This window comes from Zingiber officinale, chromosome 1B (assembly GCF_018446385.1).
Source record: "Zingiber officinale cultivar Zhangliang chromosome 1B, Zo_v1.1, whole genome shotgun sequence".
NCBI lineage: Eukaryota > Viridiplantae > Streptophyta > Magnoliopsida > Zingiberales > Zingiberaceae > Zingiber > Zingiber officinale.
Genome location: NC_055986.1, coordinates 12180696 through 12322184, shown reverse-complemented (window position 1 = coordinate 12322184; position 141489 = coordinate 12180696). Strand labels below are relative to the sequence as shown.

Genomic DNA, 141489 nt, shown 5'->3' with positions numbered 1-141489 from the left:
TTTAGAACATGGAACATAGGAGAGCTCATTAGTAAAACAATTGATGTAGTCGATACGATGATTAGGAGAAGAATTAATATTTTATTTATACAAGAGAAAAAATGGGTAGGAGAGAAGACAAAGATGATAGAGAATTCAAGTTTCAAGTTATGGTACAGAAGGAGCAAACAAGAAATGGAGTATGTATTATTGTCGATAGTTTGGTAAAGGACGAAATAGTACGAGTAGTTAGAAAGGGGGATAGGATTATAGCTCTCAAGATAATAGCAGTGAAAGAAATGATTAATGTAATTAACATATATGCACCTCAAATAGGATTAGATGAACACATCAAATCTAGATTTTGGGACGAAATAGATAAGGTATTATAAAATATTCCACCAACGGAAATGATTTTAATAGGAGGAGATCTAAATCGATATGTAGGAGTAAAAAATGAGGAATATGATAGGGTACACGAGGGTTATGGGTTTGGAACAAAAAATAAAGAAGGAAAAATTATATTGGATTTTGCGTCAGTATATGACTTTATACTAGCTAATACATTTTTTAAGAAAAGAAAACATTTGGTCACGTTCAAAAGTGAGAAAAATAAATCACAAATTGACTTCTTATGGTTAGGAAAAATGATAGAAAGATTTGTAAAAATTGCAAGGTCATTCTTGGAGAAAATTTTACTACCCAACATAGGTTAGTAGTGTTGGATATACGCTTCAAGTATAGTATCAATAAAAGGAAAACATGCATGACTCATAGAATTAAATGGTGGAAGTAAAAGCATGGGAAGTAAGATATATTTAAGAACATGGTAGGATTACAAGTATTAGGAGAAATATATGACGACTCGAATACGACATGGGATAACATTGTATCAAAATTGAAAATAGTAGCCAATAGTATACTCGGTGAGTCAAAGGATGTGCATTATCAAATAAAGAATCTTGGTGGTGGAATGAGAAAGTAAAGGAAAAACGAACAACCTATAAGGAATTATATACTTTTAGGAATGAGAAAAACTTTAAAAAAAATATACAGAGGTCAAGAAAGTGAATGAAGCTAAAAATGAAACTTTTGAATGTTTATATTGAAAATTGGATACAAAAGAAGGGGAAAGAGACATTTACAAAATAGCTAAAGCCAGATGAGGAAGACGAGATATTATCCAAATAAGATATGTTAAAGATAAATGCAATAAGGTACTAGTAAATGATGAGAAAATAAAAGAGCAATGGAATAAGTATTTTCATCAAAGCCTTAAAAAAAAGTTTTACAAAACGGCGGTTAGACATGCTATGCTATATGACACTGAATGTTAGGCTATGACACGAGCAGATAGTTGTAGAGATGAGGATGTTAAGATGGATGTACGGACATACAAGTATGGACAAGATAAGAAATGAAAATATTAGAAAGAAAGTCGGGTTTTGCCTATTGAGGGAAAACTTCGAGAGACATATTTAAGATGGTACATACATATACTTAGACAACTAATAAATGCTCCCGTTAGTCGATGTGAAATTATGACAAATGTCCATATCAAATGAGGAAGAGGAAGAACAAAAAAGAGTTGGTTAGCAACAATAAAATAAGATAAAATTTATTTAAATATAATTAATGATATAGTGAGGAATATAGTCCAGCGTAGAAAAATCCATATAGCCGACCCCACCTAGTGGGATAAGGCTTGGTTGTTCTTGTTGTTATTGTAATTTTATCTTTTTCTTAAGGGTACAAATATTTTCCTTTGCTTGCCCCACATTTTTACTGGTATTGCTTTGAGATTTTGATTCATTTTTCCATGTAAATTATTTCCTTACATGAATGGCAGGATTATACTGAATCCATCAAGCTGTCTTTGTCTTGACCATTTGGGATCGTCGACATGATGACATTACTATATATATATACTTTTTAGAGTTACTGAATAATGTATTCAATAATATCCTATTCTTAATGAATAACATATTCAAGATTCCTAAAATTCTTGCTCATAAGGATTTCTTGTCTTTCCATCTTAACTATCTCAATTTGATGTCTTTCCATCTTAACTATACTACAACAACAACAACCAAGCCTTTATCCCATCTTAACTGTCTCATAAAAAAAAATTCTTGGTACTAACATTTCATATATTAAGATTTTGCTCAATTTATCTTAAAGCCTTTAATTTTTAAAGATTTTCTCCAAAATTAAGCTTTAATTTAATCTAATTACATTTTCATTTTCTGCGAATAGTGTACTCCAAAGAAGTTTGCATTAAACATGATTTTGCAAATCATCTAAAACTAATATGGAAAGGTAAAAACTTAGAATTGATTCTTTGATGTAAACTTACAACAATAGGAAAATCATTTGTCACACTTGAGGGCAGCTCTAACAATAATAACAACATTTTAATAATTTTTTTTATCATATCAATATAATTACAAGATATTTCTTTCTTTTTCAAAACCCACCAGATAGTTGTCTAAGGACTCTATCATGAAGTTTTTCTAAATCAATATAAATTATGTGCAAATTCATGCTCTTTACTCTATTATTTTCCATTGGTTGTCTTATCAAATAAATTACATCTGTAGTTGATCTTCCAAATGTGAAACCTAATTGATTTTTAGAAATGATTGTCTCATCCCTTATTCTCCTCTCAGTAGTTCTTTCCTAAGGATTCATAGTATGACTCATCTTCTTGATACCTCTCTAACTAGAATAACATTGCACATTACTTTTAATCTTAGGGATAAGTACCTTTTCCCCCTTCATTCTTCAGTAATTTTCTTAATTGTCAAATTTTTATTTGATAACTTTGTTTACCAAATTAAAGTTTGATTTCCTAAACTCTTCCAAACTTCAATAGGAATATCATATAAACCTACATTTTTACGTGCTCCGTTTTCTTTATAGCTTCTTTAATCTCACCACACCAACAATTTACTTTCTTCTTGATTTTATGTTTTGCAGGAACGGATTCCAGAAATTGGATAATATTAAAGATTCTAACAGACAGTCTAAACAGTTGGAGGAGCTTACAGGGAAGATGAGGGAATGCAAGCGGTAAGTGACTTGAACTTTCTTCTACTTTAAGATCTCATAGACTTGATACATATATATATATATATATATATATAGAGAGAGAGAGAGAGAGAGATGATATGCTGCCCACCTTATGCTGCATATCCTGTGCACACCTAATGTATTTTGTTTTTCACTTCCTAAACCCTAAATACTATATCCTAAACCTTAAACTCTAAGGCCTAAACCTTAAACCCTAAGCTTTAAAAAAAAATTACACTAGGTGTGCACGGGTGTGCAAGATAAGGTGGGCAGCATGTTAAAGTCTTATATATATATATATATATGGTTTAAATGTTAGTGTCCTATAACTTGTTATGTTCATGACTTATGCTTATTGACCTAGATTCTTGCCTACATATTCTGTTTTTATCACCAGTAGGAACTTTCCAGAATTTAAAATATTAATTTTTACAGGTTAATTAAAGAATATGATCAAGAACTTAAGAATCAAGAGAATCAAAATCCTCCAGAGGTTAATAAAAAACTCAATGAGAAGAAGCAGACCATGGTGGGTAATCTATTTCTTGTTTTTTATTTTCCCTTTTATGTTCTTTTTGCTAATTATAACTAATCGAACTTGGTTATTCCAGATCAAGGAACTCAACTCATATGTGGCCTTGAGGAAAACGTATGCTTGCAATGCTGTCCTCGTTAATGTTACTTTCCTCCTAAATTTCATAATTTCCGGTCTTCAATGTTCTCTCAACATTGTAGCCTTGAGGAAAAAAACATATGTTTTAAAATTACATAATTTCTAGTTTTTTCTAGTCTTATATATAGTTTTCACTGTACTGTTCATTACTTTTTTCCTTCTCAATATAGTAAGAGTCACCATTCTTTTCTTGATTTTTTTCTTCAATCCCCAGCAAGGGAGGGGTCTGTAATTGATACAGAGGGTACAATCATCCTTCTCCCATTGTCTTGTGGTGGTTGGATTCTTTTCCTTGAGATTCACTTGATTTGAGTAGAGATCCAAAATAGTGCAGAATTTGCCTGAGGTACTCATAGGGCAAAGATCTAAAAAGCACCTGCCACCTGGTCTGTGTAAGTTCTGAAAACCAAGATAAAACCATGAACACCTTTTATGTCTTTGTAGGCAATATAGGGTGTATTGGTAAGCTCCTCCTCTCAAAAGATCATATTACCAAAATGAAAGGCAGGCAACGAGGCGGTGAGTTAATGAGACAAATGTTGTTCATTGTTGATGGAACACAAATTACTGCTGAAAGTTGAGGGAACAGGAAAGTTTGAAGGCAGAGCTGAAAGCTTGCAAATTGTAGAATTCAATCTTGGTCATACCTGAAACAATTGAAAGGTTGTGGCTCATGCGAGGGTTGCTGGTTATGCCGAAGTTCTCATATCTCCATTTGCGGCATGAGGGATGAGAGAACCCACATCCCGCAAGTGAAAAGAAAGAAGAAAGGGTCGTGACTCTGCTTGTAGACAAAGGAAGCAAGAGGAAACTAGGTTACACAGAACAAAAAATGTGAAGCAGAAGAAAGAGATTGTGATGGAGGGGTGGGACGATGGGTTTTGTTGACATGGACAGTCAGCAATATCCTAACATGTCAGGATGAGGAGGATGAGTCAATGAGGTCTGCTTCTTGCCTGGTGCTCGATGTAGACGTTGAAGATGGTGGCTGCCTCTGGTTACGAGAGAAGGTCATCCCTATTCATCAGGGATTGGGGGAAATGTTCATGAGGAGAGGGATCATGATGCTCCATAAGTATATTATTTTGCTAATCGATAATGAACAGAGATCATTGATATATTTAGGTTATTATGAATATTTAATCCCAATTTATTTAAACTGGCATTTAAGTACATTATTAAGAATCTTTATGTAGATAAGGAATCATTTGTGTAGATTTCTTAACTGTAAATTCAAGGTACAGTGTCTTTTAACTGTTAATTGGTTTTTATTGTGTGTTGAAATTGAGATGAACTCCAACAATAAGATACTAGTATCAAATTTTCATTTTTTTTGCATGGAACAATATTAGATTTTATTAGTAGAACGTTAAGAGCTTTTGATCCGATTCTACAATCTTAATGCATGATCCTCATCTGATCCTATGTAGGAACAGGCTTGATTATTTCGATCATTACATAGATAGTCTCTCATTCCTTATAATACTTTGTTACTTTGTGAGACACTTATATACGTATGGTTTAGCTACTGACTTCTCTAACCCATTTGATTTCTCTTTTCTACTCATCTAAAATCCTCAGATAAAATAAAACTCAGCCATTTCTGTCAAAGCTTTTTTGTGAAACACGTCTTTTACTTTTTTGCATATCCAATTTCAGAAATGCCCTGCCCAAAATATTATTACATAGTAATCAGTAAAACATCTCTTGAATGAAAAATGGTTCCCATTGTTTCTTCATCTAAATCTATTGCTAATGAATATTAGGTACCAAAGTAGCCTCGGTAATAAAAGAGTTGAACTCTTTGATATGGGTGCTGGAACCAGTGACCCTGTAGCTGAGGACAACATTAAGATGGCATCAGGTAATCAGTTTCTTCCTCTCAAGCATCAGGGGCACATCAACATAGTATTTCTAGAGTTTTGTTTTTAGTATCTTCAAATTATTTCTGATCCAGTATTGTCTTCAAATTATTACCCCACCCCATGTGGCTGTCCTATTTGTCGCTGAATTGTTGGCAAAAATAAATTGAAGGGGTTCTAATGTGATGCTACTTCCCTGGCTACAGAACCAAGTCCATTGCTGAACTCGATGGGATGGATGCAGGAATCATTTATTTATTACTGAAAGAACCTCTCGCGCTCGATCAGACTAGACCAGCACTGAAGAGAGGATTATGGAGAATCATTTGCCCATTCACTAACTTGATACAAATCATGTATCTTTTCTTATTTATAGAAACAAAGGTGACTCTTAGGTTTTGTGTATTTAGACCAAAAAAGGTTGCATGGATGAGTGGAAAGATAGATTTTTAAAATTCTCCATCCATCTTACTGTTTAGTTGGATGGATACCTTCTGCTTCTGGCCACCAAGCTTGGATGTTGAGCTTTGATCAACCCTTTTCTGAACAGATCATGGCCTACTGTTATCCTGTGGTGAGCCTCCAGTGGTGTCTTGGGTTGGGCAAGTGTTTCAACTGCATTTCACATCTTGGCACTTGCATGGTTCAGGCGAGAAAGAACTATATTTGTATCTATGTTGTTGGTTTTTAAATGGACTACAAAATTGGGGTTGATACACTATATTACTTGAATGGTTTTCTCAAATATTATGGTTTCCTATTTCAGTCTTTGATACTTTTTCCTATTACTATGTGATATATTGGTTCTTGCAGAGATGTCTAATCAAGAGCTCATATATGCCGGAAGGCAGCAGATGGATGAGACTGATCAAGCTATTGAACGATCAAAGATGGTGAAACCCTAAACTTCACATAACTTTTCTTATCTTTTGGAATCATTTTTGATATATGGGATGTTCTCACAGGTTGTAGAGCAAACCATCGAAGTAGGTACTCAAACTGCTGCTAATCTTAAGGGCCAGGTAATTTACCTAAGATTAACATTCCTACAGAAGTCCCCTACTCATTTATCTCTGTATGAATTTAGCATGTATAAATTGTTGGCTCTAGTCCTTGCTTTTTTAAAGAAAATATTTTGTTGAAGGTATCATTTGGATGATAGGGATTTCTTTTTGGTTTAGTTTAAGAATATATTTTGTGCCTCTCATCTATAGCTCTTTTTCTTTAGTGGTTTGTTATGCACTCGATCATGACTGACATGAACCAGTTTCTCACCCCTTGTTGCAATCCGTGCTTCTCATTGAAATTTGCAATACCCAACACCCAGACTGCACCTTCACGCCAGCAACAATGACTCTCTGACTCCTAGATCGTCCCTCATGGTTCCTTATTGTGTGGGTTGGCTTTCACCGAACCATTTGTGTAGTCCCTTGGCGACTCTCAGTTGTGAAGGCAGCAATTAGTCTGTCAAGCCTAATGCTCATCAATACCCTCTCACATGGGGGGGGTTGCTCGGTACTTGATTTACTCCTTCTCAATGTGCACCCCATTCATGTACTTGATAGTCATTGCCACCTTTTCCATCCAGCTTTGGTGCACCCCATTGGCACCTTTTCATCATCTCTTTTTTTTTTTTTCTAAAAAAAAGGTCATTTGTTTTTAAGAAGAAAGGACAAAGAGCAGATGTGCTGAAGCAGTGTTTTAAAAATCGGCCTAGGCACTAGGCACCAGCCAACCGCATCGAAAACATGCTAGGCGGCCAGCCTAGGCGGCCTTGACGCCTAAGCAGGATTAGGTGGCCTTAGGCGCTGACTAATCGGTCTAATCATTTAGACGTCGCAAAAATAGTGCAAGTTTTCATTTTTTTTAGTTTAGGCTTTTAAATTTAAAGCTCAATTAAAAAAAATTGAAAAATGTAACCTTTTTTTGTTTTGGGCTTAAGTTTTATAAGCCCTAAAAGAAAAGAAATAGGTTGAATGTCAACCGGTTGAACAATCTAGTATTTATCCAATTTAATGCTAGATTATTGAACAAACAAAAAAAGTGAGAAAGAAAGAATATCAATGTCCTTGCAAAAGATGCTTCAAATGCACAAGGTTGAATTGTGGATGCATAGTGGGGAAAATGATGAAGTTGAACTAGGTCAATGGTTGATGAAGCAATTGGAGCAGATGAAAATCTACACCCTCGAAGAAGCTCTAGAGTGAGAACTTCACGAAGATGATTTTGCATCCGAAGAAGAAGAGGAGGATCACAATGATGATATTGAGTTTGTCCAATGAAGAACAAGCTGTCGAAAATTATAGAGCAGAAGTAGAATAAATTTGTGATAATTTATTAGTTGTGTAATTTCAAATTCATTTAAAATTTGATGTTATCGTATTGGAGTTATAGAATGTGATTTATTATGTAATTTATGTTGATATCGTGAAATCCGTCTAATGACACCTAGTCCTTGCCTAGGCGCTAGGCGTTAGGCGTTGGTCTGGCGCTCGACTAGCGTCTAGCGAATTTTAGAATCTTGGCTAAAAGAATTAAAAAGGACAAAAAAGGAGTGCTAAACCAAAAAAAAAGGGTTGGATTGAAAAACGAGGTGAGAATGGTAATTAAAAAAAATACATATTTGAAGAGAAATAAGTGATGAATCTATTTTCACAACCTTTAAAATTTTTTCTTCTTTTCAGATCTCAAGTTGAGATTCTATTAGCTTCTGTCTCACCTTCCTTCATTAATTTTGTGTGCTTGATGTGAAATGAGATTTGTTATTTTATTTGTTTCTAACATCTCTCTACTCCGTTATTCTTTCTTGACTCCTTTTTCTGGACCAAATTGATTAAAATTTAGTTTTGAATCAAATTTGCAGTATAGCATTGAAGATATCTAGAAAATAGTTTCTTTGAAGCTGCTTTTGAATGCAAGATAGCATGGGCCTTCTATACGACCATAAGTTTTAAAAGGCTAGTAATTATGCCTTAGTTAATGAACTTGTCTCCACCTATAAATACATGTTCTACAAATGATTAATTTAGCTTAGGGTTTTACATATGGGAATCATGAAGGTGATTACATGATGTGACTTTAAGCACAAGCGAGAGTGGGGTCTTTAACTCTTAGGACTTGGGAGCACAGGATTTAAAAGTTGGAGCATGTAGAAATCTCTCTTTTTAAGTTGTACGCTGTGCATTTAATCCTGTGATTTTGTAGACAGAGCAAATGGGTCGAATTGCTAATGAGCTGGACACTATCCAATTCTCAATCAAGAAGGCTTCTCAGTTGGTAAAAGAGATTGGTAGGCAGGTTTGTTTTTAAGTTTCTGTTTTTTTTCTAGATTTCCCCTTCTCTAGACTTTCATTTGTTTTCTGCTTGCTAATTCTAAATTTTCTTAACAATATTTCAACGTAATTCATCTTGTCTATCTTGATTGTAGATTCTTTTATTTTCAGGTTGCTACAGATAAGTGCATCATGCTCTTCCTATTTCTTATAGTTTGTGGTGTAATTGCAGTGATCATCGTGAAGGTACTTCTCACTTTTTCTTATAGCATTCTCAAGCATCTTCTGGACCATATTTTCATTTATTTTGGGACGGGATCATTTCTCTTTTAAGTATATTAATGTAGTTATGAAATTTAATAGAAAATTGTGATTAACAATTGAATTAGATCAGTGCATTTTTTTTCAATTGAAGGGGAGCTTTGACGCAACGATAAAGTTGTTGCCGTATGATAGATCACGGGTTCAAATCGCGAAAATAACCTCTTGCAATGCAAGTTTGTGTATATATAGATCCTTTCCTAGGATCCTGTATGGATGGGAGCTTCGTACATCGGGCTGCCCTTTAGTGCATTTTTTTAATTAAACAGAAGCATTGTACATCTGCTAACTAGTTCAAGTTAACACTCACCATATTAACTTTGTCATCATCAAGCCATGTCAGTCTCAAATATTTTATGGTTGGCTACATAAATTTTATCCTTCTATTGAATACTATGCAAGCTTATTACTAATAATATCTATGTGATGCGTGATTTTTGGCTGATCTTCTAGTGTGCATGCATATTGTGGCACTTGGGTAGTGGATATACCTCACCTCTCAAATCACTTGTGGTGATGATCCAACCTTACAACATATTCAGTTAAGATAGACACTTTGACTATGGCTGTCAAGTCCTACATAATTCTCTACATTTCCATCCAGGCATGGGAGGAGTTCATATATGCTCTACTGAAACATATGTCAATTGTGCAGTTCAAAGTTTTAATAGCACCAAAATCAGACATAAATTATTCTAAAAAAAACTCCGAACATTTTAATATTGTTGTTTGCATTGTAGTTGGATAAGAACAAATATGACCGCTACATCTCTAGAACTTGGGTGTGTGCTAAATATGCAAGAGTTCGTGTTACAGGGTTTGACTGTAACGTCTCAGGACTGCTACATCTCCATAAGAACTTGGGTGTAGTGTTAAATAGGCAAGAGTTCTCACACCATAGGTTGAATAAGAATAAATATGATAGGAAAACTAATAATCTAAGATTTGGAACATGGAACATAGGAACTCTTACTGGTAAATCAATGGAGGTAGTAGATATGATGATTAGGAGAAGAATTAGTATTTTGTGTGTACAAGAGACAAAATGGACTGGCGAGAAGACAAAGATGATAGAGAACTCGGGTTTTAAGTTATGGTATACTGGAAAGAGTAAAGCAAAAAAGGAGTAGGTATTATTGTCGATAGTTTGTTAAAAGATGAAGTTGTAGGAGTAGTTAGAAAAGGAGATAGAATTATAACCCTTAAGATAATAGTGGCGAAAGAAACTATGAACATAATTAGCGTATATGCACCACAAGTATGATTAGATGAAGCTACCAAATCAAGGTTTTGGGAGGACTTAGATGAAATATTACAAAATATTCCACCAAATGAAATGATTTTAATAGGAGGTGATCTAAATGGGTAGTGAAAATGAGGAATATGAGAGAGTATATAGGAGTTATGGGTTTGGAACGAGGAATGAGGAAGGGAAAACTATATTAGATTTTACAATAGCATATGACCTTATATTAGCTAATACGCTTTTTTAAGAAAAGAGAATAATACTTAGTCACATTCAAAAGTGGGAATAATAAATCGTAAATCGACTTTCTTATGATTAGGAAGAAGGATAGAAAGATTTGTAAAGATTGCAGAGCCATCCCCGGAGAAAGTTTAACTACCCAATATACGTCTTAAACATAGTATCAATAGAAAGAAAATATATACAATTCCTAGAATTAAGTGGTGAAAGTTAAATGATGGGAAGCAAAATATATTTAAGGAGAAGGTAGAAGTACAAACATTAGGTGAAATATACGATGACTCTAATACAACATGGGATAAGTTAAAAATAGTAGATAAGAGTGTACTCGGTGAGTCAAAGGGACATTCACTACTAAATAAGGAATCTTGGTGGTGGAATGAGAAAGTACAAGAGAAAATGAAGGAAAAGCGAATCGCATATACGGAATTATATATTTATAAGAACGAGAATTTTTTTTTTTAAAATACAATAGCAAAAAAAAAGGCTAAGAAAGTAGTGATGATGAAGCAAACAATGAAATTTTTGAACGATTATATCAAAAATTGAATACAAAAGAAGTAGAAAGAGACATTTATAGAATAACTAAAGTGAGAGAAAGGAAAACAAGAGATCTTATCCAAATAAAATGTATTAAAGATGAATGTAATAGGGTACTAGTAAATGATGGAGAAATAAAAGGATGGTGGAAGATGTATTTTTATCAACTTTTTAATGAAAGTTTAGGTGACCAACTTAACTTAAATAATTTAAGTAGGTCAAATGAGTATATAAATTTAAATTTAAATTTTTTATCATAGAATTCAAACTTTCGAAGTTAAACAAACTTTAAATGTGATGCACAATGGAAAAACCGTTGAATTAGATGATATTCTGATACAGGTATGAAAGTATATAGGGAAATAAGTTATTTAACGACTTACAAAGATTATTTAACATGATATTGAAAATGAAAAAAATGCTTGATCAATGGAGGATAAGTACTCTAGTTCCCTTATATAAGAAGAAGGGAGACGTACAAAATTATGCAAACTATAGGGGTATTAAACTAATGAGTTATACTATGAAATTTTGGGAAAAAGTAATAGAAAAAAGATTAAGAAAGAAAACCGTGACAGAAAATCAATTTGGGTTCATGCCTGGAAGGTTGACAATAGAAGCTATACATCTTCTTAGACAATTAATTGAAAAATATCGGGAGCAAAAACAAGATCTACACATGGTATTCATTGACTTAAAAAAAGCTTATGATAAAGTCACAAGAGAAATTATATGAAGAATTTTAGAAAAGAGAGGTGTTAGCGTAACATATATTGAACTAATTAAGGATATGTATGGATGTAACGACCAGAGTAAAGACTTCAGGTGGAGTAACTGAAGCATTTCCAATAAAGATAGAGTTACATCTAGGATCAACTCTAAGTCTCTATCTTTTACACTAATTATGGACGAACTCACTGCGCATATTCAAGACACAGTACCGTGGTGCATGTTATTTGCAGATGATATTATTTTGATAGATGAGACATGTGAAGGAGTAAATGCTAAACTAGAATCTTGGAGGGAAACATTAGAAGGGAAAAGTTTTAAGCTTAGTAGATTAAAGACAGAATATATGGAATTTAAGTTTAGCAATATTAGAAGTAATAAAACAATTGTTAAGATAGGAGAGGACGATGGAGGGATTGAGAGAGATGTCTTACATAGAATACAAGCAGGATAGGTGAAATGGAGGGGAGCATCGAGTGTTTTATGTGACCGTAAAGTACCTCTTAAACTTAAAGGTAAATTCTATAAAACCGCAGTTAGACATTCTATGTTATATGGAGCTGAATGTTGGACTATGACTTGAGCACATGAGCAGAAGATGAGAGTTGCAGAGATAAGGATGTTAAGGTTGATGTGTGGACATACGAGGATGGACAAAATAAGAAATGAGAGCATTAGAGAGAAAATCGGAGTTGCATTTATTGAGGAAAAATTCCGAGAAACACATTTAAGATGGTACGGACATGTACTTAGACGACCAATAAATGCTCCAGTTAGACGATGTGAAACTATGATAAACATACATATCAAACGAGGAAGAGGAAGACAAAAAAAACTTAGGTTAGCAACAATAAAACAAGATAAAATTTATTTAAATATAGATGATGATATAATAGAAGATAGAGCTCAATGGCGTAAAAGGATTCATATAGCCGACCCCACCTAGTGGGAAAAGGCTTGGTTGTTGTTGTTGTTGTTGTTTGCATTGTGGTGTCTAGGAGTTTCAGTATGATTAATGGAAGGGGCTTGGCATGGACAAAGTTTCTATGGTTACCTAGATTTACTTATCGGATAGCAGTGGCCTTAACAATCTTTTACCTTTTTTTTTGGTTACTGATAGATTGTGCGTCCGAACAACAAGAGCATTCCTGATATACCTGGATTAGCTCCTCCAGCTCCAACAGGAAGGAAATTACTGTCTGCTTAATTTCCGTCAGTATCTTTTGTGATCAGGAGATGTTTGGGTTACCATGTCTAAAGAATGACGAAGACGGAGAAACTTAAGTGTCATGAATGCCGTGTGATAATTCTTTTATATCTTGTATATGATGTTCACGTTATGCTCTTGTTGTCATAAATATGGTTCCTAGATTGTTTATTTTTATAGAGGTAATCTGCCATTTGCTTGGCAGATTTCCTGACACGGTTCTCTCTTGTAATGTTGTTGTATTGTGATTGATTAGGGCAGAATATTGGATCATTCTTGCTGTGAGTGTGAATGTTTTCCCATCAATTCTTTCGGGATGCAATATCTTCAACCATTTTGTACATGCTTAGGCGAGAAGCCAATTGAGCTTGATTTGTTTGTGTATTCCATTTCATGTTTACTGTCTGAGTTTGAGTTTGTAACCTGTTTCCTTCTTTGGGTTCGTGCATTTTCAAGAGCCGTGTGAAAATCTGGTGCAATGCTTTCTTGAAATATCACATTTTTTTTAACTTTCTTGTATTGCTGTATAAAACTGTAATTGCAAAATTTTCAATTCAAGGCAACTAGAACGGAAAACCATTGACAATCTTTAGGTCCTTCAAATCTAATTTGCTTATTAGTAAACTAAATAATTGCTGACAATGGAGATTTAACTTAATGACAAAATTCACGCAAAGAAATATGAAGAAATTTATGAAGTTTTGTTGGCCCTCTCCATTTTTTGTACTAGGAAATGTAAAATTAATTATCTACCACAAGTATAATCTCCCTAACATGAAACTTCGAAAAAGACTAAATAGGCAAATTTAGACTGCATGCCATTACACTCCCACGACTCGGTTGAGCATTGTTCCGTGACTTCTTTGAAACTGGTCTGATCGAGCCGGTTTAAATTTTTTGCACATTAAAAATTCATGATCTTTCAAATTGTTCCAGTCTATCTCGAACAGACGTCTCTAGCAAATTAGAGGCCCTAGGCTAATTTTTAGGTGAAAGTCATATATAATTTTTTTATTAAATATAAAAACATTACATACGAGTTGATAATTAAATGCACATGCTTATCACCAATATTTCATATGTTATGTAAATTCATTAAATTATAAAAAAATGATATATATAAACTAAATATAATAACAAAATATTTATATTCTTCGTGCTTTTTGTTGTATAAAATTGTCAACTACATCATCATAATCAAACTTAGCTACCATCTTTTTTTCAATAGACAATATGGAATCATTTAATTTATCCTGTGATACAATTGATTGAAGATAATTCTTTATCAACTTCAATTTTGAAAAACTTGTTTCAGCAAAAGTTACTATAACCGGTATAGTTAATAATATTCTATAAGCTATCAAATCATTAGGAAATCATAATGTAAATTTTTAACATGCTCCAAGATTTTAAATGATTTAGTAATCCAATGCAGTAATGGCTTTATGAGTAATTGCATTTAAGAAAATAGTTCAAGCACATAAATATTAGAATCATCTTCATATCTCAAAAAATCTCCAAGCGTAGCACATAAATTATTCAAATGTAGATCTGTTACATTAATGACTCTCTTAGTGTCGGTCCACGGATATGGAGGGAGCATGCAAGTATACAGGCGTCAGGCGTATGGTGGGGTAAACCCCAGGTTATCAGTTCTTGAGAATCTCTTGAATTATTCAAACTCTCATCATCTGTGTCTTTCAACTTGATCAAATTAAATAAAAAATTCAAAAATCTCTTCATATTTATGAAACTGCTCAAATCTTATCTTGAGTGAAGAAAGAGAATTATCAACTATATGTAAAAAATAATTTACTCAAAAATATTCTTCAACTCCTTGTATTGGTTCATCTCGAGAATTTTCATCAAATAATCTTTTTCTATGACGAATACGAGTTTCACGAAATATGGGTTCAACCTCCATTCCTAAAGCAGTCTTTTCAGCTTCACTCTTCACGACTTCAAAACCATTATTTCTGTATCCTTCCAAAAAGATAATTAACCTTTTAAGAGACTAATACCCCCCATCAATAGCCATATCTTTTCTTTTAAGAATCTTGCTGACTTTATTTACTTTCTGCAATACTTTAAACCATATTTCCATGCCCACAAAAAATTTAAAACTTTGAAATTCATAATTTTCCAACGAACCTGCATCACTCACTATTGTTACATCACCACTATGTTCTACTAGATGTAATAGTACATCTCTTATTTGAGAAACTTGAAATCTGACAACTTTTATACCATCAAGACGACTTTCCCAATGTGTATTCGACCGTGATTTTAATCTAAGTCATTTTCTATTGCGACCTTTTACAAAAGATTTAAGGACCTTCTACCGTTTTGTTGAATTGGAGAACAATTTATAAATTTTTAGTATTGCTCCAAAAAATGATTTAGCTCAACACAACTCATAGCCATATTCACAAAGAGCAAAGTTAAGAGAATGACAACCACATGGAGTGTAACATGCCCTAAGATACTCTTTAAGTACTTTGTTACTTACTCCTTTATATTGCTCTTTTATATTTGAACCATTATCATAACTCTGTCCTCTCATGTCATTAAAATCAAGTTCTAATATTCCCAAAATAGATTTAAGCTCATTGTAAAGTGCATCTCTTGATGTTTCAGTAACTTTCAAAAATTGAATAAAAAACTTCTCCACTATTATGAGAGTCTTGGAAATATCAACACATCTCAATATAAGAGACATTTGTTCTTTATGACTAATATCCAGAGTACAATCAAGAATTACAAAAAAATATTTTGCTCCGTTAATAATTTCAAAGATCTTATTCTTAATCTCGTCTAACAACAAAAGTATTAATTCATGTTGAATATTATGGTCAAGATAATGGACACAACGACTCTCTTTTCTTTGGATGCACTGAAGGTGCTCTTCCATGATCAGATGAACACTAGTAATCATCTGAATCATACTTAGAAAATTTCCACTATTATGATCATCAAATTTTTCATTACTTACACGAAATGATAAATTACTGTTAGCAAGAGTTTTTACAACACTAATAATTCTCTTCAAAATCTTTTTTCTTTCTCAATGACTTTTTATTAGAAGAATCAATTGTTAGTTTTTTTCTCAACCTTATTTCTACCCCATCCGGTTCATTAAGCTATTTATATGATTAGTACTTTTTTCATGCCCACTAAGTCTTGCATGAATATTTTTCCAATCACCATGACCTATAGTTGTTGTCAAAGGACTTGATATAACTTTATATCTTTTGAATAACACAACAAAAGCAAAACACTTTATCCTTCTTCCTAGAGTACACTAGCCATGATCTATCAAGTTTTCTCCATTCGACAAAGATTGACGGTAATGCCTATCATTGAAGTTTCGACCGTGGTCATTAACCAGATACACGATATTCATAACTCTTGTTGGACTTCTCTCGGATTAACAAATCAATCTTTCTTTGAGGCATATTATTCTCCCAATTTCCAGAATCAAACAAATCATCTAATTCTTCATAACTCATATTTATATTTTTCATTCAAATTTTCAATGTTATTTGTATCCTCCATTCCAATATTAGTATTTTCTTCAATTTCAATCCCTTCATGATTATTATTTACATGAATCCCATTATTCAAAACTATATTCTCAGTCAAAATTTGATCATCAACTATATTTTTAGGATTCAAATTTTGATCCAAATTTGTAATAATAGTCAAATCTTCAAAAACTTATAGGTTTTATGTACCTTGCCATAGACCCAGTGAGAGATCTTGTAAGAATCTCGTCTTTCTTTCTTTTTCTTCATCGAACTTCCAGATTCAAATTTGCTTTTCCCCATCATAATTCACAATGCAAATCTAACAAAACAAAAACAAAAACAAAATATAATTTAAATACTAACAAATATATATCCAGGATTTTCAAATTAATCAATGATAGGATTAATTGCATTAAGCAATTTTGATGCATTAAACATTCTGAATTATAACTTTAATAATTGCGATAAATAGATTGCTTTTACAACACTAATTATTGATACATCAATCCATCCATTGAGAACACTCAAATATAATTAACTATAATTAAGCATACTCAAATAATGATTAACCACAATTATATACATATACACATAACTAAATTAATTCAAATTACCAATCCACACGTTTTTGGTGTCAACTATTTAAATATTATTTTTATTTGCTATGAGACCATAAAAGATGGTAGCCTCCTATGTTGATTGTGCATTCTTCTTGTCTCATCTCCAGCCTAAAGTGCTACTGTCACACACTTAATCCTCTTCTTTCTACCATTTTCTAACAATTTCTGAATATTTCGAAGGTCATCTCTTCAATAAATTCCAAAACTAAGTCGAAAAAAAAGTGATTTTAACATAAACAGAGAAGAGTGAGGCAAGTGGCGCAAGTATGCAACTTTCTTGAAACATACACAAAAAATAAACTTAAAAACATTGGCGCACGGGAGGAGGGGGGATGAGAATATTCAAAATAGAAAAAAGGCTTTACCTCTAGATTTTCCTCCTTTTTTCGATTTAAAGCTTAGGGGTAGGATAGTGAAGAAAGCGATTGAATGGGAACATTGAAGATAAAAGAAACTTCAGAATATTTAAGTGATGTAGGTTTTTTTATTGTCAATTGATTTAAGTGTAAGATTATGTTAGTGTGTGTACTTATGTGTCAAGATATTCCTTATGTATTTTGTGGATAATTATTTAATAAAGGTAAAAATTTATCATTAATTATTTACTTTTCTGTACGTATATGATTAATGATAAAGTCCCACAGATTAATATGTATATTAATCTGAAAACAGTCCTTGATCGGATAGATATCTAGAGGGGACATGGATATCTAGATCAACGCTGAGTATGACTAGGTCGAGATAGACCGGAGGGATGGATATCCAAGTTGTACTTGGGGGTGCCTTGAGTTTAGAGGTACACTGGACACGACCCGCTCAAGAGGAGACCACATATTAAGCATCATTGGTTATTCCTCTTATGAATGAGTGTAACTAATCTTTTGACTTGAGACCTTCATTTATTCTATGCGTGGAGTTATGTGCTTTGACACCGTTAAAAGCAGTCTTTAATCGGATTGTGATTAATACGGTAGTTGAGTGTATGACAAAACGTAGAGAGAATAGTGTTGAGTCAATAGATGATTCATCGCTCTCTTGGATTAAGAGTTAACATCCTGGCCGCTTGATAGAGATATTAGTGACTCAAAATCCATGGCCATGGGAGGAATGATTTATCATTCAAGAGGAGTCTATTATATCTTGGAAATCAAGTAAAACAATTAATTTGTTAATGATGCATAATGTATCGAATTAATTGGGATGTAGGCTTTAGATGAAGAGATTGAATTACATAGTAATCGGTTCATAGTGGTTTACAGTTTATGACTGATATTAATTTTATCACGTTGGGTGGCTAAAAACTGTTGCTAGATGGTTACCTTAGTCTGTGTATGGATTTACACTGCCTTCGTATATAAAACCTAGAGGGTCGCACGCATAGCACGTAGACATGAACAATGGTATCAGAAGCTAGTCGAAATCAAGATCAAATATGGATTTATTTGATACAAAGAAGAGATAATTCGAATAGCCATAATCATGATGATTAATGGAGAATTCGAAGAGTCATCATAATGATAATTAATGAAGAATTTGAAGAGTTATCATAATGAAGGTTATAAATGAAGAATTTATGGAGCCTATAACTCTTCATTTTCCTTATTAATGAAAATCATAAATGATGAATTAATTGAAAGCTTAACTTTTCGTATTCCTTGGAAGCTATAAATAGCCATCCTCGGAAAGAATCAAGGTAAGGATTTCATTCTCTCCGTTTCTCCTTCGTCAACTTCGTCTTCCACCGGAAGAGATCGGTAGTGCTTCCAAGACTTTGTCGATCCAAGTGGCTAGCACTTAACGGATCGTATCAAGTTCGTGATCTAGTGCACGTGGATACCGCTAGAGGAGTCACACGTGGGGCTCTTATCTGTCTTATTTGTCCGTGATATTATTCACATCTATCGAGGTCTCGAAGTATGTTTTATATAATTTTGTGCAAAACTATATGTACCACGAAAGATCCATGATTCATTATATGTCTTCCGCTGCGCTCCGAACTCAACAGTGGTATCAGAGCAAGTTCGTGGTTGGATCATATAGTACGAAGCCGATTCTTCAAAATTTATTTGAAGAATCAGTGTTTCAAGAGATTTCAAAGAAATCTTAATTTCTTTATTGCAAATTATATGCCGTAACATTTCATGATAGAAATGAATTTTGTCTAAAACCTGTAAAGTAATACGTGTTGCAATTTAGATATAAATTCCTTATAGCATAAGTAGATTAACATGTTAACATCTCCGAGACCTATTTGTCTTAAAAGACTAAGAGGATTAATGGAGATAAATCTCATGATGAGATTGTGCAAATGCACAAGAAGTTAATTATGGTGAGACATTTTTAATAATTATAAAATCTCTTAAATATATTAAAGTCAAGATTTGTTAAATGCCCTCCGCTAATAACTATGATGATAGTTAGAGTTTTTTACATAAGTCGGTACAGCTCAGCTGTGGGCTTGTGTCAAAACATCTATAATTTATCATGATTATTAGTGGGTTGACTTAACTCAAATTCGTTGACTTTTTTAGCTCAGCTAAGGTTAACTGATTTGAGGGGCAAGTGTTGAGAATATAAGGCTCAACAAGAATATACCGAAAGTCACATAGATTTGTGATTGACAAGTTAAGGCCTACTTGATGAATGTAGCATGTAGGTACAGCTCAGCTGTGTGCATTTTATATGATTCAGGGTTTCGGTCCTATTAGGAATTGTTACCAACTAATTCCCGATTCTGATAGTGAGGGTTGTTGGACTTGAATAAAATAATAGGAGTTATAAAAGACCTTTATTAAATAATTCCACAAATACTAAAACTCTGCTTTAAATTTTAGATGGCAAACACAAGTACCTTATCACTGCGAAGTATTCTCGAGAAAGAGAATATCCTCCTCGGTTCCAACTACCTAGATTGGTATAGGAAATTGAAAATCGTCTTAAGACATGAGAGAAAAATTTATGTGCTAGAAGACGAACCACTGAAAGAGCCTACACCCGATGCTTCAGAGGAAGATTAGTCATATTATTCACAATATATGGAAGATGCACTGGATGTGCAATGCATCATGCTGTCTTCTATGTCTCCCGAGTTGCAGAGATAGCATGAGAACATGAGTGCTAGGGAGATTGATCAGCACTTGCGTGAGCTCTTTCAAGAGAGTGCGAGAGTAGAGAGGTATGAAACCTCTCGAGCACTATTTCGTACCATGCTGGAGGAAGGAAACCAAGTTGGGTCTCATGTACTCAAGATGATCGGGTACATAGAGAGACTCGAGAGCTTAGGTTCCAAGTTGGACCAAGACTTGGTTGTTGACCTAATCTTGTCGTCACTACCTCCATCATTTTCTCAGTTTGTGTTGAATTTCAACATGAACAGCATGGACAAGAGTTTGACTGATCTGATGGTAATGTTGAAAACCGCTGAGAAGGATATGAAGGTAGGTAAATCCTTCACTGCATGCAATGATGGTCAGAAAGACCAACAAGCGCTCTGGCACCGGGAAGTTTAATCCTAAGGCTAATGCAGTGAAGAATCCTAAATATCAAGCTCAAAAGAAGCTTAAGAAAGGGATGCAGGTACCCCAATCCGATGAGAAGGAGGCCATGTGCTTCCATTGTGGCAAGAAAGATCACTGGAAGAAAAACTGCTATATTTTCATGAAGAAGAATGCCAGTGGAGCGGATGCTTCAGGTATCTTTATGATAGAGTACAATCTTTCTGTTTCTTCATCATGGGTCATAGATTCTGGAAGTAGTTCTTATATTTGTGCGAACATGCAGGGTCTAAGTGACTGCAGACGGTTATCCAAGGGCGAAATGGACCTACGAGTAGCTAATGGAGCGAGAGTTGATGCGTTAGCTGTAGGAACATATTCAATAAATTTGCTTAGCGGACTTGTTTTGAACTTAAAAAATTGTTATTTTGTTCCTAGTTTCTCAAAGAATATCATTTCGGTGTCAAGTTTAGACACCAAGGGATTTATATTTCAATTCAAGGACAAGTTATGTTCCTTTTATTTGAATAATATATTCTATGGGAATGGTTCATTGAATAATGGTCTTTATGTTCTTAACTTAGATGAACCGATCTATTGTATTGAAAGTAAGAAATAGAAATTACATGACTCAAACTTAACATACCTCTGGCACTGTAGACTTAGTCATATAACCCAGAAACGCATCGCTAGACTACTCAATAATGGGTATTTGGACTCTTTTGAATTAGAGCCCATAGATACATGCGAAGCGTGTTTACAAGGAAAAATGACCAAGAAGTCATTCACCAAGATAGGTGAACGGGCAAAGGAACCACTAGAACTCATACATAGTGATGTTTGTGGACCATTGTAAGTTCAGGCTAGAGAAGCGTATACCTACTTCGTGACTTTTACTGACGATTTAAGTAGAGATGGATATGTCTACTTAATGAGACATAAGTCTGAACTCTAGACAAGTTTAAGGAGTTCAAGAATGAGGTAGAAAATCAACTTTCTAAGAAGATTAAGGCCCTTCGGAGTGATCGAGGTAGCGAATATCTAAGCCAAGAGTTCATTGATTACCTAAAAGAGTGTGGGATAATTTCCCAACTTACACCTCCTAGGACGCCAGAGTGGAATGGTGTTTCGGAAAGGAGAAATCGCACACTCATGGATATGGTTAGATCAATGATGAGTCATGCAAGTCTTCCAATGTCATTTTGGGCCTATGCCTTAGAAACAGCAGCATACACACTTAACCGAGTTCCTACCAAGACAGTAGATAAGACTCCTTATGAGTTATGGTTTGGAAAGAAACCAAATTTGTCTTATCTAAAGATATGGGGTTGTGATGCTTATGTGAAGAATGAAAATTCTAATAAGCTTGCAGCAAAATCCATAAAATGTATGTTTGTAGGTTATCCCAAAGCTACAATGGGATATTATTTTTATCTCCCAAGTGAGCACAAAGTTATTGTTGCTCGGTATGCTACTTTCTTGGAAAAAGAATTTATTTTTAAAGAAAATAGTGGGAGTAAAGTAAGTCTTGAAGAAATTATAGACTCTACAAACAGGTAGGAAGATGAACAGTTGGACAATGAGACAGTGCCACAAGCATAAGTGTCTCCTTCATCCGGGACTGCTCAAGAAACGCGAGATCAACGTAAGTCTACAAGAATACACCAAGAGCCAAACAGATATGGTTGGCTGGTAACCCAAGATGAGGAAGTGCTACTCATCGAAGATGATGAACCGTCGACTTACGAGGAAGCAGTTGCTTCAAATTATTTTGAGAAATGACTGGAAGCCATGAAATATGAAATGGACTCCATGTACACCAACCAAGTTTGGGAGTTGGTTGATGTGCCAGTTGGGGTAAAATCCATAGGGTGCAAATGGATCTTCAAGAAAAAGATTGGCATGGATGGGAACATAAGTACCTATAAAGCTAGGCTTGTGGCAAAGGGTTTCAATCAACGTCATGGAATTGACTATGATGAAACATTTTCGCCCGTTGCAATACTTAAGTTCATTAGAATTTTGCTAGCTATAGCAGCTTACAAGGACTACAAGATTTGGCAAATGGATGTTAAAACTGCTTTCCTAAATAGAAGGTTACAGGAGGAAGTATATATGGTACAACCTCCTGGTTTTATAAAATTCGAGAACGCCAATAAAGTATGTAAGCTCAAGAAGTCCATTTATGGACTAAAGCAAGTATCTCGGAGTTGGAATCTGCGATTTGACGAAGCCATTAAAGATTTTTCTTTTGTCAAGAATTCAGAAGAACCTTGCATTTACAAGAAGGTTAGTGGGAGCAAGATTACGTTCCTAGTGTTGTATGTTGATGACATACTTCTTATAGGCAATGACATCCCTAGCCTAGAATCTACCAAGACTTGGTTGGGAGAGTGTTTCTCAATGAAAGATCTTGGAGATGCAACCTATGTCTTAGGTATTAGAATATACCGAGATAGACAAAGCAGGTTACTAGGGTTGAGTCAAGGTGTATACATTGATAAAATGTTGAATAGATTTGGTATGCAGGACTCCAAAAGAGGATATTTACCAATGTCACATGGTGTGCATCTTTCCAAAGCTATGTGTCCAGGAACACATGAGGAAAGAAGTAGAATGGACAAGATACCTTATGCTTCAACTATAGGGTCCATAATGTATGCTATGATATGCACTCGACCAGATGTCTTGTATGCATTAAGCATGACGAGTAGATATCAGTCAGATCCTGGAGAGGGTCATTGGACTGCGGTAAAGACTATCCTCAAGTATCTTAGAAGAACAAAGAACATGTTCTTAATTTTTAGAGGAGACGAGGAATTAGTCGTCAAAGGATATACTGACGCAAGTTTTCAAATAGATCGGGATGATCTGAAGTCGCAACAAGGATATGTGTTTTGTCTGAATGGTGCAGCTGCATGCTGGAGGAGTTCCAAGCAAGAGACAGTTGCAGATTCAACAGCTGAGTTCGAGTATATAACAGCTTCAGAGGCAACAAAGGAAGTTGTGTGGATCAAGAACTTCATAGCGGAGCTTGAAGTGGTTCCTAGCATTGTTGATCCAGTTGTGCTATACTGTGACAATAATGCGGCCATAGCACAGGCAAATGAGCCAAGGTCTCACCAACGATCCAAGCATGTACTAAGGAAGTATCACCCCCTTAGGGAGATTGTTCATAGGGGTGATGTGTTGATTAGTAGAGTAGATACCAGCGAGAATATCGCAGACCCACTCACGAAGGCCTTACCTCTACAGAAACATGAGACCCATGTGAGGAGCCTAGGACTGAGAGTCCGTAGTGTTTGGCAATAGTGCAAGTGAGAGATTGTTAGTGTGTGCACTTATGTGCCAAGATACTCCTTATGTATTTTGTGGATAATTATTTAATAAAGGCAAGAATTTATCATTAATTATTTACTTTTCTGTACGTATATGATTAATGATAAAGTCCCACAGATTAATGTGTATATTAATCTGAAAACAGTCCTTGATCGGATAGATATCTAGAGGGGACATGGATATCTAGATCAACGCTGAGTATGACTAGGTCGAGATAGACCGGAGGGATGGATATCCAAGTTGTACTTGGAGGTGCCTTGAGTTTAGAGGTACATTGGACACGACCCGCTCAAGAAGAGACCACATATTAAGCATCATTGGTTATTCCTCTTATGAACGAGTGTAACTAATCTTTTGACTTGAGACCTTCATTTATTCCATGCGTGGAGTTATGTGCTTTGACGCCGTTAAAAACAGTCTTTAATCGGATTGTGATTAATACGGTAGTTGGGTGTATGACAAAACGTAGAGAGAATAGTGTTGAGTCAATAGAGGATTCATCGCTCTCTTGGATTAAGAGTTAACATCCTGGCCGCTTGATAGAGATATTAGTGACTCAAAATCCATGGCCATGGGAGGAATGATTTATCATTCAAGAGGAGTCTATTATATCTTGGAAATCAAGTAAAACAATTAATTTGGTAATGATGCATAATGTATCGAATTAATTGGGATGTAGGCTTTAGATGAAGAGCTTGAATTACACAGTAATCGGTTCATAGTGGTTTACAGTTTATGACTGATATTAATTTTATCGCGTTGGGTGGCTAAAAACTGTTGCTAGACGGTTACCTTAGTCTGTGTATGGATTTACACTGCCTTCGTATATAAAACCTAGAGGGTCGCACACATAGCACGTAGACATGAACAATGATATCGAAAGCTAGTCGAAATCAAGATCAAATATGGATTTATTTGATACAAAGAAGAGATAATTCGAATAGCCATAATCATGATGATTAATGGAGAATTCGAAGAGTCGTCATAATGATAATTAATGAAGAATTTGAAGAGTTATCATAATGAAGGTTATAAATTAATGAAGAATTTATGGAGCCTATAACTCTTCATCTTCCTTATTAATGAAGATCATAAATGATGAATTAATTGAAAGCTTAACTCTTCGTATTCCTTGGAAGCTATAAATAGCCATCCTCGGAAAGAATCAAGGTAATGATTTCATTCTCTCCGTTTCTCCTTCGTCAACTTCGTCTTCCACCGGAAGAGATCGGTAGTGCTTCCAAGACTTTGTCGATCCAAGTGGCTAGCACCTAACGGATCGTGTCAAGTTCGTGATCTAGTGCGCGTGGATACCGCTAGAGGAGTCACACGTGGAGCTCTTATCTGTCTTATTTGTCCGTGATATTATTCACATCTATCGAGGTCTCGAGGTATGTTTTATATAATTTTGTGCAAAACTATATGTACCACGAAAGATCCATGATTCATTATATGTCTTCCTCTGCTCTCCGAACCCAACAGATTGGTCATTATATGCTAAAAAAAAAAAAAAGATTAGCCCATTATCAAATTTAATAGAAATCCCAAATAGAAAGCCTTAATAATACAGAGGCCCCTAAAATAGGAAAGCCCTAGGCAGCTGCCTAGGTTGCCTCCCCCTAAAGCTGACCCTGATCTTGAAGCCCTTCTAGTTCTATTTTCCAACCACATAAATATTAGGAAGACTCAGCTACATCTACTTGACGTCTCTCCTCCCTAACAATCACGTCTTCCACTAACTTTGATAAATGGAAAATCAAGTATATAAATGTGAGTACGAGATTACCTTCTAACGAGCAATAAGTTGCACGCTAGTCAAAGCCGATCATTTTACCTTGTTGAATTTGGATTTACAATTATGTCCTTAGAGCATCTACAATAGTAAGAGAGCTGTTGAAGAGGTTTTTTTTGTCATCTCTACACTGTCACGTTAATGTTGGTCCTGCTTGATTAGCCACCGATGAGGTTGCGTCAAGGATGACCAAGTTGTTAATCTGCCAAGACAACAGTGATTGTGGAGAGATTCGCCAGAGTTTGGAAAGAAGAAATAATTAAGGAAGAAGAGAGTTGGAATGACGGTCAAGATGTCCTTGCTTAACCACTCCTATGTTTAAGTAAGTCTACGATGAGGGAGAATAGAAAAGAAGAATAGTAGATGTTCCTTATGCAGATGGTTACTTCCCAAAGCCTGCAAGAGCATGCAATCTTTTATAAGGTTGTAACTGTGCTTCCATGTTTTCTACATGTTTAAAAATCCATGCTCGCAAGAATCTCAAGGAAATATTCAAGGATAGACACATAAAATGATGGGGCTCATAAAAAGTGAAATGGTAGGTCATGAATTTATTTATCTATTCTTGAGCATTTCTTTGAGATTTTTCTTTGTGCATATCATTACTCTTTCTAAAGAAAAATAATATGCTCAAGAAAATACTCAAGGATAAATACATAAAATGATGGGGCACACAAAAAGTAAAATGGTGGGCCATGAATTTATGTGTATATCCTTGAACATTTCCTTGAGATTTTTTCTTGTGCATATCATTGCTCTTTCTAAAATAAATGGGTACATTGTCCACGTAGAAAGAGCTACGTTGTCTAGGCTAAACGGTTGTGTTTCCCATATTTTTGGAAGAAAATGGCTACGTTGCCCATATTTTCCCTAAGCAATGGCTCAATGCCCTACCTATTAGAAGTCGGGTATACCGATCCAGATCTAGAAAACCCCGAATTGGGGTTGGACTGGAGCCAGAGACAACACAAAGTCGGGGGTGGTATGAAATCTGAGATCACATGGAATTGGGGGTGATCTAGAGTCGAAGACTATACAGAGTCAAGAGCAATTTGGAGTCGAAGACCACCTGAAGTCGGGGGCGGTCTGGAGTCCGAGATCACATGGACACTAAAAAAATGGTCATCAGGACGAAAAAATTAGTAGCGACCGATAAAGCAGTTGTAAAAGTAGAATTAATAGAATCGGTCAAAGTTAACTGCTTCTAAAATCGCTTCAATTGATCCTTTTTTTAAGCAGTTGTGTAAATGTTGCATTTGGACACATATAGAAGTGGTTTTTTAAACCGATTCTATAAGTTACTTTTAGAAGCAACATAAGGCCTCTTCTAAAAGTCGCATTCGTGATTAACAAAAAGGGATGTTTGCATCTCATATTATTTTCACAATTCCAGTGGTCCTCTTTGTTCTAACGAGCAACTCTGTTCCAGCGATCCATCAGATTAATTGCACCCTAGCGTCATCCTTTCACATCCGCATCATAAATCTCCTTTGATTTGTTCCTGGAGGTAATTTCTTGTTTTAGTTTTCGTAGGATGATAATTTTTTTAAGTATTAATAGTGATAGAATTGTTATCAATTAGGGTTTATGTTGGGGCGGTAGATTTATAAATTTTTTTAAACGAATCCCTTGATTTGTCTTTTTTTCAAGTTATTCATATTATTTTTAAAGTTTATTATTGTATTTTGTGTATTACAGCTTGTCTATGGTGAGTTTGATTTTCACTTTTTTCCCCCTCTAATTCAATAATACGCAGGATTTTTTATAAGGTCATTAGCATATATGATTTTTTTTCTCTTTTGAAATTCTTTTGTTTATATATTTAAAATTTTATATTTAGGAATTATATTTTATATTTGTTGAAGTTTTTGAAATTTGTATGTGTCTATCTACGAAGTTTATTTAATTTTGATAAATCTTGCTTTAATATCTAAACTTTTAGAGTGACTGAACAGGATCAAATTTTACTTCTAGAGTTCTTTGGCATGATTTTTGAATTAGGTTCTTGAATTCATAAAATTTCAAAGATGAATTCAATCATAGAAGCTTCCTAGCTGTTGTTGGAAGTATACTATATTTCTGAGGAACAAGGGCAGCTAGCAGCTAATAGTAAGAATGCCCATTTTTTGATACAATTTTTTTATTGCTATTGTTATTATTATTATTGTTTCTATTGTGTTTAATTTTATAAAAATGATAATTATAACTTTTATTTTCATGATAATTATAGTTATTATGATTATTATTGTTATTATTTTTTCTTGACAATTCTTATTTTTATCAATTTATTTATTATTAGATATTATTAATTTTATTATTACATTTTAATTAATAAAAATAAAAAAATAATGTAACATAATGATCCTTAATTAATATTAACATTTATATTATATAATATTAATATTTTTCATTTTTATAATAATTAAAATTGATTAAATATAATATTAATATTAATAAAAAAATACCCTCATATTTATACTCCCGCTCCAAAATTTCACATTCCCATGATTCATCTTCCTCCACGTTACCTTACACTCTTGCCCCCATTTTGTCTCCTCGACGATTCTTACGAGCAAGAAAATTCTCCCACCGCACACAAAGTAAACCCTAAATTCCTTAAACTCAATCGTTTGTTCTTAAGTGATTCTTCTGACAATTTTCCTAATTATTCTTCTCTCCATTGCCTCGCGAAGCAGCGAGAGGTTGCTCGTGAGGCCACCTCTGTCTCGTGAGGCAGCGAACAACCGCGTGCGAGGCCACCGTTGCCTTGCGAGGTAGTGGACGGTCGCACACAAGACGGCAGTTGCCTCACGTGTGACCATTTTGCATCTTGAGAGGCAGTTGTTGCCTCGTGAGTGGCCGTTGTGAGTGGTCATCACTTCCTAGCGAGTGCCCTTCGCTACCTCGCAGTGATCGTCTAGCAGCCTCATGAGTGGCTGTCGGGAGTCCTCCCTATTGCCTTGCAGTTCAGTACTCCAAGGGTTGATCAGTAAATTTCCATTCTGTCCCTATTTATGTTCTTTTTTTGTTCTTATTCTTGTTAGAAATAATGAAGATGATTGAGATTCTCCATAGTGTTTAAGGAATACCATTCAATCTAAGTTTTATTTATTGTGAAATTGTGTATAAAGACTTGTAAAATGTGATTCTAGGAGGTAATCATCCAAAAACTTGGTGATATGTTCAAAATGTCAAACTTCGTAATCGATAGTGGGATCACTTGTGTAAATTATAATTTTTTATATTGTGATTAACATCATACAATTATATATTGTTATGTTTATAACTTTCAAAAGTTGATAAACAAAAGAATGCGAAAGCTAATCTAAAATACCTAAAGATGATATAGGAGAGAAGAATAAAGTAATTAAGGAGTTGATGATGAAAATGAATCATGAGACACAACATTCCATTCACCATTGGAGATACAAAATGAAGATTTTAATGTTCAAGGTGAACAATGTAAGTGCCATGTGGTAGTTTTGATATGGCCAACCAAATTATGTTAGATCCTGTTTGTGTTTGATATCTTGTGTCTAAGTGTATAGAAACTCAGGATCACAAGAAGTCCGCGAAAGATATACCAGACGAGAAGAATAGCATGGGAAAGGAGCCGACGGACTCGGTGAATTCGACGGACAAGGAGCTGTGGAAGAGTATGTAGGATCGAAAAGAATTTCGATATCTCTACAATGATATGACATTGTCCACTTTGGGCCTAAGCCCTCATAGTTACTCTTGAGCTCTACCCAAAAGGCCTCATGTCAATGGAGATATCTTTTTCTTATAAACCCATGATCTTTTTCATGTATTTTCAATGTGGGACTATGTTTGTAACCTTGCAACCCCAACAATCCCCCCTTTAAACAAAGGATCACAAGGTCCCCCTCAAGCATCGGATCACACTTGACCTGTTTAGGATCTCCCCTCGAGCATCGGGTCACTCTTGACTTGCTCAGGGCCTCCCCGACTTTTGGCTCGTGCTTCTTCCGACGGTTAGTTCGGTGAAGAGAGACCTCTCTCTGATACCAATTGTAGGATTGAAAAGAATTTAGATATCTTCATAATGGTACGATATTATCCATTTTTTGGTCTAAGCCCTTATGATTTTGCTCTTATGCTCTACTCAAAAGGTCTCATGCCAATGGAGATATCTTTTTCTTATAAACTCATGATATTTCCCATGTATTTTCAATGTGGGACTATGTTTACAATCTTTCAACCCCAATAGAGTACACAAGTGGATGAGAAGGATGTGCACAACGTTCGAGAGATGAGAAGCTGGGGAGGAAGTCTGCTTGAGGGGAAGGTCGGAGTTAAGTTTAGGTGAGCTCAACTCCGGTTAACTAGAGCATTACCTAAGCAAACAAAGATCAGATAAAAGACTGATCTGTCTCATGGAAGATGCGTTCAATGGCTTGGAAGATGTTTCACATGAATAGTGTTAAAGGCGCCTTCTAGCCTGTTGAAGGGCCTTCCAACTTGTTGAAGGCACCTTCAATAGTTGTTAGTCGAAGATAAAGTTTTATCTTCGACAATAAAACTTATCTCGTTGAAGGTGTCTTGGACCATCTTGGAGGCACCTTTAAACTACGGATAAGATTTTCCAGGAGCTATAAAAAATCCTCTAAAGTTAGGAATTAAACAACAACTTCAGTATTCAATTCCTAGTTTATTTTTGAGCTATCAAAGAGTGTAAGAGACTTCTCCGCCTTCAACGAAAGAGAATTTTTAGTGAGCTTTCATCTGCCTTGAATTAACAACCACCTATGTTATAACCAAGTAAAACATTATAGCCTTCTTACTTATATTCTTTTATGTTGTTGTTCATTAATATTATAATTACTTAATTAATATTGTATCTTTGCTCTGTTCAAATAGCAAGAGATTCTTCTAACTCTGATTTCAGGCTATTCACCTTCCTCTAGCCGACCCCACCAAGACTAACAAGTGGTATTAGAGCTCAACCACTTCAGAAGGATTAACCACCTACCGAAGTAAACAAGATAATGACTGGACCGAGTATCTACCCATTGAAATTCAATGGGGAGTTCGCCTTATGGAAAAAGTGAATGAAGGTATTTTTTAAAACCGACTTTGAAGTTTTATTAATAATCAAATCTAGTTTTAAAGCTCCAAAAGATGAACAAAAGAATAGTATCTTTAGATAATGAAAGAGCAAGCGGACTTTATGACGAATGTACAAGCTAAATTCTACATGCTAAGCATGCTACCATCTCAAGAAATTAGTAGGATCAACGCCTACAAATCAGGAAAGGAACTTTAGAAAAGTTCCTGGAGCCACATAAAGGAACGTCAGAAGCAAAGCTCGCAACACGGGACCTTCTTCGGAACGAACTGACGAATCTCTGACTAAAAGGAGAGTTAGTAGCTCAACTGCACGCCAAATTGAAGAAGCTAATCACTAGACTCACGAATCTCGGAGAAAATGTAACAAGTTAAGATTCTCTAAGATACGCATTAATTGCTTTTCCAAGGACACCCGAATGACCCTCAATAGTCGACTCCTATTATATTTCTAAAGATTTAGAGGTAAGTACATTAGAAAGTTTATTTTCCACTTTAGAACTTCACGAATCTAGATGTACAAAATTAAAGAAAGAGCCAAGTCATAACCTAGCACCGAAGACTAACCAGAAGGGCGAACAAGATTCAGACACATCACTCGACGAAGATGAAGTTGCTTTTAAGATAAGAAAATTCAGTAAATTTTTTAAATCTAACAAGTTCAACAAGTTGCAGGCCAAGAAAGCTTCGTAAAGTAAATGAAATGTACAATGCTATAACTATCAAGAAGAAGAGCACCTCAAGGACAACTGCCTAAAACTAAAGGACAAGGACAAAATACCGAGCTAGAAAAAGCACAAGAACCTAAAGGCAACATGGGATGAAACATCGTCATCAGAGTCAGAGATTGAAGCCTACATTGGACTTGCTCTGATGGCAAGTCACCAAGAAGACGACGAAGCTAGCTATTGGTGCAGTTAGTATTAATGATTTTGTTGGTTAGTCCTAGGAAGATCGTACCGGTTTCACTGTACAAAAAATTTATACAAGTGTCGAACCTTTCCTAAACAACCTATTGTGTTCTTTAGAAATTAAATTAGGAATCGCAAACGAAACTTAACATTATTAATTCTAAATTTAACTTATCTGTTCTTAATGGTTTAGATTTGGATCGCAAGCGAAACTTAACACTATTGATCCAAATCTACCTATGTTATAAAGTTGATTAAATATTTATTTCTAAAATCGACTCTCAGGTCAAACATGACGAGACACTAGGCCTTCTTGGGTATGAGATCATCCATCACTGCCTCGACAAAGCCTTTAATAGAAATTCAATATTTAATTTCCTAAAATAACATTAGGTTTAACCGAAAAGAACAATCGAATCACAAATCTGAAAAACAAAACAAAAGAAACACAATTTCGAAACAAATCCGAAACTCTAGAATCACATGCCTCTTGTGTTTGGAATTCATACAAAGAAAAACTAGTATGATGCGGAAAGTAATTACTAGTTATACCTTTCTTTGTAAGCAAATAACCTCTTGATCTTCTATCGTATTCCTCTTATAATCTCGGACGTTGTGTGGGCAATGATCTTCCGAGATGAGAACCACCAAGCTCCTTCTTCTCCAAGCTAGATTCGGCCACCACCAATTCTCCAGGAGATGTAGAGGTCCGACCACCACCACCAAGCTCCAAGGGATGTTAGAAACTAAGCCTCCTTTCTCTCCTTCTTCTCCTAGCTAGAACCGGCCACCAAGGACTCCTCTTGTGTTGATGCCGCCGGCCACAAAGGAGGAAGAGAAAAAGAGAAGAGCTAGAAGCAATAGGGCCGACCACCACCAAGGAAGAGAGGGAGGGAAATAGAATAGAGTTGTTAGCCATGAAGACACCCCTACTCTCTCTTTTATAATCCTTGGTCTTGGCAAATAAGGAAATTTAAATAAAAACTTCCTTAATTCCATTTGCCATGAAAAGGAAAATTTAATTGATTAAAAAATAATTTCCTTTTCTTTTTCTACATGGCCGGCCACCTACAAGCTCCAAACAAGGAAAGTTTTAATACAATAAGAATTAAAACTTCCTAATTTGTTTCCAGAAATTTTTAATAAAAATTTCTCTAATAATTTATCCCTTCATGGTTGGTTATAAAAGGAAATTTCTTTAAATTAAAATCTCTTTTTTAAAACATGTGGATGATTTCCAAAAAGAAAAGTTATCTTTAAAATTAAAATCTCCTTACAATCTACAAATAAGGAAAGATATTAAATCTTTTCTTAATATTTTGTAGAAACTTATAAAAGGAAACATTTAATTTTAAACTCTCTTTTTAAATCATGAACATGGTTACAAAAAAAAAAGTTTTATCAAAATTAAAATCTACAAATAAGAAAAGATATCAAATATTTTCTTAATCTTTTGTAGAAAGCTATAAAAGGAAATATTTAAATTTTAAACTCTTTTTTAAAACCATGGAATCCACATAAGAAAAAATTTTAAAAAATAAAATCCTTTTAATTTTATTGTGGCCGACCACCTAAGCTTGGACTCAAGCTAGGGCCGACCACCACTTGGTTCATCCAAGGATTAACTTGGCCGACCACTTGCTTGGGCTCCAAGAAAGGCTTGACCGGCCACCTTAGGATGGGTATAAAGGTGGGTATATGTGGATATAATACTTTATAAATAAGAGGCTAGGATAGGGACCGAGAGGAGGAATTGGTTTTGATCTTCCGATGAAATTAAGCTTCCCGTTTTCGCCCCGAACACCCAACTTAATTTCATCAATAATAATTCATTCCACTAAAGAATTATTACTGAATTACCACACCAATCCCAAATTACATTTTGGGCTCCTTCTTATTATGAGTGTGTTAGTCTCCCTGTGTTTAAGATGTCGGATGTCCACTAATTAATTGAGTTACTGACAACTCATTTTAATTAATGTCTTAATTCAAGAGTAGTACCACTCAACCTTATCGTCATATCGGACTAAGTCCACCTGCAGGGTTTAACATGACAATCCTTATGAGCTCCTCTTGGTGATATAATCAACCTAGATTACTAGGACACAGTTTCCTTCTATAATCAACAACACACACTATAAGTAATATCATTTCCCAACTTATCGGGCCTTTTGATTTATCGAGCTAAATCTCACCATTTGACAAGTCAAAGAAATAAATACTAAATATATGTGCTTGTTATTATATTAGGATTAAGAGCACACACTTCCATAATAACTAAGGTCTTGTTCTTTTATTAAGTCAGTATAAAAAGAACTTATCTTAAATGGTCCTACTCAATACACTTAGAGTGTACTAGTGTAATTTATTAGTTAAGATAAACTAATACCTAATTACACTACGACTATTCCAACGGTTTGTTCCTTTCCATCTTAGTCGTGAGCAACTATTTATAATTTATAAAGAACTGATAACATGATTTTCTGTGAATGACATCACTCACCAATGTTATCTACAATATAAATTAATTGAACAACTACACTTAGCAAATAAATGTAGACATATGACCAATGTGATTCTTTTATTTCAAAATAGATGTTTACAAAAAGCTAGGCTTTTAGTATACACTCTAACAGATCTAACTCAAGTTTTAATGAATGACAAGTGGATTAAAGTTAGATATTTGTGATATAATTTGCCACCAAGTGTGCAGGGTAAGAACTTGATGGATCTAGAGGATCAAAATACCAGGCTGAAGTCCAGCTAGGTTGATAGCTGGCAGGAAGTCCAGGTTGATTGAAATCTGGCAGGAGGTGTAGGACCATTGGGCCGGCTATAAGGGTTGGTAAATAACCTATCAATTAAAAACAGACAACCCTTCCTCGAACGATTAAGCTAACACTTGTAAAATGAATTAAGCAGATAAATATAAGCATAAAAGAAAAGACGAGGCACCAGATGTTTACTTGGTTACAACCGATGTGGTTGTTAATCCAAGGAAGATTAAGCTCAAAAACTCCTTCAGGCGGAGAAGCCTCTTACAGCATTTAGACACAGAAAACAGAAGCTTAACTACAACTAAAGTATACAAGTGTTTGAAAATAGAATGATCGTGATTGTTGAAAAGCTTCTGGACCAAGGCTATATTTATAGCCTTGGTCGGGGCGCCTGGATGGGTTCCGGGGGGGATAAAATTTATCCCCAGCGGTTGGATCGAGTCAAAGCTCGATCCTGCGTCCCCCGAGCCAAAAGTCAACCCAGTTGACTTTTGGTCCGTGCTCTCTTTTCTCCTTCGTTCCGGCTCCGTTTGCTTGGGTGATCTCGACATGAATAGGGCTCACCCGAACCCATCTTCCGGTCTTCTCGGCGTGCTTCCAGCTTCGTCCCTCGGAATTAGCGTGTCCTTCTCGTCGCCCACCACGTCATCCATGACTTAGTCCCTCGGTTGCACCCCGTGCCGACCTTCGCTGCGTCTCTTGCTCCCGAGCAATCTTCCGCTCTTTCGTGCCTCGGAACCACCGCGCACTTCCTTCTCGTGGCCGGTGTACTCTTCCGGTCGTCCTTCTCGCTAGCTGCGTCTTCCGCTCGAGTACCTGTGCTACTAAGCTCCTGCACACTTAGACACAAGGTTAGAAATAACGCATGACCTAACTTAACTTGTTGATCACACCAAAACAACCTTGGGGTTCCAACAATCTCCCCCTTTTTGGTGTGATCAACCCAAGTTAAGCTAGGGTCAACAATAGATATGAAATTAAACAGTTTATTGCAATAACATGCAACATGATAGAAAAAAATTAAATTTCAACTTTCTCTACCTCCCCTTAGACTTATACTTTCTCTTCTCCCCCTTTGATCACAATAAAAATGGGGTTTCAAAAAACAATCCAAGGGTTAAAGACTTAGAAAAAAAATACCTCTAAACAAAAGAATTTCTAAGTCATTAAGATCCTTTTAGAGCAATTTCGAGAACTTTGAAAATTTTGCAATAATTTTCACCAAAAAAATCATTCTAAGAAAATTTAGCAAAATTAATAACGAAAAAAAAATTTCTTTGCATTTATTTAATTGTTGTTCTAATGCTCTTTATCAACAGGATTTAAATTTCCATTTTAATTTATCAAAACTTCTTAAATCACACTGTTTCAAATTTAAAGCCACAAATATTAAACATGCAACGATTTGTATCATGTTAATCTCTATTATTTTTTGAATTTCAACTTCACAAAAATATTCAAATAGCATAAATTCTAACTTGATAAAATTCCTCAATAATATAAAAAAATCTTTCGGCAATGTGCAAAATTCGTTTGAAAGAATATTTTGTAATTTGTCAGAATTTTTTAACAATAAGAATTTGCAGGAATTTATTAATAATAGATTTCTTAATCCGAAACACTTTTTTGATGACTCATTTTCTGAATTGCAAAACTCTTTCGAGAAAGTAATTTGTAATTCGAAAAAATATTCGAAGAAAGTTTTTGACATCATTTCTAATTTGCATAATTCTTTCGAAAAAATATTTTGCAATTTACAAAAGTTTTTCGACAAAATATCTAACTTGCAAAATTCTTTTAATAATAATTTGCAAGGCAAGTTTGACAATTGATTTTCTAATTCAAAAAATTCTTTCGATGATTCAATTTCTGATTCGAAAGACTCTTCAGGCAATTTTTCGATTGAATCATTTACTTGATCAGAGGTTCGAGTCCATACCTGACTTACCTTTCCGGTAGTTGATTCTCCCCCTGTTGAGTTGCTTTTATCCGAAGATTCTCCCCCTTCATCACTCTCGGGATGTACTTCTGCTATCGGCAGCTCGGTGTCTATCAAAGAGTCGGATTCGGCTTCAGTTGGTTCTTCGTAGAGTTTTAAGAACTTTTCCCAAAGTTCTTTTACGCTGTTGTATTCGCCAACTCTATCGAAATCTTCATTTGGTATTGCGGTTAGAATGTGAAACTCTGCCTGACCGTTTGCCATTAACTCGTCACGCTGCTTCTTGTTCCAGAGGCATAGATCGAGTCTTTCTCCATTCTTGTTCTTCGGTGTTTCATAACCTATTTTCATTATTAGGGAAATAACAATATCAGAGTTAAGAAATACCGTCATTTGTTGCTTCCATGAAGAAAGCTCCCCCTTGAATGCTGGTGGGTAGTCGCTAGCTCCGGCCATTGTTGCTTCAGACGACGGTTAGTCCTTCTGAGGCGTACTCGGCTCTGATACCACTTGTAGGACCGTTGGACCGGCTATAAGGGTTGGTAAATAATCTATCAATTAAAAACAGACAACTCTTCCTCGAACGATTAAGCTAACACTTGTAAAATGAATTAAGCAGATAAATATAAGCATAAAAGAAAAGACGAGGCACCAGATGTTTACTTGGTTACAACCGATGTGGTTGTTAATCCAAGGAAGATTAAGCTCAAAAACTCCTTCAGGCGGAGAAGCCTAGAAACAGAAGCTTAACTACAACTAAAGCATACAAGTGTTTGGAAATAGAATGATCGTGATTGTTGAAAGCTCGGACCAAGGCTATATTTATAGCCTTGGTGGGGATGGGTTCCGGACGTTGGGAGATAAAATTTATCCCCATGGTTGGATCGAGTCAAAGCTCGATCCTGTGAAAGTCCTTCCGGCGCCGGATGGTTCGGGCGCCGGACTCGGCGCCGAGCCAAAAGTCAGTTGACTTTTGGTCCTCTTCTCGGTTTGTTCACCGTCCGGGTCTTTACGCTCGGCTCTTGCTTGGGTGATCTCGACATCCGGAATAGGGCTCACCCGGACCCATCTTCCGGTCTTCTCGAGCGTGCTTCCCTCCGGCTTCTCGTCCCTCGGAATTACCGCGTGTCCCTTCTCGTCCGCCGGTGTACTCTTCCGCAGCACCTCGTCCTTCGGACGCACAGCGTGCCGTCCTTCTCGCTAGCTGCGTCTTCCGCTCGAGTACCTGTGCTCCTAATCTCCTGCACACTTAGACACAAGGTTAGAAACAACGCATGACCTAACTTAACTTGTTGATTACACCAAAACAACCTTGGGGTTCCAACAGGAGGAATTCCAGTTGGGTTGATAACCAAATTGGTTGAGATCTAGTAGGAAGTCATGGTGGGTTAAGGGACCAAACATCAAGGAGGAAGACTGCAATTGGTAAGTGTAGGTAAGCAACTGGAGGAGAGATCCAGTGAGAACGCGTTCCTGATTGAGAGAATAGTAGGCATCGGTCCAATAAAGAGTTTCAACAAAACTCAAAGTCAGGACCAGACGGTTCGAAGGCTGCCAAATATCATTCTTGCTTCACATATTATTGTTTGAACTAAGTTTATTTTGCAGAAAGAAGTTTGCTGAAGAAGTTGGTCAGAGTGCTCGAACTAGTTTTCGCAAAGCCAGTGCCCGGGCGGGTGCCTAGCCAGGCACTCGGGCAGTCCGGGCGCTCGGAGTTGCTCCAGGCGCCTGGACAAGAGAAATATTATCTAGAAGTTGAGTTAGAGCACGACAACTAGCCGAATCCACGTCAACAATCCAGGTCCCCAGAGGGGGTTCAGGCGCTCGGAGGTGGATAAACTTCGAGGATGAAGTTTCGACGAGAGTTCACCATGTCAGCACAGTCCAGACATTCGGGAGGGAATCCAGGTACCCCAGATGGGGCTATAAAAGTATCTTAAACCGGCAGGTTTAATACAACATTTACTACACCTTTTGTTCTTGTGCGCTGCTCCGAGAAAGCTCCGACGATCCTGAAAAGCTACATCGACAACCTACGCTTAAGGAATTCTCTTCATACTTTCCTTTTGTTGGTAATCTTTTATTTTACGGTTCATGTACTCAAACTTTGTAACTCATTTTTGAACTTATAGTGATTTCCCAACGAAAGCACATAATGAGTGCAGGCCTTGGAGTAGGAGTCATAGAATGCTTCGAACCAAGTAAAAAATTATCTATATTAGCGCTTATTTTTTTCTCGCTTCTATCTTTAGTTTTATTTCCGCTGCGAACTCAATATTTTAAAATAAAAGAATGATTTCAAAATCACGTGATTCACCCCCTCCCCCCCTTTCACGTGCTCACGATCCAACAAGTAGTATCAGAGCAGGGTTTCACTCTGAATTGGTGCAACCACCAATCAAGCAAAGAGGTTCTCTTGTTTTTTTTTTTTAATTTTCTCATTCAATTTTTAGATTTTTCGACCTAAGTTCAAATTGGTTCAATCACCTCTTTTGGACAATTTTTCTCGTTGCAAAATACTCTGAATTGGTGCAACACCAATCAAGGCGTAATATTTTTTTATCTCTCACACTACTAATCAAAGACCTAGTCTTGGAATTTCTTTGTTAGTGGATTTTTTATGTGCAAGGTTCTATCATCAAATGGTCAAGGCGAAGGTTTCAGCATTGCTCGCCCTCTACTTTTCAGTGGGAATGACTTCCTCTACTAGAAGAGAAGAATGGAGGTCTAACTGAAGACGCATATCGATAAATGACTCACTATCCGATGAGAATACAAAGCGCTGGTAGATGAAGCAACAAAAGTACCTCTTGAGTCATGACTTAGAAAGATGAAATCTAGAAGACCAAAAGAAGGCCCAGATTGACTCAAATGTATTGAATACACTTTAGTGTGGTTTGACAAAAAAAGAACTGAACCGCGTCGACCCGCATGAGAATGCGAAGGAACGGACAAGTTGTTCGAATTACATGAGGGCATGATCGATTCAAAGGTAACTAAGAGAGACTTGCTTTTAAACAGTTTATTTAACATTAAAATGCAGGATGGTGAAATTGTAAATCAGCTCCACGCCAGAATAAAGAACATCCTGAATGGTCTTCATCTGATTGGACATCAACTTGAGAACTGCGATTGATAAGGTACATTCTCAACTCTTTTCCTTGAAATGCACGGGGCATCTATAGTAGATGCCTATAAAGTTTTGAAGAATCTCTCTAAGTTAAAGTTAGATGAATTGTTCTGTGAACTATACATGAAGAAACTAACGCCAAACAGGTTGAGAAGGGTATAACTTTCCTTGCAGGTCCATCGAAAGAAAAGAAGACCGGGATGAACCAACTAGTGAACATGACTCAGAAGCCTTGCAGGTCCATTAAAGTTAGGTATAACTTTCCTTGCAGGTTCATCAGTCCTGATGGACCAAATGACTTCAGATTGACATAAAACTAGTTTCATGTGTTCGTCGACCTCTCTTGATTATATTCATGCCTTCAAATATTAATTTGACTCAATATATTGAGAGCAATGATTTATTGAACACGAATATTTTTAAAAAATTTAATTCATGTTAAAAAAATCATTGCTCTCAATATATTAGGTAAAATTCATGTTTGAGGGCATGAATATAATTAAGAGAATTAGCCGAACACATAGAATTTAATTTCATATCAATCCGAGATTGTTTGGTCCATTAACTGGATTTTTTGAATATGAATTAAATTTTTCAAATATTTTAATGTTCAAAAAAATCATTGCTTTCGATATATTAGGTTAAATTGACATTTGAGAGTATGAATGTAATAAGAAGAGTTAGACAAATATATGAAAATTAGTTTTATGTCAATCTAAGATCATTTAGTCTATCAATTTTTTTTTCTAAAATTAATTTTAATAAAATAAAAATAAAATAAATCAATCGACTAATTAATTTAAAATTTTGAAAATGGGAAATAGGCAAGTGGTTTAATAATTTTGAAAGTACCATTAGATAATTTCAGAAACTGTAAAAAGCCGAAGTGAGTTTGAGCGGTCAAAGAAGAGGCTGCCTTTGTCTTTGACAGCCATCGGGAGAAGAGTTGAGGAGATTAAATAAACAAAGCCCTCCATTCCTCCATTCATGATCTCGTCTGGCATGTGGGAGGAAATAGCGCCAGGAGGAGGAGGAAGAGATCGTCTGGAGTGAATCTGGAGTTTGGTTTTGATTTGCTTCTTCGCTTTTAGAAATTTTGGCTGTGGCCTTGTTCTCCGATTGGTTCGGTATGTGATAGTTGTGTTCTTTTCATATTGAAAATCATCGATTTGTTTTTTCTCCATATCTGAAATTGCTTCCGTCATGATTTGTATAGTGGATACGCCTCCCGAATTCTTCATTTTCTGCTTGGCTCTTTGTTGGAGCCGTTCTTACTGTTCCATATTCTATTGCAAATTCGCAACATGGGACTTAACTGGCATCATGCATGGTCAAACTCACTGGAGCAGCTGCGCAATTTCAAGGACTAAATCATTCATACAGCTTACTCAACAATCATATATATTATGTAGTTCTTTTGATGCATCTTGCAAATAATCTTTTCCATTCGACATCTTTCTCAAAATTCCTTTATTCAAACATGTTGACGAGTGGCTCATATTTGGATGAAGGGATGTCATGGAAGAAAAATCTGTTAAGATTTTTCGTAATAAAATTCTGTTAAGATTTTATATAACAGAATTTTGTTATGTTTTTCATAACAAATTCTGTTATGTTTTTACCGGGTCTGGGGGTTTAACAGTATTTATAGGGATCATTGTAAACCCATTGTAGATCAGAAAACACAAGAATCATTAGATGTGATTCTCTTGTGTAGAAGAGAATTCTAATAAAGCTTCGGCCGTTTTGTGGAGTAGGCAAGTCGCCGAACCACGGTAACTCTCTTCTTTCTCTTCTTCTTCTCCTTCCTGGTGTTTGCTCTCTTTTGTGCGTCTTTGTCTTGTTGTTCCGCGCGATCTCTTTTCTCTCTTCCTCTTCTTCCGCGGTTCAGAAAGGTTGAGAGGTATTGCCCCCTCTTTGCACAACAATTGGTATCAGAGCTCCAGGTTTTTGGCAGATTTCTTCAACATGTCGGGGACGACTTCTGCGAAGTTTGATATGGTGAAGTTTGACGGAACCGGAAACTTTGGATTATGGCAGAGAAGGGTCAAGGACTTGTTGGTGCAACAAGGCATGGCGAAGGCGCTAGGAGAAAGAAAACCGGAAAGCATGGAGAAATCAGATTGGGAAGAACTTCAGGCGAAGGCAGTAGCAACAATCAGGTTTTGTCTAGTCACCGATGGCAGTTTGGCAAAAACTTGAAAGTCGGTACATGTCAAAATCATTGACAAACAAATGTATCTCAAGCAGAAATTATTCGGGCTGAAGATGACGAAGGGAACCGATCTGAGCCGGCCATCAACGTATTCAACCAGATTGTAAGTGATCGCGGATTGATGTGAAGATCGAAGACGAAGACAAGCGTTGATGTTGTTGAATTCTCTACCTTCATCTCCTACGTACGAGAATTTGGCTATTACTTTGATATAGAGTAAGAAACCTCTCAAATTGGAGATCGCAGATGCGTTGCTAGGTTTTCATCAAAGGAAGAAAACAAGCGATGAAGTTTCTCAGGGAGGACTTATGGTAAATAGCAACCAAGGCTGTGGTAGGAGCAAATCTCGACATGGATATGATAACAACAACAAGACTCGTTCTAAGTTGATTAGAAAGAAGGTGATCACGTGCTACACGTGTAGAGGCAAATGTCATATGAAGAGAGATTGTCCAGAGATAAAGAAACATATTACAGAGAATAAAAGTAGTTCAACAAAATCTGCAAACATAGTTGAAGAGGAAAATTTAGCGAGCGGTGATGGAGATATGCTATCGGTTATGTCAAGTTCGGAGCAGTTGACGGATGCATGGATTTTAGACTCGCATGTTCATATCACATGACTCCAAACAAGGATTGGTTTGACACCTATAGGCGATGGATTCCGGTTCGGTGTTGATGGGAAACGATGCGTCATGCAAAGTTATCGGCATAGGGAATGTCAGAATCAAGATGTTTGATGGTGTGATCAGAACTTTATGTGATGTCAGATATATACGAGCTAAGGAAGAACTTGATCTCACTAGGCACACTGGATGGTATTGGTTGTAATTACAAATCGGTGAGCGGGGTGATGAAAGTCAGCAAGGGAGCTCGACGGTAATGAAAGGACAAAAGGTAGCAGGAACATCTACAAGTTGATAGGGACTACAGTTGTAGGTGGAGTCGCCTCGGTGGAGTCTAAATCGGATAGTCTATCTTGTGGCATATGCGGCTAGGGCATATGGGTGAGCGTGGGATGCTAGAACTTCACAAGAGAGATTTGTTGAAGGGTGTCAAAACGTGCAAGCTTGAATTCTGCAAATTCTATGTTCTTGGGAAACAGAGCAAAGTGCAATTTAAGACGACAACAAACTGTTAGGACCTTGACGTCCGCTAGAGGGGGTGAATAGCATCTCACTTATAATGTGACTTTCTACAATGGTTAGTGCACACAGTGGAATAAAAAAATAAATACTAACAAGAGAAAACAAAGATAACAAATAGCCTTTAACGTGGATCGGAGATAAAGTACACAGATTCAAAATTTCATGAATTTTGTGAGCAACATGGGATAATGAGAAATTTCTCAGTTCGCAGGACATCTCAGTAAAATGGGGTAGCGGAAAGATTGAACATGACAATCATTGAGAATGCAAGATGTCTCAGGCTGAATGTAGGGCTTGCAAAGAATTTCTAGGCAGAAGCGGTTAACATGGCATGTTATCTCATTAATGGATCACCAAGGGCAGCACTAGAAGGAAAAGTATCAGAGGAAGTATGGATAGGGAATCAAGTAGATTACTCTCATCTTCGAGTTTCTGGATGTCCAGCCTATATGCACATATCTAGTGAGGAAAGATCAAAGCTGGATGCAAAGTCAAAGCAATGCATTTTTCTGGGCTATCAGAAAGGAGTGAAAGGCTTCGAGCTTTGGGATCCTAAGGCAAACAAGGTGGTGATCAGCAGAGATGTGGTGTTTGACGAGAAAACTATGTTACAACGTACTCAGGAAGAAGGAAAGGAAACACCACAAAGCAACAAAGAGAAAGATATTGTGCAAGTGGAGCTAGAGACTCATGACTTCGATGATTCTAGCTCAGAGCACATGGAGCATCGCACTATAGCTAGTGGTAGAACGAGACGAGTCGTAAAACCACCCACTAGATACGGATTCGAAGACTTGGTATCTTATGCACTTACCACTAGTAGCGGAGACCCTACATCTTTTCAAGAGGCAATACATAGCTCTGAGAAGGACAGGTGGACGGGTGCTATGGCAGAGGAGATGGAGTCGTTGCATAAAAACCAAACGTGGGATCTAGTGGAACTTCCTGAAGGAGAAAAAGCTATAGGGTGCAAGTGGATATTGCAGAGGGAGAAGAAGTGAAGTTTAAGGCTCGGTTGGTAGCAAAGGGGTATTCACAAAGAAAGGGGATTGACTATGAAGAAATTTTCTCTCCAGTGGTAAGACATACGTCAATTAGAGCGGTATTAGCTTTGGTGTCACATCACGATTTGTATTTGGAGCAAATGGATGTGAAGACGGCATTTCTTCATGGAAATTTGGAGGAGCAGATTTTTATGTCACAACCTGAGGGATTTAGTCAGTCCGGACAAGAGCAGTTGGTTTGTAAGTTGAAGAAATCACTCTATGGACTGAAACAATCTCCTAGGCAATGGTACAAACGTTTTGATTCATACATGATTCAAAACGGATATAGGAGATGCGAGTATGACTGCTGCATATATGTGAAGGGCCTTGAAGATGAATCATGATTTTCTTACTACTATACGTAGATGACATGCTCATTGTTGCGAAGAAGATGAGGAGGTTGACAAATTGAAGAGGCTACTGAGCAAGGAATTTGACATGAAAGATTTGGGAGAGGCCAAGAAGATTCTTGGGATGGAGATTCACAGGATAGAGTTGCAGGGAGATTATGGTTGTCTCAACGTAGCTATGTGGAGAAGGTGTTGGATAGGTTCAACATGAAGAATGCAAAGTCGGTGAGCACACCCTGGCGCATCACTTCAAGTTATCCAGTACATAGTGTCCAAAGACGGATGACGAGATCCAAGAGATGTCAAAGGTTCCTTATGCCAGTGCAGTTGGTTGTCGATGTATGCCATGGTTTGCACGAGACCGATTTGGCGCAAGCAGTTAGTATGGTAAGCAAGTTTCTCTCAAATCTCGGTCGACCACATTGGGATGCGGTGAAATGGATTTTCAGATACTTGAGAAATACAACTAATTATGGCATCATGTTCACAGACTATGCAGGAGATTTAGATAACAGGAGGTCTACTACAGGATACGTATTCACTGTGGCAGGAGGACCTATTTGTTGGAAATCTATGATACAATCTATTGTTGCATTGTCTACTACGGAATCCGAGTACATGGCAGCAGCTGAAGCAGTGAAGGAAGCTTTATGGCTTACGTGGTTGGTCAGAGAACTGGGTGTTCAACAAGGTGGAGTCAAGTTGTTATGCGATAGTCAGAGTGCTATCTATTTGGCGAAGAATCAGGTGTATCATGCGAGAACCAAACACATTGATGTGAGGTTTCACAAGATCAGAGAGTTGATTGCTTCCGGGGAAATTCAACTTGAGAAGGTTCACACTGCAGACAATGCTGCAGATATGCTGACAAAGCCAGTGACCACAGAGAAGTTTAAGCATTGCTTGAACTTGATCCATATCTCTAGATGCTAGAGGAAGGAAGCCCAGACCCAGAGATCCAGATGGAGTTTTGTCCAGATATTCGTATTCTTCGAAGGGGTGAATATTCGCCAAGGTGGAGATTGTTGACGAGTGGCTCATATTTGGATGAAGGGATGTCATGGAAGAAAAATCTGTTAAGATTTTTCGTAATAAAATTCTGTTAAGATTTTATATAACAGAATTTTGTTATGTTTTTCATAACAAATTCTGTTACGTTTTTACCGGGTCTGGGGGTTTAGCAGTATTTATAGGGATCATTGTAAACCCATTGTAGATCAGAAAACACAAGAATCATTAGATGTGATTCTCTTGTGTAGAAGAGAATTCTAATAAAGCTTCGGCCGTTTTGTGGAGTAGGCAAGTCGCCGAATCACGGTAACTCTCTTCTTTCTCTTCTTCTTCTCCTTCCTGGTGTTTGCTCTCTTTTGTGCGTCTTTGTCTTGTTGTTCCGCGCGATCTCTTTTCTCTCTTCCTCTTCTTCCGCGGTTCAGAAAGGTTGAGAGGTATTGCCCCCTCTTTGCACAACAAAACAACTGCTAATATTCTTTTAGAGCAACTAGACAAATGTTGTTGAAATAATTGAGGTCTATTAATTGGTTATTCCTGCCCATTTTACTTTCTGAGATTCTTCATATGTTTTTCAACAGGAAAGCTCCTAGTGGGGAAACAAATTTTGAATTTCTTTAATTTTCAAAGTCCGAAATCTATATTTCATCTTATAAAGTATGGAGTAGCTTGAGTATGCAAGAAAAGTCATTTGAAGTTTGGAAATCTCTTTATTCATATTTGTTTTTTTTTTTGCTAATTTCTGAGATCTTTCTCTTTGGATTCTTTGCATACTTATCTAAATGTGAAAAATGTGATTTTGGTTACAGAAAATAAGCTACATGGCTGAGCGTGTTATAGGTCATGGGTCCTTTGGAGTTGTTTTCCAGGTTAGTTCAGTCTTGCAAATTATTATGGAAACTCACTTTTTGCTTGTAAATAGTTGTCAAATGCGTAATAAATCTAGTTTACACATATTCCTCCAGTATTTTTGTCATTCTAAGATTTATGAACTTTTCTAATCTTTGTTTTTGTCCCCCATTTCAATAGGCTATAAATGCTTGGAGACAGATGCAACTGTAGCTATAAAAAAAGTTCTCCAAGATAAGAGGTACAAAAACCGTGAGCTACAGACTATGTGCCTTCTGGATCATCCAAATGTTATTTCTTTGAAGCATTGCTTTTTTTCAACAAATGAGAAGGACGAACTGTATCTCAATTTGGTACTAGAATATGTACCGGAGGAGATCAAATCCTCTGTCCCCAAATTTCTCTGTCTCCGTGTCCCCTTGCCGATCGGACGGACCAGATTACATCTCAAGGATGCCTTGCACATCACGAGGATACTGCACACATCTTAAAGATGCCATGATGCCTTAAGATGTAATCTGGTCCGTCCGATCGGTAGGAGACACGGAGACAAAAAAATTCAGGGACAGAAGATTTGATCTGGTACCGGAGACACGTCATAGGGTTATTAAACAGGACAACAAGATGAATCAACGGATGCCACTGATATATGTGAAGCTCTATATGTACCAGGTGAGCTTGAACTGATAGGACATGTTTCAGCCATTTGAGTAATAATTAGTACAGTAGAAATCAAATGATTGCAGAAAGTAATTCCAGAATATCTTGTTTAAGTACTTGAACTTCTAGCTATATAATTTCATGTTTTCCCTCTGTTTACAGATGTGTGCAGCACTGGCATACATTCATAGTCTTGGGGTGTGCCACAGAGACATTAAGCCCCAAAATCTTCTGGTGGGTACTAATCCTGTCATCCTCATTTTAATCTCTGCCTTTTTGTTGTGATTCAAATATACTTTAACAACTTAATTATGTGAAAACATACAAGGCTATTATTTTCTTTTTATTGCAATTTTTAAAATGATCATTTATGAAAAAAAAATTCTTTGGGTTTCTTTTTACTGAATGTCTGCTATCAGTATAATACGTTTGAACTGCTGTTAATCAGAAGTGATGCTCTATTAATCTATGCTATTCATCCTGAATCAGGTGAATCCACATGCTCATCAGCTGAAACTATGTGACTTCGGTAGCGCAAAAGTCTTGGTAACTGATTCATGCCTATAATCATTTTGCAGATTCTCCATACTTTAGTAACTTGAGTACTGATTTTATCATGCACTCTTGGTAGGTGAAAGGGGAACCAAATATATCATACATCGTTCTCAGTATTACAGAGCTCCAGAGCTTATTTTTGGGGCAACTGAGTATACTACAGCAATTGACATTTGGTCTGCTGGCTGTGTTCTTGCTGAACTATTGCTAGGGCAGGTATTTAAGACGATTCATTTGAATAATCCCTACCTTAGCATTCTTGTTTTCACTTTATTTGTACAATTTGTTAAATGGATTGATTTGTCATATAAACAGCCTATATTCCCTGGTGAAAACGAAGTTGACCAACTTGTTGAAATAATTAAGGTGCGTCAATAGTTTGTGGCCTTGCTTTTTGTAATATACTACTATCTATCCTTCTGTTCAATAATTATTTTTAATTGGTCTGCAGGTTTTAGGTACCCCTACAAGAGAAGAAATTAAATGCATGAATCCTACTTGCACAGAATTTAGATTCCCGCAGATAAAGGCACATCCTTGGCACAAGGTGACAAAATCTCTCTGTATAACTCTCACATTGGACTTCATTTATTCAACATTTCCCTCTTATTTTCCTATTATAAACACATTAGCTTCTTTAATCAGATCTTCCACAAACGAATGCCTCCTGAAGCTGTTGATCTTGTATACAGGCTTTTCCAGTACCCTTCAAACTTGAGATGCACTGTTATGAGTAGATGCTGTTTTTTGTTTGCATTAGATACCACGGATTGTGCCCCTGCTGAATTCTTAACTTTGGTATAGTTGGAAGCATTAGCTCGTCCATTCTTTGATGAGCTTCGGGATCCAAATGCTCACTTACCAAATGGCCATTTCCTGCCACCTCTCTTTAAATTCAAGCCTCATGGTGAGATTTTGCAAATTTTTTGGCAACAATTTAGTTACAACAGATATTAATATGCTTATCTTTTGTTAATTAGAGTTAAAGGAGGTGCCACTAGAGCCAGCTGCGAAGTTGATACCATAGCATGCTTAGTGTGATGGTAAGTTGTTTGACAGACCAGTTTAAAGCCAGATCCACTTGTTTAGATCTAAGATGCACTCCAATGAGATGCCTTAAATTTGCACCGCTTGAGCACCCAGGCGTGAGAGAATCTCTCCCCATGCATTTATTCACATTCTCAATGCATGTGAATCAATATAAACCAACCATCATGCCATGAAACTTCTAATGTGGGACTAAAATTCTATTCACAATGAATCTCTTTGCTCTTCCACCTCTTCTCCATTCACTTTTATTCAACACTAACGATTCAGCAAGAGCGTCATATGAGACTCAGATACAGCCATTGAAGACCTACCTATTTGTATGGAATACAAACTGTGGCCTGATGGATTTGCAACTTCTTACTGATGAAGTTCATTTGAGCAACATGGATGCATGCAGCTGGACATTGTACTCTATTTTTTTTTAATTTACTGTGTTAGATTTTGTAGTTCCAAAATTGTATTTGTGCCGTGTATAATTGTAATTGAGGTGAGTTGTTTCAGTCCCAATTCCACAATTGTTTGTTGTTAGAAATTGATCAACATTGATTTGGTCACGTAGTCATCATATAAAGTTTATCAACTGCTGATATGTAGAATTAAAAAAGTGGTGGTATAAAGGTCAGGTGCTTTTGGTTAAATTAAGATTGCACCTTATTTAGCCACGTTTGCATCAATTCTACTAACCAAACAAACTGTTATAATTGTTTGCATTAAGATTGCACCAGGTATTAGCCGACCCGATCTCACAGAAATTTTCTGCCGGCCAATCTTCCATAATATACCGTGACTGAGTTTCAAATTTTAAACGTAATCTATCACCAGAGGACCTAACTATGGTACCCTATCCGGTGGCTCCATCTTCACATTCTAATTCTGCGAAGTGTTATACCTCCTACGTCTATTTGAATGTTTCCATAGTTGCTTAATAACATTCTGACTGGAGTCTACTTTGCCTAACTTCAAACAAATAAGAATCTCATTGCAAGCCCACATTACATTTCCTTCTATTAGTTTGAAAGAGACTAAAAATGTAAGCACTGGGGATCAAATCGAAAGATTTTTCAACTGCTTGAACAAACTCTTTAAGATTTATTGCAGGGAATGTATGGGGCATGTCTTAACAGCAAGATCATACCATATGAACATACAACCATAACCTTATATACCTATCAAGCGCTTATGGATTTCATCTTTGAATTTTTGGTGTGCACAGACAAACAACCCCAGCAAATCAAATCCCTTAACCTCACTTTCAAATCAGTTTGGCATGTCAAAAAGTTCAAATAGTGGTGACACTAGTTCAGGGAGGCAAGCACTTTCAAGAGGGAAGCAACAAACTCCATCTGGGTTTCCTCATCTATTGACAAGAAGAGAGGAACATGGACAAACAGTGACTTCATTCTATTTTGTTCTGCAAACCTGAGAGAATGATAGTACACAAAATTGCACACGAATCGGCCAGCATCATAAGAAGGCATAACATCGTATCCCATGTTTGACAATGCCTTAACAATTTCATTGACAGGAAGAGAAGTCTGTGAACAAACAAAAGGGAAGACATTAAAAGTTAATTTTATTCCCTAGTAAAAATTAATCATGATTAAAAAGAAAAAGACGAGAACAAGTGAAGGAAATGGAAATTTTAAGTTAATCATGAATGTCCATCACTATCATGATGTTGGTTAACAGATAAAGTTTGCTCCATTCTTTGGTTAAGGAAAATCAAAGTATGAGTTGGTATTTGTTTTTAAAGTAGGATTAGAAAAAAAAGCAGTTACGAAGGATCAGATAATGCTTTATAGTCAAACATACTGATTAAAAAATGTCTTGAAAAATTACTCCAGAAACACATTACATTTTCACATTAAAAAAAGTTGAGTTCGAAATTTGATATTCAGATAAAGTATGCAGGTCGCACTTACCTAAGTAAGTCATTTATTGAATAAACATGCTAATTTCTATATAAGCCTGAGTAAAATAAAAGTAGAGCTTTTTTGCAGTTCTTATCTTTTGTGTATATACTGGAGGGATAGCCATCATGGTGGAGGCAGGAAGGCAGCCCAAGACCATATAGATAGTTTACATAGGCCCTCCAGTAAGCTAGCTGACACCTCTGTTTTCTTGAGAAGTCCGACTATGAGAACTATAAACTGTACATAATGGACTATAACCAAATATAAGGAATAAGTTGGGTGCGCTATATTGTGCAGGCAAGGGAAGAGGATAATAGAAAGTTGAGTGCTAGAACTACTTGTTGATTACATGAGTTTTTCTTGCCATTCAACCAAGTCTAGTGCTCATAGCTGAAATTATACTGTGGCCATTTAAATTTCAATCCCCTTAATATTATATTGTCCTTTAGCCATATTCAATCTTAAATGATTCAACTCTTCCAACTAAAGCATCTGTAGCTCTTCTTTGAAGTTGCCTTTACCTCTTTAGCTTATTTAGAGGGTGTTTGGTTGGTGGATTTGAGAATGAGGGAATGGAATGATAATAAAAGATAGTGTTTAGATTGTTGGTTTGTGAATGACAATTTGGGAATGATTTCTAGATTTATGGGAATCAACCAAACCTATATAACTAGGTGGGTTTCATTTCCATTTCCATTCCCATTCCACCTTATTATCAAACCCATACCCATAGTCATTCTAGTCATTTAACCAAACACCTCCTTAATCTTCTATCTTCTACTAACTCTACAGTAAACTATTGCTTGTATGATTACTATTTTATCTTCTTAGAAGCTCCATTCTTCCATGTTTAACCTTTAGTTTAATATTTTCATTTCTCAAGTTTTCTAACATCTCAATTTTAAGTTGTAAGCATTATTTCCCTCTCCTTGCTTTTCTGTATAACCCAACCTTATCATTGAGTTTTATGCTCCACCAGACCTACTCTTACAAAAAAGTATGACAATATCCTACCCACTATTAGAAAAATTTGCACGTACCTGATACAACTTGAAAAATTAACACGATAACATGTGGCACAGATTGAAAATTAGGTCATATGATCTCTATGGCGAAGGACGTTGAGTAATCATATTGCAAATGTATCAGAGTTGGTATAATTGCATGACCTGGATAAAGAGATATACATAGAACAACCTGGAACAAATGTCGTTCTCATTGCTTATAGGGATGATATCATTGTTATCAGTGATAATTCTGGAGGATCACAAGGGTGAAAGAATACATTCACTGACACTTTGAACCAAGGATTTAGGCAATCTGAAATTTTTTTAGTATAGCATCAAGAATATGTACTTGATGCTTTGAAGAAAGTTGGCATGATATGAGCTAAGTCACTTAACACACACATGAATAAAATTTCCAACTAATGCAAGGGTAATATGAATTAGTAAAGAACTGAAGATTAGTTGAAAAGTCAAGCTACCTTATTGTCATGGTCATTGGGAGGAGGCTCTAAGGATTCTATCATAAGTCAAGAATGCTCTAGGAAAGGATCTATTACAGTGATTGTAGTCATCTTTAATATGTAAACTGAGCAAATATAGAATAGACATTTTCTTATAAAATGGTGATATACATCTGGATTTTGCATTCCACCAAGAGGCAGTTTGATATCATAGAAGAGCTAAAAACAAATTCTAATGTTCAGTGGCAAGGTCAAGTACAGAGGCAGAAACACTAGATACATGGGAGCTTATACAGATCAAACACAGATAACAGAAATGTGCAATCTTCCTACTAAGTCAACAGAGATATATTGTGACAATAAAGATGTCATGCAGATCATTGCCAATTTGATATTTTACAGAAGCATGAAAACATATAAACATGGACTAGGGGGAGGTGCAATCCCAAGATGTCAACACATTCGTTAGTTCAAAAAAAATAGTTTGCAGCATTTGCTGACCAAGTCCTTAGTAAATCAGAGAATCCAATACATTTGTAATAATCTAGCGTTTTAAAATATTGTTAAACTAGTTGGAGGAGCAGTGTCATAAACTTCTTTGTAAAGAGGCAAAAAGAAAAGATAGTATATCTAAAAGTTACAATAAGCTAATATACATAGGTATAGGGGACTACTTGAGGGAATAATGCAAATAAATTTTCCCACTTCAATTCATTCAGAAGTGCATTATCCATCCAATCAATCATGAAATTGTTGAAACACTAATTCAATATCAACTTGGTTTATCCCCAACTAGTTGAAACATGTGCCTATGAAGATCAAATATATTGATGTAGGTACATTCACACAGAGAAACTATTACATTGATGATGGTTTTAAACAATCAAATGACTGATGGTTTAATTTGACTTATCACTCATGCACAGTTGTATAAAGCCATTTCGTCTGGTATCAACTGAAAAATATTTCAAATTGAATGCGTTAGTACCCTAGCAGCACTCATGATTTCTGACTATTGGATAAAATAATACAAATAAATGAATATTTATGTCAGGGCTTGAAATTTTCATAAATATTAATCTAAAACAAAGTGACTTAATAATGCTTCTTTAGGGAAAAGGAAATATAAATTACGAATATTCACTACTTAAATAGCTACTCAAAAGTAATCGTTCTAAGAGCGAAAGTCATTGTATACCTCTCGAACAGTTGAAATGCTACCATCAGAAGATACAACTGGGACTCTCTGCAAAATTAATGATAAAGGACATACTTTCTATTTATGGAAGAGTCCTCAAAACATAATAGAAAGCATACAAAGAAGAATGGCACATTAACCTGAGGCTTCCATCCCTTCTCATCTTGGCAGCAAAAAGTAGCTTCATTTACTGCTTGATTCTCAATAGCAAACCCCATAGCACCGCTATTAACTCCAAGATGAAGCTGATACAAATGATAATGCATTTTAGAATGCATACAAAAATAGATACCACAACAACAACCAAAGTCTTATCCTACTAGGTGGGGTCGGCATATAGAAATAGATACCAAATCATAAAAATGAATAGATTACATATTGAGACAGTGAGAGACAGTCCGAACAAGACAAATGAATTCCAATTTCATCCAGCTTAACCATGTAATTTAGAAGCAAAATTCTATGTTTGAGTTGTTATGCGTCACAATACACAATTACATACCATATGCATATTAACTTGTAGAAAGAGAGTAATCTGAAAAAGAAAAGAGGAGCCTCCTTTTGCATCCAGGTTCAACTTTGTCATGCAGTAGCCAACATCTAAGTTCCATAACTTGGCTGATTTGCTTCATAATAAAGAAAATTACATACATAGTGAACAACCACTGGTTTCTTTATATATCAAGCAGATTAGGTGTTGGGTTATAAATAAGGTAATAAAGCACATCAATTATCAAATAAATAGATATAGATGAACAGAGAAATCATAAAGGGGTAAAATTTAGATCTCGACTATCCTCTAAATCTTGATTTTCTTGTCCAGATAATGTCTTTGATTTTAAAATATATGCTGATTTACAATGTGCAATTGTACGATCCAAGGACAGAGAACTAGCAATTTGTAAGTAGCTATCCCACTAACCAAAATTGTTTTTCAAACTAAAAAAATGTAAAATTGATCTAATGCCAAAAATGGCCATGCTTCATAACTGACCTAGTGCTAAAGGTGACCATGTGTCATATTTTTGGACAATTCCAACACAAATGGACAGAGTCGATTTTTTTGATAATTTTGGTAGTAACAATAGGTAATAGGTAACAAACATAACAGAGATGAATAACTTTGTCACTGCTATTTGGTAAAAATTTTGAATCTAAAAAAACATATCACATGTATATTATGTTCCTTAATCAGACATAAAGCTATTAAAAAAAATCAAAATCTCATTTTGGAATAAAAATAATGCAAGAACTTCAGTTTAAGAAGTAGCAGAGAAATGTGAAATTTATTCTGCCTTAGATTTCTGAAAAAACAAAGGTGATTCCAATTACCAAGATGGTTTGCTTCCCGTTCAAACTTTCATTAACTTTCTCAGAGACAGCATGCTGAAAAAATTCCAGAAGTTGAGGAAGTGCGCCCTCTCCTGCTGTTTCAAGAACATTACAGCTACCAAGAATAAGACCTTCAGGCAATTCTTTCTTTTGCATGAACCCTTTCAGGTTTCTGACAATTGTTTCGGTGGGGTTCTCAGACACACCATGAAATTTCTTAAATCCAGTGACGTGAACAACTACTACTGAAGGCCCTTCAGAACCCATTTCCAGTAATCTCTTGGCTGAGGTTGATTGATGAAGTCTTTATTCTTCTGCCAGTATATGCAAATATTTGTTTGAAGTGATCGAGGCTACCTACAAGATCAGACTATAGATAATGTGAACCAAGCAACATTTCACTTTGATTCAACACATTCCTTCTACAAATTTCATATCTAGAAACAATATCCCGACACTCTTCTACGAAGAAATTTACTAGCTAATACAAACTAATAACAACGCAGAGAGAAAGCAAATGAAATCAAGAGAAATTTGAAGTTAACTTGAGAAGTATATTTAAACAAGTTGTGAAAAGATAAATTGAATATGCCCTAAAGAACCAATCACATAATTTTATGAACAATAAACAGATAGAAAAACAACCTAGTCATCTCTTGACAATAACGGAGCACTACTTTATACAAGGAAATGCAGAAACAGAGCCAAAATTTGCAACCATAGGAGTTATGACAAGTGATAACTAAGAAGAAGAAAAAAATCCGAAGTACCCAAAACAAGAAAAACTCTATCAACAGAGGTAGATTTGCTAGCAAAAGCCCTCAGTTAAATCCCTAGTTTTGAAAGATGTATGTTTTCTTCACCGGTATATACTATGAGGAAAACAGGTATGGAAAGAAAGAGAGAACAAAAAAATCAACCGCTCATGCTTTCATATATTATTGCTAGTATAATATAAGAAATCGAGGTTATCAACTATTTACTTACCAATAAAACCAACCAACTAAGAAAAGAAGAGGTTGGTTGCACTTGCACAAAAAAAATCTAATAGAAAAAACTGACAAAAGAAGTTTGCAAAACAGCCTTTCCATTCGAAGAAAAAAAGTTATGATAATTTATAAATTCAGAATACAGAAGGACAACATATGAAAGCAATCATCAAAGGCCACGAAGAATTAGGGTATCACAGAACACGAGTTTAGAGCATAACATAGAATCAACTTCCCCAATTTTGAGCACAGACAATCAACCACTGAACCACTGAATTAAAGTTCTCACCTTTGACCGCAAGAACACAAAAGGAATGAACTTGATTGTCTGTACAAATTGAGCTTCCCCGGACGGAGAGATGGAGACGACGTGGAAAGCGGCTTCCTCTGGAAGAGAGAGAGAGAGAGAGAGAGATGCACCGAGGGATTGGCGAAGAGATCAAAGGAACGATTAGATGAGATGAGGACGTCGGATCGCGCGGTCGTCAACATGTGACGTGGAGGCTACTTTGTTTGGGTTGCTTTCCAGCTATTGTGCCTGCAATTATTGCTGTGTACCAGATGAAGTCGGCTTGGTTGGCATAGGAAGATTTTAATGAGATATGCATAAAAAAATAGACGGTCATCTATAAATATTCGTCCATATTAAATTTAAAATTTAAAATTATTATATAAATATTCAAAAGTTAAAAATATATATATATTATTATAAAAATTATTTGAACAGTCTACCAGGTCTATCTACCTCGGCCGGCCCGTTGAAACGGCCCATTAGTTTCGACCTTTTTTCGCCTTCGATGTGAATCAGCCGCTTTCTGACCACCGATTTCCCCCGGCGTCGCCGATGCAGAGCGACGGCGAACTTGACTCTTTCATATCGAGTTTTGGGGATCAGGATTGATAGCTTGAAGATGCTTCAGTGTATATTCTTCCTTTCGGACGCCGGGTAATCTTCCCCTTATCTATGCTATTCACCTCTGATCAGGACGGCCTAACCATGTTTCCACATGGTGGCTGCTTGTCTATTGTTCCGATTTCATCTTGGCGTTGAATTGCAAACTAATTTCGCGCTGTTGGATTGCTGCAGGGAGGTCATGCTCGAGAAGCAGATGACCGGGCACCACGTGGATCGCTCCATTTGCTCTTGGTTCTGGGATTACGTCCTCTCCCAAGGCGGTGATCCCTCCATGGTAAAGAAAAATCTGAATCAGTATAAACATCAGTTAAAAATTGGTTAACGCCGCATAAATTTAATTATGATTGGATTAAGCACTTTGCTTACCGCAATCCAGACGGTTGTTTTTTATTATGATTTCCTTATTGCTTAATCCACATGTTTGTCCCGTGATGAATTAGATTTTGCCTGTGATTGCATCTCCAACGCATTACCTCTTTCAAGTCTTTCGAGATGGGATCGTCTTTTTGGCGTGTACTCAGGTCGAAATGCCTCCACTAATGGGTATCGAGGTGCGTGTTTAATCACCTCTTCTGACTATATGGATCTATGAGCAGGAATTCAAATTCTCACGAATTTCATAGGTTGTTTCCCCGCTTTGAACTATGAGCAGGAATTAATATTTGGAGAGGCTAAGTATTTCCTCAAAGGAAAGTTGTTGTTCATTCTGTTATACTGTCAGTTGTCAATCTTCCTTCAGTTGTGTCGATTAAGTTAGGTTGGACTGGTGGCTAAAATGATTTAAGGCATTGCTCTTACCTTAAGAGAGATATTTCTGAAAAGAGATTGTCCTCCTTCTAATCGCGCATTTGTAATACACCATGTACTTGGTAACATTAAAGTTTATCCGCTTTGACCAACATTCATTACTATAAGCCTCGTGGTTTTGTCCTACAGTGGAGTAGGACTTCAAGGTAAGGAATTCCCGTGGAGGTCATCCAATCTCAGAATTGCTCCACTCCTAGCACACTTAACTATGTTTTCCTCGTGGAAGACAATTCTATCAAAAGACATCTCCTTAGTAGATACGTTTGTTGGGAGCCATATCTTGTTGTGCTATCTACCCTTCAATCACTCCCTCCCTCATCATATTCGATAATTAGGGCCCACTAGCTTTTGTTGGTTCTTCCTAGAATTACACACCTACTATAGCAGTCCTACTCAATACCAATATGTAACATTTTATGCTATTGGCCTCATAATTTTGTCTCATAGTCGAATATATATTTTAAGATAATGAGCTTCTCAAGATGCCACCCATCCCAGAATTGCTCCACACCAAGGACACTTTGGAGTTTTTGTGGAGAACTCAACAACTTACACCAAAAACCACCTTGTTATCAAGAGTACCTACACAATACAATTAAGCAAGTTGCACCCATAGCCCAATCACACTTTCCCCACTTCAGTGTGTGTGCTTTCATTCATCTTTGCCCCTTATGTGCTAGAAACCTACTAGGAACTACACCTTATTCAAGCTTCTTGCCTAAGTGATCACTCCCTGCCTTCATTAGATCAGGTCTACAAAATGGAAGACTCTTTATGGTGTTACCCAAATTTAAAATCTGCATACAATTTCAAGACTGCAGGTGGCTTATGAAGGTTGTGTATGAAATTTTGATGCTCAAACTTCCTCTTTGACAACATGACCTTGTTTCATCGCGGGGTGTTAATCTCAAAAGCATGGGATGGATCTTGGCAACATTGAGAGTTCACTTTGGTGTTTTTCTATTGAGTATGAGATGATTAAATCTGTGAGATGTGCATTGTAGCCCAGCTGCATGTTAATTTTAGGTGCCCAAATTGTTCCTTGAGATTTTATCAAGTAAAATAAGCTTCCATCTGCAAATCTGATAGTTGTAGAACATCTGTAGGAAAAAAGAATTAGGAATTGTATTTCAATCACAAGCACCAAAATCTTCTATATAAACTTTTTTATTCTGAAAAGTTATTTGTTATAACCACTCCTAGATCACTGAGTCTGATTCATGTAGTAAATTCATCATTAAATATTTCTGTCTAATTTTGTTCACTGTGCTTCATATTGTGTACTAAGTAATGTTTTATATTTGAGAACAGTTGTTTGGTAACCTTTCTTTATTTCACTTTTGCAGTTCCTTTGTAGAGTGGCAGATGTTTTGACTGATTATCTAGGAGGATTAAATGAGGATGTGATCAAGGATAATTTTGTAATTGTATATGAGGTATGTTGCCTAGTTCCTTTTATAAATAACTATGGCTTTCGATCCCATATTTTCATTGTAGTTCATGCAAAAAAAAACTCTTTTGTTGTAACATAAACATGGAATACTTTGTGCTAATGGCAGTTGACTGATTGATGATTTAGCATCAAGTACTTGGTTGAGCAAGTTAAAGTTTGACCATTTGTTTTCAAGTGTTGGTGGGCATAATTCAGAATGCTCAAAATGTATCATTATAGACATTGACCTATTTAGGTAGGATAAATGTCATTTTGACACCCATGCCAACATAGTTTTGGTGACACCGACTAAGAGTGGGTTTGTCTTGGATTGCGACAGAAGCATCTTCTTTCCTTTAACTTATGCTTCAATTTCGCTTGTAGGTAACGGGGGAGGAGATGAGATACTCTAAAAAAGGAGGGAAGAGGTATGCACCTATTAAAGCACTAGCAATAGAAAAGAAGAATGACATCAAAGTTAAAGGAATCAAGATGATTCATATATTTCACCTGTCTTTTCTAATTTTAGTCGTGTTGTTAAACCCTGATATATATTTTTAGCTATATAAAAGAACTAGTTCTAATTCTAGATATCCAAAAGAAGTATTTAATTTGAGTCTTGGAAAATTATATTGATGATCTCACTAGGATACTACTAGAACCAAAGCTCTTATCCAATACACGACAGTTATTTTGGCCATAATCATTAGTCAAGATGCATGTTACTATTCTAACTTGGTCCTTTCAAATTTTTTATTCAATAACTTTCTACTTCTACATTTATTTTTGGACGTAAACAAAGTTGAATAGAGAATATTATAGGATTATAGCTCACGAGTTGATCTTGGCACACATTGAAGTGTACCAAAGTATGCCAAGTATAGACACAACATGATAGTATGATACTAAAATTATACTATTCCGGCTATTGACTGAAACAACAACTCGAACATTATTTTGAATTTTTGTTGAAACTAACCACTCAACCAATGTTTTTGTGTTCCAATGGATATATACTTTTGTAGACTCTGAAAATCATGGACCCTGAATTAAGGTATATTTTTGAATGTTCTTTGAGGTATTTCTGTAGCTTATAGTTGAATTTTTTATCCTGAATATTTCTCTGAATTCTCAAATTATTTGCTAGCTTAAGAAATGATATATCATCAAGAGAACTTGTTTGGTTCATTAAGCTTACTTTCCAAAGTTTTTTTTTTTTTGAGGTAACATTTGTGTTACAAAGTCAATTGTGCCAATTGATACTTTAAGCTTGTTTGTCCTTGACTTTAATCCCTCACTTGATTATCATTAGAAGGCTGAAATTCGGCTATACTCAGACTAGGGAAGGCTTACATGCTTGCAACTAAAACTGATCTATTTATCTAGGAATTCAAGCGCTCCAAGCATTAAAGAAAATTGGATGCATATATACTTGTACTCTCCTGAATGGTTCTTTTTTCTTTGAGCATGGGTGATAAGCTCATTAGGTTCATGTATTCATTGGTAGAAAACTTGTGGGAGTTAACAGTCTAGTTTCTGGCGTGATTCAGTTGATGGATGGGTATGGAATCACTTGTCATATTGATTGTGGCATGATCTAGGTGGGGAACTTTTGGGAGGTAACTCTAGAATGAACAAGAACTTGGGAGACTTCGAGTGTCAACACAGTGACACACTAACAAATTCTAGAAAATATATCTTTAAATAGATTCAGATGTCATGTGTTCTCAAGTTAAGTAGGTGTGGATGTACTGAATTTGAGATTAACTTACATAAGTGAAAAAGAGTATTTTCAATCTTCCGATTGTTAAATTTAATACCAATTAAGAGACTACTAGATATCTAGATTTGTTTCATCTCAATACAATTTCCAGGCTAAGCTAGAATTTCTTAACAACTTTTTCCAAAAGTAAATCAGCTTTCAAGTTGGTTCCCCTAATTTCTTAGGGTGGTTTATTTTGTTTCTACATATCACAAAGCTAGCAATTGTATATTTGTAAGGTTTTTGAAGATCTGAAATTTAATCAAGTGCATCAATCTCAAATAATGCAACAGAAATTTTGCAGTTTGATATTGATTGGTTCCTGTGACCAATAGCTATTTCAGACTTATTGAACAAATTTTCTTCTCTAGTTGGGTTCTTCTTGGTAAATAACAAATATTTTTTAAATAAAATAATGAGGTATTTGCTATTATTTCAGCTTCTGGATGAAATGATGGATAATGGTGTTCCTCTTACAACAGAACCAAATATCTTGAGGGAAATGCTAGCCCCACCAAATATTGTTAGCAAAATGTTAAGCGTTGTGACTGGTAAAAATTCCAATGTCAGCACTAAACTTCCTGATGCCACAGCATCTTCTATCCCATGGAGAAAAATTAACACAAAGCATTCTAGCAATGAAGTTTATGTGAACCTTGTTGAGGAGATGGATGCAATCTTTAACAGGTTCTGATGCAGAATCCCTCTCTGTAGTATTCTTCTTCATATCAATGTTTTGGACTTGTTATTTTGTCAATACGTTGCTAGCAATTGCTAATTTCTCACATCCAGACTTTTCTTTATTCATAAACCTTTGTTATGCAGAATCCATGTAAATTAAGTCTTTACTTGCCTTTTTTCGTTCTTAAGTTACTTACATCTCTTTTCCTTTTCTTTATAATCGGTTGGTAACGTGAATCTTACTACTATAGTTCTGTGCAACTCATAGGTCAATGAGTGTTTTGTTCATGTTGAGCTGCTTAAGTAGATCATAAAAGTATATTTGTATATTTGAGGGCCAGCATAGCTTATTGTTGCTGCCTTATCTTGTCAGGTGAATTGTTCTAGAATCTAGATATTTAACTGGAGCTTGTTTAGGATATGAGACACACTCGATAGCAACTTCAAACTGAGTTATAGTCTTTTACTTTCTCAATCCATTTACTTATGTACTTTCCTTCTTTTTTTGTTTTTTGTTTTTTTGGATGATGAAGATGTTCTTTTTAATCCTTAGAGATTCACAAATTGTTGCCTATGATTTTTTCTCTAACTTGTGATCTTTATCTTTCCCATAACCTTTTTTTCCTTCTCTTTTACTAGGCACTGGTGTTTGTACTGATAGGACACTGCGCCATTTGTTTGTGTTTTACTTAACATGCTCAGCAACTCACCATATACATGGCACATTAATATATTTGCATGTTCTTGTAGCGACATTTACAAAATCACTGTTATCGCATAATTTTAGGTTTTGATAAATCTCAAAAATGTTGTGAATGATATTCCATATTTGGAATTCAAAGATAAAATTTTGAACTCTTTCATTTGGCATATGATAATGAAACATATTTTGATTGTTTGATTTGCATCTTCAGGGATGGGATTCTAGTGAAATGTGAGATATATGGTGAAGTTCAAGTAAATTCTCATCTCCCTGGTCTTCCTGATTTGACTTTGTCATTTTCAAACCCTTCAATCTTAAATGATGTAAGATTCCATCCATGTGTTCGATTTCGCCCTTGGGAAGCTGATCAAATCCTTTCTTTTGTGCCTCCTGATGGGGAATTTAGGCTGATGAGTTACAGGTTCTTATTTTGTTTTGTAGATGCATTAAATAAACTTCTCGTCCTTGTGTATCCTTCGACATGAGTTTGTATAACAATTCTGGTGCTTTGTATCTTTGGTCAGAGTTAAAAAACTCAAGAGCACGCCAATCTATGTGAAGCCACAGTTGACATCCAATGCAGGACATTCCCGTATTAGTGTTTTGGTTGGAATACACAATGATCCTGGGAAAACAATTGATTCGATAACAGTGCAATTTCAGCTGCCACTTTGTGTCTCATCAGCAAACTTCACCCCAAATCATGGCACGGTGAACATTCTAGCAGACAAGGTGAGTACGTGATCGGTGCCCAAAAAGAATGATCAGTTTAGTCAGAATAGTTGGAACACTGGATGAAATTGGTACCATTAGTAATTTTATCAGGATGTTCAGTTATATGAACTTTTCAGATTTTCTTTTTCAAAAATTTTTCCTTGGATGCACTAGCACTGATGCCACATTTCAAAATCTTCCCACGAGTTCCCTTGTCTGGGCGTTTTCTTATCTTTGCTCACATCATGGTGTTTTTCTTTCATTCTTACAGACTTGCCGCTGGTCAATCGGGCAAGTGCCCAAAGGCAAATCCCCATGTCTGTCGGGCAATTTAGTTCTTGAGGCAGATCTGGAGAAATTGCATGTGTTCCCAGTTTTTCGAGTTGGATTTAGGATCATGGGGGTTGCATCCTCAGGCTTGCAAATACACAGACTAGATGTTAAAAATACACCAAGTGAACCTTATAAAGGTTTTCGAGCCCTCACTCAATCTGGAGAATATGAAGTGAGGTCCTGAGATCTTTGCTCTCATACCATGTTACTAATTTATTATAGCAAGTACTATGGTAGTATAATCATGATATATTTCTGGATTTTCTAGTCAGATTGCTATGTTGCCTATATAACCTATGGAAGTTAACTTGAGCTTTTACAGAGCGTAATGCTCTTGTGATACTCGTCAGATACTTCTTGACTTTCTTTCAAATGGAACTATTCTGAACCATAAACCAAGCGAATGTCTTACTAGAAAAAAGGTTCCATTTTTATCTCAAATTTTGTTATAAAATATTGATCTTAAACAGCACAAATAATTTGCTCTGTTTGAGCTTAAATTCTGTTATAAAATGTTGGCATTACTAGAAAAAGGTTCCGTTTCCAAAAAGAAAATGAAAAGGACATGATTTACAAGTAAAAGGTAATAGCTTCTCCTCCACTATCTCCTCGCTGCAATAATTTTTTCTCTCTTTTTCTTCTTTCCTTCTGACCTTTTCGTTTATTCTTTTTGCTCTGTGTCAACAAAAGAAGCTGACACTCGTTAATTTCTTCTTCATTTCTTGTTCCATCTCACACTCCATTGACCTTAAGCAAGAATCATGTGCCCCTTTTTCTCTTCTTTTTAGTTTAGGACTTCACCATAGTTTGACAGAAAGTTCAACAAGCAAGCACATATATGTCAGATTGAGGCTTCTCCACCAATAAACTGTAGTACAACTGCTCAAATAAGGAAAAGGCAATTGCCAGCAATCCACACGTTGCATGCTTCATCGTCCCACGTATTTTTAGGCATTAAACCAAAATTAATACGTCCTTCATTTATCAGAGAATATATATTTATGTTTGTATTTTCAATTTTTTATCGAATCACATAAAAACATTTTTAAAATATCTAAATCACGTATTTTAATTTTAAAAATACTAAAGCATATACCCAATTTTATTTTTACACCTATTATTGTTCTCTACTAAAGTTAAATCGAAAAAATAATTAATTCATATTTAAAAAATCATCGCTCATAATATAATGAGTCAAATTTATATTTGAGTACATTTATATAATTAGGAGAACTAGACGAATACATACGAACTGATTTCATATTATTCCAAGTTCTCTAGATCTATCAACCGATTTCTATATGTCATTCTAAGTTTTCTAGAAGTTAATGAATCTAGAGAGCTATGAACCAATTTTTATGTATTCATCTAATTTTTTTTATTATATAAATATTCTTAAATATTAATTTAAGTCACTATATTAAGAATAATAATTTTTTAAATATGAATTATTTATTTTTTAAAATTATAAAATTAATCGATCTAACTGCTACAATGGTAACAATTGACTAGAAACATGAACAAATGTAAAATTGAAATTTAATACATGATTTAACCATTTTAAAACTAAAATACATGATTTAAACATTTTGAAAACTTTTATTCGATAAAAAACCGTTCGATTTTTGACAGAAGGTTATCACTTTCTCATTTTATCTCTATAATATACATGAATTTAAAATTTCATCTGTCAAACTCTTCTCCTTAATTACGTACTTATAAACAAATAGCAGAATTTTATTACTATAAATAAGTCATTTTATTGAAGAAGAATTTTATTATTATCGTACACACGGATACATTTTATGATATATATGGTCCTTGGTTCAAGAGGCTCGGAGCACCATTTTATTTTTCTAAGCTGTATCGCTGTTCCACTCAGTGACTTTGATAGCTTTGTCACTCGGCTAGTCGGCGTCAATTATTCCAAAGACGAAATACCTTTTAAAAAATGCCTCTAACAGTTGATTGAATCCATAAACACTATTTTAATCATCAGTTTTTTAATCAATTCAATGGCCACGACTCGGATTGACGGCCAAAAAGTAACCCCTGGCCTAGGTTTGCAAACGCAGAGAATCCATTGCGTGCCGCGGCACAATCTGAGGCAAATCTTTCCATGTGTTGTTTTTCATCCAAAAGCCACAGTCGAGTGGGACCAGGATTCTAGCGCATGAGGCTTCCACGCACTCCATGGGATCACAACTTGCACTCATGCAGTTGACAATCGATACACGATGGATTGACCATACTACGCGAGCTCACTGCGACCCGTACTCCGAGAAGCATCCATGTAGCTTCCTATTTCGACACAAGTACATAACTTTGAAACAAAACTGAAGTATGAACATGCCCTTGATACGGGCACTTAAACAACTTGCAAGCGGCTTGGGTTGACTACATAAACGCATATGTAGTGTCGATGAGATTGGTAGGTAGCCCGCATTAGTAATTCATACAGCGTTTTGCACCATTGCTGAGTAATATCTCCAATATACGCTAATACACAACGTTTTCGTTGGCTTTCAAGCCTCCACTATTGTTGTATTGACGTTTTTGTTGAATAAGTGAATGGAGAATAAATAGTAGGGGAAAGAGGTTTTATTGTGAATAGAATTTTAATTCCACATTGAAAATTTTAAGATATTTTTGTTTGTTTATATTGATTCACATGCATTAAGAATGTGAACAAATGCATGGGGAGATATTCTCTTTCATGCGTGGGCGTGCAGTTCACCGCGACCACCAGTGCTTGGTCGGATTCACGATCGGTCGTTGTATCTTGGGAAACAGACGACCCTTATGAGCCTCGAAGCACAGCAGGAGGTGAGTGAATCTGTTTCAAGGAAATTGCGACTCTCGTAGGCCTCGGTCAATTTTCCCGGTCGATCTTTTCGTCCGCCAAGTCGACCAGTCTACTCGCTCTAGTCTATTGCCCTGCATACCTGCCCTGTCGCTCTGGTCTACTGCCCTACAAACTTGTCCTGCCGCTTTGGTCTGTCGCTCTGGTCTACTGACCTGCCCTGCCGCTCTGGTTTGTCGCTCTGGTCTATTGCCATGCAGACATGCCCTGCCGATCTGGTCTGTCGCTCTGGTCTGTCGCTTTGGTCTACCGCCCTGCAAACCTACCCTGCCACTCTGGTCTATCGCTCTGCAGACTTGTCCTGTTGATCTAGTTTGCCATTCTGCAGACCTGCCCTGCCGCTTTGGACTGTCGATATGGTCTGCCCGCTCGGTGAATTAGTCTGATCTTCTACACATTACAGAAATCAACCTCTGCTGACAGCCTGAAATTATCCGCTCAGATCATTTTGACTGTAAATTAAATTAAATTCAGTGTAACTTAAATTCTACTAATATCCGTAAATCTCCGACAACATATTATTTTTTTCCAACAATTACCATTGCAAAATCACATGCAACTTTATTTTGGAAAAAATAATTTGTAAATCCTAGTTAAGCATCATCATCCATGCATTATCTTCCGCCACCATTACTCACAAAAAAGAAGCAAGCATCATCCTCCCTTTTGTATGCCTTATCTCCTAATCATGAAGCATTCTTAATTAAACTTGTAAATTAGTAGCCACTTTTGGGAAAAGCTCACGCGCTTCACTGTCAATTATTTGATGTTTTGGTAATTTACTAAACCACGCACTTACTTTTTAAATCACCAAATCACCAACAGTGTCGGGCATGTGAACCAAAAGACTCTGATTCGTTTGTACATATGCTGTATTTCTCAAATCTCGTACATTTATCTGCGTCGGTTGGCCCAGAACCGACGTCGGTGAGAAATCATCGTCTCTAACTTTGACATCCGTGGCCTGAAGGGGCAGATTAAATGAGGAAGGAAGAATAGTAGAGGAAAAAAAACTAATATAGACAAGGGCGGAGAAGCCTGTAACAGCTACCTGAGTGGATAGACGTGGCCTGACAGTTACGTTCCAGATTCTTGGATAATCGTGGTCTGAGCACGGAATGAGGGAGACTGAAGAATGTGGTCGATGCAGTGAGTCATAACGGTCAGAAAGAGAAGCTGAGGAATTGGATCCACGTAATCCCCTTTATTTACCGCAGTGAGTCTCTTATCGTCTAGTGTTTTGAGGATGCGCATTCGATGGATTAGACAGGCGGTCGCGTGTCCACTTGGAAGAAATCGCCGACTCCATTAGCTGTGCTACGATGGCCGGTGAAATGACTGAGATATGATTTTGGTCCTAACAAGTGTGGCATGCGTGTTGGTTATTGAGTTTGAACTGAATATACAGAACAAGTTCGATTACATTCTATGAACAATTACATCACCAGTAGTAAATGTTTCGTAATTATCGAATAAAAAACAGTTTTTTTTTATCAAATCTAGTAAATAAAATTTTAAAATATCCAAATCATATATACCCACTTTTTATTTTACCCTCGGCCCCAAATCAATTCGACTAGAAATATTTTCTAGTTGAATTGATTATTTTTATATGTTTGAAAAAATTCATCCATTAAGTTTAGTCAAAATTGATTGATAGAACTAAAGACCTCGAAATGATATAAAATCAGTTCATATATATTTATCTAATTCTTCTGATTCTAAAAATGTCATGAAACATTAATTTTACTCAATATATTAAAAGTAATGATTTTTAAAATATAAATATATTTAAAAAATTAATTCATGTTTAAAAAATTACTGCTCTCGGTATATTTAATAAAATTGATGTTTGATAGTATTTTTACAATCGGGAGAACTAGACGAACACATAGTAATTTGTTTTATGTCATTTTGAGGTATTTATTTCCATCAGCCGATTTTAGTCGAAACCAGCTGATGGATAATTAGAGACCTTAAAATGACATGAAACAAGTTTCTATGTATTCGTCTAGTTTTCCTAATTGTAAAAATAGTATCAAACATCAATTTGATCCAATATATTAAGAGCAGTGATTTTTTAAATATGAATATATTTAAAAAATTAACTCGTATTCAAAAAATAACCGGTTTCTACCGAAATCGACTAATGGATCTAGAGATCTCGGAATGATATTAAATCAATTCCTATATATTCGTCTAGTTCTCCTAATTACAAAAATACTATCAAACATTAATTTGACCTAATATATTGAGAGTAGTGATTTTTTGAACATAAATTAGTTTTTTAGATACATTTGTGTTCAAAAAATCACCGCTCTCAATATATTATGACAAATTGATATTCGATAATATTTTTACAATCAGAAGAACTAGATGAATATATAAAAACTAATTTTATGTCATTTCAAGATCTCTAGGTCCATTTGTCAGTTTCGGCCGAAATCGATTGATAGACTTAGAGACTTTAGAATGATATAAAATCAATTCCTATATGTTCGTATAGTTCTTCTAATTGTAAAAATACAATCAAATATCAATTTGAGCTAATATATTGAGAGTAGTGTTTTTTTAACATAAATTAGTTTTTCGAATACATCCATATTTAAAAAATCACTGCTCTCAGTCTATTATGACAAGTTGATATTCGATAATAACTTTACAATTAGAAGAACTAGATAAACACATAAAAATTGATTTCATATCATTTCAAAGTCTCTATGTCCATTAGCTGGTTTCAACCTTGAAATGACATGAAATCATGTTCGTCTAGCTCTCCTGATTATAAAATAATTATCAAATATCAATTGTCGCGATATATTGAGAGCATTAATTTTTTGAACACGGATGTATCCAAAAAATTAATTCACATTCAAAAATTATTATTCTCAATATATTGTGTCAAATTGATATTTGATAGTATTTATACAATCAATAGAATTAGACGAACGTATAGAATTAATTTCATATCATTCCGAGGTCTTTAGATTCATCAGTCGATTTTAGTCGAAATCGACTAATAGATTTTTTAAACAGAATGGAATCGATTCAACTGATTTATTTTTTCAATCGAATTGATGTAAAGATGAGTATAAAATAAGAAATAAATATGTGATTTGATCATTTTAAAATAATCATATATGATTTAAATATTTTAAAAATTTATTTACTGGGTTAAATAAAAAGATTAATTAAAAAAAAGATCGAATATGTATTTTCCTGATCTAAGAATAGACAAATGAACCGTCCGTTGTTGCGAGCGGGGAAATCCGAGGGAAAGAAGTCAAATGTTTTACAGGTTAGCTAGCTAGCTAGCTAGGCCACCACTTGGGTTTCGTCAAGGGCACCGACTGTCCTTAATGCCGTGTCTCTAATATACATATATATATAGAAGCGCATTCCCCTTCCCCCCTGCTACAAAATATCCCCAATCCAAACTCGTTCTCCCATCCACACCCAGTTTCTTCCCAGTTACTCATTTATGGAGTTCCAAGAGGGCATCAGTTCCACGGGGCTACAGAGCGAGGAGATGGACTTGAGGAGAGGACCGTGGACGGTGGAGGAAGACCTTGTCCTCATGAATTATATCACTGCTCACGGCGAAGGCCGGTGGAATTCCCTGGCTCGTTGCGCAGGTAATTAATTCGCTGTCCGTACACGTGCCTTACCTTAGTAGATCGATTCTAATCGATCCGTTGTTAACTAGCTAACTGACTGACTGACTGACTACAGGGCTGAGGCGAACGGGAAAGAGCTGCCGCCTCCGATGGCTGAACTATCTCCGCCCCGACGTCCGCCGCGGAAACATCACCCCAGAGGAGCAGCTGCTCATCCTCGAGCTCCACTGCCGCTGGGGGAACCGGTGGTCCAAGATCGCGCAGCACCTGCCCGGGCGGACTGACAACGAGATCAAGAACTACTGGCGGACGCGCGTGCTGAAGCACGCGAAGCAGCTCAAGTGCGACGTCAACAGCAAGAAGTTCAGGGACGTGATGCGCTACCTGTGGGTGCCCCGCCTCGTCGAGCGCATCCGGGCCGGCGCCGCCACCGGCGCCTCTGAGGAACCGGGGCTTGGCCCCGGGAAACCGACGAGTCCGTCGGACTCGTTCGGGATGGAGCTGTCTCCGCCTCCGGTCTCCGACGGCTGCGAGGACGCCGGGGTTGCTACGGTGGCGGGGGACGATAGCGGCTGGTTGGAGTCGGCGTATGATGACCTGGTGTTGCCCGACTTTGACCAGAGCATGTGGACGGAGAATCTATGGAGCGTAGAAGACATTTGGTCGCAGGAACAGCTGTGGTAGTGCCCCTCTGTTTTCGGGAAGAAAAAACGAAAAATAGTATTTATCAAATTTGTAATTTTGATTGCTGCAAAGAAAAAAAACAGAGCAATTTTTTTGTTATAATTTTTCGTGAAGGTTAAATCCTGATATATACATAAATTTATACTCCAATCTTTATTTTAAATATATCCACTAAAATCATTAAATTAAATATCTCTTAGATCGAAATTTATTGATTAGAATGGTTGAACCGGAAAGATAGTGGTGGATTTAGGTGGAGTGTGGGTGTGTTTTAGCACCCTTGTTCTCGAAAAATTCTACCAATATGTTACAGTACGAGGGACAATGAGAAGGAAGACAAATTCCAGTTCCCTTAATTGTACAATTTTTTTTTTTTTTTTTTCTGAATCAGTCACTGCAGATAGGTAGATTTAGGAATGTGCTTTTTTTTCTTTTTGTTTGGATTCTATAAATTTCAAAATTCAAGAAACTCCGTTTGACCTTTTTTCGAATTTAAAATTTCATTAAAAATTCATTTACCTCTGAAAAGCAAATCTGAACAACTCGATTATATATGCATATTTTTTTCACATAAACTATACATTAGTCTATTTATATATATATATATATATATATATATATATATATATATATATATATATATATATATATATATATATATATATATATATTTAAAAATGATCATATGTTTTAAAAGTAAAGAGAAAAAAACGATGGCAACGTTGCATGATAGCACAACGCCTCGAGGTCCTTTCAGAATTGTTTGCTTAGTCAGCTACAATGACCCTATTTAGCACACATTGAAAATGAATCTCATAATAGAGTAACACCATATACAAATATATCTATTACAGTAACAACGGGAAATATCAACTGTATAAGTGGGAAGACGACGGTAACATTGCAGCACATGATTCACTAGACAGTGTTTTAAAAGGTACCATTTAGAATCGCCTAAGTGATGGGTGTCAGTCCGCCGTCTCGCTTTTTTAAAGACGATGCCCTCTAGTCGTCAGTCGTCACCACATTAACCGTCCGCCTAGGCAAAAGCGACCGATTAAGTTTTTTTATTCTACTTCTATTTTTTTTTAAATAAAAAATTTTAAAAAATGTGAGAGGATGAAATTTCAATTTCAAACAAAAATAGTATCCATGACACCTCTTCGATAGTTCGGTTCTTTCAAATTTCAATTGTTTCTCTGTCGCTGTGTCGCTGCCTCTCTGCTATCGTCGACCTCTATGCCCGGTGCCGCCCCCGGTGCAAGTGTTAAGTGATGAGTTGTCCTTGTAGATTTAAATTTTTAAATTGAAGGAGTGAAATTGTATATTATTTATTTATTTTAGATTTTTATGATAATTTTTATTAGGGTTCAAATTTGTTAATTGTTTGGCTCAAATTTAAGATTTGTGTTACGTTTAGGGCTATGACTCCAAGTGTATTTTGTTTGAAATTTCATATTTGTATGATTGACTAATTATGTGTGCTAAGGTTAATTTTTAATTTTAGGGCTTTTGACATTTGACGTCGGACATGATAGTAGTTATCTTGCGGACTGACAAGAAAAACAATTGAGGAGAAAACAGGAAGAGAACCTAAAGAAAACAAGGAGAAAAATCTGTTTTTTACTAAAAAAGAAATTTTATTATTAATCGAGGGATAAATTTTTATACAACTAGATAAATGTTTATATAAACTTTAAACATAAGATAAAGAAAGGAAAGAAATTATAATATATGAATTTCAATTCTAATTTTGTAAAAAAAAAAAAAAACAAACAATTTTTTTCAAAAAAGAAAATCTCTATATAGAAATTAAAATTAATAAAGCAAACACTATTTAAGACTAACTATAACCCACAATTACTAGGTATAAAAAAAAATATCTTAAATACCATAAAAAAATTACTAAAAAAAGTTGTAAAATCTTTGAAGGTTCTAATGAAGGTCTAAATAGTGGATTTTGGGCCTAAAAATTGATGGTTATGGGTACCCCACAACAAATATAGATTTTCAAATTCTGCACATTTTGCCATAAACAGAGTCTGATTTCGAGTCCCGAGTCAAAAGTTATAACTGTTTAAAGTTCAAGTGGTCATGTTGGATTGATCCTACATTAGTCTCTTTGTGTTGAAAAGAACTCGCCCTCAAGTTTATTGTAGTCTCATCAACATCCACTAAATAAGGAGTCAATTGTACTTCACATTAAAGACATTGAACGTCTTCAGATAACAAGGAAGACACAATCTGTAGGCATTGTCGTTGATCTTTTGTAGTATCTCACAAGGTCCAATCTTTCGATTCTTCAATTTATTATACTCGCTAATAGGAAAATGATCACAAGTTAAAATAGTCAAACAAAATCTCTAACCTCAAAAAGTACCTGACGACGATGAAGGTCAACCCAAGTTTTATACTTGGTATTGCTATACATAATTGGTAGTTTCACCTGCTCATGAAATGTTCTGAAGATATTTTATCATCTCATATGCTTTAGGGTTAAATCGTCCCACACATGGGACATGGGCTAAGTCCAAAACCCTTGATGGTTCCGCCCATAGACAATCGTGAAAGTATTGGTGCGGGAAGCATCAGGCGATCGAACTTGAGTTTTGATAATGACAAAGGGTTCAAAGTTAAGATTATTTGTTATCTAACAAAATTGAATAAAATTGCAGGAAAGTCCTAAAGTTTGATAGTTTAGTTTGTTGTCTATCTTGGTTTCACATCAACTATCGGCCTCTCAAACCTAGTTGGGTTTTAACTTGGTATTTGATACCCTAGACCCATCAATCCATGCACGCTCTGTAAATATATTAGATCATAAAAACACCTAACTTAACTTGTTTATTATTCATCAAAATCTGAGTTAGACCGTTAGTACAGATTGCACCAATATAAGAAGTTATTTATGGATTTTGTATATGGAGAATACTTAGAGTGAGAGAGGAGATTAATATAACATTCAAAAATCAAGAGCTTCATTATTGCTCACTTATTGATATTATTAATAAGAAAAGTCATAATTGATTTGATAGTCCACTATATTTGGTGGTCTACCTCTTATAAGCTTATTGTTCCTTTAATGACTAGAACATAGAAAGAGAAGAAGTTGCCACAAATGAAGAGCATAGGAAGAGAAGAAGTTGTCAGAAATGAATTTTTCACTTGTGTTGAGATATTATTGTCTAATGATATTAGCCAAAGTGAGATAGTAAATATAAAATTATTGAAGTATATCAATAAAGTAGGGGGGTTTGGAAGAGTATTGACTATGGTGGGATAGACAAAATAATGAGAAATATGATTGAGGTTAGAACTAAAAATAAAGTAATAATCGCTTACTTTATATTATAAATTTTATTGTTTATTTTTTTATTTTCCTTTTTGTTATTATTTGATTTGATTTAATTTTTATTTAGTTCCATGGTGACATCTTTTTGAAAATGATGAACCTAAATTGTAAAAGACGACTAAAAGAATCTTTTCTTTAACTATAAGTTCTTTCGATTATGAGAGAAATTTGAATACTTTTGAGAGGGTAAGTATTTAATTATTTATTGTGTATAGTGTACTAATTATTACTAAATGTCTAAATATATATTTAATATTAATATTTTTGTATAATGTAGATCCATATAAAGAAAATAAATAGACTAGATACTAGAAGATTGAATAATTTAGTCTATGTTCAATTCAATGGCAAGATTATAAAAAAAAAGATAAGAAGAAAAAGTAGTTGATGTGCCACTTACTAATGAAACAACTATGACACAAGGATGTTTTCATAGGATGCTCAGTTAGTTAGAGGGTGATAAAATTATTACAATATTGGAGCAGCAAAATCAAATCATGATTGATGTATGCACTCGTGGAAAAATTCTTTCTCCACTTAGCAGTTAGGTATAAGCTGACCCCATGATTATCTCTATTCACTTAACCTGGGGAAAGACTGTGAAAAATATTTGAGGTGATCATAATTATCTTTTATTATAACTATGATAAAAAATGAATTATGGATGGCGGAGATGAAAATATTGAGATAAATATTAAGAAGATAAGAGAACTTCATAAAAATTTTATATTGGATACAAAAGAGGAAGGTACTATAGATTTTTAGTTTGAATATGATACGGAGAAAATATTGAAGAAATATAGAGATGAATTAAAGAAAAATTAGGAATATAAAATTATATGAGTGATTTTGTATCATTTTACTAATTTTATTGTACATTGAATAAATTGTGGCTAGGCTACGGTGGCCGCCGGCCTACCATTTTAGAACACTAAAATTAGCTACAAGTAAGGACAAAAATTTACTCATTTGATAATTTTAAATTCCGATAAAAGTTTCACTCGATTGATTCTTATCTACACTTCTAAATTACACATTTGGACCAACCAATTTTACTTTGATTTATAATTGTTTTTAGCAGTACAAAGCGGTCGCAATATCGACAGTAATGGACGTTCTCTTCAACGCAGACCCTACTTCCTCACGCTGTTAATCGCACACATTGGTCACGTTGGCATATTAAATCGTCCATGCTCGTAATGGAGAGTACAAATCCACAGGTTACCAATTAATCTATACACTTGTCGTTTTTTCACTGGTGGGCTTTTCTTAAACGTCCAGGCCCTTTTAAATTAGTTATAATGAAATGGTCTCCATCTTGTTACCTATTCGAGGGGCAGCCTATCCGATAATCAATCGGATTGACTGACGGTGAGAAATCTTTAGGGTATGTTTTGTTTGTATATTTTTCATTTTAATTTTTTTAAAAATATAGATCTTTCAAAAAAAAAAAGAAAATAATTTTTAAATATCTTCTATTTTTTTAAAATATACTATATATATTTTTAAAAAATAGATATAAAAAATACAAACCAAATCTTATTTTTCTAAAAAAACACACACGTTTTTTTTTTAAAAAAAAACTTAAACCAAACCATCCTTAATTATCTGTGATGTCATGTCATGAACGTCTTCATCACCTTCACCTCATCATTCCCTAGTTGCCCACTCTTTGTTCGAAAAGTATCTTTCGTATTCGGCAACTCGCGTGCTGGGAAAGTAAATATTAATTTTATAATTGACAAAATTATAAAATACAATTTATAATATTTTAAAAAATCATAGCTGCTGCTGAGTAATTATTTAAATATAGTATTTGATATGGGAGAAAACAACATAAATAATTATTTTAATTAGTTATCTTTAATTTTTTTAATAATTTAGATGTCTAATTTTATCGGACTAATTTGATTTTCATCCTTTAAAATATAATTTATACACATTCAAAAATAGACCTCTACTATTACAATTTACTTGTCGCGAGTGATTGTTTATAAAATAAAAATATAAAAGAAAATTAGTCTGGACCTAATGATTTTATGAATTTTATTGATTGAAATTCTATATAAGGTGTATATATATATTTTCAATACTATACGCTTAAAAGTTTACAGATTTTTTCAAATTACGAACCCATTGATTATTTTATATGTAATGTAATCTGGATTATAAAAGATAGTGAAATTTTATAATCTAGATTACAAAGTAAATACTATGCAATTCGATTATATTACGAGATCGTCGTTTAACTAAAATTTAAATATCGAATATACCTTTAGTTCACCGTGGCCATCGCCATCGCCTCTACCCGTCGTCTCCTAATCAATTAGTTAGACAGAAAAAGAATCGTGCTCAATTTATAGAAAATATATTAATTTTTTAAAAATGATATTGAATTTAGAAGGAAATATATTTTTTTTTTTATATTTTTATATCTATTAAAAATAAAAATAATTAAATAAATTAAGAAAAATGATATGTACAGGAAAAAATCTTAGGAAAATATTAAAGAATAGGTACATATAAAATAATGAGTCCATAAAAAATGAAAATGATGGACTATTAATTTATATATCTATCTTTAAATTTTTTCTGAAGATTTTTTTATCATTACTCATAAATTAATATAGAGTTGTATATAAGAAAAATTTACATATATACAAAAATGAGAGTTTTTTTTTACATAGGAGTCAAAGGAAAAAAAAATAATTTATTACGACTTTTGTACCATTTTTCCTTATTTGTTAGCCTTAAAAATTAGAAAAAATAAATCCGTACACAAATTTAATATAAAATTCGTGTGAACACGTGAATAAGCGTGAACGGGACTGCATGTTAATCCTGTTTTCCTCACTTTTCATAATCTTAAATAGTAAAAAGTCCATTGCTGACTCGCTGTTTTCTTTTCCCTCCTTCCTCGTCATTTTCCTCCCTTCTTCGTCGAGTCCCTAATTCAAAAAAACGAAGTGGACTGGGCAACTTGTAATTATAATTTGATCACAGTCAATCAGTCATAATTAAATCATAATTTGATCATAATTAATTATAATTTTCCTAAATTTATTATCCTTTCAAATTATAATTCAGATCGGATGAATAACTTAAGACCTGTCCCTTAGCCATTTATCCATTGTTGATGGTCTTCAGACTAACTTCTGACTATCTGTCTATCTGTATTGACTTAAACTGTAATTTAGAAATGATGAATTTAGAGAAGAATTATAATTAATTATCATCGAATTATGATCAGACTCTGATCATAATTATATCCATCTTCTAATCCACAGCGAATCTGGTGGCTCCTCGTGTTCTTTTGCTGACGTCACGGTCTGCGAAGTGCGTAGAAATGGAATGGACACGTGGAAAATTGATTCTCTCCGTGTCCGTTTCCATACTCGATTAATTGGGCCTTCGCGCTGAGCCACAATTTCTCGGTGAGAAAGCAAAACCACTATTTCCTAATCCAGTTGAGTGGCAGACTCAGTCAGAGCGCACCCATTTAATCAATGCGCTGGGTGCCCAATCCTTGCAGAAACATGGCGCAGGGCTCAACGGCTATTTCGTCTCGATCGCCTCTTTATTTCCGGTTCCCCCATCGAACCTCCCAATGCCGCCCTACTCTCCCGTCGCCTGCCCTCCTCTGCCTTCGCCCCGGCCATGCCCATTCCATCGCCGTATCTCTTATCGCCCTCCGCCGGCTCAGCGGCGCCACTACCAGCGCTTCACCGCCGGAGCAACAACAGGTGGAAGAAGAGGAGGTTAGGGGAGGAGAGGAGAGCGCGCCATGGGATAAGGTCTCGGCCGTCCTCTTCGATATGGACGGAGTTCTGTGTAACAGCGAAGAGCTTTCGAGGATGGCGGCCGTCGACCTCTTCGCCGATATGGGTGTTTCTGTCACAGCTGACGATTTCATCCCATTCATAGGGACTGGTGCTCTTCTTTTCTCCTTTCCCTCTTATCTTTCTTGCAAGTAGTACTCAAATAGGTTCTTGGTTGGTAATGGCGCTTGGCTTAGGTTTTCTCAACGTAAACCCTATTTGAAAAAAGTAGGGCAATATCCGACCGCTGTATCTGGCTCTGCCATATTCTATCATTATCTGTAGAGCCATAATCATCCACATACCGTTGTCTCTCACTTTGATGGTGACGATCTTGCATCTTCCAGAGTCTTGGCACCAAGCAATAATACTAAAGGATTAAGAAGAAAACTTATTAAGCATAAATTTACCAAAGAGTCAGGGCAACATTATTTGATTCATAGGCATTTGTTCATTGCTCACCATACCCACCATGCAAGTATGTCCAAAAGTTAAAGTATTGATACTAATTGAGCCAGAACCCTTTTAAGTGACTGGTTCCAGAATTATTGGCACTTTCCAATCAATAAAGAGATTGATTGGCAAGTGTGGATCAATGCCCTATAATTGATGATGATTCTGGGTTGAATGGAAAAATTGGGAATCTGCTTCATGAGTTTATGTATTTTTACAAATGGTACTTGTGTAACGATAAGTATATACATTGAGTCATGTAGGCGAGGCTAATTTTCTTGGAGGTGTTGCCTCAATGAAGGGAGTGAAAGATTTTGATCCACAAGAAGCAAAGAAGCAGTTTCTTGAAATTTATGTTAATAAGGTAAAACATATTATTATTGCTTTGAGAAGATTGATTGTTATGTTCCTTAGTGTTTATGCATCCAAAATCAAATTTTGTTTGCGTCATTTTAGTATGCAAAGCCAAACTTGGGAATTGGATATCCTGGAGCCCTTGAGTTTATCATGGAGGTATATTCCCCTTAAACTAGTACTTTTTTTCCTATTATCTTCTAAACAAGTAAAATAAGTAATGGGTCGATGCCACCATTTTAGTGTAAAAGAAGGGGGCTAAAGGTTGCCATCACATCTAGTGCCGATAGGACCAAGGTGGATGCTAATCTTGCTGCTGCCAATTTGCCTGTTTCTCTGTTAGTCAGGATTTACTCTCACTGATCATTTGTAATTTCTGAAGTTCAGTTTTATTTCCCTTCATGGCATCTTTTATATGCTAACAAGGATGGGTTAATATGTTTCTACATATAAGGACATATGCTGTAACATGTCATTGGCAAGGTTATCGAATTGAGGTTCCAATCATGAATTGTTTTGGTGATTTTGGTAATTCTGAATTGTATCAAATTGTGGGTTAGAAGGTTCATGTTAAAAGATGAATGTTGAAAAAAAATTCAACCTTACTAAATTTTTTAAATATATCCTATTTAACACCATAATATGATTAATAAATTGTAATAAATCAAACACTGAAGCAATGGACTGAAAGAAAAAAAATAGAAATGTACCATTAGTTAAGACAATCGACCTTGAAACAATAAATTTCATTTTGAAAGAATAAAACCTGACTTTTAATATTATATAAAATTAGCTCTTCCCAAGTAAGGCCATGCATTGTGTACCTGAATATTTCATGTAGTATCAACATCTCAGATGCAATTAATTTGACAATATTTAGCTATGGTATTCTATTTTCTCGTCTTAGTTCAAATAAACCTCAGGTACATAAACTATTCTCATCTAATCTTCTTTCCAACAATTGCTGGATTCTTAGAGATTTTGCTGTTTTATGCATATCAGGTTTGATGTGATTATATCTGCTGATGCATTTAAAAAACCAAAACCAGCCCCAGATATATTTTTAGCAGCTTCTAAAAGCTTAGACATACCTCAGTCCCAGGTATATGGTGTATCTAAAAATTTTCTGCAATCTGTTTAAATATTATTTTCTCCCTAAATTATTACTTGCTTTTGTCCTAATTCTTTCAATGTGATTTCAAAATTCAGTAAATGTCTGAGAAGCATGGAATTTTTGCAATATTTCACTGTTTCATGAAGTTTATATTTCCTACAAGCATGCTATTGTTTTATAACTGAGAAAGTTATTCAGTGTATAGCAATTGAAAGTGCTCTAGCTGGAGTTGAAGCTGCAAAAGCTGCAAAAATGAGGTACAGTTTGATTTACTACTATCTTTCTTGCTAACCATTATAAATTGCAATTGGTTAGTGCATCAGTTTCTTCCTAACAAAAACGAGGAAAGTTGTTCAGTTAAAATTTTGAAGTTCCTTATGCAAATTCAGTTTGTATCTTATATTTTGCATGCCCTATAAGAAGAAGAGGAAGAAAGCTCCTAGAAATCATGTTGGTCAATGAAACCACAAGTTTATTAGTCGTTACACAAATAAAGGGACCTTGTACATCTTTTTGTCCTTGTAATTAACATCTACAAGAAAGTGGTCCTTGTGCTCACCATTATGAACAGCGTCTCCCCTTTATCGGACAATATACGTGTCTAGGTTGTCTAAATTTTGCCTTACCACATTCCTCAAATTAAAAAAGTCACCTTTATTTTTATTTTTCAAAAATTGTAGTTATATGATTTATTACATTTCTGTTATTAAGTCAGTAAATTATACATTAATGATTGGTAGTTAACGGGAGAATCACATTTTGTAGTTCCATAACCAAGTTTAGTATGTGTGTGTAAATGCTGATGTTATAGACTCCTGCAATCAGCTAAGGACACAAATGCATAGACTGACACCATTCTCGACAATCTAAGATTTTTGGATAATTAGTCATCCAATTCAAATTTATAAACATTAGGAGTATGGGTTTTAATCATACTTTAACTTAAGTATCCATTGTATAACTATTAACTCTAACTCTACCTCAAGTTCGAGCATAGACATTTGTTGATGTCTAGCTTATTTCATAAAATGGAAGATGTTCCAAATATAAAAAAGCATTAGAAAGACATTTGACAAAGTGGATGAAGACGTAAAACTGATGTAACAATTGAGAAAATTTGACAATGTAACATTCTTGGCTAAACTTCTTCAAAAAAGTCTTTAACTGAATCTGATCGTAAAAATAGTTGATACAATCTTTTTCTTTAACTGACTCTAAACTAGAGCTATCATTTGAATAATGTTCTTTGAAGAGGAGGAATAAATCTCCTATAAGAGATTGAACAATGTTCTGACATCTATTTGTGAAAAGGAGAGAATGTTGGAGATATACAATAACTAATCCATTGCATTCCAAAAAGAAATTGGCTAATGTGTTGCAAAGGAAAGATAAGATTAGGGTGCTGACAATCTACTCTGAGATGGGAGAAACACTGTAAGGAGATAATTTCTCATCAAACATTGAGAGAGAGATGTCACGAGAGAATAAAATTTGACATGGCTTTGATAAAAGATATTGGAAGAGATAAACATCTAATCTCATCCTTGTCATGTATATAATGTATCATAAGATGAAAAAAAAGTAAAAAGAAAAAATGATGATAAATGAAGAATCTTGCACTTCAACTTGAAATAGAAAGATAAAGGGGAGATCACTCAATAAAATATGTTTGCAACTTCAAGAACAACCTCTTATTAGTCCACTTATATCTTCTGTAGGTACAATTTATTTTTTTACCTTTGCGTCCCCTTTTTGTTTTTCACTAATCACCATTGTTTTTCTTAAAAGCTCCTAGGAATCTAGCCTTTTTTTGCATAGGTATAAACATGATTTAAAGTGCTGTGCCGAGACGGTCGAAACTGGCAAAACATTTTGTTCCACCCGGCGACCGGTACCGACATGACCTCGGCACCGACACGACCTCGGCACCAGATCCACTACAGCTGTGACGTGTTGCGCGACCTTGTGGCCACAGCGGAGTGGTCGCTCGACTCCACAACAGCAGTGGAGGGGTCGCATAACTCTTCTGTTGTCGTTGCGGAGACGTCGAGCGACCCTACGGCCGCAAGGGTTCGCACGACCACCGCGATCGCGCCGGAGGAGTCACGCAATCTCGAAGTTGCGCGATCTTGCGAGTGGTGTCAGATTTTAGATTTTTTAAAATTAAACTTAGCTTAATTATTTTAATCAACTCCTAGCTATGATGGAGATAATCTAAAGAGGCTTTATTAAATCCTAATAAAATTATCTAATTAATTTTATATTTCATTTATTTTAATTTAAAAATTATAATAAATTTTTTATTTATTTATTTATCTATTGCCATATTTTTTCCTTTTTTTTAAGATTATTTGTTATATTGTTTATTTTTTAAATATTTATGTTAAATATTTTATATTTAAAATTACTGAAACTATATTGACACGGTACGATACGGTATTGAAATCGTATCGTTCCGGTCCAGGACCGCAACCTCAGCACGGGTCGAAATTGTAAACGTTGGGTATAATTATTGACTCAGATCAATGATTGGATCAGAATATTTAGATCCAGGACACTCTAGTAGCTGGAGTCATCTTATGGATTGCAATTTGCATCAAGGAAAAAAACCAGACCGAACTGGTGGATCAATTATTGACTCAGATCAATGATTGGATCAGAATATTTAGATCCAGGACACTCTAGTAGCTGGAGTCTTCTTATGGATTGAAATTTGCATCAAGGAAAAAAACCAGACCGAACTGGTGGATCCAAAATTGGAACTGGCTCTCAGAAACCAATGCGATTTTGTCAAAGTCTGACCTGAGATAAAATGTCCTCCAATATAAACAACATGCAAATGATAACAAATTTGTCATTTTTGCTCAATAAATCTATAAAAAAATCATATGCAAATTTCACTAGCATCTAGAGAAGAATAGTTTATCTTTGGTTCCATGTATCATAGTCTTGACTCTTTCATATAACTAAATTGTAATGCATTAGTCTCTATCATGAAGTGAATCTCGCGCTTCTTTAGCTTATTAGCTTTTGAAGTTTTGCTTCTCAATCTCCACATTTAGCAAGAGTTGTGTGATGTCATTAATTCCAAGATAATAAAGGAATGATTATTTACAATTGTCTTGCTTTTTGTTTAAAAGATCTCTTTCATTCTCATTTTGGTGATTCATTTTAGTTAATACTAAATAAAAGAGATATTAGATTTGATTGATCATGTTCTCATAGTAAGTTCATTAAACCTCAACCTAATTTGCTTTAGTTTTATATAATGACAGGATTATGAGTGCACCAGCTAGGTTGTTGGACTTGTGTATAGCAGATTATATATATCATCTAATAAAAAGACAAGAAAATATCTATTGCATCAACAATATTCATCTGTTCACTTGGAAAATAGACTTGTTGCAGACCAATACAAGTGCAAAAGGAAGCAAGTTCATCATAACTGAAGATCGAGTCAAAAAGAAGCTTAAGTGTATTTTTGTACATCTAAGGATTAACGATCAAGTGAAACTTGCGATGCCTTTATTCACATGGGGAACTCCCTGTATTCTATGAAATGTGAGTAACCTAAGATACTGCCATCTTGGTTTTTCCAATGTGAATACTTACATTATCTTGCTTTGCTACATTGATTTTATTTTTTCTGTAATCTACTTAGCTTGCACATTGATTATGCAGTAGCTTACTGAGTATTACTGCACATTTTGACCACAAAAAGAGTGCTCAATTTTATCTTCCAGTCTATATACTTGCGTGGTTGCAAAGATCACTTTTTATATAAAACAAAAACACAAATGCAGTTTTTGTACAAATAGTGCAATTGTGAAGGTTTGATGACTAATTGCCTTATTAGGTGGTGTCTCGATGACACTGACCCAGGGTTGTTTCGGACAACACCTTGTATATAGCATTCTGCATCATAGTATTTTTGTATGTTCCCATAGATTTCTACTTTTCCCACTTGCGACAAGAATCTAACAGCTGAAGAAAAACATGTATTTTCAGATGTTTCACAACAGAGATACTGGAAGGGTTTGATGTACAAAGGACGAGTGGTTTTGCTGATACCGTGAGAAAATATGGCTCTCTCACAAAATCTATAATGCACTACTACAGTGAGCAGTTCTGCATTGGCAAGGTCAGGTACTCTAGGGTTTGCCTCTCATATGAGGAATTTGTCAATAAATGCAAGATCTTGAAAAGATGACTGTTAGTGACGTTTTTGCTCTTCAACTCATGCAGGTGATATATTCTTCTTCTTCTTCTTTTTTTAAAATTATATGCACACTTGGTGCCATTTCCATTTCAAGTTGCTCTGTGGTATTTCAGGTTCCTCAGGTAACAGAAGATATTGCTCTTGCTGTTGTGGGCTGATATCCAACAGTTTTTTCCCTGGCACAGGCATACTTTCAGCTGGTAAGTACTCTGCCATATTTCTGTTTGGATCCGTCACTAACAAGAATTCTTCCCATGATTGATAATGCAAACGCACCTTGTTTGCAGACTTCAAGTTCTAGGGTCTTTGGAGCATTCCCATTCTTGCATTGGGGCGTCCTTGCAAAGGAAAAGACAAACTCCAGGAGTGGAAGAAATGACTTGGATGTAATTGTTTTTGCTCTAATTGGTTCACTTAGTAGCTACTTGAGTTTTGGACTGATTGATAATTCAATCATAGAATGTATATCACTGTAACCATCATTAAAATCTCTACAATTCCCTTATCTGAGTTATACAATAGCAATGTAACCTGAGGCCATTTCGCAATCTACACGTCCGTTTATGGCGCTAGAATGAGTTACGCCGAGAATCTGGGCGTTACTCTACAAAGTTTAACCCCTCCTATTTATTAAATTTGATGAATTATGTCAGTGTTATTAAATTACCTATCATATAACCAACAACAAAATATCAGTAATTACTTGGTAAACAAAGTAAACTTGAAGGCTTCGGTCATTGTATTCTCAATAAATCAGGGTTTAGGAATTTATTCTCATTCTATTAAAATATTTAATATTATGTAAACCATGATGCCTCACTTTGACAAATGGATCTGACCTGTCCCTCGGGATACAGTATGATGGTAAGAGATAGGATGAACTCTCATACAATGAGACACTTCATATCCCCATGGCGCTCGAATCACTCATGAGCCGTCAATTATGATCTATCTATACTTCCCGAATTAACTCTGTCAGCTGATGGAAAATTTCCGTGAAAATAAACTTATCATGTCTAGGATTAATCAATTAGACAAATGAATCTATATGACCCACTTGTTAAACTACTGCCACGAATATAATCTAAAAGTAAGACTAGCAAAACAAAATTTTCCCTATGGTAAAGTAATGTTATTAATGTATTAAACAAAATAGTTTAGACTAGTACTACTGGTAAGTGTGTAAGAATCAACATAGGACAAATAATGGAAACTTTCAAAACGATAAGCTGCCAATTTGAGTTGTGCCTACGTATGGATTGTCAAAACCTAAAAACACAACTTCACCAGATTTAATGTATTCAACGATTAATAATGGGACCAATCTTCAATTAATGATCCAAATTTAAGTGTATCCTGACGCAAGTCATCTGCCACTGCATACTCAAATAAAAAAGAGATAACATCTAAATAAGATAATCAAAGTGACACCAACTAACGCATTAAAAGGATAAGAACATATAATATTTTTTCCATATCTTATGGCAAAGTTCTGCCCTTATTTTTTCTAATTCTTTTCCAGGAGTTCGGCACCCAGCATAAGCAGTTCGTAACCATGGCCTGCCACTTTTGTGGCTTGACTAGAAATTTAATTGCTGATTACCTTCAATTAATATATACAGGTGGTATTTTAACCACACTCAACAAAGTGCACTATTTGGATTCGAACTTCAGTTCTCGTATCATACAACAGGGCTCAGTTTGTCCCGCTTTGGACGATACGTTTAATCTATAACCAAAAAGGAAAAACTAAAAAAATAAATAAAAGGACCTCCCCGCTTCCTACAAACTCACCAAAGCTATGAGCAGTGCAAGAACCCACGTTGGAGAATAACTGGTAGAAGCAGCAGCTGCACATGCATAAGCAATGCCAGTAAAATTTCAAGTTTGAGAAAACTTAAATTATGAATAGATTTAAAATCAATAAGACTAAATATTGTAAAAAGAAATGCCAGTCTAATGCAGCTAAGATGGTTACAAACTGTACATAAGAACGTCCCCTACTAAAAAATAGTTAGTTGCTAGCATTTGAGACAAAATGATTATATGGATCTAACATGGATTTCCAGCAACATTGAAAACATATTAAGTATGACTCGAGGAGCTTCCTGTACGATTTTTATGGACTGCTATGAATAACACAGGAAATGGACGCGCGCGTGCACGGCACACACACACTATATACAATTTATGATTGACACAAAGACAATCTATTAAGATTGTGTATTCACAGAGGTTCTCCTCCTAATTACATTGGCATTTGGAGCTAGTAAGATTGAGATTCCTCTTTTACTTTAACATAGTATCAGAATTAGTCCCCACTAATGATTTTGGTTCTGAGAGTGCCTGCTAAAGGCATGTTAAAAAGAGGTAAATAGGAAGATGAGAGGTAGAAACTCTACCCTTTTAGTCAAGTTCCCCACCTAAATGAATGCATTACATTTTATGTTAGATTGGGCTCTCTCTTAGGTTTTAACAGGTATAATATGACACTAAATTGATGCTTCTATAAGCCCTCAGATGTCAATTACATTTCCAAATGATCTAATTTTTCTGTTCAAGAAAAAACTTGCAATTTCATTGGATTATACTGAAAATGTCATTCTAACTTAATTGGTGAACCACTCACAAGTATCTAGTAAAGTAGATAGTGCCTGATCACACGAATCAGTATTCTCTCCACCTCTGCCTGTGGGCGCGTTGTGAAAAGGAACAGCAGGTGAAGGTGATACAGGAAGAACACAAGGAGATGGAAGTAGAGGATCTTGATTACCATGTGGAGCAAGTAATTGCGCACTCGAAGGTAAAGCAGAGCTTGCTGGTGCTCCTGCATGTGCAGAAACATGTTTTGAGGCTGCTTCATGCGCAGCAGATTTAGTCTGAGGAGCCAAAGGCAGACTAGCTGGAGTTAAATGATCTCTAGTTTTTGATTTGCTTGGAAATCCATATTGGAAAGAACTAGAAGCTTGACTTTCATGATTGTTATGTGAAGGAGCAAGGACAGGAGGTACATCTGTGTGATGATGATGAACATGATGTTGCCAATGGTGATGGAACCGGTGAATATGGTTTACATTTGGTTGTGGAGCTGGACTTGGTATTTCACTGCCTCTCTTGGTGAGAGAATATCGAATAAAAGAAGACAGACGGACCTGCTTTACTTTACCAAATACAGTGTGGTTCAAACCAAGGTTCCCTTCAGAAGAATCCCGGATGTTCTTAGCCAACTGCTTTAACCTTCTCAGAGAAGGCTGATGATTCCCCACTGCAAGCATGATAGATATCTGAACTCTTGTTGGTGGAGCAACAGTTGACCCTTCCAAATTTGTCAATTTAATGTATAGATTCTGTTTGTAGCCAGAAAAAACAGAAAGTTAGTGAAGAAGAAATGAAATTTAAACCTTTGAAAGAACCCAAGAAAACGCCCCAATTGTGAACATTAGAAAACATGAACTAGCTTCAATTCCTGTTCCTAAAATATGGTCAACGGATTCCTCAAGTGAAAAGGACTAATATAAAGCATTGTTGACGAATCGGAACAAAGCATTGTTAATATAAAGCCATAAGCCCCACATTTTGTACTTGGATAGGTGGGAATCATGAGAGGCATTAAGCGAGCCCCTAGCGACCTACCTAGCTACTCATATCCAAAAGCACAACACTGAAACTAGTAGATGGTACATTTCATGACACTTGGATGAATACTAAAGATATCATAATATTGCCACATTAATTTGTATTCTTTATTTACCAAAGAAAACATATTAAATGAACTTGAAAAGGATAAGAAAAGGAACAAGGAGGCAAACCTCATTGGAAGTGAGAAGAAGCCCAACCTTCATCTGGTCTCTCAATTCTCCAATTTTATCCTCTACTTGATTGATGGGGAAATTCAACTTGAAAGTGAAAAATGTATGTACTTTTTGCAGAAGGAAAATATTTTGTGGAGGGATAATTGTAATTCCTTTAGGAAACTTTAGCACCTCAAAGGATGATGAGTTCCCGAACAAGGATGTGGTTAAGTGAAAAGTCGACTGACGTACAACTAATGACATAAACGAGGACCTGAGAATGCTTAGCGCAGTTGAGGATATCATAGCAGTACTGGGGTAGGGCAAAACTCCAAAAACCACAGTCGTCCAATTTGTATCGCTAATTGGTTCCAAAGAAATAATAGATACCTAATCAAAGTAAAGCAAGATATCAGAACAGTTCGTCTTATAGAAAATTGAAATAAGAGAAACATGAAAGGTACCCAAGAATTTGGAACACCAATTTCTTCAAAAATGTCGAGTTGAAGCCTTGGAAGATTGGTATTTAGCATGGAGAGCGACTTTTGGAGTTTGAAGCTTGCAATAATATCAGCTGGAAGAATTAACTTATCAGTTCATGTAAAGCAGAGTAGTATCCAGTCATTTTATTTGATAAATTAATGACATTAATCTGAGGAAACATACATACTATGGCCAGTGAAATGTTGAGGAATCTGACCACTAAAATTTGTATACGATGCATAATTTAACAAAGAATAATAAAAATCGGGTTTCTAATCAATAAAGGTTTTGTTTGGTTAGAAAATGCAGTTCAATGGCTGTTTGACATTTATCAAACAGAGAAAAGGATAACGTAGTTTTTAAAAACTAGTGCGCCTTTTAAATAAATAGCAAAATTAGAGAGACACCAATAAGCCAGCAAGTGCCATCGAACCAGGCAGTCAATCGAACAGTCTACTTTATGATTCTTGATTCATTTCTTATCAACTTTTGATTCTTTTTTGAATAGGCAAATTTAGACTAGAGAAGATAATAACAAGATATTTAAGCTTTAGCTGCCAAAAGAAGTCATCTAAGAACACACACATCCACGACCAAATTGTCTTTCAGCACATACATATAGCTTGCAGGATCTGCAGATAATGAATTAGCAAAAAAAAATCCTTACTACCTTCACAAGCAAAACGCCAGCTAATCATCCAAAAGCTAAGAAGAACCATAACGAATATCCAGTAATCGGATCCCAAAATTGGTGAAACAAATTCTTTCGTTCTCACCTGCGAAGGTCAGATCTCCACTATGACCCTTGTGACCGCCGTAATGCCTCAAAAACGGAGGCAGCCAGAAGATTACGGAGAGCAGCATCGCGACGCCGAGAACCAACGCCGCGACGCAACGGAGCCGTACGATCCGACGTAGCCTGGTACATCCGTCTCCCGCATCATCCTCCGCTGTCGACGCTGGCGGAAACGCCGATTCCGACTGGTTCTTTCCCACCTTCCCCATCCCAACTTCCAGATTTCCTCAGCTCCCATTACATCCCACCCATTCCTCACGGCAAACGATCCAAACCCAAATACGCAGATCAAGAACAGGACCCGACGTCGGGTGTGGACTCCTCCAGCCCTAAAGAAGGACGAGAGAGAGAAAGAGAGAGAAGGGTAGAAGAACAAGAGCTTTGAGTGCATTGCCCGTTTATTTATTTCGAAGTAACTAAGAGAAAAAAGTTTCAAATTTCAAAATTTTGAAAGAGCGATCGCCGATGGATGAGGTCAACCCTTCGATGCTGCATCGGTGGGCCACGAGGACAGGCCCTTCCACCATGTGCCGTGCCGTGCCTGTGCGCATAAATTAAAGAAACGTAGAAGCCTTGATTCTTCTAACACCCACCCACCCACATGGCACGATTGCAGATTGGAATAGCTTCCGAAAATAAATGGAGTTATTTATATCTCAAAGTTGGAAACAAAACAGAACATGGTGGTGGGCAACATTCTCTCTGGGTTCTTAGTGGGTTATGCTCGATCTTTTCGTTACGATTTAGTGGTTAGTACATAAGATATTATCATTATGAGATCTCGGATTAAAAATTTCATAAAATCGAGATAAATATCTTCCTTATGTGTTAATCATTATTCCAAAGACTAATAGTTATCCGTGATTTACCTCCTCCGTGTTAATTCTGGGATGGATTGACGGGAGGCTTTTGCCACCATTAGTGGGTTATGCTCGTGTTGTTGGGTATCTATTTTATTATCCCACATTGCTTCATGATCTGAAGTGGATGAAATAAGCAGTTGTGGGTATCTATTTTATTATCCCACATTGCTTCATGATCTGAAGTGGATGAAATAAGCAGATAGATAGATAGCATGTGGTAGTTGTGGATCGAATTGTTTTGGGCTAAAAGAAAGGGGTTTCCATGTGAGTCCGCTCATTACGTGCGTGCACTTGTTACTTTTAAGTAGATTTATTGACAGGAGTTTATCAGAATTAGACCAATAATTGAGTAGCAAAATCGTCGCCTAATTTTCATACCTCTATAGAAAAATACCCTAGAATATGCTATAAGTTGGAATTCGAACCATGGAACCAAATTTAAAATATTAAAAAATTACAGGGATGAAAATGAAGGAACAGCAAGACTTTTAACCTCCCTAGTCCATCGTTATCGTCTTCCTAACCTAATTTGATCTACTTGAACAAAAGGGAAAGAAAAAAAATAATCAAATGAATCATTACAATTTGCATCTCCATGAAAACATACTACCTCATGAAAGATCTGAAACATAAGAACCTCGAATCAACCACATTACCAAAAAAGACAATTACTATCAATTTAAGTATCTTATAAATTATCCTACATTAAATGCCTCAAACACACAGAAATGCAAGACACAAATTCCCTCCAATCGCCTCACATGAGATGAGAAACTGAAGTTGAAGACAGTGAAATCTTTAAAATGGCAAACGTTAAATACCTAAAATATAAACCATAAATGCAAGAACAAGAGTTCTGGCCCTGGCAGATTATATTAAATCTTGTTGAAAGCAACGATATCACAACTTTGGATATACTCATTGTGGGGCTCCTGAGTCAGAGTCTCTTCAATGAGACTGTCAACTGAGACAAGATCATCAACAATAGTCATCATGATTTGCAGCTTCTTGATGCCATATCCCACAGCAACAAGCTTAGCTGTAAGCAAAGCCATAGGATCAATAGGGAGGGAGGGGGAGGGGGTGATGTGGAAGTAGTATTTGATAAGGATTATAATCAACCAAAAAAACAAAGAGCAATGATGTTTACATGCTCCCCATAAGAGGCCAGGCATCTCTACACTTCGAACAGCTTCCTCCAACTTCTTCATATCCGTCTCATCATCCCACGGCTTCACATCCAAGAGAACGGATGACTTTCCACCTAAACATGAAACAAAGTAGCTTGAGATTTCAGTGAACATTTAATAAGAAACACTAAAGAAGGAATCGGAATGGAAAATGTAAGAATCCGAAAGGTGAAGGAAAGGCTTACTTTCTTTCTTCTTGGAAGAGGCTTTAACAGCCACCTCACGCTCCTCTGCTGCTTTCTTGTCTTCCTCTGTCTCATCGCCAAAGAGATCTAGATCATCATCATCGCCGTCTGCAGCCTCCTGAAATACAGAAGATCAACTAAATACAAAAATACGATCATATTCATGAAGGTGATAGAAGAAATGTATAGCTCCAAATAACTTGAAACAATATGCTCCAACAACATGTTTCCAATGTAATTTTTAATAGTGAACTGGGATAACCAGTTCCAAAGGCAGCAGATATAGAAAATTGATCAACACAATTTACTTGCACTAGATGGATTTTTGCAAGAATTTTTGTTCAGGAAATAGCAGACATAGAAATTTGATCAACACAATTTACTTGCACTAGATGGATTTTTGCAAGAATTTTTGTTCAGGAAATAGCAGACAGAGAAATTTGATCAACACAATTTACTTGCACTAGATGGATTTTTGCAAGTATTTTTTGTTAAAGAAATAAAGCAATAGAAAACATGCAGGTAGGGGAAGGTCTAATGAATCAACATATCAACAGAGCTTACAAAGAATATGAGAGAAAGAAAATTATAAGATAATTGAAAGAATAGGGAACAATTGTTAAGAACATGCCCATAGAGCATTGCAATCCATACATGACAGATAAAAAACTACTACTATAAAAAAAAATGTGTCTTAATAAGAAAACCTGGAAAACATAGTATCTAAACTTATTTTGGACCAGTCACTCTAATTAGATTAAAAAAAGCACTACTAGCTAGCTCAGTTTGTTAAATTAATTGCTAGTGCTAAATGAAGCAAGAAAATGGTTGAAATAAGTAAATTCCATAATGATCTAGGGTAGTTGCCCTGCTTGAAGACGGGACTAGAAGTAGCATACCTTTGAGACATCAGCAGAAGGTGCAGCAGCTGAGACTGCAGCTTGACTTCCAATTTTAACTCCAAGAGCTTCACCCGGAAATCTGGAAACAAATACATGATGGTCATTAGAACACTGCTAAAAGGAGCATAAGGTGAAAATAATAGAAAAAACTAGATAAACTGAACATTCAACAAAGATAGAGAGAGCACAATTCTTCTGTATGATACAGCTAAAGTTGCCTAATATCCAGTAAGTCGATGATAGACTGAGGTTGCCACCTTCGTTGACTTCATTGATCATAACTTTATTACAAATGCTACTCATGCCAAAAATTACCCTCAAATCTATAGAAGGTCTTTATGAATCTCATTTATCCCCTCGAGCTTATAGACAAGATCAAGCATTTTCCCATTCTAATTTAGAACTTGTAAGTCTATTAAATATACAAACCATTCAGATAGACAAGTTTAACTAATTATACAAAATACAATATTTGTGAAATTATAAGGCAATAACGGAGATCAATACAGTAAATACAGATTAACTATTTTATGGCTTCCTGAATTGGGGCAAGACCAGTTACCAATTAAAGCATTACTTTAAAACAAAAAAAAAAAATGTTTACAAAAGCAAGGAATAGGGACTAACATAGACAAAAAGAAATTTAAAATGAAAAATAGTTGACTGAAACTCAAATAAACTAGATGAGTACATACCTCGTACAAATCTCAATCAAATTGAACTATAACAAACAGATCTTTAACAAAACATACATAGTGCAAAATCAAGACAAATTTGATAAACCAAAACTTACATGTTGAAAAAAATAATAATAACATCTCAAACTTCAAATTTATAGTGGAAAGAAAATGAAAATGAGGAAACGAAAAAGTTCAAGTCAACAACTGATCACAATCCCGGGCACGAAGGCTCCGATCAAACAAACCTTGGTGAAAGAACCACAGAAACGCTAGAATACCAGCGGCTGACATTGGGAAACCCATCTCCAGGCTTCGCGACGGCAGCAAACACTTTAACATCATCTTTGCTGATTTGATCCCTGAATTAACAGCAACACAGAAGTAAAAAAAATAAAAAATCAATTCTTTTTTCGTTCCTGTATCTACAAATGGAGAACGCGATTACTATAGGTGCCAAAGAAAATAATCATAGAACTGAATTAGTGATTGGGAATTCACCCAGAGATAAATGTTTTCCCAGAGAGGAATTCCTCGAGAGTTGTGAGACCGGTTTCGGTGTGCAGATCTGTGAAGGAGATCGCCATCTCAACAGCACTGGCACTAGAGCAGCCGCACCGAAACCCTAACGACGAAAGAGACAGAACCCGAGTAGCCGAATGTAATTTATAGGACAATTTCTAGACAGAGAATTTACACATCCTAAACCCTATTTGCTACCTGGTTTCTTATTGGTAGTATTGTGGGACCCAGACATGTTACAGCATCTGTCAGCGTTAATTCGTCCCATATTCTTAATTTTTCTCAATATTTTCTCCAACCTGAAAGCACCAGAATCGGAGTATCCGACCCATAAACGGACCGCCAAAATGGCCAGGCTGCCTGTGTTTTGATCCGACCTAGAGGCAAACCCGCTTCCTTACCTCGCCATTAACGAACACGTTGCTTCCGTGACGATGTCTAGTCTCTGGATCGTCGTTTCGTCACCATCGTCGCCGACGAGCTTCGCCGCTCTCGTTCCCTCCTCTACTCGTAGAACTTGTATCCAATACAAACCCCATGGCGGCGATCTATAGCCTCTTCATATCAACAAATCGGGCGTTCTCATCTTCTACAAGGTCGGTGGGTGGGAGCCCTGGATCCACGAGGATCCGCCCTTCTCTTTGACTTAAAGGATACGTTCGTTCCTCTTGAAAATGAACTATTTGTTGGTTCGCTTCTGTCGATAGGATTACGGATCGGCGGGGCGTATGGACACGAATGATAGCCTCCGGCTGGCGAGCTTGTGGCACTCGATGCACGCCATCTCGCAGCAGCTTTCGCCCACCACCGGTTGCGCCGGCATTGACCTTCTGCAAGCCGACACATTTGACCTACACTGCTTTCAGTCCCTCACTGGTACTATCACTCGCCATATCTGTCAAATTTGCCTTCTAAATATGCCAGCCTTTTTAATTTTTTTGTTCATCTCTTGTTGCATTTGACCTTCATCTCTAGAAAACTTTTGTGACGGTGTACGCTGTTTGTGCTGTCCTTATGGAATTTGTACATGCATCTTAATATTGGTATAAATGTTGCTCTATTGAAACTTCAATGTGTTTGTTGGTAATGACATAATTTATATCTTCAAACACTATAGGGAAAGTCCGCCTATTATTGAGGTTCTATGATATAACAATCATGGTGATTGCGTAGAGAACAAACCACAAGATCAGAAGTTGGGCGCAAAAACATTCCTTAAATCTGTTCTTATGGGGTAATGATGATGGCATCTTGAGTCTTTTTATCATGCTGTATCAAGGAAATATCAAAGAGAATCATCTAGATAGTTTGATCTGTGAATGGATAGATGATTGTCGCACATGCCCTGAATGAACAGATGATTATCTTAGGAACCCTTTAAAAATGATTTAATTTCTCAACTAATAATTATAGCACATAAACCAAAAATTGTGTTTCCGTGACAGTGTTGTCTTTAGAAACTACATTAGCATGAGATAATGCCCTAACTATATAGTGTTTGCTACATGGATATGCTCTTTTAGTTTTGCTGAGGTTGATCAAATAGTGGTTCAACTTTGTGCTTGTAAGTCTATGGTGCTTCACAACAACGTTTTCTCAGATCTTGCCCAGCCTTTTCTCATACAACTGATCATAATTAATTCACTTTCTTGATTCATTATATTTTTTTTTCTATTTCAGATGTTTCCTAACTACCTTTAATAACTTCCCCCTAATTCTCTGTTCACTCTAAAATATGACTATATTTTGAGTAATTTCAAGAGATGGCGAAATGGGAAAAAACATCGTAAGATGATACAAACATGGCATGTATGGATCCTATAGTAGGATAATTTGAATTGGATAAGTTCAAGTCAGGAGGGACAGAGCAAGATCTAAGAAAACTCTATGCAACCTAATTAACATTTACTTAAGTATTTGGATCTATCTGACTAGCTACATGTTTTTGGCATAGAGCCGAATGGCATATAAATCCCATATAGGCCAACTATAACTCATGGATAATCATTATATTATCCCATTGTGCTTAGAGTCACAGCTAAATTGTCATTGATTTGAGCATTATAGGCACTGTTGTGGTAAGAATAGATGTATCTTAACTCTTAACCTCTTCATATTTGCAGTGATAGCTTTTTCAATTTCTCATACATGAACAACTGACTTTTGGCTCCAGATTACTTTATTTAGACACTATTACAGAGTACAATGTCCACAATATTATGGAATGTGTTGGAAATTGTGTGGTATATGTGCAGATAGTAAAATTGTCAAATTCTTGGTCAAGAAGTTGACACCAACATGTTAAGTTCAATTACAAGAAGGAATAGTGAAAAATGAGAACTATTCAGATGCACATACAGTGATTTGATTTGAATATGTTGAAAACTCCGAAGACTTGAAGAATGTAATGGAAGGGAGTTTGGGTTAGTGGATTATGATTCACCACACAGCATAAGTTGTCCATATACGTTGTAGATCAGTGGCAATCCATGCTATGGATGCTAGGAGAGTATAGCATGATGGAGATTACATAAAGATCTTGTGCAAGTTCATTGACCTGATTTTTTGATTCCACTATTTCCTTGAATTATTGTTGCAGCAACCAAAGGGTAGTAGGTTCAGCATCTGAAATATTACGAATGCACCTCCGATGGTATCAGTTAATTAGGTCTACATAGGATAACAAAGGTAACTAAATTTCTCATTTATTGGAAGGTAGGTTTTCTGAAACTTGATATCTGAAACATAGTCTCTAACTAGGGAAGTGATGGAATACTTGAGTTGATTAACATGAAGTCTCTGCAAGGAATAGTTTTATGTGTCAGTAGTAGACTATTTTAAACTCTTGTTTGCTTTTGACATCACGAGATACCAAAGAAAAACGGCAGCGATAGGAGGAGAGGGGCTATGGATTGAAACAACAAGTTTGAAATAAAAGAGATAACGACTTAAAACTTATTGAGTCATAGACTCTTCTTATTGCAAACTTTAGAATTACAACTCTCTCCTAAGTAGAGCTCAAGGGAGGCTTGAATGCTCTGCAAAGGAATGCAGACGCTCCTTATATAGAGGAGAAAAGAAAACTCCAGGTGCACAAGGGGCCCCATCGTCAAGTTTCTCTTACTCATCGGATAAGAGCGAATCTTATGAGGTGTCCTAAACGATAACTAGAGATAAAGTGCTCTTATCTTTTCGTACGCACCTTTATCTTTACAGCACACAAAGTTAACTTTACAGCTTAGCTACTTTAGACGAACGGTGGTGGTGGTTTAGACAGGATGTAGTGGGTGGGTTCACCTCGTCCGCTAGACTTTAAAATTATTCATTCTTCTGACAGCATCACTGAGTAGGTTAGCCGCTAGCTCTAATTATTGGTCCACTTACGTTATAGCAGGATACCAGTCCAACCACTAGTTGTTCGACGTGCTTAACCTTTGGCATTCTCTGCATTTTATTGAGTGGTGTATTCGTAACTGTTGTAGGGCATTAGTGGCTCGTATGACTGCGTGATGTTGCAGTTGATGTAGCTGTTCACGGATTCGCTGATCTTCTTCGAGGGATATTGAGTATTGTATTTGTAATAGTTTTTGGTACTGTTCAGCCAATTGGAGAGGTTGCTGAGGACCACTGTCATCTCATTTGGGCTTCCAGGCTGGGCTTCATTTGAAGCTCCTGTAGTGCTGAGGGAACTAGCTCCAGGCCTCCAAGAATTTGCTCCGGCCATTCTGAAATAACAAGACAAGTTATTAGTCGAGAGAATGTGTCGGCTAATTGATTGGCTTTGCCTTCAATGTGTTCAAATTGTATTGGAATGTCGGTCCTTGTGATGTAATCGATGAAGGTGAGCCATCTCACTCTGGAGGGCTTATTGGTTGTTGTCTTCCCAAAGAAGCTAATAATCACCTGGCAATCTGTCCTGATAATTAGTTCATTCTTGTCCATATAGTAGATTTTGAGGGCTTCGAGTGTATTTATAACGGCGTGTATCTCCACGTCAATTGTTGATTTTATAGGGGAGTACTTGCCGCTACCATAGGCACATATTTTCTCAGAGGTTTTGGGGTCAAATTTGTATCTTTTCCATTTGCAGACGCTGCCCCATCCTTCGAGACATTCATCAACTTCAAGAACTATGAAGCAATCTTCTAGGGGTACGAGGTTTCTGACTGTTTCTTTGATCTTCTTTACTATTGACCAGTCTTGGAAATTCATTCTTCGATCTCCTGTTGGACAAGTCTTGGCATATAACGGACTCAACAGTCGCCCTAAGTTAGGAATGTAATTTTGAGCATAGTTGAGTATTTCTAACCAGGATCTCATGCCTTGCTTGGTTAAGAGATCTTCTTCCTTAAACTCAGTTATCTTGGTGATAATGTGGGGTTGAAGCTTGATTTTTTGGTTGCCCAGTACGGCACCAAGATACTCTATCTCCGAAACTGCTATCTTCAATTTTGTAGGACTGAGTACCAGTCCATTTTGTTGACAGATATTGAGCATAGTCCTCAGGTGCTTCCCATGCTCTTCCTGGCTTGAGAGAATACAAGGATGTCGTCAATATAGACGGCGATGAAATATTCTATCCCTCTGAAGCAGTTGTCCATTTTTTGTTGAAAAATGACAGGTGCATTCTTGAGGCCGAATAACATAACTAGTCATTCATATAATCCGTCGGGCACCCAAAATGCAGTCCATTCGATGGATTCAGGATGCATTGATACTTGGTGAAAACCACTTTTGAGGTCAAATTTTGAATAAATTGAACTTTTGCTGACCTTTTGTAGAATTGTATTAATGCAGGTAGGCTATATTGGTCTTTGTTGGTCAAATCATTGAGACGCTTATAGTTGAATACCATCATTTCTTTCCCTTTTACTTCTTTACCAGTGGCAGAATCTATAGTTGTACCGGAGTTAATGATAATAACAGTAGTTCTGTGTCAGCTTTTGCTTGGTCTGATGACTCCCAATTTTAATAGAGCCTGGACGTGTCTGGTAAACACCTCCTTCTGATTTGGCGTTAAGTGCTTCAAGGTTCTGTTTTCAATGATAAAGTCCGGATTTTTAATATCCTGATGACAAAGAATTTTATTTTTTGACCAGTGCTGAAGAGGATTTTCGCCAATGAAACCTTGCTCCCTCAACTCCTTTAATAGGGGGTCAAATTGTTCTAAAAATTACTGGGAAGATTTTCCAATTGAATAAGATATTATTTCCTTGATTTGTATATATTCATCTTCCTCCAGATCAAACTCCTCAATGGTCGCTACCGTATTTGCTAAGGGAATAGTATTGATCACAGTTAGATTTTTATAGAAAGTAACAGCATTACCTTCTATTCTTATCCCTCCATGCATAGCTCTTATAAAGTTACAGCCGATAATCATCTGTATCTTAACTCCTAATACCATTAGAAAGTTGTATGTATAGGGAATACGAAATTATTATCGCCAATAATCATTCTTCCTAGCCTCATCTTTAATCTGGCCGTCTGTTGGGAGTTTATCCTGTTGAAATGAACAATTAATGTATTCTCCTCTAGGGCTTCCTTAGGAACTGATTTCTGGTCAACACAACAGGTAGTTAGACCAGTATCTAGTATTGCTCTCAGTGAGAATTTTGGAATACCTGAAATATCAATCTCTACTTGCAAGTTGTATAACATGTTTTTGATAAGGCGAGGGCCTTGTTCTTCTTGTGCTGCAGTTATCCTCTCTGTTTTTTCATAATATAGCATATTGGCGGCTTCCAGCTGTTCTTCTTCTTCGAAAATCGCCTCTTTTCCTTTTTCAAGTGTGGCAAAATCTTTCTCCAACTCCCTTTCCAGCAAGAGTTGTTCATAGAGGTCTTTATAATAGGAGACTTCCTTTTGCAATCTTTCTATTTCTGAATCGCACCATGAAATGTACCTCTGTTGTTCCTGCAAAAGTTTATTAGGGAAAAAGGGTGTTGGGTGCAGGAGTTGCAAGTGCAACCAGTACCTTTTTGCCGAAGTAATAGGGTCCGCAGAGATTGTAATAGGTGATAAGGCATTTAGGGCAATGTATCCTGCCCTCTTTATTATCTCTCTTTTGCATCCGGTGCATTTTGTCGGTTGGAGAGGAAAAGTATCACCATTGGACTGCCATTCATGTTTTCATTGATATTGTTCGTCCGTTACCCTTATTTGGAGGTGATACCCTCCATCGACTTGTCCTTGCATAAATATACTGTTAGTTAGAGTGAGGGTTTGTATGGACCTTTGAAGATCTCCATTATCTTCCTCTCCCTCTGAGATGTTGAAAATTGCATCACTCCGGGCCTCGTCCTCTTGGACTGATAGTATATCACAGCCCTCTGGGATATCAAGCTGCTCAAACATTGCCACTCTTTTGGAGCTTCGCTTGTCATTAGGGCATTCTCTGGCGAAGTGCCCATCTTGGCCGCAGAGATAACATTTGCACTTTTTATTCTTGATCAAGTGCTTTCTTTTCTCTATCCTTACGTGGGTATCATGAGGTTTACTCTTGTATGTCTTGCTTTTTTGAATTCTGTATCATGAGGTTTACCGAAAACGCCAGATTGAAGAAATTCATCGTCGGACGATTTTTGGATTTCAAGATGATGGATTCCAAGAGCGTGACATCTCAAGTCCAAGACTTGCAACTGATACTGCATGATCTGGATGTCGAAACTATGAAGCTGAATGAGTCATTCAAAGTAGCCTCGGTAAATTGAGAAACTCCCTCTGTGGTGGAAAGATTTCAAAAATTATCTGAAGCACAAGCAAAAGGAGATGGGACTTGAAGACTTAATTCTATGGCTATGACTAGAGGAAGATAATCGAATATTATCCAACTCCAGAGGAACTAAGCGGGCAGTCGACGAGATGTCCAACCTGGCTAAGCCAAATGCAAAAAAGTCAAAGCAATCCAAAAAGAAGACTCAAGGCAAGAAATTCAAAGGCACATGCTTCGTCTATGGAAAGCCATGACACATGTCCAAAGATTGCAGGCGCCCGAAGAAACTAACCAAGAGTCAGAGGAATGTTGCGAACCATGTCGCAACTTATGACGACATGGAATTGGATCTCACTGCAGTCGTGTTTGAAGCCAACACGGTAATGGACAACCCTAAGCAGTGGTGGATTGATACTGGAGCAATACGTCATATCTGTTCCAATAAGGCGATGTTCTCCAAGTATACTCCGATAAGTGGAAGAAAGCTCTATATGGGCAATTCCACGACATCCCCGATTGTCGAACTCGGGAAAGTTGTTCTAAAAATGACGTCTGGGAAAGAGCTAACGCTCATTGATGTGCTCCATGTTCTCGACATCAAGAAGAACCTAGTTTCTGGATTATCACTTATTAATGTCGGTTTCAGACTAGTGTTTCAGTCAAACAACTTTGTACTTACGAAGAATGATGTCTTCATAGGTAAGAGGTACTTAGAACAAAGTTTGTTCAAAATTATTGTAATGATTGTACACCGTGATTTTGATGGTAATAAAATAAAAGCTTCTAGTTATGTTGTTGGGTGTTTTAATTTATGGCATGATTGACTTGGGCATGTCAATAATAATACTCTGAAATGTCTCGTCAAGTTAAATTTATTATCAAATGTCAATGTGGACGAAACACACAAATGTGAAGTGTGCGTGGAAACAAAAATGACGAGACTACCTTTTCATTCGATGGAAAGGTCAACGACTCCTCTAGAGTTAATACATAGTGATCCATGTGATTTAAAATTCGTGCAAACTAGAGGAGATAAAAAGTATTTTATTATTTTTATCGATAACTGCACGAGATTCTATTATGCCTTTCTTTTAAAAAGTAAAAACGAAACCTTAGATGTTTTCAGAACTTATAAAACAGAAGTTAAAAATTAACTTGATAAACGAATTAAAATAATTCGTAGCGATAGAGGTGGAAAATATGGTGCACCGTTTGATGAGTTTTGTTCCGAATCTAGCATTATCCATCATAAAACGACACCTTACTCGTCTTAATCGAATGATGTTGTTGAACGTAAAAATCGGACACTAAAGGAAATGATGAATGCATTGTTAATAAATTCAGGCTTACCCCAGAACTTGTGGGGGAACTTATATTATCGGCAAACCATATTCTTAACAAAATCTTTCATAAGAAAAATAATAAAACACTATATGAACTATGGAAGGGTCGCGAGTCATCGTACAAATACCTGAAAGTATGGGGGTGCTTAGAAAAGGTCGAAGTACTCAAGTCAAAGCATGTAAAGATCAGACCTAAAACGTTCGATGCGATATTTGTCAAATATGTTCATAACAATATGCATATCGTTTCATAGTTCACAAGTAAGACATTCCTGATACTCATGTGGGAACAATCATAGAATTTTGGAATGCGATATTTTTTGAAAACATATGCCTAAATAAGAAGGGAAACATTCAAATGATAACCACGGAAGTTCTAACGAAAATAACATTTCTGAACTTAGTTGTCATAAAAGGACTATTGACAATCAAAGTAAAGAGCCACGTCGGAGCAAACGAGCTAGAGTTGAGAAATCGTTCGGGCCAGACTTCATGACTTTTATGTCGGAAATGGACCCAAGAATATTAAGTGAAGCTCTCTCTAGTCTCGACATCCCATTGTAGAAAGAAGATGTAAATAATGAAATCGAGTCCATCATGAATAACCATATTTTAGAATTAGTGGGTGGTGTCGGCCTTTTTGCATGTCACGAGGCGCATCAAATTAATCAAGATTGTAAACTCACTAAAATTAAGACACGTGTCGTAGTAAGGAGTCTCAAGTCGTATTTTTCTCCAAGGATAACTAGTGAGTGTGTGAATACTCTAGATTCGATCCAAATTAAATTCTTACGTTGAATTATACCACTAATGCATCATTGATCCGAATGATTTAATCTCTATCTCTACAATTCACAATTCAGTACCATTACATTCAAAATCTCATCACAATTTCAATAACCGAGTCTAACATTTATCACATCACAATCAAGTTCCAACCTAAACTTAATCACCACATTTTCTATTCTCAATTACAATCAACAACCAATCTCAAAAGCTTAAACACAATAATATTGAACAGATGAAGCATCCAACTCATAATTGTAATCAACTTGAACAATCAATCTAAACCAACAAATCTTTAGTCTCAATCTCATTCAACAATGTTTAATAGAGGTATACAAGGAAAATCTCTAATGAAACATTCTCATTTAAACTTCATCACAATCACAACAAATCTGATGCATAGAACAAAGATCTGAATTAAAGACTTAAATCTAAAGGAATTGCAGAAAACATTACTGTAATTGTGAACTAAGTTAGTAGCTAAACATGGTTTGAATTGCAAACAATCAAAGAAACAAGTATCAAAATTGAAACAAAATCTGAATTGCAAAACTAGGTAATTAGATCATCAGATCTGAGCAAGATCAAACATAATTCAAAGACAAAAAAAAACAAGGAAAACAAAAACCTAAACATTCCACAACCAAACCCAAGCTCCACATCCTTCATCTCTGCCATGGCACAGATCTGCCTCAGGGAACGCCCTTATGGCAATCACCAGCAATCCACTAAATCACCAGCAACCGGAGCGCGAGGTGGAAGTGAAGATTGATCGATCTCTGAGAACCGGAGAACGCCCCTAAATCCCCAGAGAGAATGGCAGAAACTCAGATCGGAGAACGCCCCTAAATCTTCGCCTGGATGAAGCTCGTGGACACAAGACAACGATCGGAGAACGCCCCTGCATCGCTGCTCTATGCTTCGATTGCTGGTTGCCGGATCATAGAAAGCTCGCCGGCGACGAAGAGATTGAATCTTGGCTTTGGAAGTCTGGAATGGGAGGTTGCGGCGTCGCGGAGAAGAAGGATGAACAGTGGCCAGAATCGCGAGATCGCCGAGCTCGATGCACTGTAGCTTCTCACGAAGCTTTTAAACCTCCTCAAACTGATCGGACGGCTAAGAATGATCAAGACTCAATCAACGGTGAAAATAGCCCAAAATCTGATCCAACAGTACTGATCTTCCTCTATGGTCCAGATCTACTCCTTATTAGGTTGGATGAGTCGGATCTTCAACGGATGGCCCAGATCTGCTTGATCTTCAATGGATGGTCCAAAACACTCCAAGACTTGATCGCTTCGTTTAGCCCTAGATTTGAGCCCAAATGTGGTCCAATCTAATCGGGTCCATGACCCTTTTGATGCCTACAAAATAAGAATCAAATATTAGCACAAAATACCATGAAAATAAGTTAATTTGTAATTAAGTCCAAAATCAAATGCAATTACAAAATGTAATGTATATGTGAGTTTAAGTTATGAATAGACCATCAAAAATATGCATTATGAATCAAAATAATATAGTTAAATCATGGTTATCAGTGGGTCTTCCTTCTGGTACTGAACCATTAAGTTGTAAGTGGATACTAAAACACAAGTATAAAGTTGATGGATCAATTGACAAGTATAAGGTCAGACTTGTAGCCAAAGGATACAAGCAAAAGGAAGGTCTTGATTACTTCAATACCTACTCACCGATGACAAGGATTACGTCCATACGAGTGTTGATAGTCATCGTAATACTGTTTAATCTTTAAATACACCAAATGGATGTTAAGACTGCGTTCTTAAATTGTGAGTTGAAAGAAGAAATCTATATGGAGCAACCCGAGGGGTTGTACAGACTTAAACAAGCGCCTAAACAATGGTACGAAAAATTTGACAAAACAATACTGTTAAACGAATTCAAAATAAATGAATGTGGCAAATGCATTTATGTCAAACATATAACTGAAGGTCATGTAATCGTTTGTCTATATGTAGACGACATGTTTATAATGGGTAGTAATCATAAGGTAATTATGAATACAAAGAAAATGTTGACCAAGAATTTCGATATGAAAGATATGAGTCTAGCAGATGTTATATTGGGAATTAAAATTCTCAGGACATCCGATGAGATAGTTTTGACACAATCTCATTATGTAGAGTCAATGTTGAAAAGTTTCAATGTGTACGATCTCTCTACAGGAAAAACGTCTATGGATCTAAGTCAACACTTATCGAAAAATCATGGTGAGCCCATATCGCAATTGGAATATTCTCGGTTAATAGGCAGCTTGATGTATCTCGCAAACTACACGTTCAGATATTGCTTGTGTGGTAAACAAGTTGAGTCATTTTCGAGTAATCCAAACGACACCTATTGGAAAACACTGATACGAGTTCTTAGATATTTGAAATATACTATAAACTACGGATTACATTACGGAGTGTATCCCGCTGTCTTAAATGGATATTGTGATGCTAATTGGATATCAGATACAAAAGATTCTAAATTCACTAGTGGGTATGTATTCACAATCGGTGGAGGAGCGGTATTTTAGAAATCCACAAAACAGACATGCATTGCAGTCAACTATGGAATCCGAGTTTATAGTGCTAGACAAAGCAGCAGAAGAAGCTGAATGGTTGAGGAATTTCTTAGAAGATATTCCGAGTTGGACGAAACCTGTGCTCGCCGTACTTATATACTGTCATAGTCAATCAACAATTGGAAGTGCACATAGTAGTATGTATAATGGTAAGTCACGACATATACGTCGTAGACACAATACCATTAGAGAGTTGATCTCGAACGGAGTGATTGTAATCAACTATGTCAAGTCAAAAGATAATTTGACAGACCCTCTTACGAAGGGGCTAAGTCGAGATCAAATATACTACTCATCGAGAGAAATGAGATTAAAAATCTACAACTAAAATGACTGTAGCGGTAACCCAATCTTGTTGACTGGAGATCCCAAGATCTTGGTTCAATGGCACAACGAAGTTACAAAAGTTGTGTTACAGCACACGAGTTATATTATCTCTATCCCAATGTTAGGATGAACTTGTGCTATCATACCACATGTAGTGAGGTTAAGCGTATGTTTTTAATGATTTTTATACCTTCATAAGGTGGAGTATGGTAGGAAACTCTTGATAGAAGTGTCACATTTGTGAGTGTGAAGATAGGCTGCTTCAATGAAATACTCATGAATCCAAGATAATGTCCATGGTCAAAACAGAACCAACCATGATAACCAAAAGTATGTGAGATAAGTCTCTATGTGGGTGTTATTATCTGAGTATACACAAACAGCTGAGCAGTTTAAGACATCACGTTCACTATGCAGCCTAGTATGCTCGATAGCATTCCACTACGGAAGGTTCAAAATCACAAGCTACCTCTCCCGATGCATTGACTTATCAATTGGATCTTGTGTCAGCATGCATACATGCATTAATTTTCATTCATGTGGGAGATTGTTGGATATTGGATCTTAAAACGACCAATACGGTTTTGTAAGAAAAAATCGATGTACCATCAATCGATGAAAGTCAGATTTGACTTCTAAATCGAAATCTACGTTTCGCGTAGATGAATCTAAACTATTAATTTGCTCAAAATCGATTACGGGTGAATGAGAACTTAATTATTTAAAGTTAAGCTCAAAATAGCGTTAAGGAAGTAGATGGGGAATAGTCCTACATCTAAAAATTCCAAGAGTGATTGCTTCCTTATAAGTACTGTTGTGTTAATAGAGTTAATACAAAAAAACACAAGTGCTCTCTTCCCATGGGCGAGTTGCCCGTCACGCGTACGTGCGCAATGGGCATTTTGTTGGCGCACTTTGTACTTTGCATCATCGCGATGAGCTTAAATTATGCTCTAGGTAATGATGACATGGCACTCGGATGACATATCATGTGCCTATGTCCAAAAGGTACCTCACCTCTTCTTTATAAATAGACATCGGTCTCGAAATTTGAAGTGTTGCTATTTCGAGATAACGTCGTTGTATCTTGAGAAATGAATTGTTGCTATCCGTAAGCAGCTGTAGTGAAGCAATATCGTTTTACGGAGATAGTATTGAACACTAGCCTCAATGATATCCAATATCAATTTGCATCCTCCTGGCGATAGTCTCCGACAGTGCCGACAGTTCTAAAGTGACTACAAGCACGAGCTCCTTAAAGATCTAACATTAATTTCGTTAGTTAATTAATTAATTATTCACTGGATTTGTTTTGTAAATTAATGGAAGGTTAATTAACTAAGTCCGCATGGAGTTTATGTTGTAGCTCGCTAATCATGATACATTACGGTGCTGTAATTTCTGTTTTAGGATCAACAATCATATAAAATACATTTTGTTATTAATAATATATAATTTGATTCGTTCAATTTAAACTAGAAAAAAATTATCACATTTATATAAAAAATAATTTTAAAATTTATTAATAATTTTCACAGATATATTAATCAGGACATAGAATTGAAGATATATTATTATATTTTTTTCTTACTAATTAATTAGTGATCTAAAGTTGTGTTTGAGATTTAATTGTGTATATTATTAGAAAATTTTCTTATTAATAACTTATTTAGAATTTTTCATATTAATTAATTAAAAATTTTAATCCCGGACATTAAAATTGACAATATTACTTTTATAAATACTTTGATAAAAAAAATATATACTTTGTTTTTTCAGTTTTTTTTATTAAAATCTTTGATGAAGATGCTATTTCCAGCCTTCCGATCCAGATAAATCTGATCCTGGCTGTTAATAAAGGACAGAATGTTAAGGACAGAATTAGTTCCGTTTTGATCTAACGGGTGAGATGGGGCTCCTCCCTCCCTACAGTTACCGTTCGTTCCGTGCCTATTTATAGCGTCGTCTCGAGGCGATGCGGGGGTGTTTCCTCGCTTGCCACCGCTAAGTCGGTTCGCTTAGCTTAATTAATCAGCCAGACAAGCAGCAGCCATGGAAGAGGATTCGTCCCGAACCCTAACCCCAATCCTTCCTTCCCTACCGCCGGACCATGTCGCCCCGCTGCACGCCCCAACCGTCGTCGCCATCGCTGCCCTACCCCCGCCGCCTGCCATCGCGCCCATCCCTGTCCCACGCGCCACCCGGGCCCCGTCTGTCGGATCCGACTCCGACCGTGAGGGCTCGCTCTCCCGGCCCTCGGCCGACGACTACGAGGTCTCTGAGGAGAGCCGCCTCGCCAGGGAGCGGCAGGAAAAGCTCGTCCAGGAGCTCCTCATGAAACGCCGCGCTTATGCCATGGCCGTCCCCACCAATGACGCCGCTGTCCGCGCCCGTCTCCGCCGACTCGGGGAGCCCATCACTCTCTTCGGTGAGCGCGAGATGGAGCGCCGGGATCGACTCCGTTCCATCATGGTCCGGCTCGACTTGGAGGGCCAACTCGATCGCCTCCTGAAGGTCCACGAAGATGAGCAGGCTGCGGCAGCGGCTGCCGGTGCCCCTGCTGAGGAAGAGGGTCCACAGCAGTACCCCTTTTACACGGAGGGACCGAATGAGCTTCTTGAAGCCAGGGTAGATATTGCCAAGTTCTCAGTCGCCAGGGCGAAGGCAAGAATCGCGAGGGCGAGGAGGAGGAGGGACGACCCTGACGAGGACGAAGAGGTTGAGGCTGAGTATGCAGTGGATCAAGCAGGTGGCTTCGTCCTTGAATGTAGTGAGATTGGGGATGACCGTCCGCTCTCTGGGTGTTCCTTCTCTCATGATTGCACGATGCTCGCCACAAGGTACAACCTTCTTACTTAGCTGGTTTAGGGATTTATCTTTAGAAAATACATATCTTGGAAAAGAAAAGAAATTGATTGCATTGGGTTTCTCTGCCGGACGTATTAGTTCAAAAGTCAGAAGGCAATACGTTGTGTTTGCAATCCATTTTTGTGATGATTCAACTAGTAATTATATTTACTCCTTTCCCTGTGTTGAGTAGCTGAAAGGAGATTACCTTTATTTCATTCATCCTTTCTGGGGAAATGAGAATGGATGGACTATAGATCTTCCTGTGGAGCCCTACCTAACAGTCAGGAAAAGGTTGGCTCCAACAATTTCCGCTGTTATCTTGTTTCATTCTGTCAGTTTCTTTATCGTATGCTAACACACTAAGGTAGTTAGGTCTTCCTTCCTTCTGTCCGGCCAACTTAAGCCAGAATTCTCAACTTTACAATTCAGCCTGAACTGAAGTTCTTCCTATCAAGTAGCCCATGCTTGACTATCACAAGCGTTTGTTATTAAATGATATTGGCCGTTGTAGCAGCATTTCCACAAACATTCATCGAGTTTGTAGATTGATTATATGTTTGTCATATATGGTCTTGGCTGGCAAGCATAGTTTGTAGAATCGCGATCCTACGTAGAATCGATTTATGGTCAGGATCGGATCGGTCAGGATCGAATCGTAGAATCGTATGATCCTACCAAAAACCCTTAAAATCTTATCATATATGATTAATAATTAGAAAAAATACCTAAAAAATTTATTTACATATAAATAAATAACTAAGTTTGTATATATATGCAATCATTTACACTCAACACCTCAAATTACATTACTACATGTACAAATTTAAATTAACTTGTAATTTAACTATCATTCTCGCATAGTAATAATATTTATATTTTCATATCATAAAATGAAAGAATATAAAATTTCTATTAACACAATAATAATAACACATTTAATGTCAAAAATATTTCCTTGGTTTATAAGATAATTCAATTTAAAGGCTAACAAAGCACCTAACGTATATAACAAAAGCTATTGAATCCTTTGATTCAAATATGAACGCCAGAAATAATCTTTTAAAGATTGGTTGATGTCACACAATACTAGACAATAGACATCCAAAAACTCATTATTTTGGGGAAAAGAAATGACAGAATATTATTGATAAAAAACTAACTAAAAAATAATTAAACATATATTTAAATAATTTAAAACCCTAATAAGATGAAAAAAATAATTAAAATAAAATAAAATCTTCTAGACATCCGAAAAGGATTTAAATGATATTTCTTGAGTTTGAAATAGGGTGGTTAAGGATAAACTTTGAAATTTATTAAAGATCTCTCAACGAGTTTTGATTTGATATATTATAGGCCTCGTGGTTCAATCCGAGTCAAAAGTTATGACCTCTCAAAGCTTCCACCGATCCTGCTCCGATCCTACCGATTCTGTTCCGATCCTACTGATCCTGTTGTGATTCTACTGCAAAAAGCGATTCTGCACGATCCTGGATCGATTTTAGGTTTCCGGATCGTAGAATCGTACGATTCTACGATCCGGATCGCGATTTTGCAAACTATGCTGGCAAGCATAGCATGTGTCTCAAATTTCAGCATTAATGTTTACCTAGATTTGCTTTTGATTGTGAGTTTTACTTACTGCTTCATTTCCCTTTGCTCAGCTCATTTAGTGGAGTTGCCAAAATATGGAGTATGCCTCAAGTAACAAAGGTTTCAACTTTAAAGGGTCACACTGAGCGTTTAACTGACGTGACATTCTCTCCCACGGAAGATAATCTGGTAGCAACTGCATCCGCTGATAAGACTGCAAAACTATGGAAGAGTGATGGGTCTCTTTTAAAGTCATTTAATGGACACCTAGATCGTCTTGGACGTGTTGCATTCCATCCATCAGGTAAGTACATAGGTACTGCTAGTTTTGACAAGACATGGAGACTCTGGGATGTCAATACTGGGACAGAATTACTACTTCAAGAGGGTCATAGTCGAAGTGTGTATGGGGTTTGTTTCCATCCTGATGGATCTTTAGCAGCATCTTGTGGCCTTGATGCACTTGCTCGTGTATGGGATCTTCGTACTGGGAGAAGCATTCTTGCATTTGAAGGCCATGTTAAGTCAGTAAGTAAAAATATGTTTCTTTTGGTTCGCCTCTCATCTTTAATGGTTCAATACTGGGTTTAGATTCATGACATCTTCATTTGTAGTTTTGAAAACTTCAGAATTGTCTAATATGTTGGTTTATTTTTGTAGGTCCTTGGACTTAGCTTTTCTCCAAATGGTTATCGCTTAGCCACTGGTAGTGAGGATAACACTTGCCGCATATGGGACCTGAGAAAAAGAAAGTGTGTATATACTATACCAGCTCATTCGCATCTTATTTCACAAGTAAAATTTGAACAACAGGATGGGTACTTTCTGGCTACTGCTTCATATGATACCAAAGCAATGGTATGCATAAATAATGTGTGCAAACTCTGTTTCACTTATTTGTATGTCTGATTTGAAATTCTTGTTTGGTATTAGGTTTGGTCAGCTCAAGATTTCAAGCCTATTAAAACTTTATCTGGTCATGAAGCCAAGGTTACGAGTTTGGATATCACCAGTGGTAAGTTACAATGTCTTATTACAAGGTTTGATGTTTGGTATATTGAATGTACTACTTAAACCAATTCTTATGTAGGTATATTGTTGCATTATAAATTGACATACCTGTAGATGAAGTCTAGTAATAATTTTTTTGCCTATATAATTCTTATATTTACAACAAACAATTAGCCTAGTGTATGTATAACTGGTTCTATCTGATCTTCACAAATGCATCATATAATCAAATCATTCGCATGGCTTAGTTTCACTTGTTGCTATACTTTCACCTTTGATGTGTAGAGAATTTTGTTTTTTGTAACTCAGTTCCAGGTACGTCTACTGCAGTGAAAGGTTTTTTATTTATTTTAAATGCATCCTAGTCTTAGTTTGCTAGTATAGGTGCTAGGTGCCAACTATGAAGAGTTATAGTGTAGTATTTTGCTGATGCCAATTTTTTTATATGTAACTCAGTCGGTCTTGCTCTGCCGTGCATCTTTGCATAAGTTAATCATTAACCGTTCAATATGTTACTCTACATCATCCTAGGTGATTACTATCAATAATATTTATCAATTGCTTACTACGGAATCTATATATTTATGCCTTCTTTGCAAATACAGCAGCATGATACAAGTCATTACGTTTTGTTACATGAAACATTGCCATAAAGTACCTCCATCACTTGACAAGGTTACTCGGATGTTTGTCTTCAAACATGAAATTGACAAATTTGAGTCCAAGGAGTATACAAAGTTTAGATGCATGCACTCGTCAATAAATTTTAGTTCTGCCAGATTACTCAGGTGCCCTTGGTATAAATAGAGATCTCTCTGCCCATCTATATGGGCATAGTAGTTCATCAGTTTCTTCTTTTTTTGTTACTCTTGCTGATATATCACTTTTCCAAATCGACAACTTTGTTTTTCCATGCCTACTTTTTTGTCATATTATATAACAATTGTTGATTTTTCTTGTTACTCAGATGGGCAACAGATAGCAACTGTATCGCATGATCGCACTATCAAAATTTGGTCCAGCAGAAGCAACGAAAAGAAGAATGATATGGACATGGATTGAATTTTGTATCTGGTTTTGTCATCTGATCAGTTTTTTCCTCGTCTTATTGAAGCTATCAACTTTAGGTAAAACTTACCACTTTGGTCTTTAAACTCTTATGGTAATACGACGGAACCCCAAGTGTAAGAACCCAAGGCACAAGTTTATGTGAGCTTATTCAGCTGTGAAAAGCTCTTAAACTGTCTTTTAGATTTTCTGGCCAAACTGTTGCTGTTGTTGTAGTTCAGGAAGCTCAGCTTTAGATTTATCCACTCATTTGATATAGCTCATCATGTATGTCATCATCACTTTTTTGCCTTGTGGCAATCAACTTGTAATCTATGTGATAGTTTTGAGTTCATACTCCAGAATAATTAGCGTAAAAATTTTGTAAGTTTGGATATGATGCACCAACAAGACATGAATACATCTATCTAAAATTCAACATATAATTTCTGCTTGATTTGCATAAATAACCTATAAAGTTTCGTTTCAACGGACTGATTCGTTGTACAATCTGATAGGATCTCTTCCACAAAATATTTTACCGAGTTAGTAGGGAATATATATTAAGATATCATAAGCATTTTGATAGTAGAGATGATAAGGTTCCTATTAATATTCTCTCTAAACTCTAAAGTAATCAACGGGTTCCAATGAAGGTGAAAATGCTCTTTTGTAAAAGCTTCGCGTTTTCTTGTTCTTATACATGCCGACATATAATCTTTACCTTTGATAATCTAACTTTTAATCTTAATGAACTTTACATACGTCAAGTTCTGTTCCTTTAAAGCAGAGATATCGCACAGAAATAAAACAAAAGTAATTTTTTCCCCACTTCTTTATGTTCTTTCAAGTAAATAAGAGAAAAATAATGATTTTGTTTCATCTTCTCTCCTTTTCTTTCTTAATTATCTGTCTTCAAACAAACACAATACTAAAATAAATTAACATAGTGTTCAGGTACAAGTCATCGTAGTGAGAAAGTTTGACCCCAAAAGTTAAAAGTCACACACTTTTTGACTTCAACACTATCTTTCCTCCAATCTGCTCAAAGCCTTCTTCTCCAAAGTGACCTGGTATTTCTCCATCAAATCTGCAACTTGTATGACAAAGCTATTGATTATACGTGAAACACGTACCGGATTCTTTTTCCTGTTGTAAATAAAAAAAAGAAGCTCATTACTAGTGAAGTGGTCAAGAAGGGACGCCTAGCCGAAAGAAAAGGGTCTTCTTTTTGCATCAGAATTCACACACTGCAGAGAAGCAAAGAATAACATCTCTTATACATAGATAAAGAAATGGGAAAAACTTTGCAGTCACTCCAATCTCCTCCTTTTCACTAGTTTGGACTTTTTGTGAGTTTCTTAGTTCATAAGGTTCGTTCGATCGTGTGAGCTACGATGAGTTGATGCATTGCCCCAGTCCACAAGAAAGGCAGGACTCTTGCTGCTCCATAAAGACCGGCACAAGGTCTCAGCTCTTGGACATTTGAGCTTCAGGAGAGCTCTTGGAGACGAGAATTCTGCAGGGAGACAGATTCAAAGGTGCTGAGCCATGTTGTTTGTTATCTGTACGTTTGTAATACAACAAGAATTTTCTTTTTTATCTTTTTCCTAACTGTTTATCTCATTTAAAGTATTCAGTATTTCTAAAGATGTGCCAGTTTGCAATGCTTGTGTTTTCCTTGGCTTCAATCTTAAGATGTGGAGCAGCAGCTACGGCCATTTCTAACGGCACAAAGGAAGCAGATGGGTTTTCTGTCATTGAAGCAGGTGGGCTAAACAATCTTTTAGTTTTCATTTGAATTTGAATCTTTTCAGATTTTATATCAGTGGTCATTAATCGACCTTTTCTCTCATCTATTCTCAAAAGAAAGAGCTTTCGTCGAAGACGGTAACTATACGGAAGTTGAAAAAGGATTGTCGATGAGGACACTAAGAATTGATCCTTTGGATAGCTTCAAAAAGTATAAGGGTGGCTATAACATCACAAGCAAGCATTACTGGAGTGTAAACTCTCTGTCCCCTAAATATTAATAATCACGTTCATGCACTAAATATGGCTTTCAAATCGAAAATCATTAATGATTTAGCTTTAGTATTCAACAAACAGGAATATTTTGGACAATTATTCAGCAATATGATCATACAAGTCATTGTATAAACTTGAACATATAATAAGAAATATGATCATTTTCCTTTTGCAGTCTACAATTTATACAGGGAGATATGGGTACATACTCGGCACAATATGGCTTCTCAGTGGCTTTGTGTATGCTTGCATTCTCGCGGTGGCACGGAGGACTTGTTTGCTCAAAAAGGAAAGGAAACAAAAGATACTTCCTCTCTCTAAGAGACATCTTGTCTGGGTAACATTACTTGGGATCCTATTTACATGCCTAGCCATGTAAGCCTGTTGTTATGATATAAGAAAGTTTGCCTAAAAAGCAAAAAAACTGAAAAATGTTAATATGCAGAGTAGCATCTGGATTAGTACTTGATGGATGCTCTAAATTTCATTCGAGGGTGCAATCGGTCAAGAACATCATTGTAGAAACATCAGAAGAGGCTTCACAAACCATATTTGATGTGATCAAAGCTGTCGATGACATGGAAAGTGTTACACCGCAATATGGCAGTCTTGGAGGATCCAGCTATCTGAATTCCACATTGCAAAATCTTAATGATGAAGCTGTGAACATGCCGCGAAAAGCTGAGAAGAGCATGGGGATGGTTAACAGGGCAATCAACATTTTGTAAGAACTGAAACACTAAACAAAGAAGAAATTGAAATTGAAATGTTTACAATGTGAACCAAACTGTTGTCTGATCTGAAATGGTGCATTATTGCAGGAGAATGGTGACTATCATCATCATTGTGCTGAATCTTGTAGTTATTCTTACAGTGCTTGGTAAAGCAAATTTGTGCATTAACCATCTGCTATTACAGCTTCACCACATTAATTTAGTATGTAATTTTTTTTGTTCTTTCCTTGTTGCAGTCTTGAGATCTCTAAGACTAAGACTAAGACTTCACCAGACATTTTGCCTGTAAGTACGTAAAGATACCTAGTTGTCAACTCTGTTAAGAGTTAGATCAAACAAGGCTCCTAATTCATCCAATTCTTGTTTTTAATATAAATACAATGTATCTAACTTTCTACCTTGACAGGGTTATCATAATTTGCTGGCTACTTGCATTTATTTTGTGGATATTCTTTGGGTTATACTTCTTCCTATTCGAGTATGAAATGTTGCTTCGATGAATATTTTTCCTTTTTCACACTTACCACCAAGTTAATTTGCAAAATTTACAGGTTCTCTGGTGATACCTGTGCAGCTTTTGAGGAGTATCAACAAAATCCTCAAAATAGCACCTTAAGCTCAATCCTACAATGCAGTGAGCAACTCTCAGCTAATATTTTTCTACATGATATCCGGCAAAGAATCCACGATACAATTGACCAGGTATGAATGATTAACATGTTTTTACCTTCATAATTGCTTTCGGCACTTGTAAAATGGTCTCCAAAGGCTGTCTTTTGTGAATGTTCCTTCTTCTCAGGAGTCTTTAATGTAAGGCAAATTAAATTAAGCAACTAAACCATTTGGGTATCGAAACAATGCAAATTGGATAACAATTAATCGGCAATTAGTAACTATGGCAAATATGATTTATCGAATCCTTAATAACTACGCTTGCAAAATGTGCAGGTAAGTGCAAACATATCAGCAGTGAAATCACTGTCTCTAGTCTGTAACCCTTTTTCTGGACCACCGGAGTATTCTTATCAGCCAGGAAATTGTTCTTCCAACACAATCAAAATAGGAGATGTTCCTCAGGTAAGTTTTTTTTCTCTAGAGTAATCCCCAAGTGTTCTTAAAATGTGGCTCATTACTGATCAAAGCTACATGATTTTTACTGTTGCAAAGGTCTTGAAGGAACATACATGCTCAGATGATAGTGGAACTTGCAGCCATGGTAACTTTTTATCATCCATCGCGTACACAAGAGTGCAGGTCTACGCAAGCTCAATGCAGAATATACTCGATGGATTTCCTCGCATGGAAAGACTCGCAAATTGTCAGTTGGTTAGGGATGCATTCTCCAAGATTCTTGTTGAGAATTGCAAACCGTTGAAGGATAATGCTCACTTGACATCAACCACTATGGCGGTTCTATCAGCCATCATGGTTGCTCTTGCTTTGCTTTTGATTTCTGAAGCTCACTATCATGATGGATCACACTCTTCTGCTGTCTCTGTAAGACCTCAGCCAATCTCTGCAGAGAGTCATATTGGTCCACAAGTAACTTGTAGTAAAAATGGAGGTTCAGATCCATAGAATTCCATTTCAAGTTCATCACATAGATATTCAAACTAAAAAAGCATATAACAAATTAGAATAGAAGCCCATACTGATGAAAAGGTTTCAAAACTTTGATGCCCTTGTAGCAATAGGCTAGGCAACATGGAGATCCTCTTATCTAGATGCTTTTTTGACTTTACTTGTTTTTTTTCTCTTTTGATATGATTTACCTAAAACTTTGCTTTTGGCAAGTGTTAATAAAAGCTTTACAATCTTTGAGAGAGAATAAAAGAATGTTTGGGTTATATATATATATTTCAGTTCAGAAACTTAGGGCCTTTTGTTGTACCATGTCTCTGCATTTTGTGTAACAAGACAAGGCAAATAAGGCTTTCTTGTGATCTATCCCAGCATAATTATTCTGCAAGTGAATTGCACCATCATTAAATTTTTTTAAAAAAAAAGACAGACGAGAATGGTGATCGAACATGAGTACCTACAATCATTTACCCCTTTCTTTATATTATTTCTGTTTCTTCAGGCTATTTTTTTCACCCCTTAATGTTTTCAACTGGTAAAAGAACTTATACGAATATTTAATGTTTTTAGAGCAATGGCTTAAGCAATATGTTTACGACAGAATTTGCACATCCAAATAAGAAATCTTCTTTCCCAATCTAGACAAATGGCAATGATATAGTATGGTAGCTAGAATGCTAGCTAGCCAACTTGACTTGGAAGTCTTCAGTTATTGCAACTCCAACAGGAACACTTGTATCCAGAGTATCTTTGAAGACGATTTTTGTCTTCCAAGTGTTGAAAGTGAATTGGAAGCCTACGTATATTACAACTTGATACTAATTTGTAGGTATAAGTTTTCTCAATGAACGCATTGGTTAAAATGAAAGTTATTTTTTCCAAATTATACAAAACATTTCACTAACTGGGTACATTTCAAGGGGGAAAAAACAACAGTACATTCTTATATCAGAGGATGCAAAAAAGTCTGAAATATTCAACTATTTCTATGAACTTGTAGAACAACAATTGTCAAATTACTTACATTCATATGGGGAGTTTGATCACTTAGTTAAATTCAAATTAGCTTCAGCTCAATGCTAACTTGCTCCCCAGTTCCTTGCGGTACACTTGCATTAAGCCAGTACTGTCACTCATTTGAAGCTTCTTTCCCAAAATGGCTCTGTACTGATCGTCCTTTTCCTCCATATTCCTCATAAATTCAACCTATGTTAATTGCAGGTGGTTCATAAGTTCATTAAGATATTAATTCGTAACACACCATATAAAATTAATTTTTAGGATAAAGTATATTTGAGGATTAGATGAAATGATTTATAAAATTATACAAGGGTATTATTTATTTGGTGCATAATTACAATATCTCTAAATGCACTACAGAAATATGATTTTTTGTTGGGTTTACTTGGCTGGGAAAAAAAAGGAGGGAGAGGAAAAGTGATATTTGTAAGCATTTTCCTCACTCTCCCCCTCCCCTGCTATCTTTCCACAAGTAAACTCAGTCTGAAGCAAATTATGAGTGTCTCATAGATTACATCAAATATAATAGGACAACATTGAAGTTGCACCATGGATTGAATGCTAAAATTTTCCATATCATCATTGATATTATTTGCACTTCAAGCCATTGGCACTGTCTCTCAGTTTCAAATGAACTTTTGTTTGTTCCAAATCTTTTGTTGGCAAGTTCTGAAATCCAAAAGCTTGAAACACACATGAAAAATGGAGAACATTGAACTTTTTTTTGTCTTGGGCGGGGATCCAATTCTTTCCTCCAATCTAAACAACCCAAAAATTTAGATATTCAGACCTAAATTTCACCAACCCAATCAGATCTGATAAGACTCAATGTAGTTGCATTTGTTTTCTTACCTGATATTTCTTAATTTAATTGATTTGAACTGCCACATTGAGATATTGTTTGAGGGGATTTAGTTGGAACCAAATTTGATAGTCAATCCAAACAAAAAGTAGTAGGATCGTATTCTCTCTCAGAATGTTTGAATAATTCTCAGTTTGGGTTGGAAAAAGGTACTTAACTTAGGCCCTAATTTAGCAAGAACTCAGCCTGGCCCATGAGCAATGAGCGTTAGAGAAAACCAATTGCCCAAAAGTGTATGTAACCTATATTTGGAAAAGCTCACCTGTCTTTGAAACAAATTGAATTCTTCAGAGCTCAGGGAACCATCACAATTTGAATCAAGAAGTTGCATGAGTTCCTGAGCATCTTTACTTCCTGCTCCAAGTTCTTCCATCACTTCCGTAAGCTCCTCAATGCTGATTCTACCGTCACCATTTTTGTCAAGAAGGTGAAAGATTCGGTTTCTGTGGTCAATCTCAAGTCCTTTATGATCTGTGGATGGTAGATCTTTGAGACGAAGAGCTGCAAGTTCAGCTGCAGTCATCATAATTGCCTTTAGCCGTTTTGCCTGGACATAATTAGAATCATCAACACAGGATAAGGTGTCCAAATAAAAAGATAAAGAAAGGGGGGGGGATGAGAATGGATAATCTACACCAAAGAGAATAGGATAATAGTGTGATTCGGTGATGATCCTGATTATGCTAAAATGCAGAAACATGGAACCAGATAATTCTCGTAGCAACACTGAGAAACACATTAAGTGGCATTTTTCAAAAATAAAATAAAAAATCTGAATCCATATATATTCTGGGTTAACTAGGAAGCTTTGGGTTAACTATATTCATATAACTAATATGAAGGTCATATAAATTTTGGAGTGATTGTGCGCCATGTGTGGCTAGAAAGATGATGATTGTACATTACACTGTCCTCAAATCCCTATCTAAAGAATAAATAAGGTTGTTGTTCACTTGCAAAAAAGGAGAAAAAAGATGGCAGTCAAAAATGTTGGATTGCAACTCCATGCTTATAACCATTTGGAAACAATCCTATCCCTCAACTACATGTTCCATATTATCTAACATCATGACACCTCAAAGTCGCTAATTAACTAAAAAGGGCTTTCATGTCTAGAGGTGAATCTGGTGAGTTTAGTTGACAAAGTATACAAAAAGCACACCAGAACAGGTCAACAAACATCATGGCTTTATATGAGAAACAAGAAGACAATTGGATCTGACAAGTTTCTACAGCTCTGTTGTTGTATCTTGTCTAGAAAATTATTGTCACAGCTGTCAATGGAATACACAAGTTAATCTAACAATTGTAGAAGACATGCTTTTCATTCAATTTTTCATCAATTGTTAACTCTCAGGAATTACTAGTTGGCTTTACTATCTCACCTCATCGGGATCTGTAACACCTGCTTTGTATAATGAATGAGAAGCAGCTCCTCCAGAAGCCAAAGAATCCATCTGTTTTGTCCGAATCTGTATCTCTAGCAGCGGTCGGACCCTTCCTTTTTCACTAACATCAACAGCCACATGTAAGCTTCTGTATCCATTCTTCTTGGGCCTAGCTATATAATTCTTTGTCCTGCTGGGTACTTCTTTCCACAGAGATTGGATTATTTCATGTGTCCTGTAACAAGCTCTTTTACCCCTCTCAAGCATGTCATCCCCTGGTCGAGGATTCAAGATTACCCGCAAACCCAAAAGATCATTCACTTCTTCCGGCCTGCGCCCGTCTCTCAATAGTTTCTTCATGGTGCTGAAACGGCTTTTGTATCGACCATTAACTGAGATGTCATTGACCATCAATTGTAACTCAGTATCAACTTCAAGTACTTCAAGTAGCTGTTCCTTGTATGCATCTAACAAGGGCCCAACATCTGTCTCATAACTTCTCAGCCAAGTATCCAAGTATAGGTAAGAGTAGGGAAACAAATATCGGAAGGAGAGATCCTCAAGCTCAGTGGACAATGCACCGATTCCCACTGCATGGGCAAGAGGAGCATAAATCTTCAAAACCTCCAAAGACTTTATCTGCTGGAGATATCTTGGAAGATGATCAAGATGCCTCATCATATCAAGTTTGCCAACAAGCTCTAGAACCACTGCCCGGATGTCATAGAAGGATAAACAGTATCTCCTCAAAGCATTGGCACTTTCATCATCTGAAATCTCAAATTTAGAAGGAATACGGCTTAAGCGCATGGTCTCATGCAAAAGATGGGAAATGCTGGTGCTTATTTGACTTTTCACTTCATATAGTGTAATAGCACCTGCCTCTAAAGCTTCTCTAAGCATGCCAGCAGAAATAACTTCTGCGTCCATCTGCAGTCCAACAACAGTTGTTAGTTGATTTAGAACACCAGAATAAATAACAGGTTTCCAATTTTTTTTTTTTAAAAAAAAACATAGCATTGCAATGACAAACAGCAAATTTTTTCACTAATTTAAGCTTTTAGCCAAATTGTATGCCAAATTCGATGAGAAGAAATGCCTCACTAGGCACTGATTGGTAACGTAGATAGGTAAAGTTTAGCGACATGATCAACACAGAATTCCCTGATAACTGCTAACGATACCAGAAGCATCTTTTAATTTTCGAAAACAAAAGATTATTTGACTTTCTTTATAAATCGTTCGTCAAATTTACCCTCTTTGGTATCTTTCTATTCTTTTAACATCTCCGACTGAGTATTTCATCACTGACGCACCTGAAGATCAGCGAGGAGGCAAGCAACAGAAAGAGCGCGGGACAACGGCGGGCGACCATCAGACGCTATTGGAAGAGACTGGAGCAAGGGAATGGACAACTTTAGGGCCTTGAAGAGCAACCAAGAAGATGAAGTGGTGGAGAGAGCTCCGCCCATCCTACCGGTCAAGTCGTTGAAGGCACCCACCAGCTCCACCACCATCTTTCCACCAGGCTGCTCGACCATAGGAGGATTGCTCGGAGAAGAAGGGCCATCAGAAGGAGAGATAGATGAGGAGAACGAGATCCGCACAGCGAGGTCGCGGAGGGGAGAGGGAGGGAAGGGGAGGATGAGGAGCCGATGGTCCAGGGCATACTTTTGGAACAGAGGACGGCGTGGGTGGTAGTAACAGTGGTGGCGGAGCGGGGAGGAGACGACCGACATGATCGAGGTGGATAGAAAGTGTGCCGGTGTCCTTTTCTTGCGGGCGGTGGCCGAGGGTCGGGGTTAATTTATCGGAGTAGAATTTGTGTGGTGGGAGGTCATTGGGCTCGAGAGCAATAGATCATTTATAATTGTCATTGGACCAATGGATCTAGTGACTATTACATAAAATATTACTATCATAAAATTTAAAGTTTGAATTTTGATAAAATCAAAATAAATACTTTTCTTATATGTTAGTCATTATTTCAAAGGCTAGTAGTCGTCCGTGATTTACCTTCTTCGTATTGACCTTGGGACAGATTGGCGAGGGCGCTGGGGCGAACGTATTCACCCTTTACCACCATTCATAATTGCCCGGGCAGATGAGTTGATTAGTATGGAGCAGAGTTATTATTATAAGACAAGAATTTGATTTTCGGAGAATTCTTGACAGTCATGGGGTCGATCATGTGGAGTCGTTGGGATGACAAATTTTACCTTTGCTACCAATAGCGCATTCAACATTTATCATTTTATCACAAAATTCCGCATTACAATAAATACGATTTTCGATTTTCGATTTTCGTTTGATGTAATCCTTTAGAGCATCCGTATTGCTTTTTGTCATGCCCCGGAGGAGTCCCTGTCCGAGAAAATTTCGGCAACATCTCCCCTATACGACGGACAATCTGAAACTTTTCTACATCCTCATATACCTCAGTCACATGCGACTGGAATAATAACATGTAAATAAACCATCACCACGCAGTTTATATAAATATAAACAAACCAAAGCAGTAATACCATGACTCAAAATCAACCCTACTCAACTACACTCGTAAAGCTCAAATCCGATGAAATCACCTCTTCCGCCGTCCAGGCAGACATGTAGTAGAATAAATCCAAATCATACCAAAAATCCATCAAACGATAAAAATCCATACAATATCCATAAGTAAAACAATATAAGACTAAAAACAAAGTCTGATAGAAAAACTAAGATAAAATAACAACTCAATACCAGCAAAGGACTAGCACTACGTGCAGATGGGGACTAGCGACTGGAACTGCTCCGGACAGCCTCAACTTGAAACTATAACAACAATGGAGAGTCCAACACTCGGGAAATGGGAATATGAGAAAACATAAATAATGAATTTTCTTAGAATTTGAAAGTTGTTTGGAGAAACACATCCTACCCTTTAATTATATTTTCAAAAAGGAATTTACTAGATTATTCAAATAAAGTAGCTAATAGGTAGCTGAATAGATAGATCAAGTAAAGAAAACAAACAATATATACAAGTGCATTGAACGAAATAGTATCTAGTCATCATCGGTAAGTGGAGGTGGTGGTTGATTAGTCACTCATAAAGCCTGAAGTATGGTCTGCATCTGTAGGTCTAGATGCCTAAATCCATTGGTCATCTCCCTATGGAGAGAAGTGAATCCCTCTAAGATTGACTGCAAGATCTGTGTGGAACACTCCTAAGTCTTGCAAGGCGATCCTCTATGGAAAGCGAGGTCGAAGGCTAGGTCAGGGTCAGAAGAGGTACAAAGAGCTCATCAATCGTAAATATTGGCATCTCCTCCCCCATGATTGCAATCGCCTCGTCAACCTTGGTCGGAATGACTGGTGGGATATACTCATCAACCTCATTTGGATGGTGAGATACATATAACTGTCGATGCGCTCACAATAATGGAGCAGACAACCGCACAGCATGCAATTATACAAGATGATGCAAGACTCTAAACATGGCAATATCATTAATAGCATAGCAAGATCCATACATAAATAAAAGGTGTACCACAAGTCAATGTATCAGATGGAAGGTACACAAACAGATAGGGTATCAAATAAACCCTAGATCTTGAACATAATGTATCATATGGTTGGGTCACTACCTAAAGCATGTATGGTCAGATAAATAATAACATGCAGTGCATAATAAGTAAACAAGCAACATGTAACAGATCATGTAGTGACCAACCGAAACAAATGGAAAACACAATCATTGCTATATGTTAAACACTTTATTATGCATATCAAAAGACATAAGTCAAAGTACCCGCCTCCAATAAAGTGGTCCAAATCTGACTCCGAGATACTCGTCTCGCGTCAAGATCCTGTATTACCAATTGAATATATTTTTATTTAGCTACATTCTCATAAATAGCAAAATAACGCTCTAATCCTAAATTAGGGCAAATCCCTGACCAACACATAAACCTAATTCAACCCATACATGATCAATAGCATATATCAAATTCCTATGCCTTACCTGAAACTCACAGCCGTTTATCACTGTAGGAAGTAGGATCATTTGCTGCTGGAATCTATCTACTGTCGGAGATCAAACGATGCTGCAAGAAAACATTCACTACCACAGTGATCAATCCCACAATACAACACAACATTCTAATAAAAAACAGTAGATAATCAAAAGGGAAACAATTCATCAAATCCTTGAGTCTATATAATTCCCAACCAACAATTGAACCTCACCGTGGACTGATCAAGAGCAGTGGCAAGTTTGGTGGCTGGCACAGAGGTGATCGCTGAAAAATAGAGGGAAGAAGCAATTTCACTCGGCAGTGGCAGCAAGCGGAAGAACTAGGGCTTAGATTCCACACTAGGGCACCCTCAAGAGAAGTGTGTCTGCGCTAAGGCACAGATAGGGTCGGCTGTGCTCGGATGTCGCCGTAGAGATGGGTGTCGCAGCTGAGGCTAGGGCACCGGTAGTAGGGAGAAGAAGACCGACCCGACGCTAGGGCACAGAGACACCAAGTCTGTAGAGGAAGAGGACTGTGGTGGCACCGGCTAGGGCTCAGGCGACTGGAGTTCCTGTGGACGGCGGTGTCTCGGCGTCGGAACGGCAGTGGCGCGCGTGAGGGAGGAGAGGCTAGGGCATGGGGTGGCGTCGGGAGGAAAGGCTCGGCTTCACCGAGAAGAGGAGAAGATGAAGGGAGGAACCGCTACAGCCGACGGTTAGGGCTCCTTTTGGCGTCGGGTTCGGGAGTGAGGGAGAAGAGAGGCGCGGGTGAGGGCACGGGGGAGAAAGGGCTCAGGAAAAAAAAACAAAATAAAAAAATAAGAGAAAAAGAAAAACAAAGGAAAAAAGAAAAGAAAAATAAATCTTTTCCTCATTAAAACAGGGTAGCCTAAACAGGCTTTTCCGGGCCCCGTTTTTATCCCCGTGAACTCGTCCGTACGAGCTCCGAAAAATTTCCGAAAAATGTCCAAAAAATTTCGAAAAAATCCCTTATTAATATTCGCCTATTTTTCAGTATTTTACATTCTCCCCCACTAATAAAAATTTAGTCCCCAAATTTTGTTATCTACCATCAGCAAGTACTAATAACAGATATAGAGTATAAATGCTGAACAGTAAATTAAATCACATACCTCAAGTGAAAAGATGGGGATATCGAGCTCGGATCGTATCCTCGAGCTCCCAAGTAGCCTCCTCATCTGAATGATGCTGCCATCCGACTTTAACCAGCCGAATAGTCTTGTTCCTCAACTGACGCTCTTTCCGGTCGAGAATCCGTACCGGAACCTCCTCATAAGTGACGCCAGAATCATGGAAAATATCTGCCCGGCGTCATGGTGGCCCGCACGTATCTCGCGATAGATACATGGAATACATCGTGGACGCCAGAGGCAGGGAAGTATAGTAAGCTACCGCTCCGATCCTCTCCAAGATCTCGAAGGGATCAGCGGAGCTAGCTTACCTCGAGGCTAAATCTCTTCACCCCTTTCGTGGGTGAAACTCCAGAATACATGATCACCAATAGAAAACTCTAGTGGTCTACATCTCCAATCAAGATAACTCTTCCGGGCCTGCGCCTCGACATCCTCCGTCTCATGATCGGACCAACTCTGCATCCCATCGAACTCTATAAGGTCCCAACAACTGGCCTCTCCAACCTCATCCTGGAGGACGGGTGTCCGACAAGGTCTACCATACAATGCCTCAAACGGTGCCATCTGAATAGCCGAATGAAAGCCTGTTGTTGTAAGCAAACTCTACTAAGATGGTCCTCCCAATCGCCTCAAAAATCAACATACATGACCTCAAGAGTGTCCTCTAAAGTCCGAATGGTCCGTCCATCCGTCCTACATGGATGGAAGATCAGATCTGAAACCGAGTGCCCCAAGGCCTACCGCGACTCTGCCAACGAGACGTGAACCGTGGATCTCTATCCGAAATGATACTCAACGAACACCATGTAGTCCGATAATCTCCGACAATATAGATCGCCAATCGATCCAGGAATCATCCTCCGGATCGCTAAAGTGTGCCGGATTGGTTAATCGATCAACAATTACCCAAATCGCGTCATGGCCTCTCGTGTCCTCGGCAATCCTACCACAAAGTCCATGGTAATGTGATCCCACTTCCACTCGTGAATAGGCTGAAGTAATCCTGCAGGTCTCTGGTGCTCAGCCTTCACCTATCGACAAACAAGACATCTAGCTACGAAATCCACGATGTCTTTCTTCATGCCGTTCCACCAAGGAACGCCTCAAGTCTCGATACATACGGGTCCCCTGGATGGATCGTAAATCGAAATGATGAGTCTCACGGTAACTCTGTAGAGCCGGATGAGACCGAGGTAATAATCGCCTCGAAAGTATATAATACCTCCTCATCTCGTAAACCCGCACGCTGTGAAGCTATCGACTACTAATGAATCTGCAAATGATCATCACCCAGGCTCTCTCGGATCTTCTGATCGACGATCGAGCAACCATAGTAACAAGAATACCGCTCAGATCCTGCTCCTCAAGGTCAAACTCAGAAAACTCAAATCAAGTCCTGGTAGTCCGCAGCAAGCCAAGTCCTCCTGGACTTCGCTAAGTGACGGCAACCACATTAGCTTTCCCGGTGGTAGCTAATGGTACAATCGTAGTCCTTCAGGAACCCATCCACCTCCTCCGACAAAGATTAAGCTTTCGGTAAAATGTAGCTTACTAAACTTCGAATCTCAGAATGTAATCCGCACTGAGATGATGACGCCAAATCTTCAAAGCATATATGATGGCGGCTAACTCCGTGTCATGAATCGGATAGTTCTTCTCATGCTCCTTCACCGACGAGAAGCATAAAGACCACTCGCCACTTGCATCGTAAGGCGCCAAACCCAGTGACGCGTCGGTGTAAAGTACAACCGTCCTCTCCAAAAGGTAAAACCAAACGGGCCGACACTAATCTCCGCTTCAAGCTGGTCTCGCAATCCTCGACCACGTGAACTTCACGCCTTTCCTAGTAAGGAGACGGTATACTGTGAAAACCCTCGACAAAACGCGTCGGTAATATCCTCGCTAGTCCCGTACTGCGGATCTCCGAATCGACTACCGCTCAATCGGGTGTAGCCCTCGATCTTCCGAGGATCAATCAAATACCTGCCGAGACCACATGTCCAAGAAAACCGATCGAGGATAGTCGGAGCACACTGAACTTTGCACAGGTGATGTCGTCGAAGAATCTCCAAAATCTGGCGAAGATGTTGTGCGTGCTCCTTCTACGAGAGTAGACCAATATGTCATCAATGAAGACGATAACAAACCGATCCAATACTCCAGAAGATGCGGTTCATCAAGTCCATAAACACCGCTAGAACATTGGTAAGCCCAAATGGCATTACCAAAACTCATAATGACCGTATCTCGACATCTGGAAAGTCGGATATCCTAGTCTCGACCTCAAGATGATATCCGGATCGCAGATCAATCTTAGAATACACGATGTACCTCGAGATGATCAAACAAATACTCGATCCGTGGTAAAGGATATTTATTTACGATGATCATTCAGCTGTCCGTAGTCAATACATAACCTCGTGGTGTCATCCTTTTCTTGACAAATAATAGGAGAACCCGGAGAAACCCTAGTAATAAATCCCTATCTAAAGCTCCTGAGTTGAACCTTCAGTTCAACTCTTTTGGTGTCATACGATAAGGAGCTTTCGATGTGGTTCCCGGAATCAGCTCAATAGCGAACTCGACTTGCCTTCGGGAGGCAAACCGCAGCTCCTTTGGAAATACATCCGGGTACTCCGACTCACAGAGGCGATCGGAGTCGCGAACTCATCTGCTGTCCCGCACTAATCGTGAGATAATAAGAAACCATGATTGAGGAGCGAGGCACCGAATCGAAATGATCGATATTCATCTCGATGCGGTGAAATCCACGAGGGTTGGTTCGAGGCCAAGGTGACCACCCTCGCAGCAATCAACGGTAGCATGATATAAATCGCCGATCCATGCCAAGAATGATATCAAACTCGACCATCTCCAATACTAGAAGATCTACCGTAAGTATCATATTGCCAAAGTCTAACGGGCAACCTGGGTGACGTCTAAAGTATCACCGGACGGTAGGGAGACGATCAATCGTGCAATCTAAAAATAGATAATCTACCAATCTCCGATAAAGGTATGGGATATAAAAGAATGCAAGCTACCAGTATCAATCAATATATCGGGAAAATGCATAAATGGAAATCATACGGAACGGATCCATCGATTGCAGCATCTCTCTGTAATCGCATGTACGACTGGTCTGGCGAGGAGGAGGGGAATGTGCCAGCCATGTCTGCACGCCAGTGATTTGGATAATACGGATGAGAAGACCGAGGACGGTGGCCCTTTGGGGTAGGTGGCCACGAGAACGCCCTAAAGGTCGATGGGTCATCGATACTACCGCTCGGATAATAAAGTCCTAATGTAACTCTAGGGTGTTATGGAAACGAGTACTCCCGCCAAGCATGCCAACACGGAATCTGCTCGTCCGTGAAAATATCGCTGAGATGTGTCGAATCTTGGTACCGATCGGCGAATCGCCTGACTGGAGTACGCTGGTACATAAACGGAGGAGGTACTCTTGTTTGGGTAACCGGAGCATATCTTGCCGGCTATTGATCAGGGGTGAACATAGGTGGCCTATTTGGATGTCTGAGGGCAATGGTACCGATGTGGGCGCGGAGCTATGATCTGGTGCTTTCGCATACACGATACAGTCTTTGATGCGAGTCGTGCGGTGTCGGGTCCATGGCGGATACACGTGGGTCCAGTAGTGGGCGGTGCGGCACTGAAGTCGATGGGAGGTGTCTGCCGGTATGCCATGGTACTCTGCGCTGATAAATCTGTGGGAGTGGATCTGACCCGGGCCCAAGTAGGTATCTCTAAAGAAGCCATCGAGTTGACCAGACGCTCGATGCATACCCCAACTGTCCGTGCCAAAGGCTCATCAATGAGGCATCTCTGGCATATCCAGAGATCTCGCGGTCCTCGTACGTGGTCGTCCAGCACCACGTCTCGCAGCAATACGCGTAGATCGCCTCATATCTGTTAAATTATATTACAGATATTACTACCAGTATAACCAATTACCAAAATAACATCATACGATAAGAATCCATACAATATCCATAAGTAAAACAATATAAGACTAAAAATAAAGTCTGATAGAAAAACTAAGATAAAATAACAACTCAATACCAGCAAAGGACTAGCACTACGTGCAGAAGGGGACTAACGACTGGAATTGCTCCGGACTGCCTCAACTTGAAAATATAACAACAATGAAGGCGGGGTGAGTCCAACACTCAGCAGGTACAACTGATATGCAAAATAAAGTAAATAACATACAACACTAATCATTCGTACAGTCTCCTGAATACGAGAAGGATAAATGCAACTGAAACAAAAACAGGAGAAAACTGTACTAACCAGGATCAAGGTAAAAAGGTAATAGGGTCGTCAAACCGAGGGTGTCATAATCCTGTATGCATGTCAATCATATGAATTCATATAAATACAACAAGTAAATGCAGCAAAAACAAACAATAAATACATCATGCATATGATGCCAATGACATGATCACCCCTGACATGATCTCAATAGGTACCTTTTCATAAACAAAGCAAAATTTCAATGACAAATAATCTTTTGACAAACTTTTCATAGGGATTCCTCAAAGTATATTTATAAGAATCATTGGCACCATCAAACAAAGAAGAAAATATAAAATAGGAATTGACATTAACCACTTTAATATACAAAAAAACTATTTTAACAGTGCCTCAGATTAAGAACTTTTCATAGGGATTCCTCAAAGTATATTTATAAGAATCATTGGCACCATCAAACAAAGAAGAAAAAAAACATCCAAACCTTTCGAACGAATCGTCCAACATAGTAAACCAGTCGAATCTATAACAAATCAAAGTGAAAATTATCGAACGAATCGTCCAACATAGTAAACCAGTCGAATCTATAACAAAACAAAGTGAAAATTAAATTTAAAAAATCACTCCTCAGTTTAGCTCTCTATATTTATTCCGCAGCGTATGCCACTTAAACAAATCCTCAGTGAGAGTTTGCTTGAATTTCCATAGCCGTCATGGCAATCTCCACTTTGAAGACGAATCAAGAAATATTGATTGTACCTGGACAAAATACATCTAACAGATCTAAAGAACGAATAGGCAAAACAACACAATGGCATTGCATGAATCATAGACACCATCAAATAAAGACAAAAAATACTTATAATTCCAAACCTTTAGAAAGAACTATTCAACTTAGTAAACCAGAGAAACAATCTGTAAGAAATTAGAGCGGAAATTAAAATTAAAAAAATACACCTCAGTTCATGTATCTGTGTTTATTCCGCATTGTTTGCCACCTAGGAAGAACTAGTCATCAAAAAAACGTTTCAAAATACAATCATACAAAATATTGCATCAGAGAGATTCCCATTTACCATAGAACTAGTCATCAACCTCTTGGAAGAGTGCAGATGTCCCTGTCTATGTTTCTCATCACTTGCATAACTTAAACCAATATAAACACAATTTAGTGACAATAACCAAAAACAAGGATGAAAAAGTGAAACTGAAATATGCAGTCGTATCTAAACAACTAAAATATTAAACATGAAATTTATGCTTCAAGTAAAACGGAGCAAATGTAATTGACATAAACAGCACCATGGATAAATAAAAACTTTTCCAACGATTCCAATCAGCCAACGAAAAGCCAATAAAGGACTTTTATTGGCCTGACAATAGCCCCATCAATCAATGAAACAGCTACTGAAGATGTGGCATCAAGTCTAGAGAATAATAGTTGAAAAACTTTAACTCGTGGAACCCTCAGAGACCCATTTAAAATCACACAAACAACTATGACCAGTTCCAGTTGATCTACACTAATCATTTGACATACACTACACTACAGCTCAGTTCTTACAGAATTTGAGTGGAGCAAATGCAGAGAAAACTGCAAGTAACTGGTTGGCACAGCTGCTGCTTAAGTGTCATACGGCACTTCCTATCAAGGTCTTATCATCCTCATTGGGATTTCAAACATAATGAATTTCAATGAAGATTGAGTTAAGAAATGCAGATTGAGTTTTAAAAAAAAATAACAAATCAAAGAGAAGATAGAAATACAAGTTCAGAAAGCCAGGTGACTAATAAACAGATAGCCATCGGCATAAGCTAATATGAAGGGAAAAAAAACAATACATAGAGCCATTCATCAGCATGAACGTAATATTCTCATCCACAGCCTAAAACTAGGCTGTGTAGGAAGGTGTCCTAAGATAATATTCATGCTTTCATCATGACAAATTTGCAAATATTAATAAAATGGAAAACATAACCGAAATTTAAAAATATAAATTACAAATAGAATATGATTCGGAATTAAAGCGAAGGCAAACATAAAAGTATTGATTATCTACCTGGGCAAAATAAATCTAATAGATCTAAATAATGAATAGGTAAAACAACATAATGACATTCCATGAATCATTGACACCATCAAATAAGTAAACCAGAGAAATAATCTGTCACAAATTAGAGCGGAAATTAAAATTAAAAAATACTCATCAGTTCAGGTCTCCGTGTTTATTCCGCATGATTTGCCACCTAGGAAGAACTAAAATTTTTATTTAATCATCATAGGAGTCAGAATAATAAAAAATGAATAAACATACCAAAACAAAAATATCAAAATACAAATTTCTGTGCAAAGAAAAGTCTCAGAGCATGACATAAGGACTTAATGGCAGTGACAAGAAAAGCATCGTTATCTAAGAATAAATTAATTACAAAAATTACAAACTCAACGTTAAAAAAAAATAAAATATTGCATCAGAGAGATTCCCATTTACCATAGAACTAATCATCAACCTCTTGAAGAGTGCAGATGTCCCTGTCTATGTTTCTCATCACTTGCATAACTTAAACCAAAATAAACACAATTTAGTAACAATAAAAAAAACAAGAATGGTATAGTGAAACTGAAATATGCAGTAGTATCTAAACAACTAAAATATTAAACATGAAATCTATGCTTCAGATAATATGGAGCATATGACGGCACCATGGATAAATTAAAAATTTTTGACAGATTCCTATCAGCAAACGAAAAGCCAATAAAGGACTTTGATTGGCCTGACAATAGCACCATCAATCGCTGCATAAGCTACTGAACACGTGCAACAGGTCTAGAGGATAATAGTCAAAAAAACATTAAAGCCGTGGAACCCTCAAAGACCCGTTTAAAATCTCTCACACACACAATCATGACCGGTTCCAGTCAATTTACACTAATCATTTGACATACACTACAGCCCAATTCTTTCAGAACTTGAGTGGAGCAAATGAAGAGAAAAGTGCAAGAAACTGGTTGGCACAAATGTTGTTTAAAGTGTCATACGGTACTTCCTATCAAGAGGCTTCGTCATCCTCATCAGGATTTCAAACATAAAGAAATTCAATGCAGATAGAGTTATAAATTCAACAAAACAACAATTTGCTTTAATGAAAAAAAAATATCAATACAAAAAGATGGAAAAATAAAAGCTTCAGAAAGCCAGATGATATGCTTCATGATGGTTTTAACCACATCAGTCGGTAATTCCAACACAAATAGCAATCATCATAAGCTAATTAGTAAGAAAAAAATCAAAAAAATTTAGTAAAATGACTAACAAACAATAAATAGAGAGGCACATTCATCAGCATGAGAGTATTATTCTCATCCACAACCTAAAACTAGGCTGTGTAGTAAAGTGCCCTAAGAAAAAATGTATGCTTTCATCAAATAACAAAATTGCAATTAAAAATTGGCAAACAAGACCGTAGTTTAAAAATTGAATTGAATTTACAAACAGATAATGATTCATAAATAAAGAGAAAGCATCATTTGGATCATAGATACTCAGATCAAAGGATGAATAATTCGAGATTTTACTTCGTCCTTATAATGGACTTGTAAAACATATAAAAATTTTGACAAAAAAAAACAAGAAAGAAAACAATACAAGAAGAACAAAGGCTCAGTGGTGGCATATTTGTTAATGGTTCGATTCTTCCAGCGAGCATCCTCAATGTGTATTTCAGAAGAGGGAGCTCTCTTATCCTCATCCCATCATTCTCCAATTTCATAGATATAGATTAAAGGAAAAGATCAACTAAACAATGTATAAACTTTTTTGGCAATGATGAAGAATATATATTTGTGAGAAAAAAAAAGGCACCGGTTGATCAATGAAGTGAAGAATACGACATCGAGGGAAGAGACCGGTAACCCAAAATCGAAAGAAAAAAAATCAGAAATCATATACGACAAAAAGATACATCTAATGGAGATTGCTCAGGTCAGCGGGGTGGTCGACATACAAATCCCACGAAGACAGATCTGTGATCCGGTCTGTTGAGCTTGAATATCCGTAGTCGTCACGGCAATCTCCACTTCGAAGAAGAAGAAGAATCGAGAAATATTGATCGTGTACCTGGGAAAAATAAATCTTAAAGATACAAGTAGGCAAATCAACACAATGACATTCAATTATTGATGGATATATTTATAGATAAAAAGTATAGATAGATAGCCAAATATAATTATTAGGGTTTCCGCCGCACACTTACCGCCTGAACCTGTCAACTTTAGGGTTTAAGCAACCGAACCTGTCAATTTGTAATAAATTTATTATTTTTTTATTTTTTACACGGTTTCCCCGTGAAACTATTTTTATAGAAGTTTATAAAAGTAAATCTAATAATTAAGGATGGAAATAATGATTCTGACGATTTGAATGATTCAAATCGAATTTTATTATAATAAAAGATTTCTTTTTAGAAATAATTATTATCCTACATATTACATAGGATTAAAAATATATATTTAGAGAAAAACTATTTTATCAATTGAGTTAAGTAGTTATTTTTGAATCAGCGCTTTCAAATATGAATCTTGATTTGTTATACTAGTTTATAAAAATCAATTAGACAATTTCCAATAAAAAATTATTAATCGATCTTATCAAATCGTTGTTTCTTCTTTGTTACAATTTTATTAAAAAATTTAAACATCCTGTAAATATTAATTAGTATCCATATACGTCTTATCTAAAATATACATTTCATTCATAATATTAAAAATTGGCATTTATTAATATCGAGATAAACTTTTTCAAAATATTTAGGATGTTTGTGTTCAGAACTTATTGCTTTTAATCAGTATACTATAAATACTTTTTTCTCTTCGTTCTTACATTAATTATGATCAGAGTTTGGAAATATTGTTTTATAATGTATTTATAGTTTACAACTTTATTAAGGATGCTTTTTAAAGACCCTCTACCATTTACGTAGCCCAATGAGTGATTAAATGTTCACAAATAAATTTCGTATAGATTTATTTATCTTCATTTACTACATATAAAATTAATTAAATAAACAAATTTAAATAATTCATTAAATTAAATAAATAAGTTTTAACACGTGTTTTCAACTCGTTAATATTCATGAACAATGTTTATAGAAAAATTCATGGACAATATTTGATATTCTTTGATAAAAAATTTATTGACATGTCAAATAAATAAATAAATCAAAATAAAAAAATAATTTTATATTATTAAGCTCAATAATCAATTAAACAAATTTAAAATATAAAAATTTTAAACAATCAAACAAATTTGAATTAAGAGTTCAATAATATCTAAATGAACCAAACTCAAACTAAAACTAAGTATGAACTAAACTCAAACTCATAAATTTTAAATTAAATCAAACTTAAACAATCATTTCAATACCTTATTTTATTTTAGGTACGACTTTACTTAGTTTGGTTATATTATCAAACAAACTTGAATATCACAAATCTTAGCTTTGACCTACATTTACTAGCTCTGATCTTGTATAGAAGCGATGGAGAGTGAACCGTCAATGATAAAGCGTTGGTGACTGTTGTTGACTTGCTTGAAGAACTTCAAGTAATGCCTCGTCATGAAGCGTCGATGATCCCTTGTAGAGAAGCAACATAGAAGGAAATAAACTACCAATAAGCGGACCAAGGGTCTTTGGTGTAACCACTACAACGATCAAGTTAACAAAATGTGAGGGTGGGAAAAAGGCATAAAGTAGAAGATGCGTATATGTGTTCGCACCTGTGTCAATGAAGAAGAATCCCCTTTTATTATGTCTTTTATAATCTCTGCATTAATAAGGCATTATCCTATAATCAATCAATCTGTCACATCTGTATGCTTGCGTTGCATCCCATCAATCATATTGGTATAGAGAAATGTATTGTGTATGTTTAAGTATCTATACACAGGTATGATTCTCTGATAGACCCTCGTGCAATATTAATGACAAAAAATGGGCTCCCTATCAAGAGAGAAGGGAGCAAAGCCCTGAGCAAATTCAGTCCGAATCGGAGGCTCATAAAAAAGTCATCCGACAAGATCAATCAGGAGAGGGGTTGGTTTTTGACTTTTTATTTGGCACACTACTAGCTTGCTGACCTTGGGTCCCATCTAAAACTACTCCCTCCTAAAAAAACTAAATAAAAAATTAAAATATGTGATATTTTATTTTAAAAATAAATTTATATTTTTGAATATATATATATTCAAAATCTGTAAAGTTTAATAAAAAAAAGCGAACGTCTAAAGAAAAAAAACAAGTAAGATTCAAAAAGAGAAAAAAATGTAAAGTACGGAAAAACAATGTAATGTTTAAAAAGAGATTTTTTTAAAAAAAATTGTAATATTTAAAAATAGAAAAAGCATATATTTTTAAAATAATAATAATAATATTTGATTTTGTAATGAAGGGTAATATAGTGAAAGATTAAATTAAATTATATACTAAAATATCTAAACAAATAATTTTTTATTGCATTACTAGATTGAACAAACAACATTTAGTTATTTTCTATAATTTTGATTATGTGATTACCAGTTAATCATATAATTAAAATTATATATATGATGATTTAAACCAAACACACCCTAGTCAAGAATTTTAAATTTAAATTTATTTCCAGTTCTTAAATACAAAATTTAGACTTTATATTGTGAGTATAAATCTATTAGTTTAAAATTTTCAAAAATCACTCCCTCCCCCATTGAAAATCCATTGGGTCCGAATATCTGTATTAAAAAAAATGAACTTTAACAAAATAAAAAAAAATAATGTTCTAAAATTTTATTTAATATAGTTAATTAATTAAATTATTCAATTCATTAATATATATATATATATGGAGTATATTTATTAATAAAATTATTATCAAACTTTTTAAGTAAATAAATTAAAATTCAAAATTAATTATTTAATTACTAATCAATTAAATAATTTTAATATATAAATATTAAATAATAAAATTCAAATCATATTTAAATAAACTCAAATTTATAAATAAATCGAAAACAAACTTAAATAACTATTCCAACAATTTAATTTAAAAGTCACTCAATCAATTATCGAATTTTTTAAAATAATATAAAATTTAACTCGGCTTAAACCGATTAATTGACTCTTATTTCTTTCACCTAGTCACGTCCTAGATTTCTGACAGAATGATTAATTTCTAAACTTAAATAACTATCCTAGACTTCATGAATTCCAGCATCGATTTTATGCAATAAAATTTATGTGCTCTTTTACCTATCATAGGATTGTAGACAAGTCAAGTCGAATCAAATTTTAAATTTTATGATGTTCATGTAATTTCAGCTGGTTTGATTAAATTTGAACTCATACGGTTCATTGGACCTGTCTAACTCAATTAATTCAATTGGTTTGACTGTTCAACCCATTAATTATCTATTTTGTGCCGTTTGATTGACTTACCTAGTCAATTTTAACCGACTTACTCGCCTAGTCAATTCGGGACATCTGCCATTTCTTGTCAACCCGAATGACCTATATGAATCGTTTAGCTTAACAGAATAAAATATTTCACCTTAGAATATTCGTTCAATGAACATTCCAACTCCAAATTCCACTTTATTCGTATAAAAAGAACCGTGTCTAAACCGGTCAATAGTAGGCTTGTTAAATTGGATCCGATGTGATCTGAAGAAATCAGACTGACGGGTTTAAGGTTCGGATTGAAAATGTTTAGATTTGAGATTTTTAGATGGGGGTTCGATTGATCGGGTTGATCTGAAGTTATATTTTAGTAGATTTTATTAGATTAAATTAAATTTTATTTTAAAATTTAATAAGTTCTATGTGCATTTTATATATATATATATATATATATATAATAATAATAATAATAATAATTTATCCGATTTATCACGAGACCAATATGAAATAGATAAATCATGGATGACTATTAATCTTTGAAATAATGACTGATATATATAAGAGGTATTTACTTTAGTTATGTTAAAATTTAAATTCCAGATCTTTCTTGTGATGATTGTATCCATCTCGAGAAAATTAAAAATTATAAAAAAATAGTTAAAAAATATAATTGGATTATTTAAGTTATTCGAGTCGGATTAATCGGATTTGAATTTAAAATTTTTGAATTGTATTCAAGTGCAGGTCAAATTGAAATTCGAATTGAGATTTTTCATACATGTTTTTTCAATCGATCCAAGTCCAATCTATCCAAATTCACCTCCCTAATCAATTGGCTCCCCTTCAATTGCAATTGTCAAGTCATTTGATATTTCCCGGATTTATGATAACCGATAAAAATTTCTGTGAATTGAATCAGTCACCGGTTCACTGAATACATGAATTATTAAAAAAAAAAACAGAAAAGACACAATGGGCAGCAAATAAATGAGAATATTGACAGGCCCTTGACTTGGAATCGATGCCTAATCATCCTCTAAACAAGGGTAAATTTGCATGAAATCCTCATTGATAAATATAATTTTACATGTATTTTTCATTGGGAAAAAAAAATTATTTTCACTCTCTAGTCTAATATATTTACCTAATTGTCCCTGATATTTTAAGTATAAAAAATCTAAAAATAAGTATAAATCCTCTTAAATTCATCACATTAAACTAGAATCTAGTATATTTTCTATCAAATTGAGTACGATTCTTTTTCTACCTCGATTGGATGAAAAATATACTAGTTTTTCTTTAAATGGTACTCAATTGGATGAAAAATATACTAGATTTTCTTTAAATGATACTCAATTGAATAAAAAATATACTAGATTTTTTTCAAATGGTACTAAATTTAGGAGGAATTATATTAAATAGGAAAAACATCGTACTCAATTTAATAGAAAATATATTCGATTCTAGTTTAAAATGCTAAATTTAATAGGAATTATATTTATTTTTAGGGTTTAGGAAACAGGGAAAAAAATATGCTCAATTTAATAGAAAATATACTCGATGCTAATGTAAAATGCTGAATTTAAAAGGAATTATACTCTTTTTTGGACCATTTGTACCTAAAAAATTTGAGGGGCAATTAGGTCACAATATTTGTATAAAGGAGGTGAAGCAAATAAAACTTTGCATGCAGGGAGGGAAAACAAAGTTTTTTATAAGTGGGGATTGCATGTAAAATTCAAGTTATGATTGGAGATTTTTCTCTACTTTACCGTCCAAACAACACGGTGAGAAGTAAATAAATCAATTTTTTTTTGAAAAGTTTAATGTTAGTTAAAAAAACTTATTATGTCCTTCTGTGGTGGTAAAGAGAATCCATTAGATATGAGGTAAAGATAGGAATAACAATCAACGTGGAGGTCAAAATTAAGAAAGTCAAAAGTAAAAAATTGCTGATTCACCAAAGTCGGCTGAACGAGTGGCAATGGGCATAGTAGGTCTGAAGTAGTTCGAATCTTCTATCCCCGAATCCCGTATCTCCTCTGTCTCACTCATTGATCAGACGAATCATATCACATTTTAAGGATGTGGTGCACATCGTGAGGTTACCACATACGTTCGATCGGCAAGGGGATATGGGGGCACGGGGACATGGGATATGGATACAGGTAAGAAGATTTGAACTCGCCCTGAAGGGTCTGATTGGTCCGGAGACTCATCTAAGCAGATCACTCATTCGATCGGGACAACTATAGAGAGGTCATCAGATGCTCACAACTGTGAGAAAATGAAAGCTAGTCCAACCATACCGCTTGTCTGACCTGGCGAGGAATGACCTACTGAGTCGAGCAACCATAGAGAAGAACAATCTTGAGCGATCAGACGGGAAATACTGGCTGAGCGACTCCTCCGCTCGGCCAAATAATGGGATCCCTAGCGTAGCTCATCATATCATTCTAGGAGTCAGTGCCGCTGACAGGAGGCATGGACTATAGATAATTGCATGACGAAATTTTCTACTATCATATCAGAGATTTACACACCCTATTAAGGAATGGTGTCAGAGACACTTTTATGATATGTCTTTTCATATGACAGTTGGTAAAACTTATATGCGCCTTGAGAAGCATGAACGTCTACTACTAAAGCACTATATAAAGGGAAGTTCATACATCGATAGAGATATAAGTTATTTGTGCTTGAGTTCCTATTATTACTGAGGGTTAACACTAGGACTCCTCCTCTAATCCGACATTAACATTCTTAATTTTACGGAGTAAAATAAAATTTTCATGAGATCAACTACCGAGTCACATGCCCACACAATTGTCTTCGTCATTTTCGAACAGGAATGATATATTAAAAAAAAAAAATCACTTTACAATTCGTCATCCTTATTGGGAACGAGTGAAACAACTTCATCATTCAATCTGGCCATGCGATAGTTTGGACACGTAGTCAGACCCCATGGCCGCCCTAGTCAAACGGCTAGGGATGTCGCATGATCAAATCGAGCGGTTGAGGGTGAGACTGAGCCACATGTAAGTCACCTGATAGACACATCGTAAAACCGATCCTACTGTGGATGAATTTTTTATATATGTACTTTTATTTTTAATAAAAAAAATATTAAAGGAAATACCTTCTTTAATAAATATAAAAATATAATGCATCCTTTAATAAAAGTTGGCATTTATTAATATAGAGATACACAGTTTAAAAATATCTACTGCATCCGCGTCAACTTCCCAAGCCATAAAATTTATCTTAAATCTTATATTTTAAATAAAAAATATTTTATATTAGCTACCCTTTACTTGAACATGAATACTTCTATCCAGGAATGAAATTCATTTGTGAAATATTAAAATATTATTTAATTTTAAAGAGAGAAATAAATAAAGGAAACAAATTGAATAATAAAAAATAGATATTATATAAAGTGAGAGAAGAAAGCAATACAAAAAATACAAGATAATAAAAAATTTAAAATAGATAATGTAATGTATAATTAAAAATAATTTTTAAAATTTAATAAAATTAAGAATTTAATCTAAATTTTAGAGATATTATATATTTATGTTCAAAACAGAACTTATTGCCTTTAATCATGGAAGGAAAAGTTGCCGCACAAATGCTTTAAATAATTTTTTTCTTCTTGTTCTTACATTAATTAAGATCAGATTTTGGAAATGTTTTTTTGAGCAATGTATTTATTTTTTATTAAGGCTGCAAGACCCCTCTAACATTTACTATCTCTTTTAAGAACTTCCAAATTTTAATTAGCAACAAACTTCACTTTAAAAATTTTATTTTGTTATTAGAGTACCTTTATCTAGAACTAAAATTCTTATTTTATTTCTTCCTAATAAAATATTTATTTCATATAAAAAGGAAAGATTTTAATAATTACCCCTAAAGAAAACTGCATGCATAATAAAATTTACAATATAGAAACAACATAATTATAATTTTCACAGATATTTCTGCAGCCGCTGGACGTCTGCTAATAAAGCGTAGAAAGAAACATCGCAGCAGACAGTTCTAGAAATCAAAGCTACCGCCGTCGTCAAATCCCGCGTCGTAGCCGGTGTCGTAGGCCGCAGCATCGGAGACCATGTCTCCGATCAGAAGCCCTCCGAGTGCGCCTCCAAGCAACCCCGCCCCCAATCCCAACCCCATCCTGTTCTTCCTCGGCGGTTGAGGCTGCGCCGTCCCATACCCGTACCCCGCCGGCGGTTGCCCGTACGGCCGCTGCTGCCCGTACGGATGCGGCTGCTGGTACCCCACGGGCGGTGGATACGGGGGCGGATACGCTCCGTAGCTCGTCCCTACAGGGTACGCCATCACGGGCTCATCAGCCTTCGGTGCGGGCTGAGGAGGATGCGGATAGGTGGTGGTCTGCGGTGGATATCCGGTCGGCGGTGCGGGGGCCGCCGGCGCCCCGATGCGCTCGCCGAGCTTATAGGAGAAGTTGAGAACGCCCTTGGGTTTTCCGGAGGTCGTCTTCCGGACCTGGTAGCTGAGAAACTGGACTGGCCGCGGGCCGTCGCCAGCGCCCGAGAGCAGCTCCGAGAGAGGGACGCGGACCTCGCCGACGTCGCGGTCGCCGAGGGCGCGCTCGGTGCGCAGGAGGATGCGGAAGAAGTCCGTGCGGGCGAGATCGGCGTCGGCGGGGACGGTGAAGCGGAGAGTGGAGTTCCAGGTGGGGTGGCGGCCGCCCTCGCGGTCCGGCGGAGTGCGCAGCCGCGCGCGTGAGTCAGAGGAGAGGGAGACGATAGCGTAAACGGCCATCTTGGTGATGAGGTTGACATCCTTGAGGCCCTTGGCGGAGATCAGAGTGATTTCGAGCGGCCGGTACGCCATGGAAGAAGAGGTTAATTAGGGTTTGGAGGTCGGAGAGAGCGGAAGTGGATTAGGGATTTGGGAACGATGAAGCAGAGGAAGGAGAGGATAACGTGCCAATTTTACCAAGAGCGGTCGGCACGGGACGGCTCGACGCGTTGAACGTACGCACGAATTCCCCATTTTCTCGATTCCTCGAAATTGCTCAAATAAAAAAAAAAAAACACGCCTCCATGTTATTTGCCAAAATACGCCTTCACATTGCGTTTATTGCACTCCGACGTTAATTTTGTTACCCAAACAAAAATCTATTTCTTTTACCTCTCTCCCTTAATTCTATTATTAGTCTGAGAACTTTAAAACGGTATATCGTACTAAATTCCCAGGCAAAATTTCAACTTTACCGTCCCTATATCAAAAGAAATATTTATTTCAACTCTTAATCCACACCAATTCATTTAATTTACTATCTTTGCACCATCTTATCTAATTATTTCTCTTGTGTACATATTTGTTTAGATACCTAATAATTTATTAGGTAAAAAAAATCTGACAACCTCATTTAAACTAAATCTAATATACTTTTTATCTAATTAAATATTATATATATAATTAGATAAAAAATATATTAGATTTAGTTTAAATGAGTTTATCAGATTCTTTTTACCTAATTTTATTAGATATCTAAAAAAATATGTATATAAGAATAATGTTGAATTTAAGAAGAATTATATTTTATTATAGACTTCTTTATTTATATTTTACCGTGTACTTAGAAATTGTGTATAGGTAATATATTAGATTTGAGTTTAAATGATTTATGGCAATTTGTTCACTTTAAAACCTATTTTTTGGAGCAATTATTTAAATTGAACATTTTTGAAGAGCAAAAATAAGGAGAGTCTCCTATGCTTTTTTCTTTGGAATGTTAAATGGGTGTTCCATTTTAAAATTTTTTATTGAAAAGACATCACATCGCCGGTAAAATAACATAGATGTCCTTTGATGTGTTGCACACGCACCCCCACCTATTTTCTTGCTTAAATATGATCATATTGTAGTAGTTATAAAATTGTCATGGTTATAATTGAGTAACAAACTGTGATGTAGCAACTATGGTTTGATAGCTGTTACAATTGAGA

The 141489-nt window shown here is 36.3% G+C and overlaps 11 protein-coding genes, 2 long non-coding RNA genes, 10 other non-coding genes and 2 pseudogenes across 43 annotated transcripts in view; 9 read left to right on the top strand and 16 right to left on the bottom strand.

Annotated features, from left to right (window-relative positions):
• The window catches only part of LOC122051091 (novel plant SNARE 13-like), a 15434-nt gene extending 2008 nt beyond the window's left edge, over positions 1–13426 (top strand). The window contains exons 2-11 of one of the 4 annotated variants that reach the window (XR_006131325.1): positions 2959–3051; positions 3487–3580; positions 3663–3700; positions 5491–5588; positions 6137–6235; positions 6400–6479; positions 6552–6608; positions 8791–8875; positions 9030–9104; positions 13055–13426. Coding sequence is in view for 3 of the 4 variants with exons in the window: in XM_042612045.1 (XP_042467979.1) it covers positions 2959–3051; positions 3487–3580; positions 3663–3700; positions 5491–5588; positions 6137–6235; positions 6400–6479; positions 6552–6608; positions 8791–8883; positions 9030–9104; positions 13055–13141 (814 nt within the window). In the remaining variant the exon portion in view is untranslated. Of the gene's footprint in view, positions 1–2958; positions 3052–3486; positions 3581–3662; positions 3701–5490; positions 5589–6136; positions 6236–6399; positions 6480–6551; positions 6609–8790; positions 8884–9029; positions 9105–13054 lie in introns of all 4 variants that reach the window. The other 3 variants (XM_042612053.1, XM_042612045.1, XM_042612061.1) reach the window with 3 other exon arrangements.
• A 6972-nt stretch (positions 13427–20398) lies between these two features.
• LOC122028055 lies at positions 20399–49123 on the top strand (annotated as a pseudogene).
• Positions 49124–49708: 585 nt separating this feature from the next.
• On the bottom strand, positions 49709–55992 carry LOC122051069 (pyrrolidone-carboxylate peptidase-like). Of its 4 annotated transcripts, none has more exons than XM_042612020.1 (5): positions 55829–55992; positions 54551–54920; positions 53353–53463; positions 53219–53266; positions 49709–50174 (listed from the first exon to the last, which is right to left on the bottom strand). In XM_042612020.1, the coding sequence occupies exons 2-5, from the start codon at positions 54815–54817 to the stop codon at positions 49935–49937; spliced, it is 666 nt and encodes a 221-aa protein (XP_042467954.1). In that variant the 5' UTR covers positions 54818–54920; positions 55829–55992; the 3' UTR covers positions 49709–49934. The 4 variants fall into 4 exon arrangements, with proteins under 4 accessions (XP_042467954.1, XP_042467944.1, XP_042467969.1 ...); XM_042612010.1 differs by having other exon boundaries at positions 54551–54907; positions 55829–55991; XM_042612035.1 differs by having other exon boundaries at positions 53359–53463; positions 54551–54907; positions 55829–55984.
• A 304-nt stretch (positions 55993–56296) lies between these two features.
• On the top strand, positions 56297–63236 carry LOC122051054 (AP-3 complex subunit mu-like). 3 transcript variants are annotated; one of them, XR_006131314.1, is made up of 8 exons: positions 56297–56485; positions 56627–56729; positions 56896–57006; positions 58609–58698; positions 60896–61143; positions 62052–62261; positions 62365–62643; positions 62826–62987. XR_006131314.1 is itself a non-coding variant. In XM_042611986.1 (8 exons), the coding sequence occupies exons 1-8, from the start codon at positions 56451–56453 to the stop codon at positions 63069–63071; spliced, it is 1251 nt and encodes a 416-aa protein (XP_042467920.1). In that variant the 5' UTR covers positions 56297–56450; the 3' UTR covers positions 63072–63236. The 3 variants fall into 3 exon arrangements, 2 of the variants coding, with proteins under 2 accessions (XP_042467920.1, XP_042467927.1); XM_042611986.1 differs by having other exon boundaries at positions 62365–62572; positions 62826–63236; XM_042611993.1 differs by lacking the exon at positions 56896–57006 and having other exon boundaries at positions 56311–56485; positions 62365–62572; positions 62826–63236.
• Positions 63237–69156: 5920 nt separating this feature from the next.
• Positions 69157–70153, top strand: LOC122051049 (transcription factor MYB2-like). The gene is made up of 2 exons (XM_042611975.1): positions 69157–69385; positions 69483–70153. Exons 1-2 carry the CDS (start codon positions 69232–69234, stop codon positions 70049–70051), a joined length of 723 nt encoding a protein of 240 aa, XP_042467909.1. The 5' UTR covers positions 69157–69231; the 3' UTR covers positions 70052–70153.
• A 6740-nt stretch (positions 70154–76893) lies between these two features.
• On the top strand, positions 76894–79448 carry LOC122051043 (protein SUPPRESSOR OF QUENCHING 1, chloroplastic-like). Its single transcript, XM_042611962.1, has 6 exons — positions 76894–77333; positions 77938–78038; positions 78131–78187; positions 78272–78366; positions 79031–79130; positions 79341–79448. Exons 1-6 carry the CDS (start codon positions 76910–76912, stop codon positions 79431–79433), a joined length of 870 nt encoding a protein of 289 aa, XP_042467896.1. The 5' UTR covers positions 76894–76909; the 3' UTR covers positions 79434–79448.
• Positions 79449–82052: 2604 nt separating this feature from the next.
• LOC122040615 lies at positions 82053–83920 on the top strand. The gene is made up of 4 exons (XR_006128664.1): positions 82053–82703; positions 83151–83387; positions 83475–83561; positions 83649–83920. It is a non-coding gene; the product is annotated as an uncharacterized LOC122040615 (long non-coding RNA).
• Positions 83921–84840: 920 nt separating this feature from the next.
• Positions 84841–88799, bottom strand: LOC122051024. 3 transcript variants are annotated; one of them, XM_042611937.1, is made up of 5 exons: positions 88412–88799; positions 87617–87726; positions 87171–87542; positions 85991–86708; positions 84841–85211 (listed from the first exon to the last, which is right to left on the bottom strand). In XM_042611937.1, exons 1-5 carry the CDS (start codon positions 88638–88640, stop codon positions 85144–85146), a joined length of 1497 nt encoding a protein of 498 aa, XP_042467871.1. In that variant the 5' UTR covers positions 88641–88799; the 3' UTR covers positions 84841–85143. The 3 variants fall into 3 exon arrangements, with proteins under 3 accessions (XP_042467871.1, XP_042467878.1, XP_042467884.1); XM_042611944.1 differs by having other exon boundaries at positions 86135–86708; XM_042611950.1 differs by having other exon boundaries at positions 86514–86708.
• Positions 88800–89946: 1147 nt separating this feature from the next.
• Positions 89947–92909, bottom strand: LOC122051017 (elongation factor 1-beta-like). The gene is made up of 6 exons (XM_042611923.1): positions 92750–92909; positions 92497–92610; positions 91569–91650; positions 90670–90787; positions 90445–90558; positions 89947–90333 (listed from the first exon to the last, which is right to left on the bottom strand). Exons 1-6 carry the CDS (start codon positions 92833–92835, stop codon positions 90170–90172), a joined length of 678 nt encoding a protein of 225 aa, XP_042467857.1. The 5' UTR covers positions 92836–92909; the 3' UTR covers positions 89947–90169.
• Positions 92910–93044: 135 nt separating this feature from the next.
• On the top strand, positions 93045–93778 carry LOC122040536 (annotated as a pseudogene).
• A 12733-nt stretch (positions 93779–106511) lies between these two features.
• Positions 106512–111423, top strand: LOC122051009 (U4/U6 small nuclear ribonucleoprotein PRP4-like protein). The gene is made up of 5 exons (XM_042611912.1): positions 106512–107374; positions 109049–109505; positions 109638–109835; positions 109911–109992; positions 110956–111423. The coding sequence occupies exons 1-5, from the start codon at positions 106587–106589 to the stop codon at positions 111048–111050; spliced, it is 1620 nt and encodes a 539-aa protein (XP_042467846.1). The 5' UTR covers positions 106512–106586; the 3' UTR covers positions 111051–111423.
• A 759-nt stretch (positions 111424–112182) lies between these two features.
• Positions 112183–115375, top strand: LOC122050965. Of its 8 annotated transcripts, none has more exons than XM_042611854.1 (11): positions 112183–112576; positions 112676–112804; positions 112905–113041; positions 113239–113438; positions 113509–113787; positions 113885–113943; positions 114034–114082; positions 114204–114275; positions 114349–114499; positions 114746–114874; positions 114965–115375. In XM_042611854.1, exons 2-11 carry the CDS (start codon positions 112687–112689, stop codon positions 115373–115375), a joined length of 1605 nt encoding a protein of 534 aa, XP_042467788.1. In that variant the 5' UTR covers positions 112183–112576; positions 112676–112686. The 8 variants fall into 8 exon arrangements, with proteins under 8 accessions (XP_042467788.1, XP_042467804.1, XP_042467819.1 ...); XM_042611870.1 differs by having other exon boundaries at positions 112183–112602; positions 112687–112804; XM_042611885.1 differs by having other exon boundaries at positions 112321–112602; positions 112734–112804.
• Positions 113379–120478, bottom strand: LOC122050950 (probable GTP diphosphokinase CRSH1, chloroplastic). Of its 2 annotated transcripts, none has more exons than XM_042611835.1 (5): positions 119965–120478; positions 118646–119578; positions 117523–117807; positions 116403–116584; positions 113379–113744 (listed from the first exon to the last, which is right to left on the bottom strand). In XM_042611835.1, the coding sequence occupies exons 1-4, from the start codon at positions 120385–120387 to the stop codon at positions 116447–116449; spliced, it is 1779 nt and encodes a 592-aa protein (XP_042467769.1). In that variant the 5' UTR covers positions 120388–120478; the 3' UTR covers positions 113379–113744; positions 116403–116446. The 2 variants fall into 2 exon arrangements, with proteins under 2 accessions (XP_042467769.1, XP_042467761.1); XM_042611827.1 differs by lacking the exon at positions 113379–113744 and adding an exon at positions 114802–115313.
• A 7184-nt stretch (positions 120479–127662) lies between these two features.
• Positions 127663–132321, bottom strand: LOC122050937. Of its 3 annotated transcripts, none has more exons than XR_006131276.1 (4): positions 130564–132321; positions 128111–130318; positions 127880–127999; positions 127663–127726 (listed from the first exon to the last, which is right to left on the bottom strand). It is a non-coding gene; the product is annotated as an uncharacterized LOC122050937 (long non-coding RNA). The 3 variants fall into 3 exon arrangements; XR_006131275.1 differs by having other exon boundaries at positions 128111–130632; positions 132077–132321; XR_006131273.1 differs by having other exon boundaries at positions 128111–132321.
• Positions 128457–128526, bottom strand: LOC121995018. The gene has a single exon (XR_006115830.1). It is a non-coding gene; the product is annotated as a small nucleolar RNA Z267 (small nucleolar RNA).
• LOC121995060 lies at positions 129122–129216 on the bottom strand. The gene has a single exon (XR_006115835.1). It is a non-coding gene; the product is annotated as a small nucleolar RNA R44/J54/Z268 family (small nucleolar RNA).
• Positions 129350–129499, bottom strand: LOC121995138. Its single transcript, XR_006115847.1, has one exon. It is a non-coding gene; the product is annotated as a small nucleolar RNA snoR2/U65 (small nucleolar RNA).
• On the bottom strand, positions 129534–129746 carry LOC121995002. Its single transcript, XR_006115828.1, has one exon. It is a non-coding gene; the product is annotated as a small nucleolar RNA Z112 (small nucleolar RNA).
• LOC121994959 lies at positions 130273–130359 on the bottom strand. Its single transcript, XR_006115821.1, has one exon. It is a non-coding gene; the product is annotated as a small nucleolar RNA Z159/U59 (small nucleolar RNA).
• LOC121995066 lies at positions 130538–130631 on the bottom strand. Its single transcript, XR_006115836.1, has one exon. It is a non-coding gene; the product is annotated as a small nucleolar RNA R44/J54/Z268 family (small nucleolar RNA).
• Positions 130937–131151, bottom strand: LOC121995010. Its single transcript, XR_006115829.1, has one exon. It is a non-coding gene; the product is annotated as a small nucleolar RNA Z112 (small nucleolar RNA).
• On the bottom strand, positions 131252–131343 carry LOC121995099. The gene has a single exon (XR_006115841.1). It is a non-coding gene; the product is annotated as a small nucleolar RNA snoR77Y (small nucleolar RNA).
• Positions 131730–131831, bottom strand: LOC121993281. The gene has a single exon (XR_006115153.1). It is a non-coding gene; the product is annotated as a small nucleolar RNA R30/Z108 (small nucleolar RNA).
• LOC121995084 lies at positions 132045–132144 on the bottom strand. The gene has a single exon (XR_006115839.1). It is a non-coding gene; the product is annotated as a small nucleolar RNA Z107/R87 (small nucleolar RNA).
• Positions 132322–139436: 7115 nt separating the features above from the next.
• Positions 139437–140549, bottom strand: LOC122050929 (protein SRC2-like). Its single transcript, XM_042611808.1, has one exon. The coding sequence runs from the start codon at positions 140366–140368 to the stop codon at positions 139547–139549; it is 822 nt and encodes a 273-aa protein (XP_042467742.1). The 5' UTR covers positions 140369–140549; the 3' UTR covers positions 139437–139546.
• Positions 140550–141489: the final 940 nt, after the last annotated feature.

What these genes read in the sequence shown, in the direction of transcription:
- LOC122051069 (XM_042612020.1), bottom strand. Translation starts at nt 54,817, where the DNA reads ATGGGTTCTGAAGGGCCTTCAGTAGTAGTTGTTCACGTCACTGGATTT. An exon ending in ACGGGAAGCAAACCATCTTG is followed by an intron (nt 53,464 to 54,550) that starts GTAATTGGAATC and finishes CATTTGTATCAG; the next exon opens with CTTCATCTTGGAGTTAATAG. An exon ending in GATGGAAGCCTCAGGTTAAT is followed by an intron (nt 53,267 to 53,352) that starts GTGCCATTCTTC and finishes TTAATTTTGCAG; the next exon opens with AGAGTCCCAGTTGTATCTTC.
- LOC122051054 (XM_042611986.1), top strand. Translation starts at nt 56,451, where the DNA reads ATGCTTCAGTGTATATTCTTCCTTTCGGACGCCGG. An exon ending in CTCCACTAATGGGTATCGAG is followed by an intron (nt 57,007 to 58,608) that starts GTGCGTGTTTAA and finishes TCACTTTTGCAG; the next exon opens with TTCCTTTGTAGAGTGGCAGA. An exon ending in ATTTTGTAATTGTATATGAG is followed by an intron (nt 58,699 to 60,895) that starts GTATGTTGCCTA and finishes CTATTATTTCAG; the next exon opens with CTTCTGGATGAAATGATGGA.
- LOC122051049 (XM_042611975.1), top strand. Translation starts at nt 69,232, where the DNA reads ATGGAGTTCCAAGAGGGCATCAGTTCCACGGGGCTACAGAGCGAGGAG. An exon ending in TTCCCTGGCTCGTTGCGCAG is followed by an intron (nt 69,386 to 69,482) that starts GTAATTAATTCG and finishes GACTGACTACAG; the next exon opens with GGCTGAGGCGAACGGGAAAG.
- LOC122051043 (XM_042611962.1), top strand. Translation starts at nt 76,910, where the DNA reads ATGCGCTGGGTGCCCAATCCTTGCAGAAACATGGCGCAGGGCTCAACG. An exon ending in CCCTTGAGTTTATCATGGAG is followed by an intron (nt 78,188 to 78,271) that starts GTATATTCCCCT and finishes CCACCATTTTAG; the next exon opens with TGTAAAAGAAGGGGGCTAAA. An exon ending in GCCAATTTGCCTGTTTCTCT is followed by an intron (nt 78,367 to 79,030) that starts GTTAGTCAGGAT and finishes TATGCATATCAG; the next exon opens with GTTTGATGTGATTATATCTG.
- LOC122051024 (XM_042611937.1), bottom strand. Translation starts at nt 88,640, where the DNA reads ATGGGGAAGGTGGGAAAGAACCAGTCGGAATCGGCGTTTCCGCCAGCG. An exon ending in TTCTTCTCACTTCCAATGAG is followed by an intron (nt 86,709 to 87,170) that starts GTTTGCCTCCTT and finishes GGCTACAAACAG; the next exon opens with AATCTATACATTAAATTGAC. An exon ending in ATCTACTTTACTAGATACTT is followed by an intron (nt 85,212 to 85,990) that starts GTGAGTGGTTCA and finishes ATGCATGTGCAG; the next exon opens with CTGCTGCTTCTACCAGTTAT.
- LOC122051017 (XM_042611923.1), bottom strand. Translation starts at nt 92,835, where the DNA reads ATGGCGATCTCCTTCACAGATCTGCACACCGAAACCGGTCTCACAACT. An exon ending in GGGAAAACATTTATCTCTGG is followed by an intron (nt 92,611 to 92,749) that starts GTGAATTCCCAA and finishes CTGTTAATTCAG; the next exon opens with GGATCAAATCAGCAAAGATG. An exon ending in TCTGTGGTTCTTTCACCAAG is followed by an intron (nt 91,651 to 92,496) that starts GTTTGTTTGATC and finishes ATTTGTTTCCAG; the next exon opens with ATTTCCGGGTGAAGCTCTTG.
- LOC122051009 (XM_042611912.1), top strand. Translation starts at nt 106,587, where the DNA reads ATGGAAGAGGATTCGTCCCGAACCCTAACCCCAATCCTTCCTTCCCTA. An exon ending in TGCACGATGCTCGCCACAAG is followed by an intron (nt 107,375 to 109,048) that starts GTACAACCTTCT and finishes CCCTTTGCTCAG; the next exon opens with CTCATTTAGTGGAGTTGCCA. An exon ending in TTGAAGGCCATGTTAAGTCA is followed by an intron (nt 109,506 to 109,637) that starts GTAAGTAAAAAT and finishes TTATTTTTGTAG; the next exon opens with GTCCTTGGACTTAGCTTTTC.
- LOC122050965 (XM_042611854.1), top strand. Translation starts at nt 112,687, where the DNA reads ATGTGCCAGTTTGCAATGCTTGTGTTTTCCTTGGCTTCAATCTTAAGA. An exon ending in GTTTTCTGTCATTGAAGCAG is followed by an intron (nt 112,805 to 112,904) that starts GTGGGCTAAACA and finishes TATTCTCAAAAG; the next exon opens with AAAGAGCTTTCGTCGAAGAC. An exon ending in TTATACTTCTTCCTATTCGA is followed by an intron (nt 114,276 to 114,348) that starts GTATGAAATGTT and finishes CAAAATTTACAG; the next exon opens with GTTCTCTGGTGATACCTGTG.
- LOC122050950 (XM_042611835.1), bottom strand. Translation starts at nt 120,387, where the DNA reads ATGTCGGTCGTCTCCTCCCCGCTCCGCCACCACTGTTACTACCACCCA. An exon ending in GTGTTACAGATCCCGATGAG is followed by an intron (nt 117,808 to 118,645) that starts GTGAGATAGTAA and finishes AATTATGTCCAG; the next exon opens with GCAAAACGGCTAAAGGCAAT. An exon ending in TCAATTTGTTTCAAAGACAG is followed by an intron (nt 116,585 to 117,522) that starts GTGAGCTTTTCC and finishes CAATTAACATAG; the next exon opens with GTTGAATTTATGAGGAATAT.
- LOC122050929 (XM_042611808.1), bottom strand. Translation starts at nt 140,368, where the DNA reads ATGGCGTACCGGCCGCTCGAAATCACTCTGATCTCCGCCAAGGGCCTC.